Source organism: Chiloscyllium punctatum, chromosome 22, assembly GCF_047496795.1.
Source record: "Chiloscyllium punctatum isolate Juve2018m chromosome 22, sChiPun1.3, whole genome shotgun sequence".
In the NCBI taxonomy this organism is placed as follows: Eukaryota; Metazoa; Chordata; class Chondrichthyes; order Orectolobiformes; family Hemiscylliidae; genus Chiloscyllium; species Chiloscyllium punctatum.
In genome coordinates this window covers 51,296,715-51,440,893 of record NC_092760.1, presented here as the reverse complement: position 1 = coordinate 51,440,893, position 144,179 = coordinate 51,296,715, and the positions used below count along the sequence as shown (strand labels likewise).

The window sequence follows — 144,179 nt, the reverse complement described above, 5'->3', positions numbered from 1 at the left end:
AGAAGGGCTTATGCCCGAAACGTCCAATCTCCTGCTCCTTGGATGCTGCCTGACCTGCTGCGCTTTTCCAGCAATACATTTTTCAATCTGTAATTCTGTCAATATTTGCTTAAATCAGATAATCCATCTTTGCCTCTGTCTCTGCTTATCACTAATGAATCTTTCATTCATGCCTTTGTTATCTCATTCTGGACTATTCTAATGCACTCCCAATATTCTAATGCACTTGTCTCCAATATTCTACTCTTCATCAACCTGAGGTTGCTGCAAGTCCCATTCCATGATCATTTCTCTACATGCTGATCTATGTTGGCTCCCGATTCAACAAGCAAGATTCTGATTTTAAAATTCTCATCCCTGTTTTTAAGTTCTTCACCCATCCCAATCTCAATAATTGCATCCATTTTCACAATCTTCCGAAATACCTGCACCCCTTTAATGCTAAGCTATTGCACATTGCCAAATTTAATTGCTTCACCATTGTTCACAATGCCTTCATTTGAGTTAGCAAGCTCTGGAATACCACTAATTACCCTTCTGTAAGAAACTCTTTAAAATCTATCTCCTTTACCAAGCTATTAGTCATCTGAACAAATGCTTCCTTATTTGTGACTCGGTAATGTACCTTGTTTTGTCTTGCTCCTGGAAAACATGTGGAATATTTCGTTATATTAAAGGCACAGTAAAGTTGTTATTGTTATTGTTCATGCATGGGAATACAGAACAATCGCCCGTACCTGTTCTGCCACTGGATAAAGTCATGGCTGATCTGATTGTAACCTCATTCCCACCTATCCTTGACAACCTTTCTCCTTGCTTAAGGAGAATCTACCTTAAAAATATTCAAGGACATTGCTTCTGCCATCCTTTTAGCAAGCGTGTGCCAAGAATCATGACACTCAGAAAAATATTCACCTCATCTGTTTTAAATAGAAAACCTATGATTTTCAACAGAGACTATAGCTCTATATTCTCCCATAATAGGAAATATCCTCATCACATCTATCCTATCATAATCCCTCAGGATGTTATAATCTTTAATCAGACATCTCTTACCCTTCTAAACTTCAGCAGATACAAGACTAACCTGCCCACTCTTTCCTCATGAGACATAAAACCAGATATTAGCCAAGTAAACATTTGCTGAACTGCTACCAAATGAATCATATCATTCCTTAAATAAGGTAACTAATATAATACAAATGTGGTCGCATCAGTGCCCTATGTAACTTCCCTACACGATAAATGATGACATTCTATTAACTTTGATAATTACTTGTTGTATCTGTAGTGATTGTCAGCCAAATGGACCTCATAGAATATGAGTTCTCTGCTTGGGACTGTTTATCTGGTCCAATCAGAGAACCCTGGCCGACAGATAAGAACTGTAGTGTCAGAGGTTCTGTTCACTCTGACAGCTGGCTCTGAGGAAACTGGATCAATGTATGGACTTTCCACATGCAAATAAAGAGTGACTTCATTACAGGATACTGGCCCCTATGGAATTATTTCAGTGACAACAAGAATGGGATTTGTCCCTGAAGAAATTCACTCACAATTGTCACCTTTGAGTTGGGGTAAACATTTCTGGCATCACGCTGTTATTTGGGAAGCTCGACTTGTTTGATCCTGCCATCGAAGACTGTGCCCAGTATTTGGAAAGAATGTGTTATTTTTGTCCAGGCAAGTGATATTAGAGAAGATAAAAAGGGAAAGGGAAGCCAGCCTCTGTGGAGCTATTTTGGTTTCTACATACCAACCTTCAAATCCAAGTGTACCTCAGAGCTCTGTAATCTGTGACAGTTAACTGTCCATCAACTGAAAGTGGTGCCTGAATATGTGCTAATTATTGGCACAGGAAGCTGATTTATCAATACAACTTGACGTGTGTCATCAGCCCTCTATGAAAACAGGCAGGTTTTACTACTGAAGAAGGTTCTGAGGAAGGCTCACTGGATCCAAAACATTAACTCTGATTTCTCTCAGCAGATACTGCCTGATCTGCTTAGTTTCTCCAAAAATTTCTGTTTTGTTAATGATTTCCATTATCCATAGTTCTTTGGATTTTTGTTTTACAAGTGCACAGAGTGAGAATATACAATCAGGCAAAAATGAAATGTGCTGAAGAATGTGTGCTAAGTTTGAAATTTGTAACATGGCTATTTGGTGCAAGGAGAAAAGGGTTGCTATTTTAATTCCATTTTTAGCCTCCAGTAAATATGAGTGTTATTCGTTTATCTCCTAACTAGGAGATTTCCTATTAATTCAGCTTGGTAAATTAATAGCTAATTTACAAATAGTAAAAAAAAGATTCATAGAGATATGACCAGACTGGGACGGCAGGATTAATTTATGAAGACATATTCAATTGGTTAGGACTGTATTCACAGGATTTTAGAAGAATGAGGGGCATTGCCATATAAAACTATAGAACAGGAAGGTTGTTCCTGATGATGAGTCCACAACCAGGGGTCACTGACTAAGGATATGGGGTAGGCTATTTAGCACTGAGTTTAGGAGAACTCTTACTAAGCAGGTAAAATGATATTAGATCAAAAAAAGTGGCTTGTAAATTTGCATATAATGTCAGTAAATATGAGGATTGTAAGTGTTTTGGAAACCAGCAAAGGCTCTGTTTTCATAGAGGGCTGATGACACAAGCTCAAGTTGCATTGAATCAGCTTCCTGCTCCATTAATTAGCACATATTCAGGCACCACTTTCAGTTGATGGACAGTTAAATATCACAGATTACAGAGCTCTGAGGTACAGTTGTATTTGAAGGGTGGTATGTAGATACCGAAAGAAAGTTGACATAAAAGGGAAAAAAAACAAAATATGAGAGCAATATAGCCATAAATAAAAAAAAACAGATTTTGAGAGCTTTTACAAGTATGTAAAAAGGAAAGGAGCAACTGAAGTAAATGTTGGTTGCTTAGAAGCAGTAGCAAGAGAAATTGAAAAAAATGGCAGAGATATTGAACAAATATTTTTATGCTTCTTGAAAGTGGATTCGCAGGTAGATAGGATAGTGAAGAAGGCGTTTGGTATGCTTTCCTTTATTGGTCAGAGTACTGCGTACAGAAGTTGGGAGGTCATTGTTGCGGCTGTGCAGGATATTAGTTAGGCCACTGTTGAAATATTGTGTGCAATTCTGGTCTCCTTTCTATCGGAAAGATGTTGTGAAACTTGAAAGGGTTCAGAAAAGACTTATAAGGATGTTGCCAGGGTTGGAGGATTTGAGCTATAGGGAGAGGCTGAACAGGCTGGGGCTGTTTTCCCTGGAGCGTCGGAGGCTGAGGGGTGACCTTATAGAGGTTTACAAAATTATGAGGGGCATGGATTGGATAAATAGACAAAGTCTTTTCCCTGGGGTCGGGGGAGACCAGAACTAGAGGGCATAGGTTTAGGGTGAGAGAGGAAAGATATAAAAGAGACGTAAGGGGCAACTTTTTCACACAGAGGGTGGTACATGTTTGGAATGAGTTGCCAGAGGAAGTGATGGAGGCTGGTACAATTGCAAAATTTGAGAGGCATTTGGATGGGTATATGAATAGGAAAGGTTTGGAGGGATATGGGCCGGGTGCTGGCAGGTGAAACTAGGTTGGGTTGGAATATCTGGTCGGCATGGACAGGTTGGACCAAAGGGTCTGTTTCCATGCTGTACATCTCTATGACTCTATGACTCTATGTTTGTTTTCATGCTAGAAAACAGAGGTTGCATACCAAAAATAATAAGTAATCTAGGTACTATAAAGAGCAAAGAGATTGAACAAATAAGTATCAAAAGAGAAAAGTCCTGGAAAAACTGGCAGAGTATGCATATAAATGAATATTTTTCTGATTGGCAGGATGTGCTGAGTGGAGTCCCACAAAAGTCTTGCTGAGGTCAATGTTTTACAATTTGCATCAATGACTTAGATGAAGGAAGCAAAGTCATGATAGCTAAATTAGCTCATGGCACAAAAGTAAGTAGGAAAGTATGCCTTGAAAAAAACACAAGAAATTTGCAGATGGATATAAATAGGCTGCATCAGTGAGCAAACATCTGGAAGATTGATTTTACTATGAGTAAATGTGAGGTTGCTCACTTTGGCAGGAAAAATGAAAAAAGCAGAGAACAGCAGAATTCCAAGATGCAGTGGAACCTAGTTATTCTAATACACGTCACAAAAATTGAGTATGCAGACTCAGCACATAATCAAGAAGGCTAATGGAATGCTATCCTGTATTATGAGAGGAACTGAATATAAAAGTAAAGATATAATCCTTCAGTTATGCAGAGCATAGCTGAGACTACATCTTGATCACAGTGTGAAGTTCTGGTCTCCTTATTTAAGGAGGAATGTAAATGCATTAGAGATGTTTAGGGAAGGTTTACTCAATTAATGCTGAAACGAGCAGATTGTCTTATAAGGCTAGCTGGAAAAGGCTGGGCCTATTTGCACTGGAGTCTAGAAGAGTGATTGTGACTTGATTGAAGTCTGCAAGATCTTGAATGGTCTTGACAACATGGACATGGAAAGAATGCGTCCTCAGCTAAATGACTCCTGGATTAGGGGAACAGTACACTGTATAAACATTAGTTATCATTCTTTTAGGACAGAGATGAAGAGAATTATGTTTCTCTCAGAGGATTATTCCTTGGGAACTCTGCCTCAGAAAGCATTAGAACTGTGGTTATTGAATCATTTTAAGGCAAATGCAGACAGATTGCTTATCGGAGGTAGGTAAGAATGTGAAACTAGAAACACAAATAAATCAACTATGATCTTTTTGATTGGTGGAACTGGCTCGAATGACACACCTTTGGAGCAGGTGAAAGTTGAATTCAAGCCTTCTGGGTCAGAGATAGAGACTCTATCAACCTGTTCAGAGATGTTATTACATACCATTGGAGCAGGTGGGACTTCAACCCAGGTCTCTTTGTCCAGGGATAGGGTCACTGCCCTTGCAGTGCCCTTCTATGTCTGCTCTTGATTCTTTTTTATTTGATGTAGTTTTCTAAGCAACCTATTCTGAGATGTCATCACACATCTCTGGAGCATGTGGGACTCGAACTCGCGCGACAAGAGAGTCCCTACTTCTGCTCCTTCATCTTATGATCTTATGGAATGCAGCTATGCTTCATGGTGTAATAGCAGCAACATTCATTGTGCACTATAAAGACTCCTTTTTTCAACTTCTAGCCTAGTCAACTTTTATTTGCGCTGTTAATCTAAAAACTTTCTTCTTACCCAAAAGATATTTGTAAATTTTCTCGTAGAGCTTGCTACATTCACTTCCTCGACAAACCTTTAACTGGGAGTGCTCCTGCAATCTTCGCTTCCCAATGCAATCTGTAACTGCCTGGTGCAATTAAACTTTCAGCTTTTTGTAGCCTACACTACTTCTTCTGTGCTTATCACCAGCTCTGAAGTAAAAGCCTCCTCCTAGAGTGCTGTTCCTCTCTGGTTGGTCTTTCCACCAGTCTTGCTGTTTATTTGTACAAGCACTTGTAACTGATGACTGTATGAGTAAGTTTTAAACTGGTAAAGTTTTTAAAGGTAGATACTCATTTGCTTTTCTGGAAATTCTTCTCCTGAGTCCAATGATTTCTTTTTACCCATTGTTGCTTGTACTAATAAGCAACAATATCTATCTCTGATCAGATCCCCTCAAATATATTTTATCTTCTGCATGGAACCTCCTTGGTCCACACATGGCTGTGATTTCCAGAAGTGGAGGTCAATGTTGCAATTCTGATTAATATGCTGATTGCTGTGTGTGGAATACTGGAGCAGTTACAGAAAGCAAAGCCATGCAGCTTAGAGGAGACATTGCCTCTGATTCCCATGTGGTGTTTGTGGGTAGAGGGATGCTACCACTATTACTCTTTCCTTGACTGGGTCTAAGAGCCTACTTGGTTTAGAGTGGTAGAGAAAAATCCAACAGCAAATCACCAAAAATAGGCTCTTGTCTTAACAAAATTTATGTTATTGCATAATAACAATTATGTACAAGTTGCATTAGCTAGTTAGACCTTGCTACAAAGACTACTGGGAGACATAGATGACACATCTATCCCCTTCAAGAACAACAACTATTCTCTCAAAGTCCCTCATCACCTCTATGACATCATCTGACTTAATGAAGCTTAATCAATCTCCAATGTCATCTTTTTCAAAACTATTTCCTTACACACAAATTTCTTACATACACCTTATTTTACTATTGTAGGAATGACTAGAGAACCTAAAGCTGTTCTTGCCCAGCATCTACAATATACATCAAATGGTAATTAGATCTTGATCATGGGCAAATATCATTGCCTAATGTTACCCCTGTGACATGTCTAGACAGAAACAATAAAAAAAAACAAAACATCTCCACTGTTAATACAGCTTAAATCAATCGCATAGGTAGAGACTGAGCCCATTTATTCCATTTCATTAACGTCAACTTGTGATCACAAACAAATCATCTTATCACTCAGAATTTTCAGAATTTACTCATTGTAAACTCCAGGTGTTTCTTCTTCTGTTAAATCAAATTCAACTTTATCTTAATATACTGACTTTTTGTTCTTTCCATCATGTAAATGATTACCTCTTTGTGTCTTTCATTTTCTTCTAATCATGTCGTCTTGACAATTGAAATGGGACTTCACTCTTTTGGGTTCACCACGATAGTTGTTTATCTGAGCAGGAGTTTTATTATACATCATTGTGTATAGACTTTTCCAAATAGATTCTTTTTTAAAATTCATTCATGGGATAAAGATGTCATTAGCAGGGCCAGCATTTATTGTCCATCTGGAATTTCCCAGAGGGCAGTTAAGAGTCAACCACATTGCTTTGGGTTTGGAGTCATATGTAGGATGGCAGTTTCTTTCCCTAAGGGGTATTAGTGAAGCAGATGGGTTTTTCCAGACAGTCAACAATGAATTCATGGTCATCATTAGACTCTTAATTCCATATTTATATTGAATTCAGATTCCACCATCTGCCTACCTTTTATATATTTCTGATATTTTTAATACTGTGCTAAATTTGCATTTCATTCTTGGGTTGCTTGATTAAGTATTAAAGATTGACCTTCAAGAGAAATATCACATAAAAAGGCTGATGAGACTTCAGACCACTGACTGAGTAATCAAATTTCTAATGTTTAAGCATCTGTCCAATCTCAATTCCTCTGTCAATGGCAGTCACTATCGTGTTTTACCTTTGGTAAATCTAGTGAAACATTTGAACCTGAGAAATGAAATAATTTTCATTGTATTAACTTGTGCTGTTGTAGACTTCCATAAGCACCAACAAATGTCCATTCTTGAAGTCTGAACCTGGGAAGTGATGGTGATTGTGTTCCTATCAGGGGACTTTAAAATAGAACTAAACCAGATGTCCAAAGATATACATATACCTTATTAACAAAAGTTATAACAGAAGAAACAGTGTGCTTGCCTCTCTAAATGAGCCAAGACACAATACAAGCCACAGAGGCTATGAGCCTTCACATTATCGCAAAATTTGTGAGCACTAAGAAATAAGGCTAAAAGCCATAAAAGAAAACTGTACAGATGAATGAGATGTATGTGTTTCCCTGTGTGCAAAATGATGTCACAGATGAATGCAAGTTGTGAGTGTCCCTAAGCTTCAAAGTGAAGTTCTGAAGGACTGAAGCAGTTTGTGAATTGGCCCAAGATCAGGCATAATGATGTGGTGATCTGAGGGTTTAGCATTGCTGACATGTTTAGGTGAAAGAGGACTGTCCACAGTGCATGCAGGCACTTGGTGCTGAAGACAGAGTTGAATCAGGCCTAAAGAGACAAGCAGCAAGTTGCTATGCCAGGTAACAATTCTGCCTTTCATGTGGGATTTGATGCCATCTAGTTTCTCAAGGAAGGAGAGGAGAATTGAAAACTACATAGAAATAGGGAAAATTGAATTCCTAATGAGATACATATGCATGGAATTTAATAAGTTGTTATTCATTAGTAAGGTTCTGAACCTGAAACATTTGAACTTTTAAACATTAAGAGAAAATTGAAATTTTCTTCCGAGTCAAGACTCATATTTTTAAAAGTTTGTCCTATGCTTCCTCATTTCTCACCAGTGCCCACATTCCTCAATGAATCAGAAAATTCTGTAGGTCTTGTTTAGATAATAAAAGTAAAACACAGTACCTTTATTCTACTGATTCTTGCTTAACACAGGAAATATAAAAGTGAAAAATGCAACCACATTTCTTTTCCTTTTAAACTAGCTGAGTCTAGAACTCTGTAATTACATCACTGAAGTCTGAACTGAATTCAAGTTTAAGTTTTAAGTTAAGTGCTGAATAGCTATCCTATAGAGATATAATAACTACAATTGGTCCAATTCTTGATCAACATGGCATGTGCACTCCAGTAGGAGCTGGTTTGTAACATGGAATTAACATACCATCTCCTTAATCTAGGGTATGAGAACTGTTGGTGATATTCCCATCACCTATTGATATCAACAAGCTTTACAACAATACAGGTAGATAGGGTGGTGAAGAAGGCATTTGGCACACTTGCCTTCATCAGTCAGAGCACTGAATATAGGAGTTGGAATATCATGTTGCGGCTGTACAAGACATTGGTGAGGTCACTTTTAGAATACTGCATCCAGGAAGTATGTTGTTAAATTGGAAAGGGTACAGGAACAACTTACAAGGATATTGCTGGGACTTGAGGGTTAGACTTATAAGGAGAGGCTAGATAGGCTGGGATATTTTCCCCTGGAGTATTGGAGGCTGAGGTGTACCTTATAGAGGTTTGTAAAATCATGAGGGGCATTGATAAGATAAATAGCTAAGGTCTTTTTCCAAGGGTTGGGAAGCCTAAAACTACAGGATATAGGTTTAAGGTGAGAGGGGATAGATTTAAAAGGGACCTAAGAGGGAACTTTTTCATGCAGAGGGTGTTGTTTGTATGGAAATGACCTGCCTGAAGAAGTGCTGGAGGTGGGTACAATTACCATACTTAAAAAGACATTTGCACAGGTACATCAATAGGAAAGGTTGCGGAATATGGGCCAAATGCAGGCAAATGGGACGAGTTCAGTTTCGGATATCTAGTCACATGGACAAGTTGGACCAAAGAGTCTGTTTCTGTGCTGTACATCTCTATGAATATGATTTTCAGGGAGCTTTCTGCTCTATCTGACTCAGCTAGTCACTGATAAAGTTGGTGAACTATGTCACATTTGTTTATTTAACCACTTCCTTTTTACACTGTTTAAATATAATTTATATTTTCATTAGGTTCTAGTGCCATAATCGTGGACACTGGGTAAAGTAGACAATATCAAAGCATCCAAGAATTGGACTTTAACCATCTGCTTTTTATAGTTCAGTGGCATACTCAGTTGTGGCATTTGGCACGTTTGCACCTTTCCTGTACTTGTTAATTACTGTATTACACTTCATCAGTAAATATCGTTTACCTGATTCTGAACATTTTGAACAACTCCACAATTACTAACTCACCAATTTCTTTGACTCCTTGAGTACAATGAAAGTACAATCAAGGAAATAGGAGTTTTCATATGTTGCTGTTGTGTACTCATTATTAGAAGTAGAAATATACAGGAATGATAACCTTTAATCTGGAAACAGTACAATAGGGAAAATTTGTAATTTCAGTATTTGTGTAATCTGTATTATTTTAAAGAATTTGCATCAGTTATAAAGGAATCATTTGTAATTTTCTTAGCTACTAAGACATATTGGTCCATGTGACTTGTCTACCATTGACCTGCAAAGCAGTACCATTGGGAAGAAAGCTAAGAAAGACTTATAAAAGCTGACAAATACAAAGCACTGGGACAAGCACAGGAGCTAGAGGATGAAGGCAATCAGTGTGCAAATGTAGACCCAAAGAGAAAGCAGATAGAGTCAGGAAGAGGAACACAGAGAATTGCTCTGGGGAGAAGGAGCAAATCAATCTAAAACAGACATGATTATTTTATGTTTGGCAGCGAAGGAGTCAGGAACTCTTCGAGGTATCAAATGAGCTGTCTAAAAAAATTCTAAAACTTAAAAATGGTGAGGAAAATGCAAAAGAGCTGGGTATTTTCCCAGGAATTATCAAAACAAGAACTGAGGCATTACTATTGTGTTGTTTGAAGAGGAACACTGGAAATTTACACCATCAGCGCTCCAATGACCCAAGGAAGAGAATTTGTACAAGTGTATCTTGCTGATGATAAGCTTACCTGTGAAAATCAATTACGAACGCTGTTGTCAGATAGATCCCTTGCCCACTCTACATGATTAAAGAACAACATGCTATGGAACAGTGCCACATTTGTGCAAAGAGAATTATTATGCTTGAATAAAATGTTTTTTTTTGCATTGACTACTTAAAATAAATAATTTATTTCATGTTTAATTTACAATGATTCAAAATCCTTTTGAAGCAAAATTTGGAAAATGTGAAATTTTGATGGTCACTTCAACTTTGGCAATCAAAGGAATATAAGACATAGGAGAAGGATTAGGCCATTTGGCTCTTCAAACTTGCTCCACAATTCTCATCTGATCTGGTTGTGGTCTTCACTTCACTTTCTTATCTGCCTCTTTTATCCTTGATCCTTTTTCTTTCAAATATCTAACTGTGCCTTAAACAAATTCAACATCCTCTGCTACTTTCTGAGGAAGAGAACTCCACAGACTAACAGCTACTTGAGAGAAAAAAAATCCTTATCTCTGTCGCAAATTTTAAACTGTTCATGTTCTTAAACTGCGTCCCCTAGTCCACAAGAAGAAATGTTTCCCCAGTATCCAACCTATCACACCTCCTCAGGATATGTTTCACTAAGATCACCTTTCATTCTTCTAAACTTCAATGACTATAAACCCAGCCTCTCAAACCATTCCTCACTGGAATACCCTTTCATCCAAGAAATTGTTTGAGTGAATCTGTGAACTGTATCTAACACAATTTTTTTTCAAATAGGGAGAGCAAAATAGTACGCAGTATTTCAGCTGCAGTGTCACAAAGGACCCGTACAACCATAGTAATACTTCCCTACTTTTAAATTCCATTTCTCTTTCAATAAAAAAAAATTCATTTGCCTTCCTAATATCTTGCTGTACATGCATTTTTTTATGAGTCATGTACCTGCACACCAGATTCTTTTGTACCTGCAATCTCTCTCTATTTAAAGAGCATACTGTTTTTCTATTCTTTCTGGCAAAGGGTCTAGTTCACATTTTTCTATATAGGTCATTATGCTATAACACATGTTCCGTTAACATGAATTAGCTATAACACAATAGACAAATTGGGGACATTGTTTCTAAAGCACAAATTTTTAAAACAAGCACTGGCTGTAATGTGATTAGAGCACTGTCGTGGAAATTAAATCGACTTGGCTCAATAATTAGCAAGAGCAAAGCAAGGATCTTTATTAAAAATCTTGCAAGATTGATTCATTACACCAAGTCAGATGCCTTAATGCAATGAATACCGAAAAATTACACAGACGCCTGCCTTATAGCATTCCTTATCACACTCTCAAGGGCAGAGACTGGGGAAACTCAAGTTGTTATCCTCTCATCCCCTGGTCCTAGACATAACAGTTATTCAGTTTTCGCTGAGTTCGACTATCGCAAGGTCGGCGTGAATGTTTACAGAATTCAAACAGAGGTAAGCTAACTGCAAACCTTCATCAAAGTATCATTTACAAAGCTCAGCACAGCATTGATTTAAACAAGCATTGTCTTTAAAGTTCACAGGAAGTGAATAATTAATTTCACAGTAAATGGATAATTTTCCATTACAAGCACCAACACTGTAAGCGCTGTTTCTAAAGTGTAATTTTTCTGTCACACATGGTTGCACAAAAATGCAACCATCACATTATACAAGAACTACTTGTACTGTCAAGCTCTTCGAAGAATTAGTCTTTCACCTCTGCAGTCGTAGAACTGTTAGAGGCAGGATTTAATTCCATCTGTCATTGCTCTGCCCAATTTACCAGCTGATCCATATCAGACTGTAGCCTGAGACCATCCTCCTCACTATCAGCGACACCACCAATTTTCATGTCATCTGCAAACTTACTAATTATATCTTCTATATTTGCATGCAAGTCATTAATATTCATAACAAACAGCAATGGTCCCAGCACTGTTCACAAAAACAGTTGTCCACCATCACACTTTGTCTCCTGTTTGTAAACCAATTTTGGATTCAGTTTGCCAACTCGCTTTGGATCTATTGGGTTCTTACTTTTTGGACCAGCCTTCCATGTGGGACCTTGTCAAAGGCCTTACTGAAATCCATGTAAACAAATCAACAGTATCAATCTTCATCAGTATATTTAATTACCATTTCAATAAAAACTCATTAAATTATTCAGATAGGATTTCACTCCATCAACTCTGTGCTGTCCATCCCTGATCAAGCCCTACCTTTCCAAGCGTTGATTATCCCACCTTCAGAACTTTTTCCAATAATTTCCCTATCTCTAACATCAAACTAACCACTTGATAACTGAAAATGTGTTGCTAGAAAAGCGCAGCAGGTCAGGCAGCATCCAAGGAGCAGGAGAATCGACATTTCGGGCATGAGCCCTTCTTCGGGGCTCATGCCCAAAACGTTAATCCTCCTGCTCCTTGGATACTGCCTGACCTGCTGTGCTTTTCCAGCAACACATTTTCAGCTCCGATCTCCAGCATCTGCAGTCCTCACTTTCTCCCACTTGATAACTGCCTGGCCTGTCCCTGTTGCCCTTCTTGAAAAAAGGAACCACATTAGCTATCCTCCAGTTATCCGGCACTTCACTTGTGGACAGTAAAGTATTAAATATCTCCACCATTTTGCCAGTAATCTTCTCCCTTGCGTTCCTTAGCAGCGCGGGATACACCTCATCAGGTCCTGGAAATATATGAACCTTTATGCCCACTTAAACATCTAATACAGCAAACCTTTTATTAACCAGCAGCTATGGGACCAGGATCAAATGGTCAGTGGATCAAATATTCCATTTGGTCAAGAGTTCCATAATAGTAGAAACATAATGCAGGGGATGCACATATCACTGTTATACTTTATTTACAGCATAAATCACTTAAATAATAATGCAAATTTGCCTTAAATAAAACTAACCAGCAGAGTGCTTTCTCACTCACACCCTCAGCTGACTGCTCCGACATCGTGGAGATCATGATAATACAGTAAACCTGTATAATAATAATAATTAGTGTTTTATCAAGAGAGCCAGTTCCTAAAGTGCTGGTTAAAACAAAGTTTGCTATCTCCTCTTTATTAATCTTAACATATTCTAGAACCTCATCATCCTAACTGTAATCCCTGGCTATGACGTCTTTCTCCTGTGTAAATATAGATGACATTTAACTTCAAAGCATCCTATGGCTCCATGCAATTTGTCCCTTTGGTGACTTAATAGGTCCCATTCTTTTCCTGGTAATCCTCTTACACTCTTAGTATACTTAAAAATTGACTTGGGGTTTTCCTTAACCCTATTTGCCAAACATATGGTGTGCCCCCTCTTTGCCCTCCCAATTTTTTAAGCTCTCCCTAAACTTTTCATAATTTTGAAGGGCGCTGTGTGTTTTTAATGTGCTGTAGCTAACATATGCTTCTTCATTTTCTCCATCAAGCTCTTATATCCTTTGACATCAATGGTTCCTTGGACTTGATGCACTGCCCTTCACTCTTAGAGGATCCTGAATTCTCACTATACTAACTTTAAGAGACTCCTACTATCAAAATGTAGATTTACCTGAAAGGAGCTGCACCCAGTCTATGTTAGCCAGATCCTTTCTAATGATATTGAAATTGGCCTTCCCCCAGTTCAGACACTTAACTTCTGCATTATCCTTATCCCTTTCCACAATGACTGAAAGTTACAGACTCATTGTCACTGTTCCCAAAATGGTCACCCACTTAAACTTCAACCATTTGACTGGCTTCATTCCCTAGGATTAGGTTTAGCTCTGCCCCATATATAGTAGGACTACCTGCATACCAGTACAAAAAGCTCTCCTGGATAAACTTTAAAAATTCTAATTCTTTCACACTAAGGTGATCCCAGTTAATTTAGCAGAGTTGAAATCCTTTACAAATATAACCTTATTCTTCTCACACCTTTCTGTGTTTTGCCTACATATCTACTCTTCTATATTCCTCTGACTGTTGGGAGGCCTGCAATATAATCCCCCAAGAAAATAATCACCCTTTTTTTATTTGGAAACTCTACACATATGACCTCATTTGAAGACCCCTCTAGGACATTGTCCGTCATTACTATAATGATGGCTTCCTTTATAAATAATGCAATGTCCCCATCTCTTCTACATTTCCCTATCATGCTTGAAACTTCTACACTCTAGAATGTTGAGCTGCCAATCCTGTCCTTCTTTCACCATGTCTCAGCCTATCCAATTTTACAGAGCTGCAATTTTCAAAACCTAATGACATTCTTATAAATCTCCTTTGTACTCTCTGCAGCAATTATCTCCTTTCTATAATGTGCTGACTAGAGCTGTAAATAAGCTGTAGCCTAACAAATTCCTTATATAGTTCCAGCAACTCATCCTGCTCATGTATTATGTACCTTGCCCAATGAAGTAAAGCATCCCATACGCTTTCTTTACCACCTTATCCATCTGCTCTACTGGACATGCACTTCAAGGTCTCTCAGTTCCTCTACACCTTTCAATACTATACCATTTATTTCGTATTACCTTGCTGTATTTGCTCTCCCCAAATGCATAACTTTGGCTTCTTTGGATTGAATTCCATTTGCCATTTTTCACCCACTCAACCAAACCATTGATATCATATCTCTTCATTATCAAATGCTTGTCCAATTTTTGTGTAGTTTTCAAATTCCCCAAATATGCCTCTCACATTATCATCAACACTGTGGAGCAATTGATTTCCATTTCCAAAAACATGCATCAACTGTATCATTCTATTTCCTGTCACTGAGCCAATTTTGTATCTAACTATGCACACTCTTCTGTATTCCATTGACTTTGGAGCATAGGTACTCATGAGGTTAACTCAGCTTCTGTTTGATTTGAGAGGCGTTTGGAGCAAACACATTCTGAACCATTTTTAAGCCTTTTCGTTGGGAGTTCCCACACCTTGCTCATATTCTGAACATTTCTGCTGGAGAGATGAATATGTATTGCTTTTCTCTCAGTGATCAACTTTCAACAAATCTGGTTTCTTGTAGCAATTGCCAGGTCAATCTTCAGTCTATCGGGTTCAACATCAGTCTATTAGTCCTATGCACATGGTTCTGACACTCCAGACAGCCATTTGAAGAAGTAGCATCTTCTTTCTTTATGTTTGACTGATGTAATGGATTCCATTCACTTGTTGAACAAAGACCCATTGAAACAGATGGATCATTGTGGGTCAACAACTCAAGGACTACCAGGTGGTTGATCAGTGGGTCACAATGGTCCCTGCCACTGGAGACAGCCTGCAGCACCTACTCTCAATGCCAATGATTTTTGGCTTATTATTTGCAACTAATGTAGTGTTAACGTATTGCAAAAAACTGGAGTATTCTTTCGAGAGGGTAATCTGGACAAAACAATTGAAACATTTGGCTGTCTTCCCCTTTGCAACCTCCCTAGTTATATCTAACAAATTGCAAAGCAATACATTTGGCAATGGATTGATGCAGGGGTTGGTCATTTGGTTAATTTGTTCATTCTGGCTTATGGTTCTATGGTTCTATCACAGAGATGGTAACTCAGATTTTGTAGTGTTAAATCATAATATATTGTTGTTTTCAATTTTGATATTTTTCTTGTGAAACGTTTTGAGCAAAACAGAAATAGTTGAATTACAGCATTGGTAATGAAGTAATGTTTGACAAAAAAGGAAATAAAACATCATGGTGTCAGAAACAACTAGATTGCAGTGTTCACAGATTTCAAAGGCATTAAAAGAAAGTGATTCATGGTAAGGAAGTGCTTAAATTATTTCATATCCCATATTGCTCAAAACATTGTTACCTCTTGACAGTTGGACTTGAATATTAGGTTAAACAGCAAGTATTAAGCATCAAAAACACTTCAAAACTAATCTTTATCTTGCAATAAAGGTGCTTACTGAAATGCAGTCCCTAGTGATTGACATCAGCTGCTTTATATTTGTGAGGAACAGGGGGAGTCAATTCAGAAGATTTAACAGAAAGGAGACTTTTCAGCCATTGTTTGCACCAGACTCCAATTGCTGTATATGCTGTCCACGCTTGATTTCATAATATAACACAAAAGCGCCTAAGCAAGATCAAACTTACATTTTGTCAAGATAGTACTAACATTTACAATATCGATTTTCAAATTCCATCATCTGATTTTAATACTGTGACTTTCATGGATTAGAATAATTTTAAGAAGGTACAAACACTAAGTTAAAATGGCCACAACAATTAACTGATCACACAAACTAGTCAAGCTTTATTTCACATGGATTTCACAAACAAGATCATCTGAACTGAAAATAATTGCTTTGCAAAAGACACTTAAAATAGTCAGCCTCTGAAACTAGTCCATCTAGTCTGACTGGAGAAGCCCTCAGCTCCTATTTTAATTTACATCTGTGTGATAAATTTCACATATTGGAAATGAAAGGTATCATCTTCAATTATAAGGCTACAAAACAAAACTCAAGACCTTAAAATACACAAACCAGTTTGTTTCTTTTTTTTTGGAAATTGTTATTGATAGAGCAGGGTAGGTGTATTTGTGACTGAAGAACCAGAGAAAGCTCTCTCCCTTTCTGCTTCTCAAAGGTCAAAAGATCTGATGTCAACAATGGTGCAGAGAAACATCCAGCCACCGAGATCTGCAAAAGCTGCTATTGATCCAAGAGACTACTAAGCAACTGGTCTCAGTTTAAAACCTTACACACCAAAGGACACCCTAAGAATTTTAAACTATGTATTCTTTTATTTAATATTGTATTGGACGATCCCTTTTAACTTGGTACTTGCATGAACATATGCTTGAAATCATATCTTTATTATTTTTCTCAGGGTCAACATATAATATATCTGTTCTTTCTTTTGCTAAAGAAAATCTTGTGATTGGCTGTTTATTGAACAAGTATGCATTGAGTAACTACATTTTAACTACAGGGGAAGGAGAGGAATGGGGGAGCCATAAATGGGTGAATAGGGTGGTGAGAGAGGGGGGGGCAGTGGGAAAGGGGGAGAAGGGAGTGACTGGCAGAAAGAGAGATGGGGAGTGGTTGGGGGGAACTGGATGTCGGGGAGAGAAGGATTCTGGGATGGAGAGAGAGGAGGGGAGGATAAAAATGAGGTCTGGTCCTTGACTCTCTCTTTTTAAGTTATAGATTCCCATCAGGTTCTCACATGTGGTTGAAGAAGAAACGTGTAATTCAGTAAATGAAAAACTGCTTTATTAACCACAAAATATAACTAGAGGAATGTTCTAATGATAATGTTATTTTCAAAAGTCTTGATAATTTCCGTATACAGACCCAACATGGGTCTTCAGGGCACACATTGTGCAATCATCTAAGACACAGCTTCCTAATTGAATGCTTCAGGATCTGCAGTCCAATCATGTAGATTGGCTGGACTCCTGAGGATGCAGGCCCAAACAGGATAGCAGGCCTCACTGGGGAAGAGCTCAAGGGTCCCTCAAAATGGACAAAAGTAACTACTATCATGAGAAGAAAAGCATTAGAAACCAAATGGGACTAAAAGTTGACAAATCCACAGACATAATAGATTGCATCATTAGGTTTGAAAAGAATGCAGTGATAATGGAGGCATGCATTGCAGTTTTGTGATTTTTCCTCAATTCTGAATGATCACAGGGGATTGTAAAGAATCAGTGATAACACCACAAGTCAACAAAGGAGGGAGAGAGAAAACAGGGCTCAACATCAGTCGTCAGGTAAATGCTGGAATGTATTTGTAAGATGATAACAAAGCACAACAGGAAGCCATACAATTAGGCAGAATCAACATGATTTTATGAAAAATAAATAATTTCTGACAAAGTTATTAAGTGATCTATAAGGATTGATGAAGGAGAACCAGTAGATTTCCAAAATGCATGCGACAAGGTGTCTCATAAAATGTTATTACATAAATTAAGGCTTTGGGGAATTAGGAATAATATATTAGAGCTATAGAGAGTCATACAGTTTTCACAACAAGGAAAAAGACCCTTTGGCCCATGATGTCCACAGCAGTCAGTAAATATCCACCTAGTCTCTTCCAATTTGAAAGCATTTGACCCATTAGCTATTTCATTTTTATCTGCTGTGGCATTTCAATGCTCATCTCAATAGTTCCTAAATGTATTGACTGTTCCCACCCCTACCATCCTCTTTGGCAGTGTGTTCTCCATACACATAATGCTCTGCGTGCCCTCTATTATTGAGCCCTTTAATAAGGGGAAACGTCTATTCCTATCTACTCTATAACTCATAAATATTGACACCTCAATACAAACCCCCTCAGCTTTCTCTGTTCCAGGGTAAACAAGTCCTGCCTATCCAGAGATTCTTACCCGTTGAATTGCTCCAACCCAGGCAAGATTGTGACGAATCTCCTCTGCATTCTGTCTAGTGTAATTACACCTTTCCCTTAGAGTGGCAACCAGAACTGCAAACAATACTTCAGTTGTGGCTAAATGAATGTCCTGTGCAGCCACATCATAATCTCCTTAGTCTTGTATTCAAAACTAATAAGGGCAAGTATCCCAAATGAATTCTTAATCATCTTTTCTCCTTTTGTCTCCAAGAATCATACAGACCAAGGTGTCACCATTCCTTTGTATTTCCAGTATGCCACTGGACACAGGCTTCAACAATCACACACTGTCTGCTTCCTTCCATTAGCATGGACACAGAACTTTTAATGGACAGAAAATAGACAGTAGGAATAAATACGGTATTTTCAAGTTAGCAGGTTGCAATTAGTGTGGTTCCATTAAAGATCATTGCAAATAGTTGAAACACAGGCAGTCTATATGAATGACTAAGATGGAGGATCCAAAAGTAATGTCCCACATTTGCTCACAATACCAAGCTAATCAGGAGAGAAGGACTGTGAAGAAAGTACAAAGAGCCTATAAAGAGATATAGACATATTATAAGGAGTGAGCAATAAGAAGGCAGATGGAATGCGATGCAGGGAAATGTGAATTTATTCATTTTGACAACATGAGGGAAAATTTTTACATAGCAAGTGGTTAGAATCTGAAATCATTTTATTTTTAAGAGCAGTATATTTTAACCAGCATCTACTGTAACAGCAAAATAATCAAATGATCGTAAGGTGGAAATTTATGTCCACCACCAGCATTGATCCAACTTTACAAAATCAAAATACTGTGGATGCTGGAAATTTGCAACAAAAAGCAGAAAATACTGGAAATATTGAGCAGATCAGGCACCATCTGTGAAGAGAAAAACAGAATATTTCAGGCTAATGACCTTTCATTAAAACCATAACCTAATATTGTTACAAAAGAATGTTTATCCAAAAATAAATTTTATTTTAGAAAATAGATCATTTACATTGTTTAAGAATAGAACAGGTAATTAAGCTGCTATATGATGTACATTTTAAAATTGCTAAATATATCATAAAATATGTAATTATTTATTGTAAATGTTAACATTGCTTGAAATACGATTATAGACTTTGCTGAAAAACGAACCATGTTTAGTCCCTTGACAACAAATAATTATAACATGGGCACTGAATGGTTCCAGTTCACAGAAGTAAAATTCCAAATTTCTTCACATACATAAATTTTGGCTATTTAAAATTAATTTCCCTTTTTTCACCAAAATATAGCTCATTGAGTAAGTTACTAATGGTTTCTAGCATCAATAGAATCTTATTAAAGTAATTGAGAAGTGAGCTAAAATGTCAACTGTTATATTTCACCATAACATATTGATAACCAAAGGAATTTAAGAAATCATATGCAGAAAAATAAATAATGAAACATTGTTGAGACATCTGCCTTAATTTGAAATCTATTTCTGAAGTTTACACCTTGCTGTGGACTAAAATCTGTAAAATGTGCAACAAGTTACAGTTGGAGAATTCATCGATTGCTGTACAATTGCAACCTTCACAGCAAAGCAGGTCAGATTTCTCTCAAGTAACCAGTCTCACTTAGTAGCTTACTGCAAACAGATGGTATAGTTAACCCCTAAGGAAGGCTGTTTAATATTGTTCATAATCATAGTATTGGCTTGAACAGTAACTGTGTTTTTACCAACTGTTGAAAGCTTTTAGCAGCCTATGCTCCCTCTCAATCCAAATTTCTATTTAAGAATTTTCCACTTATTTTCATCCCTCACCCAGACATCTTGGTCATAAAGGAACATGGTTGCGCACAGATTGCAAAGACCAAATTCAAAAGGTTCCAAGATTCACTTAAGTAATGTTAATAGGTTAATTTCCAGAAAAAAAATGGAAATCAGACCTGGGTTAAAAGTTGCCAGTTTGGGAAAGGAAGATAAGGAACCCAAAAATTACTTTGGAATTGGTTCAGTAAAAGCAAATGTCGACTTAACGGACAAAGTGGCCTAAAGAAAAATGTTTAATCTATAGTGCTATTACATTAAAGTCTTGAAACATAAATGTTGGTGTGTTGTCCTTTCAGCTGCAAGTATAGATTTATTCTTCCAAAAGCTATTGGCCTTTTTGGGGATTTTAACAACTTATATAACCAGAGATACATGTAATGTTCTTAAACTATACAATCCAGCTGTTTTGAGTACAGCAACCTAACAGTTGGTTTTTGTCTCCAAGTATCAAAATATTGTTTGATGTTCAAAAGAGCTTCAGAAAAATATTTTGAGGAGACACATTGTGACAAAAGAAATTAACACTGTAGATAGAAGACACCATGATTTTCTTGTAAATTGTCCAAATGAGACTTAACAAAAACAAGTTAACAATTGGCTGATCAGTTTGAAATAAACGTAGACTGCGGAGAATAATTGAGGCCTGAGTTCAAAATGTATCTACTTTTCAATTAATTAATTCCCCACAAGTTCCAAGACTATTGTGTCACATTGATAGCATCTTTCCCTCTGAGCCAGGAGGGCTCGGTTCATATCCCATCCACTCCAGTGTTGTGTAATAATATATTTGAACAGGTTGACTAGATAATATCTAAGAGTTGGTTTAAAAGAGCTCTTATGGCACCCTTCTAATGTCCCTACTTCTGGTTTCAAGTTCTCATCTGTTCAGAGGTGTTCCATAATGTCTTGGAAAAGGTTGATTAAAAATATCTACAACAAGCTCCATGATCAAGAAATGGCCTTGTGACGTTTAGACACCTTACTGATTTTTTTAGAAGATTTGTAGCTCAGGTTGATGATAAGTATGTAAGTTAGCTTGCTGAGCTTGAAAGTTTGTTTTCAGATGTTTCGTCACCATACTAGGAAACATCATCAGTGAGAGTCTCCAGTGAAGCGCTGGTGATATGCTCCGCCTCTCTATTTATAGGTCTTGGTTTCTTAAGGTGGGTGATGTAATTTCCGGTTCCTTTATTGATGGAGCTCTGATTAGATTGCCATGCCTCTAAGAATTCTCATGCGTGTCTTTGTTTCACCTATCCTAGGATGTGTGTGTTGTTTCAGTCAAAGTGGGGTCCTTCTTTGTCTGTATGTAGGGAGTGATAGTGACTTGTGTCTTTTGGTGGCCAGTTGGTGTTCATGTATCCTGGTAGCAAGCTTCCTGATAGTTTGTCCGATGTAGTGTTTTTTACTGTTCTTGCATGGTATCTTGTAAATGATGTTAGTTTTGCTGGTAAAATCCAAAAGATCCTTTAGGTTCATTAATCAATGTCTAAGTATGTTGGTAGATTTGTGGGCTACCATGATGCTAAGGGGTCTGAATACTCTGGAACTCATTTCTGATATGGCTTTGATGCCAGGTAATGTGGCTACAGTTTTTGGTTGCGTTGTGTCTGCTTATTTGGATTTGTTTCTGAGGAATCGATGGATTGTTTATTGGGTACCAATTTTTCTTGAAAATGCTGGAGATGCTACAGTGTGATGAAACAAAGCCATGATGTAGCTCCATTTGTGGGTGTTGGGATGATTGCTTCTGAAGTTAAGTATTTGGTCTGTGTTTGTTGTTTTTTTCTGTAGATGCTGGTTTGAAGCTGTCTGTTAACTGTACGTTCAACTGTCATATCGAGGATTGGGAGTCTATTGTTGTTCTCCTCCACTTTTGTGAATTTTATGCCTGTCAGGATATTATTGAGGGTATTGTACGCTTCCTCTAATTTTTTTCCATTTTGTGATCACAAAGGCGTCATCTACATAGTGAACCCAAAGTTTGGGTTGGATCTTTGAGTTAGATGGGAGGGCAGATTTAGACAGCTTTCCCTCAATTTGAGCATAAAAAGAGAGATAGCCACAATTTAATTTACAGAAATAACTCAAAGTTTACAACACAGGAGGCCATTCAACCCATTGTTCAATGTCAAGTTATAGAGTCATAGAGATGTACAGCACGGAAACAGACCCTTCAGTCCAACCCGTCCATGCCGACCAGGTATCCCAACCCAATCTAGTCCCACCTGCCAGCATCCCTCCAAAACCTTCCTATTCATGTACCCATCCAAATGCTTCTTAAATGTTGCAATTTTACCAGCCTCCACCACTTCCTCTGGCAGCTCATTCCATACATGTCCCACCCTCTGTGTGAAAATGTTGCCCCTTAGGTCTCTTTTATATCTTCCCCCTCTCACCCTAAACCTATGCCCTCCCTGACCCCAGGGAAAAGACTTTGCCTATTTACCCTACCCATGTCCCTCATAATTTTGTAAACTTCCATAAGGTCACCCCTCAGCCTCCACGCTGCAGGGAAAACAGCCCCAGCCTGTTCAGCCTCTCCCTGTAGCTCAAATCCTCCAACCCTGGCAACATCCTTGTAAATCTTTTCTGAACCCTTTCAAGTTTCACAACATCTTTCCGATAGGAAAGAGACCAGGATTGCATGCAATATTCCAACAGTGGCCTAACCAATGTCTTGTATAGCTGCAACATGACCTCCCAACTCCTGTACTCAATACTCTGACTAATAAACGAACGCATACCAAATGCCTTCTTCACTATCCTATCTACCTGTGACTTCACTTTCAAGGAGCTATGAACCTGCACTCCAAGGTCTCTTTGTTCAGCAACACTCCCTAGGACCTTACCATAAGTCCTGCTAAGATTTGCTTTCCCAAAATGCAGCAGCTCGCATTTATTTGAATTAAACTCCATCTGCCACTTCTCAGCCCATGCCCATCCGGTTAAGATCCTGTTGTAAAATGAGGTAACCCTCTTCGCTGTCCACTACACCTCCAATTTTGGTGTCATCTGCAAACTTACAAGTTGTACCACTTATGCTCGCATCCAAATCATTTATGTAAATAACAAAAAGTAGAGGACCTCATACTGATCCTTGTGGTACTCCACTGGTCACAGGCCTCCAGTCTGAAAAACAACCCTCCACCACCACCCTCTATCTTCTACCTTTGAGCCAGTTCTGTATCCAAATGGCTAGTTCTCCCTGTATTCCATGAGATCTAACCTTGCTAATCAGTCTCCCATGAAGAACCTTGTCGAACACCTTACTGAAGTCCATATAGATCACATCTACTGCTCTTCCCTCATCAATCCTCTTTGTTACTTCCTCAAAAACCCAATCAAGTTTGTGAGACATGATTTCCCACGCAAATAACCATGTTGACTATCCCTAATCAGTCCTTGCCTTTCCAAATACATGTACATCCTGTCCCTCAGGATTCCCTCCAACAACTTGCCCACCACTGAGGTCAGGCTCACCGGTCTATAGTTCCCTGGCTTGTCCTTACCACCCTTTTTAAACAATGGCACCATGTTAGCCAAGCTCCAGTCTTTTGGCACTTCCCCTGTGACTATCAATGATATAAATATCTCAGCAAGAGGCCCAGCAATCACTTCTCTAGCTTCTCACAGAGTTCTGGGGTACACCTGATCAGGTCCTGGGGACTTATCCACTTTCATGCGTTTCAAGACATCCAGCACTTCCTCCTCTGTAATATGCACATTTTGCAAGATGTCACCATCTATTTCCCTACAGTCTATATCTTCCAAGTCCTTTTCCACAGTAAATACTGATGCAAAATACTCACTTTGTATCTCCCCCATTTTCTGCAGCTCCACACAAAGGCCACCTTGCTGAACTTTGAGGGGCCCTATTCTCTCCCTAGTTACCCTTCTGTCCTTAATATATTTGTAAAAACTCTTTGGATTCTCCTTAATTCTATTTGCCAAAGCTATCTCATGTCCCCTTTTTGCCCTCCTGATTTCCCTGTTAAGTATACTTCTACTGCCTTTATACTCTTCTAAGGATTCACTCGATCTACCCTGTTTATACCTTACATATCCTTTCTTCTTTTTCTTAACCAAACACTCAATTTCTTCAGTCATCCAACATTCCCTATACCTACCAGCCCTTCCTATCATCCTGACAGAAATATACTTTCTCTGGATTCTCATAATCTCATTTCGGAAGACTTCCCATTTTCCAGCCGTCTCTTTACCTGTGAACATCTGCCCCCAATCAGCTTTCGAAAGTTCTTGCCTAATACTGTCAAAATTGGCCTTTAGAACTTCAACTTTTAGATCTGGTCAATCCTTTTCTATCATTATTTTAAATCTAATCGAATTACGGTCGCTGGCCCCAAAGTGGTCCCCCACGGACACCTCAGTCACCTACCCTGCCTTATTTCCCAAGAGTAAGTCAAGTTTTGCACCTTCTATAGTAGGTACATCCACATACTGAATCAGAAAAAAATTTTTGTGTGACAGTTAACAAATTCCTCTCCATCTAAACTCTTAACACTATGGCAGTCCCGGTCTATGTTTGGAAAGTTAAAATCCCCTACCATAACCACCCTATTATTCTTCCAGATAGCTGAGATCTCCTTACAAGTTTGCTTCTCAATTTCCCTCTGACTATTAGGGGGCCTATAATACAATCCCAATAAAGTTATCATCACTTTCTTATTTCTCAGTTCCACACAAATAACTTCCCTGGATGTATTTCTGGGAATATCCTCCCTCAGCACAGCTGTAATGCTATCCCTTATCAAAAATGCCACTCCCCCTCCTCTCTTGCCTCCCTTTCTATCCTTCCTGTAGCATTTGTATTCTGTAACATTAAGCTGCCTGTCCTGCCCATCCCTGAGCCATGTTTTTGTAATTGCTATGATATCCCAGTCCCATGTTCCTAACCATGTCCTGAGTTCATCTGCCTTCCCTATTAGGCCCCTTGCATTGAAATAAATGCAGCTTAATTTATTAGTACTACCTTGTCCCCACCTGCCCTGACTGTTTGACTTGCTTCTGTTCTCAACTGTACCAGTCTCAGATTGATGTCTTTCCTCACTATTTCCCTGGGTCCCACACCCCCACATTACTAGTTTAAATCCTCCCGAGCAGCTCCAGCAAATCTCCCTGCCACTATATAGTCCCCTTCCAATTTAGGTGCAATCCATCCTTCAAATACAGGTCACTTTTACCTCAAAAGAGATTCCAATGATCCAAAAATATGAATCCTTCCCCCATACACCAGCTCCTCAGCCATGCATTCATCTGCTCTATCCTCCTATTCCTGCTCTCACTAGCTCATAGCACCGGGAGTAATCCAGATATTACTACCCTTGAGGACCTCCTTTTTAAATTCCTACCTAACTCTCTGTAATCTCCCTTCAGAATCTCAATCTTTTCCCTTCCTATGTCGTTGGTTTCAATGTGTACAATGACCTCTTGCTGGCCGCTCTCCCCCGTGAGAACATTCTGCACCCTCTCTGAAACATCCTTGATCCTAGCACCAGGGAAGCAACACACCATTCTGCTTTTTCACTGCTGGCCACAGAAACATCTGTTGGTACCTCGAACTAGAGAATCCCTAACACAATTGATCTCTTGGAACCCGACATACCCCTCATTGCATTCGAGCCAGTCTCAATACCAGAAACTTGGCTGTTCGTGCTACGTTCTCCTGAGAATCGATCACCCCCTACATTTTCCAAAACAGCATACCTGTTTGAAATGGATATATGCACAAAAGACTCCTGCAATAGCTGCCTACCTCTCTTACCTTTCCTGGAGTTAACCCATCTATGTGACTATATCTGAGACTTTCCCTCCTTCCTATAACTGCCATCCATCACATACTGTTGCTGTTGCAAATTTCTCATTGCTTCTAACCGTCTCTCCAACCGATCCATTCGATCTGATAAGGTTCACAGCCAGCAGCATTTATGGCAGATATAATTAAACTCTCTTTAAACTCCCACATCTGACAAGAAGTTTTTGCTCATTCACAATCTACAGACCCAGAAAATAACATGTCTTATTCCTCTACAAACACTGCCCCAGGTTAAATTAATAGTTATGGCTTATATTTTAAGTTTAATCAAGAGGCATATCTCCAAAAACATATAATTAAGAAAGAACCCACTCTACCTACTACAGCAGATTCTCTGTAGGCCACACTTAAAACAACGATTAACTAATCTAATTCTGTGTTGTGAACTTTGCCCAACAAGTTGTGAAGAGTTATCCAGCTTAATCCCTCTACTCCTGCATAAGATTCTGCATTGTTATTGCCTCTTAAGTAGACACTCAAGTTTTTTTTTCTAACTGTGGCGAGAGTTTCTGCCTCAATCATCATGTCAGGCAATGAGTTCCAGGTCCCTGCAAAACTCTGGATGGAAAAAAATTGTTTCCACATCTTCCCTTTAATTATTTTATCAATTATTTCAAATCTAGGCCTTCCTGATTTTTTTAAGGCCTTTGTTAATGCAGAGGGTTTTCCAATAGATCCACCTAGGTCATCCAATTAAGTCACCCTCTGCTCTACTCTCCAATCTTCCCACATAACTGAAATTTTGCAGTCCTAGCAACTTCAATGTAAATCTCTTCTCTATTTTTTCCAGAGCAATCATTTTTTTCTGTACTGTGTGCAGTACCCAAATGTGGTCTAAGTAGAGCTACACTTCCAGTGTAATCATCCTGCTCTAGAATTATATGCCAAAGCAATAGAAAAAAGGATGTCAGATGCTATATTGACCATATTATCAAATTCTCCTGGTACTCTTATGGATCCATGGACATACACTCCAAGATCCCTTTGTCCCGCCACGCTACTCAGTATCCTCCCATTTGTTTTGTATTCCCTTGCCCTGTTGCAGCTTCCAAATTGCATTTCCTTATATTTCTCCAGATTGAATTCCATTTTCCTCCTTTCTGCTATACTTCCATCTATCTCCTCCTGTTGTCAAACATATGGTTAATTTTTGTATCATCTGAAAATTCTTGACATGCCCCCAAATTGCAATAAAGATTATTCATGTAAACTGCAAAAGACATGGGACAGAGTACTTAGTCTTGTGGAATCTCGCTGGTAACAAATTTATACTGTCCCTCAAAATTGATTCTAATAATTTGCCCATGATTGAAGTTAATTGGCCAATAAATACTCAGATACAATACTCACTTTTTTAAAGCAAAAGTACATTAGCAGTCATTCTATTCTCTACCATCACCCCTGTAACCAGGAGAATTGAAATATGTCAATTTAACTACTTTCCAAAATGTTAACATAGTAACAGAAAGAAATTCAACCAGTCATATCTACCCCAGCATTCAATTAAGTCACAGCTGATCATCGATTTCAATACCATTTTCCCACATCATCTCTATATCCTTTGAAGTCAGCATATCTATTAACTTCTGACTTGAATCTGCTCAGTAATTGAACTTCTACCCCCTGAGAAGTAAAAGATTCACCACCATTTGAGTGAAGAAATTTCTGATGATTTAAGTTGCAAATCCATTACCCTGGGATGAAATACCCTGGATTTAGAATTTTCTCTTATTTTGTCTTTGTTTATTTCCATGCTAAATCTAACTGAATTATGATCACTACCACGAAAGTACTCTCCTTCTACCCACCCAGTTTCATTCTTTCAAACTAAATTCAGAATGATGCAAATAATGGAAATGTGATGTTTTAGATAGGTTGAAGTTAGAGGAAACTAAATAAGTGTACACTGTAAAAGTACTTAATTGGCTATCAAATGCTGTGGGATCTTCTGAACTTGAAAAAGTACCATGGACACACATTGATTTCTTTCTTCGGTGATCTGGGATGGTGTAAAATAAATATGTGGAGGTGCCAGTGTTGAACTCGGGTAGACAAAGTTAATAATCACACCACAACAGGTTACAGTGCAACAGGTTAATTTGAAAGTAAAAGCTTTCAGAGCCCTGCTCCTTCGTCAGGTTGCTAGTGCAGCAGGATCATAGGATCTAATAAATAGGATACAATAAAGAGATCTAAAGGTGATTCACATATGAATTTGGTTTGTGATCGATGTAGAGATAAGTAAGGACAGAAAGCATTCCAGCACCAAACTGAGTAGGAGTCAAATTAGAAGCAGAAACAGTGGGAAAGTCACAGCTTAGAAAGTAGTAGTCTAGTAATTAAGTGGTCATATGGAAGGACAAGGACAATTAACTAGGATATCAACCAAAAGGAAGAACTGCTTGAATACAGTTCTACTACTGTTGAATCCTACACAAGGGGACAAGACCCTTAGAAGAAGCAAAGTAAATTAATGAGAAAAAAGTAGACTGCAATGTTTGTTACTTTGCAGTCTTATGAAGTTTTTATTTAAACAGAAGATATGAGCTCTAGCATGGTCTACAAAATTCACTGGCAACAGCTACAGTTTTTCAGGAAGTAGATTAACTGTAAATAATCATTTTCTTCTCAGCAAATCAGTTGAGTGACATAATTACAGATCAAATATATAATTTAGGAAGTAGCACTTGTTTTCTTACCCAAAATAGATTGACCTTACAAAACTGTGAGAAAACAAAGCTGTAAACACTTCTGATGTGATTGCCCGAATAGTATAATTTGGGGGTGGCGTGGTGGCACAGTGATTAATATGGCTGCCTCACAGTGCCAGAGACCCGGGTTCAATTCCTGCCTCAGGCAATTGTCTGTGTGGAGTTTGCACATTCTCCCTGTGTCTGTGTGGGTTTCCTCCGGGTGCTCTGATTTCCTCCCACAGACCAAAAAAATTTACATGTTAGGTGAATTGGCTATGCTAAATTGTCAGTAGTGTTAGGTGGAGGGGTAAATGTCATGGAATGGGTCTGGTTGGGTTGCTCTTCAGAGGGTTGGTGTGGACTTGTTGGGCCGAAGAGCCTGTTTCCACACTGCAAGTAATCTAAAAGGAAAATTGGGCAACAGAAATATAGGATTTTGTTGAGCTGGGCAAACATTAGGGTTAGCTAATTGATCTTTATTATTAAATATTTCAGCTTTGTGAAAATTTTTCTACAATAGAAAAAGACCCAATTAGAAAATAAAACTTATACCAGACATATGGCTGAAAGAGTGAAAAATACTAGAATTTGGAAATCTCACCAAAACCATTTCCAGTCCTCATTGTCAACCTTTAGCATAAAATATTATCTCTTTTTTTGACAATAATGAATATATTTCTTTTCATGAAACAATCGAATGGTTCAGTCCTCTGGATCTGCTTTCTGCAAGAGCACCAACCTAGAACCACTTTCTTGCCATTTACCTGCTGTAGCACTGCAACTATTTTCTACTCATAGTTCTGGGATGAAAGGTGAGTAGATGTCCATGCCATAGATTAGATATTGGGAAGAGCCTGATCAAAGTGGGGACAATACTTACTTGAGGGAAAAGGGAGACATCAGAAATGTTGGTCTGGAAGGTCTTATCATTCTAAAAAAAACTGTATTGGAGGGGAAGAAACGGGAAAGATGGAATAAATTATTTGCAGGACATGGATGAGAATATGTGTAGTTAAGGTAACAGTGGGAAACTATGTGCTTGTAGGAAACATGAGTGGACAGATTGACTCTTACCTTGCCTTCTGGAGATAAAGATGGATCTGGAGAAGGTGAGAGTTGGGTAGAAATTGAAACCAAAATCAATTTTCTAGTGTAGGACATGAGCAGGAAGTGATGCTAACACAATCCTTAATTTATTGGAAAGAGATGGGAGTGGGGAGAACCAAAGTAGCATTGAAATGGATCATAGATCCCACAAAAAGGCAGAAAACAGAGTTAGGATCCAGGCACGGATGCCACAGCGACACCTCTCAATCAGACACAGCAAGGAGAAATAACTTCAACAAGATGGATAATAGTTGTGGTCAAACAGGACCATTTGATCTTCCGTTCAAGGCCAAAGCAGAGAGCTTCTCAGCATCCTGGTGGGAGATGGAGGTGCACAGGATTGGATATCCATATTAGACAGAGCACAGTTAAGGCCAGAAAGCTTGGAAACTGTTGACATTATCTACAACATTGAAAGAGTCAAGCCAAGGAACAGAGGCAAAAACATTAACGTTGTCTAAATGATCAGATGGTAAGGACTGACAATGACAGTTAAAATCAGCAAATGGATTTCCTCTTCACCACCTATCCTGTAATATTTGCTTAAAATCTACAAACAAGTAGATTTTTCTTAAAGCAGGTTATAAAGACACAGATAGCATTTATTTAATTTCTGAATTCATAATGAAACATCAGGAAAACCTTGCATCATAAAATACCATCTCTAGGCTGTTAAAATCAAATCTTTTTTGATAAAAGTCAAGTACAGTATTTAATCAGCCCACTAAAGCAACAAGTTGCAGAAACCAAGAGGATTTATGTTTAAACATGCCATCACATAGGAAGAAATAACTGCAGAAAATGAATAACCTACATTGTAATGTTATGATGGCAAAAAGCAATCAAAACAACTAGATGTGACTGTTTACTAGTGATAATCATTTGTGTATACACTTTTGGATGTCAGGTGGAGATAGGTCAGTTGGCAAACTTTTATTGCAAAATATCCTCCCAAATGGGTCATTTGGTTTTATCATCAAAATATTCCCAGTATCCATTGTGATCATAGCAGGTTCATGTTCTGGCACAGAAGTCTGAATCCCAGTGACAGATGATTACACCTGAATTTGATTCAAGACTCGAAGTAAAACAAACAGCTGGCCTCACAGTTAGCATGAAACCATTGTCAATTGTTATAAAAATCCACTTCATTCACTAATGCCTTTTAGGGAAGGAAACCCACTTTTTTTTAACCTGGTCTGGCCTATAGGTCACTCCAGACATCAATATGGCAGTCTCTTAAATACTGGTTTAGTCAGTGATGTTCATAGCCCATGGAGAAATATTTTAAAAAACTAACACATTAAATATTTTCATTGGGTTCTAATTTTATTTCTGCCGACATCGATGCCTATTACAGCACATTTCAAAGCCAGATAGATAAAATCTGAATTATCTTTGTTTTTGTTGACTGAGCCCAAGCTGAAATGCACTGTATCTCAGTACTCTCGGAAAAAATGGAAAATGCAGTCTCATTCTCAATTGCTATCCAGTTGGAAAAAGTGCTTGGTTAGAAATGTCTCAACATCAAATAAGGATAGAATTTGTCAGTAAGCAAATACTTACCCTGACACTTTGGCCCCCATTTTACAATGAGGGCTGGTACAGTACACAGTGCCAGTGAAGTTGGGCAAAATCTTAGGGACTGGGTGCTTAGAGGCTGGATATAATTTACACCAACCTTTTCAGATACCTTTCTAAACATGATTGGATTCACTGTTTGGCTAGCATGAAGGAGTCCGATTCAATGGCAGAAAGCTATACGTGGGTATCCAGGTAAGTGATGAGACAAACAATGGAAGTGTGTAGCTCAGGCCAAATTAAAGCCCAAGGCTTCCTCACAAACCCAGAATGCTAGACCATAGAGAAATGTACATTTTTAAAATTATTTCGTGGCAGGAGGAAAGCTGTCCCTGCAATACCCATATCCCCCTCTGCCAAAACCAAACTCACTCCACTATACACCCTCTCCTGTTCTAGGGCCGTCAAACAAAATTGCAGGAGAAGTATGATATAATCATGGCACTAAAAGATGCTGCAGGCTGCCTTTGAGTGTTCCATTCAATGCTGCAAAACTGCAGTTTAACAAGATGTGGTGGCAAGATCAGAATTAAGAAGTCACTACTCAAAACTGTATACTATACCTAATTTCAGTCGAGCACAGTTGGAACTAAATCCACCTTATCCAAGTTCACATCTGAGGAATACTTACTTGACTACCAAATAAAGCCCCTCCCCTTAAAATGCGCATATTCCAACATAGCAGTGGAGAAATCTCAGAATTTGCTTCCACAAGCATTTCATGTGCATTTTATGATTGTATATGTTTAACTTTGTTGCTTTAAATGTCCTTAAAAGTAATAAATTTTGTAGATGCAAGTTAAGAAATAATAAATTTTGTGGAGTGGTAAGTGGCCATTTGGGAATTCTTAAAGTGCATGTTTTTTTTTTAAATTGTTAACATTTAAAATGACATAATCTGTTTGCTTTAACAGCAAGATTTTAATGTGATTTGCAATGTTGAAGGCCATCACAGCTATTGCTGTTGGCAGGAAGTCATTGAGGGAAAAATACAAGTATCATGCCCTGACACAGAAATAAGGTGTTTATTCATAATTCATTAAATCCTTGAACAAAAACTGTACAATGGATACATAATTCATGTGGTACTTTATTAGGGGATGGACAATTATTACTGTCCTGCAAAAAGACATTTACCTCATGCTGATTTTTTCACAAAGTTAGATGAACAGCAGCTAAGTTAAATTTTGCTTTAGTCAAAATTAAGATTGCAATGCATGAGGTTCAATGAACAGGAAATTCGTAGACAGTTAGAAGATAAACATCTAATTAGTATTTTAGAAGATTCATCTTTTAAGTGATTCTTGTAAAAATTTATGCATTATTCAGAGATAAGCAAATACCAATGGCAGGTGGTTCAGTTCACTGTTCACACCGCCAAGTATAAACGTTAGGCATAAGTTGGGTTATCGCAGTCAAAGTATTTCTTGATCAATAATTTATTTTTAAAAACTCAATTTTAAAAAAATTGAGTCACAATAAGATGATTAAGAAAGGCAGCTGTAGAAAATCAACATGATTCCCTCTTGCACTTTCCAGCTTGCCAAGATTGGGGAAAGCCATACAAGTCCTTCCTGCATCATTCATGTAAAGTCTCAATAGTAAAGTATGAGATACTTTGAAATTGCAGATACCAGTGAATTGAAAATTATGAACAAGATGGGTTTTACCACAACGTAAAAGCAGCTCAAGACTGGCATTGACAGAAATTTAAAGATCAAATTCTCTCATGTGAATGAGCAATTTAGATTATTAGGGCAAATGATTGAAAATAAACGTTCAGATCCACTCCAAAAACTTAACTGCCTCCAGACACTACAAGCAAAATTTCAGCATTCAGGAGCAAAGTAACACAACATTTGGTAATTATGTAAGCATGCAAGTTTCTAGAATGAGATATTGCACCATATGAAAGTAGTTGCATACAGGTACAGCAATAATTAGAAAGGAATGGAATACTGACTTTTAGAGTATAAAATACAGTAAAACTTTGGAAGTCTTGCTACAACCGTATTCATGATATCTCACCTAACGTATGGTGTACAGTTTAAGTCTTACTTTAAAAGGCACATATGTGCATCAAATGCACTTCAGAAAAGACTCACTGGGCTGATTCTCAGGACTAAGTGATTGTCTTATGAGAAAACACTGAGTGAGTTGAACCTTCGTGCACTGAAGTATAGAAAATTTAGGTGATCTTATTTAGAGTGAAGAATCTGAGACAGTTTGACAGGGTAGATACAGAGAGGATGTTTCTGCTCATTCTGCTCTAGAATGAGAGAAGACAGTTTAAAATAAGGAATCATACATTCAAGATGGAGCTGAGGAAGAATTCCTTCTCCCAAGTCCTTAGAAATCTCTTGCCCAGACAACAGTAGAGGCTCAGTCACAGAAACTATTTAACATTGATTTAGATAGATTGATCCCAGCTTGAAGTATTTATTCTTTTCTCCAGGGAATTTCTCAGCCATGCTTCCAATGTTCAACTTGGCAGGAAACTTTCGCTCTTCCACCATATCTCTCCAACTGCAGTATGGTATTCTCAAAAAAAAACTGCCTATCATATTTTCTCTCTCCTGTCCTATCATTTTACTCTGAGGGACATCTGCCTCTACTTAATATCTCCTCCACTTAATATCTCCTCCAAGTTGTAAGCTTTGACTCGCAATTCAACACAGGGCTTACCTTGTTCGATAAAATAAGATACGCAGACTCACCATGCCATCTAGAGGGCATTTTATTACCATAGCAGTACAGAACTGAAAAGATCAATCATTTTCAATGAACAGGTACAATTTTATACAATGCAATTGAAAGATCTTTACAGATACACTTTTATTAAAATTAGATCAAATAGTCATATTTTACCACTTAAAATTGAACAAGTAGCTCACAAGGTATGAATACAGAAATAATAAAATAATCCAGTCTCCACCCAATCCAATAAATATTTGCACCAGAAAGTTCAAAAGTTAAAAGGAACCAAAAATGTGTGAAGCAAAAAATATGCTAAGAATGTGTATGTATTGCAGGGTTGATGCTCCTAATACTGTTACAGGCATAAAAATTGCAGATATTATTTTTAATTCTGAAAGTACTTTGCACAAATGCTTCCACTATGTGTAATCACAGCACTAGAAAAAAAGTTTCTATTTAAAATAAGAAGGGAGCTAAACTTAGTATATCTGGAATGAGGAATGCCTTGCCACAATTCAGTTATATTCTGCAACAAATTTCATTATAAAGAATAAACAGAAAGCAGGCAAGACATGTAGCCCAGTTTATATGATCTAGATGATGCTAATAGAAGTGAACTAAAAGGGGAACTGAATATATTATGACCAAAGAATAAAGACATTATTGAAGTGCATATTATTAGAAAAAAAATTAAAAGAGAATTATCTGTCTCTGAAATATAACCTTTCCTACAATCCCACTTAGTGGACATTCACTATGCCCCATGTAACTGAAGGTAACAAAGGCAAATTTTGAGATAAGATACAAGATTGCGCAATGGTTACGAGAACTTCTGCTTCAGCTTCTTTTGAAAAAACACTGGAAGTAGGGAGACTATTGCCAAGATCATGAGAACAAACACTGAATTCCAAGAAACAGCCTCTCCTGCAGTTGTAAGTTGGTAAAGGGTTGTGCCAGCTTTAATAGCCACAAACGATGGAGGTGCTACACCTGAAGTGAAAGAAAAAGACAATTGATTCAGGATTTCTTCAGTACCCTACAGTATCCATGACATTTAAATTCTGACAACATTTCAATAGTTCAGATTATTTTGATTAAAATTAATTCAATGCTCCCCCTGCTATAGAGGATCAAAAGGTCATAGGTTCATGCTATACTGGTAAATGTTTGGTAGGACAGTGAGAGGAGAAAACTACAAGGAAATTCAATATTTCTGTGGAATGAGAGAAAAAAATACCTGGTGCTATTTAACACTATCCATTTGCTGGAAATTTAAATTAACATGGTCAAGAACGAACTAAAGACCTTGTAGTCTACATTCAGCTTACATTAGTATGAAATTGACTTTCAAATATCAAAGTCAATTTACTTACCTTAAAAGCGATTTCCCTACAGTTGGTTCTAATGTAAAACAATAATCCAGTTCTCATGAGATCTCACATTATAAGAAAACCATGCAATAGCCACACCATTTAAGCTAACGGTGCCAGAATCACATTCTAGTCAATGCAGGGAAGGAAAGTTTGCGTTCTACAATAACAATCTAAATTCTTCAATTGTATTAAAGCTAATTCATGTTGAAGAAACACATAGCATAGCATACAGTACACAATTTAAAATATTTGTTTGATTTTCATCTTTTATCACTTCCCTCGAGCTCAAAGAGAAGGGCTATGAACCATACAAACAAGGAACATTAGTCTGCTATTTGGCCCTTTGAACTTGCTCCACTGTTTAATAAAATCATGGCCAAATGGATTCTAACCCCAAATCTAAATTTCTATTTACCTGTTATAGCTCCTCATCTCAGGAATAATTGGGTGAGACTTGTTTGAAATGCAACCATGCATGATTATAGGCATCGGGTACATTGCTTCTGCTGGTAGCTAACAGATCCACCAGTAGGTTCAGGCATAGGGGCAGTCCAGGGGGTGTTTCCTCCTCCTTGGGAGAGCTTTGGACCTGGGGTGCCCTCAGAGTGTGACCCATCCCCACTTCCCACCTTTACTGCAGTGAAGGAAGAATGCAGCTGCCACCATGTACCACACACAATATCAATAATCACTGCCAGCTAATACTTTTTTAAATTCATTCATGGTATGTGGGCATAGCTGACTAGACCAGCCATTTATTGCCCATTCCTAATTGCCCAGAGGGCAGTTAAAAGTCAACCACATTGTTGTGGGTCTGGAGTCATATGTAGGCCAGACCAAGTAAGAATGGCAGTTTCCATCCTAAAGGAAGTTAGTGAACCAGATGGGATTTTTCTGACAATCAACGATAGTCATCATTAGACACTTTATTCCAGAATCCTAAAATTGAATTCAAATTCCATGGACTGACAGAGGAAGTGGTAGATGCAGAAGACATTTGATCAGATACATGAATAGGAAAGGTTCACAGGGATATGGGCCAAATTCAGGCAAATGGGACTAGTTTCATTTGGGAAATGTGGTTGATGTGGACGAGTTGGACTGAAGGATCTGTCTCTGTGTTGTATAACTGTCTAAAAAACTGTACAAAGTACCAACATGTGATTAGAGCAAGACATTATTTAACTCCAGCAATACATGCTCACTTATATATACCACTCCCCTTGCAATAAACACCAATATTTTATTGGGGAAGGTGGCGGCAGAATGATAATTGCACTGAACCAGTGATCCAGAGCTCCAAGCTAAATCTCTGGCTCAGATTTCACCATGGCAGCTGGTGAAATTTAAAATTAATTCATAAATTTAGAATTCAAAGCTCACGTCAGTAATTGTAACCATGAAACAATCATTAATGGTTATATAAATCCATTAGAGTCCTTCCCTTCAAGGACTTTAGTGAATCTGCCTTCCTTCAGAAATAAAAACCAAAATAACTGCAGATGCTGTAAATCAGAAATAGCTGGAAAAGCTCAGCAGGTCTGGCAGCATCTGTGGTGTGAAATCAGGGTTCACTTTCAGCTCTGGCGACTCTTCCACAACCAGCTAAGCTTTTCCAGCAATTTCTGTTTTTGGCGCCATCCTTCCTAGTCTAGCTGACATGTGACTCTTGACCCACAATAATGTGGCTGACACTTAAATGCCTCCTGAAATGGCCAAACAAACCATTTGTTTAAGAGCAATTGGGGATAGATAGCAAATCCAATTGATCAAACATCCCATGAAACATTGCCTTCCTAATCACTTCTGAATGTGGCATCCGTCATGAACACATCTTGTTCATTTCAATTTCAAATCAACTTGAAAAAAAGTCTGGGTTGTTTATCCTTAGGTGGGAATATACCTCAACTGTACCCAAACACTCTTTCCTTTACAGGCAGCCCACTGTTGTGTGACACTGCTAATTTTAATACTAATTTATGTGTCACAGATATATTCTCACCCCTTTATATACAAACACAAGATCAAAGAACAAGAGTAGGCCACTCAGCTCTTCGAGCCTGCTCTGCCATTCAACAAAATCAGATTTTAACCTCAACTCTACATTCCTGCATTGCCCTAAAAATCTTTTATCCTCTTGGTAATTGAAGAATTTATCTACTTCATACTTTCTGCATCCACAGCCTTTTGAGGGAGGGAATTTCAAAGACTTTTAACATGATTTCCTACAGTGCAGAGAGAGACCATTTGGCCCAATGAGTCTGCACCCACCTTCCAAAGAGCCAGATCCACCCCACCCCCGTAACCCCACCGAGAGTTTCACCATGGCTAATCCACCTAATCTGCAATTCCCTGGACATAATGGGGAAATGTTTAGCATGGGCAATCCACCTAACCTACACTGCTTTGGACTGTGGGAGAAAATGGGAGCACCTGGAAGAAACCCATGCTGAAACATGCAAACTCCACCCAAAAGGCTGGAATTGAACCCAGGTCCCTTATGATGAGACAGCAATGCTAATCACTATATCTATAAACCTCTGAGCAAAAAGATGTTTTGTCTGTTTTAAATGGAAGATCGTTTACTTTTAAACTATGATTCCTAGCTCTAGATTCCCTCACAAGAGGAAGCATCTTTTCAATACCCACCTGGTCAAGTCCCCTCAGGATCTTGTAAGTTTCAAATAAATCACACTTCGAAAGTCCACAACGTACCAGCCAAGCCTGGGTAGCCTTTCATTACAAGGCTAATTTCCCTTTCCAGATATTAGTCCAGCAAACCTTCTCTGAACTACCTTCAATACATGAACATCCTTCCAGTGACCAATAGCATACACAGCATTCCAGATGAAGTTTCACCAATGCCCTGGGACTTGTCAATTTGCAGCTCCAACTATTTACTCGGTAATACTTCCTTGGTAAATTGTAATTTTGAGTTCCTACATCCCTTTCAATTCCTGATTTACAGCTATTTTCAGGATGCAACTTGTATCCCCTCTAGTGAAGTCAAAAACAAAATATTATCTGCCATTTTGTTATCCTCCATTATAGTTCCCAGACTCATTTGAAGTTGACTTTCCCCCGAATAATTATTGGTATTTGGAGTGTTCCTGTCCTTTTGTTAGCCAACATAAAATCTTATGACACAATGATCACAGTTCCCTGAATGTTCATCCAAGAACGGATCTACTTGACCCACCTTATTTTCAAAATCAGTGCCTCTTTCTCATTGGACTGTAAAATGACTGATGCAGACAATTCTGCTGAAAAGACTCTAGGAATTCTTGTTAATCTCTCCCCTTTACACTACGAGTATTCCAGTCTATATTCAAATCCCTATTATAACTACTCTATAATAATTGCACAGCTCTGCAATTTCCTTAAAAATCTGTCTCTTTATAACTTTCTCACCAGTTGGCAGCCTATAGGCTACTAAGCAATGTAACTGCACATTTTGCTTCTTAGCTTTAGACAAATAGAAAGTCTGAGGAGTCAGGGACAAAATCTTGCTCGCCTTAACCAATGCCGCCACCCCGGCTCATTCTAAACAACTTAAATTTAGAAATATTTAATTGCCAGCCTTACTCTTGAGCTAGGTCTCCATCATAATTATATCATATTCCCACCTCATTTCCTGATGAAGGGCTTATTCCCAAAACGTCAACTCTCCTGTTCCTTGGATGCTGCTTGACCTGCTGTGCTTTTCCAGCGCCACACTTTTTGACTCTGATGCTCCAGCATTTGCAGTACTCACTTTCTCATATTTCCACCTGGCAACTTGCACCTAAAACTCATTATCCTATTTTCTCCACTTCATGCATTGGTATACATGCACAGTAATCTTGATTTAGGAATCGTTTCTAACAGTGAATTCACCCATTAATTTATTATTTACTAATCCAGTGCTATCTGTTCCTCCCAGTATTGTGTACACCTCGGTATTCCTCAGATATTACCACCTGGTTTCCACATGCTATCCAATTATTTTAAACATTCCTCAATAGCATTAGGAAATTGTCCCACAAGGAAACAGGCCCTGGCTATGTTTAGGCATAATCCATCCAGTTTGTACATTCATCATTTCCATCTGAGCCAGTCCCAATATCACAGGAATCTAAAGTCCGCCCTCCTGCATCATCTTTCCAACCAGGCATTCATCTCCACTCCTTATGTTACCTTTATTTGTTTTCACCCCTACGTCATCTGTTGGCCAAGAGCAGGGATGCCACTACCAATAGGATCCAAATAGAACTTCATTTGAAGAGGGGGAAAACAAAAATCACAGAAGTGAGTAGTTGATGGTGTAGTGAGTATTTTTTTTTAAATACTTACCCAATTGAAATTCCAGAGTATAAGTAGAACATCAAAAAGAATATAAAGCACAAGCAAATTTGTAAGCACTCACTCAGGTTTTAGTAAATTAATGCATTGAAAATGTTACATGGATGGTTGGTATGTTGCAGCTGCAGCATATGGGAACCGATGGACAATCCAAAAAGAAAACAGAACTTTGCTCAGAGTTAGTGCTAGATTTCAAGTTTCCGACAAGCAAAGAATTAAGGAACATTTTATATGGATAATTGTTCCAGTTGGTGGTCCATTTTTCAGAATGGAGAGGGTGAGACTGTGATTAAGGCTGTTATGAAGATTTTGGGGGGGGAGGGTGCCTCAGCCTTTACCATTATCCATCTGTTTAGAGGTTTTGCATCTTATATAAATGATAGCAGGAGCTGTAGGTAGATAAGCAATCTAACCGTGGCACTATGAAGTGAAAAGCCGATCAAGTAGAAGTTGAGAAGAATATAGAGCAGGAGTGAGCATTGACAGTGGATAGATATGGTTCCCTGTAATTGACAGAGAGAATCCAAAAGGTTGCATTGCTTGCCTGGTGCCAGGGTTCTGAACACCAGCTCTGCACTATAAAGGAACTTGCAGCGTGAGGGAAAGAGTCCAGTTATTGTGATTCATGTAGGTACCAACAACATAGACAGGACTACTGCAATCAACTCTCTGACCAATGAAGGCAAGCACGCCAAATGCTTTCTTCACCACCCTGTCTCCCGGTGATGCCACTTTCAAGAATCTATGTAACTGCACCCCTGGGTCTCTCTCTGTTCAACAACACTCTACTATGAACTTTGTAAATCCTGCCCTGGTTATCATACCAAAATGCAACACCTCACATTTATCTGAATTAAATTCCATCAGCCATTCCTGGAGGGATTTGCATCATTTAGATACTGGTGGGTATCTCTCCTCATCATTCTTAGATTTTACTGCATCTTCAACATGACTGAACACAGCAACTACCTTCAACACCTCTCCCTTACTGATGATCTCCACTTTGTCCTGTTCTCAGTTAAATCAATAACCAGAGTATCTCCAGCAATAGTTTCTCTTACTGCTATCACTGGAGTCTCCTGCATAATGTATTCTTGGCTCCTCTTATTTCTCAAATACAAAAAACGTTATTTAGTATCAAAGGCTGCAACATCACATTCCACATCTATGCTGATGGAACCCAAATCTATTCCTCTACCAACTCACCTAATCTCTCCACTGCTCATTCTTGCCAGCCTGCATCTCTGACATTCAGTTGCAAATGAGTCGAAGTTTTTACCAGGTAAACCTGGGTAGAAAAAAAACTATAATTTCGGGACCCCATTGAACCTCATCATACCCATCTATCCCTATCACAAACTCTGTTTGCATGCCACTACTTTGGAGAACTTCAATGCCAATCAGGAAACATGACTCAGTAACCTCACGGGCAAATGTATCTCTCATTCTACTATTCCATTGAGCCAGGAAACTAAGACTGGCTCAATGTAGAAGAACATGCCAAGAGTCATACTAGGCATACTTAAGTACTGAAATGCCAACCTGATGATACAACACAGAACCATATATATATATACACTACACAAAAACACCATGCTATAGATGGAGCTAAATCATCCAACAATTAGCGGATGAGATCAAAGATCTATAGTACTGGCACATCTAATCGCAAATGCCTGCATGCAGCAATAGCTGAACAATATCCAGACCCAGGCTAGTAACTGGCAATTAATGCTTGCATTACATAATTGTCAAATAACAACCATCTTAAAAAGGAAAGAATCTACCAACTTCCTTCAATACTGAACAGCATTTCCATCACTATATCCCTACCGTTAACATCCTGTGGACACAACACAAGCCAACAGTATTATGGAATACTCTCCACTTGCCTCGATAAATGTTGCTCCAACACTCAAGAAATTCAACAACATCCGGGGGGGGGGAAAACAGCCAATTAGTCAGCAGCTGATCCACCACCGTGAGATATTTCCTTTTCTGCTAACACACAGTTAGAGTGTGTACTATACACAAGATGTAGTACAGTAACCTGCCAAGGTTCCTTTAATGGGGTCTTCCAAACTCAAGACCACTATCATTTGGAAGGGTAAGGAAAGCAGAAGCATGGGAAGATCACCACCAGCAAGTTGCCTTCCAGTCATACAACATCCTGATTTGGAATTATATTTCTACACTGTTAAAATCATGGAACTGTCTTCTTTACAACAGTGAATATACCCACCTCAAAAGGACTCTCATAGCTCAGGTAGGCAGTTCGCCATCACTTCTCAGGGCCATGGTGGAAGGGAATAACTGCCAGCCTTACCAGTGACATATTCCAAGAATGAATTAAATAAAAGATAAAACATCATAACATTGAGACAGAAGTTGGAAAATGAGCTTCAGCCACAGGAATGGGTCTTTCTCTATGCATTCAAATAAACATCCAACTTTAAAAATGCTCAAATAAACCTTTCTTGATCTTCACTGCTTCAGTGAGTAGTTCTAATATCTAAAAGCTTTCCAAGAAACTATAACTTCCTATCTCTGGGATAATCTTCATGGCAATTCTGCATTGAATAGTCCTGACAACTTTATCAATCCTTCTTTGATTAGGTTAGATTCCCTACAATGTGTAAAAAGTCCATTTGGCCCGAAAACCGCACACCGACTCTCCAAAGAGTGTCCATCCAGACCAGTTTCCCTGCCTAATGTACCAAACACTATGGGCAATTTAGCATGGCCAATCAACCTGACCTGCACATCTTTGTGTTGTGGGAGGAAACCAGAGCACCCGGAGGAAACCCACACAGACATGGGAAGAATGTGCAACTCCACCCAGATAGTCATCCAAGGCTGGAATCGAACTGGGTCCATGACACTGTGAGGCTGCAGTGCTAAACACTCAACTACTGAGCCACCATGCTGCCTATTACATTCAAACTGTACATAGTACTCAAACTCTGATCTGACTACAGTTTTATGTAAATTGCTTGCGTATTTAGTCATCTGGTAGAATTTGAGTACTGCTGAAAAGACACTTTTCTAGGCCTTTTGTCTTGCACTTATCAGGACAGTTCACAAGTGAATAGAAAACGTTGCTTAATCTGTAAGTGAGGACAGCGCTGATGAGTTGGCAAGTAGGCTCTGATTGGTGCAGGCGCTGTCATGGAGAACACCCTAATTAGCATTAACAGAGTTAATTGCCATGCTCTGTTGACATCTTGAACAAAGCAGGCTGAACAGTGATTGGTTCATTTCCAGAGCCATGCCTTGATCAGAGAATGGCTACAACTCATTCTGTTGTGTTGAAACTGATGCAGCGTGTGCATGCTTACGATTATGAGTCAGGCTCCGAGTATGGCACACATGGATATAGGAAGTGACTTATTAAGTTACATGTCCCTATATATCACAGACAGAGAGTCCACTGTATGTACACTGCACCTCTTTCAAGGCAACAAAACAAGTGATAGCCATTCTCTGGTTAACTTATCCGGGGAAGGCTTTAACCAGGGTTAAGCTGCCTTGTTTGAAATGTAAACAAAATCTGGCAGTTAACAGTCAGTCATCATTAAGTGGTGCACCCTTCATGGCAACATCGCTGCAAATCAGAGTCCACTTGTCAACCAATAAGCACTCTTCTCTAACGGACATAATTTTTTTCCCTTTGTTCTGATATTCATAGAGACAGAGATGTACGGCATGGAAACAGACCCTTGGTTCCAACCCGTCCATGCTGAACAGATATCACAACCCAATCTAGTCCCACCTGCATATTCCTTGCAAAATGTTAACGCAAATGCAAGATAAAAAGCTTCAACAAATGTGCCTATTTTCAGTAATGCATATATTTTGTTGTTCTCTATATCCACATTTCTAATGCTGCAACTATTTTTTGTTCAGCAAGATAACTGACATAACCAATCCAAGCTCCTCAGGAATCTATACCATTTGAATTCCTGTTGGGCCAGTACAAAGTATGGACACTTTCCCATTAAGATAACCCATTTACCTAATTAAGGAAACACTGGTATAAACTGATCAGTGACAAGTTTCAGGGGTCTACTAAGTATTCAGGGATGCTGCAGGCGTTTAAGTTGCATTGCTCTGGCTAGATAGCAATTTTTTTGTCCAGTCAGGATCAGCCTTCCAGTAATGATACCAGCTATGGAAAGAGTTCCATAGGCCGGTGATAGGTTTCCCTGTTCAAATTTTAATCAAATGATCCGTGCAATCATTGGAAGCATGGAAATGGCAAATATGTTATGATCAGCTTTGTTTTAATCTCCCACTATCATGCCTTTCAGGCTACCTTTGTTAGATAAGATGACCTTCCCCAATCTACCACAAAAGAATCATCATTACCTTGTCTTAACTAATTCACAAGGGCAGGAGCTTAAACAATAGGAAGAGAGGAAATTAATACCAAAAATGAGCAGCAAACTTCAGGGTGTGCCTTAACAATTTCCCTCAACATACTAGCTAGTACCTGGGATTTAATCAATTGAATCAGTGGGGCTTTCTAAGCAAAAAGACCTCCAGTGAAATCACACCTACTTACCTAAAAACGTGCCAATGAAAAATACACCGAGAGGTACATTTATTACAGGACTGGTAATGTTAATGAACCAGTTTGGCAGGAAAGGAGTTATTCTCAAGAAAATGATATAATTTATAAGATGCTCCCTGTGCTTGTCAACCTGCAAAATAAACATTAAAATATATGTCAATAGGCATATTTCGAACAATTTTCAGATCATGATATCCAGACACAACTACTTCTCTTGCATTCCAACAGATAATGACATAAGCAATTCTGTAACAGATTTAAGCTTTATAGCATTACCAAATTATATACCAAGCAAAGCATCACTGACTAGTAACATTTTTAATGCATCTATTATACTGGGAATGTAGATCATGCTTGGTAATGGCAGAAAAGATCACAGAGTGGACTGGTGACTTCATCACTGGAACGTGCATAAAAGTTGAACCAAATAATTTGACAAATCCACTTTGTATCCAGGAGGAAGCTCTCAGATGATGCTAGAGTTCAATGCTTTCCCTTGCTCCTACAATAGTGATCACCCATCAAAAAATATCTGGATCAAACCTAGTCTTATTGCAGTAAAGTACTGCTGTAGGGTAAGGCTGTAATTTTACTTGCTTTCTTTGTTTCCAAGCTTTGAAGTGATAATTGACCTAATGCTGATAGTTAACTGCAAATAGTATGCAAAAACAAAGCGTTCTTTTGAAGTAATTTTCTTCTTAGCTATTCTTGTCCTGATTCCCACTCTCGGGATTTCTATTTCAAAACGTACCTCCTGTAAATTATCTGAAGCCCCAAAGATGGTTAGCCATGATTCTCATTTTAATCTTCCCTTGTTCTTTCATCAAGATGTTGCAATATTTATTACAGTTCTCCGCAGTGGTCCATTCAGAACAGAAATCAAATCTATTTCTGTCTTCAACGTTTAACCCCCCCAAAACAGCATGATTTTACTGCTACTAATTTGCGACTTCAACTTACAAGTTTGAGATGAAGAGAATACAACTGCCCAGATATTACAATTGCCAGATAGCCTTTGAAGCAGCACCAACAGGAGTTACATGTGTCTGGACTGTGTGGAATCCCTCTTGCAGCCAGCACGCTGAGACCTGCCTGACAAACCAAGTGTTCCCAAATGTGAATTATCTTCCAACGAAGGTCTTTCACATTTGAGAATTTGGATGGTTCCAAATCATTTAAGCTTAATAGTTACACAGATAAAAAAAGGTACGGAACCTACCACAATTTCTTCGTAATTATTAACTTGACCATATCCCTCTATCCCAAAACACAAATCTAACACCTCCAATCACTATCTTGCTGGACCCAACTTCACCCATCTCCATCAACAGGCATGACCTGAACCTGCTGGGGCCAACATTCAAACCAGCCCCGCAACTGCAGCCTGCCCTGACATGACACGTTGATCTTGAGCCCCTCCCAACTAGACCCATCTCTGCTGTATCAGTCAATATCCTTCCCGAGCTGACCAGGCCTCAGTGCTGGCACTGACATATCAATCAGAACATCTGGGTCAATACATTAACGTCATTTTTAACCACTCTCTATGAAAGAAGAGGCAACATCAATTTATGTAGAAACAGGCAGTTGTTTGCCGCAAACTGAGATCAAAGCAATAAATTCACTGGGCACCAACATTCCTCACAAACATTCTTTTTAAATGTTAAGAATTTTTTGTCATTGGTTGTCTATATACCCAAGACACTGGGAGTATATTCATCAGATATATTAGATAGTAGTAAATTTTAATTTCCAAAAACCTCCCAGTTTAAAAAAAGACAGCATTTTGATATTATCTGATCACCATGAATAAACGCCAACATTAATTTCCTATTAACTTTGCCTTGAATGCCAGTCCTGAGATGCCCACAGAGTAAACAAGATCATGCACACCAGCATAAATCAACAGGATTAAGGCTCCTGGGAGGCAACCATGAAACAAAAATAGAAAATATTTTAAAAACACACTAGATCCATCAGTGTCTGTGGTGAAAGAAAAATTTCCATTTGAATGCCATTTCTTCGATAGAATGAAAATGATCTCTCAGGTCTTCTTGTGTCCGATTTTACCCTTTGATTAGTTCCTGTTTGAATAATTTCTTCCTCCTTTTTTCCCTCTAATTGTATTAGCACATTTACCAGTTTTTTTCATTTCAGCTGAAAGAAATCCATGTCTTCATATTGCTGATCTACATGCTGTGTGTTTCAAGCATTTTGATTTTGTTTCAGATTTTTAGCATTAACAGTATTTTGCTTTTTACATGTGTCTGGCTTGAAGAGATTGAGCAATGGAATATTAATGCCTGCTTAGTAAAGGGTAATGATGCATTTTAGTGAATTGTCCTTTCCATCTGTGACTCCCAGTCAGTGGAATCACAGTAACCTGGATAATAAGCCAAACAATGACTTCAGATACAGCTGTGCAAGCCAAGTACTTATAGAAGATCAAAAATATGCTCAACAAACTGCCCCACAATATCCATCATTACATCAGGATAACTATTTGGCATTACAAAACCATTGATTTTTACATTTTTTAAAATTAATTTGAGAGATGTGGTAGTGAGCTGCCTTCTTGAACCATTGCATGCTGCAGATTGACCCACAATGCTATTAGAGAGGGAACTCCAGGATTTTGACACAGGGATAGCGATGCAAAGTAATAAATATATTTCCACGTCAGGATGGTGAGTGGCTTGGAGGGGAAATTGTAGGTGGTGGTGTTCCCATCTTTCTGCTGCCCTTGCCTTTCTAGATAGAAGTGGTCATGGGTTTGAAGGTGCTGTCTGAGGATCTTGGGTGAATTTCTGCAGTGCATCTTGTAGATAGTACATACTGCTGCTACTGAGTGTTGGTGGTGGAGGGGGTGAATGTGGTGCCTATCAAGGAGGCTGCTTTGTCCAGGATGGTGTCAAGCTTCTTGAGTGTTGTTGGAGCTGCACCCATCCAGGTAAGTGGGGAGAATGCCAGCACACTGATTTGTGCCTTACAGATGATGGACAGGCTTTGGGGGAGTCAGCAGAGGAGTTACTCACAGCAGTATTCCTAGCTTCTGACTTGCTCTTGTAGCCACTGTGTTTGTATGGTGAGTCCAGTTGAGTTTCTAGTCAATGGTAAACCAGGATGTTGACAGCAGAGGGGAGTCACTGATTGTAACATCATTGAATGTCAAGGGATAGTGGTTAGATTGTCTCTTATTGGTGATAATCACAGCCAGGCATTTGTGTGGTGCGAATGATACTTGCCACTTATCAGCCCAAGCCTGAATAGTGTCTAGTTCTTTTACCTCAGATTCAAAAATCAAGTTTCATATTTTACATTATTTAACATTTCTCTTTTAAATTTCATATTGACCAATCAATTCACTGTGAATTCTCCAAAGTATAAAGCATTGAAATAAGAGCAAATGTTACCTGTTGTGACCATTTTGTTGCCCTTTCTGTCAAATATTTATAAACAATTGGTCGTCCAACCAAATAAGAAAGCATATAGCAGAAGGAAGCTCCAAGCCCAGAACACTGCAATGATTGGAGAAAAACAGAATCCACATTGAAATAATGATGCCAAAAATAAGTTACTTCACAAATGTGGTTAAGTTTCACTTCTTACAGCACCATTACAATAACGTTTTTAGGAATGGGGTAGACAATCTAACCTCTCAAGACTGTTTCATAGGATCTTTGACAAAATGCTTCTTTCCTTTCCCCACTAGCAAACAAAGTCACAGATGTGTCACTAACTACTGGAGAGAAATGCAAAGTATAGGAGCATGCTATTTAGCCTTCCATATCTGTGCTGGAGCTCTACAATAGAGCAAATACAAACATGCAGAAATTTATCTTCTTTCTTAATAGCAAACTTTGAAATTGAAATGTTATATCAAATCATAATATTATGAACTTGATATTCTCTTTTTAGAGCAATGGGACTCTTCCAGCATTCCACACATCCTGATATTATTTTCCAATGTTCTTTGCTGTTCTCACACCCCTGCTGAATTAGTTTAAACCCTCTGCAACAACACAAGCAAAAATCTTGCTAAGAACTCAGTCCTGGCTTGGTTCAAATGCAACCTAGTTTTCACATGTGCCATTTCTCCCCAGAGGCAGTCCTACAGCTCCAGGAATCTAAAGTCCTAACATTTTTCCAGACATGCATTCATCAGCCTTACGTTCCTGTTTCGGTCCTCACTTACATGTGATACTGGCAGTAATCTGGAGGTTACTACTTTAGAGAGAGGTGCTACTTCTACCTAGCTCCCCCAGATTTCAGTGACAGGACCACAATCTCCCTTCCTACCCATGCTGCTGGAACCAATATAAAGCACGACCTCTGGCTGTTCGCCTTCTCCTAGAAGGATGTTCTGCAGCTATTCTGTGTCATCGCTGGCTCCCAGTACCAGGGAGGAAACAAACCATCCTGGAGTTACATCAATGGTCACAAAAATGTTTGCCTCATCTCTCAAAGAATCCCCAATAACTTCTGCCTTCCTTCTTCTGCCTCTACAGCTGAGCTAGTCATGCCACAGCCTTAGCTCTTGGTGCACTCTTCAAGCATCCATTGCCTTCAACCATTGCCCAGAACCAAAAACCAGTAATAAGCAAAACCTCTGGAGTCCAGAACTCCCCTTCTGCTTTTCTTAGACTGTCTGGTGGTCACTCATTTCTTATCAGCCTATTTGCTAATAATTTGTGACACAACCACCTCTTTGAACACGCTATCCATAAGGTTCTCTGCATTATCTCAGTCCCTCTAGCTGCTGCTTGGAGTGCAGCCAGTGACATTTCCTGCACATAGGCTCACCTCAGTCATGAGAATTATCCATGACTTCTCACATACCATACAGCAGACATTCCACTTGGCTGACTTGCTCTGCATTAGTTAACACATACTTTTAGATTACTTTATTTACTTTACCCAAACTCTGGTACTGTTTAAAAAAAAACTGGAGATGAGTAGAAAGTAGAAATTCTGTGCCCTTACTCCCAAATCAGCTCCCTCTCCTATGCCTTTAATTATTTAACTTCCATATGCCAGCTTAGAAATGTACATTTTTCAAAATTATAGGAATTGAAACATTCCTAATGGTAGCTGCTCAAATTGAATCAACTCAAGATTTCTATAATGGCAATTTAAGACTTTTTATCTCTCCTACTCTTACTGTCTTTGAATTTTAGTGTTTTGTTGGAGTTTAAAACTCCATTCTGCATCATATAAGCATAATTCATTTACCTTGAAAGGATAATGTAGTGGCTGCTTTGTCAAGAGCATGTGAAGGAAAAAATGTTGTGGTTCGAATTGACTTACATAAAATAGTTATACAAATATATTGTACAATTAGTATTAATTGTATTAATACTAGGTATGTAACAAAGAAATAATATTCAGAATAATCTTTTGATGGTAAATGAAGATGCCTCCTAAGGATACATTTTCATTCTCCTAGGTGGTGGAAGGGAGATAAAAAGTATACAATTAATATATCTTAATATCATTTTTAGAATTTTGATTTTCAAATAGAAGCAGATTGGTGTTAATTACTTCTGTGAAGGGTTTTTATTAAAATACAGAGCCCTTCTGGAACAGTGACTATATCCAACATTTTGTCAGAACAGATGACTGGAAACGACTGGGGTGTTTATGGAGAGGTGTTTATACTGTTGGGTTTATGACAAGCACAATAAAATGCAAGGACATTCTCTTTGTTTTCAGTTCAGAAGAATGTAGAATGAACAAGTTTGCTTTTAATTCAGTACAGCAATACCAGTATTGCATTTAGAAGCAGGTTTTGTATCTCTCCTAGGAGTAATTCAGGAACAAGTCACCTCAGCAGCAGGGTTCAGTTGGTAAAGCTTTCAAACTAGGACAGTTTAGTTTTCAATCCGCAGATTAAAACTGAGAAAGCACTGACACTCAGATTTGTCAAGTAGATGTGGACAGAATTAGAAAAGGATTCAAATTGTCTCCACAGCAAAATAACTGTCAGGAATTGGTAAATAAAACCCCAATGAGTTGAAATGGAATTAGAGTCACTGAAATGGAAAGTGTCAGGAATTAAGTCAAAATTTCATTTGGCTGTGGGTTTTAGATCTTGCTAATGATCTATGTTTAGACTTTTAGTTTTGTAGACTCGATTTCTGTTCTGTTGTTAAAGAAAATCTACAGCCTCACACAAATATGTCTGTGACTAACTACCATTTCAACTAAAATAAACCTATCAAGCCCAACTTCATTCTAACGTCCAATCTGTCCAGCAATAATGTTAGCTGACATCATAACAATGGCGCTCTAAGCATCTTGTACTTTAGGCTTTTATTACTCTTCAAATGACTTAGCCTGAACTTTACCAATTTCATCAACAGTAGTACAGATGAAAGAATAAAATTGCAGCTCTAAATTGGAGCATAAAAAAAACTCTAAAACAAAAGTTGATTAGGAACCGCAACAGATAACACAGATTATCAGAAGCAATGAAGACTCAACAAACCAAACCTCCTTTAATAATATACAGAATCCGTACTGGCCCCATCAGTTTCTGTAATTATCATTCTCAATCGCCATTTCCTGTTGTATAATGCATGACTGAGCTTGACAAAAGGGAGGAATTGGATTTATTTGTGATTTCACAGTGAAAACAAAATCAAAGTTCACAGCTTCTACCCACAAATATAAAACAATTATTTCAGGTAGATTTGCTTTAGTATTTTATACTGTATGAGTACAAGTTAGGGGTTGTACTCCTGACAGAAGCAATATCATCCAAGCTCATGCTCATGTACCACCTAGCAAAGCGGAGTCATTTGTATACATGTAAAGCAGCAAATAATTGAAATATTTAGTTTATAGGTAAAAAAGCAAAAGGAATCTGAGAGAACAGATACACAAATCAACAGAGTAAAATGCAGATAATAAGGCAATTAAAAAACAACTGGATCATTTTGAGAGTGGAAAAGCAATGTTTTTGTTTTGCATAAAATTCCATATGCATTATACCTACAAATACAGTGAACAGCTGCCATCTCCAGATCATGTAAAAATAGAGGCAGTGCAGAAAGTGTGGTTTACTGGAATAATTACCAAAATTGACAAATTACACCTATCAGGAAAAATTCAACAGGCTAGGGACACTTCTCATTATGTAACAGAAAGCTGTAGACCTGACAAAAGGCTTTCGCTATTAGAAATTAGAGTCATAAGAGTCATAGAGATGTACAGCATGGAAACAGACCCTTTGATCCAACCCGTCCATGCCGACCAGATATCCCAACCCAATCTAGTCCCACCTGCCAAAAATTCTTTAATTTTAGACTTTAATATACTGACTATCATGAATAAATATTCTGTTTGCCTCCTCTGTTCCAAAAGAATCTCCAACCTATCCAATCTTTTCTTATACCCAAAATTGCGTTCTCTTGACCATATTCTCATACAAATCATTTGGGACCTCTTTCATGCAATCACATCCTTCCAATAATGTGGTGACTAGATGCACAGGCAAAACTGCAGTTGAACTTTCATCTTCTACAATGTGAGAAGTTCCATGTTCGCAAAAACAAATCTATTCTATTTTCTTACCAGACAGACGAGGAACAACGCTAAAGGAAATGGGTACAGAAATCCTGAGAGGATACTGAGAAATATAGAACCTGGTATAGCAAATGTCTGTAAGCTGGAGAGAATAAGGTCAAGGATTACAATGATACAAAGTAAAATACTCTATGCTAAGCAATTCAAACCTTAAATTTACCCAGCTGCAGCATGTCATCTACATTAACAATTAAAGAATATTTTAAATACTATGTATTTTTAAATATTCACTGTCTACACAAGAACGACCAATCACACGCATGATCTTGGAACAATGACATGAATATCAAACAAATGACAAGTAATTAAGATAACATTAGGCAAGCAAGATAAATAATTAATCACGATCTCTATACCAAGTTGAGGAAATTAAGTTTTAATTAGATTGGAGTCTTCAAAATGATCAGTGAATGAATTTAGACAATGAGTATGAGTGACTTAAGATGGAGAAAATAAATAGATCTTTTTGTGCCACAGAGAGTTTGCTGATAGCCAGCAAAACATCACAAATAGTTGGAGAATAAGAACTGCCTTGCATTAGCTTTATAGGTTTAGCTCTATATAAAGCAGCCACTGTCTCATCAGTTGCTTGGGTCTTCCTGCAAAAACCTGTTAGAAAGGCAGCCAATCCTCCAACAGTCAGAAGGAGAGAAGATCTCTGCACAGAAAACAATGGGCCTCAAATTTACAACTCCATGTGGTGACATGTTTTAAAGACAGAACCTGACATATTGTAAGGGATGGAAAGACTGCAAAAAGCAAGCACTTGAAAACTGTGAACCTTAAAGTAAATGGCTCATCTCCCACCTCAGTGTCAGGGGTTTGTGGATTGAAGTCTCGCTCCAGAAACTGAAACATTGCTGAGGGAGTCCTGAGAATAGAATTTTAAACTGAACCCTCGTTAAACTTCCTTGTTAAATGTAAAAAGATCTGATGCAGAGTACTCCAAGGCCTAGATAATACTTACACCTCGGTGAACATCACTAACGCAGATTTTGATCATTATCTGCATATATGTGGAATATTATCATGCACAAATTGGTTGTTGTATTCCCCTAAATTAAGAGAAAACATGACTAAAAATTCACTGCAAAGCACTTTGGGACATCCTAAAGTCATGCAAGTTGCTTTATAATTGGAATTTCAAAATATTTTCCAAACCTCCCAATTTAAGGGAAGAGGCTTGGCATCATGATGGACAGTACACCACTTACACATGCTCATTCCTATAAGCAAGTGAAATGATTAACTGTACTTTAACTCACTTTTTTTCTTAAAAGTCAGAAACACACAATAGTGCTCTCCTGGAAGAAAGTAAAGTTTGTATCGAAAAGCTTTAAACTCAGTTCTAGACAAAGAAGTAAACTCAAGTGTCATACAAGGAGTTATATAGCTCGACATCTCTGCTACCTCACCAACATCTCTCTTTCAATCACTCAACTATTTCTCATTTGGCACACTGGTGTCTCTCAACTAGCCCTGGAATAAACAGAAAATTGTCTCCCATTAAATATTGAGTAGGCCAGTCCACAAACTCTATTCCCTAAGCACTGATTGTGTTCCTCTCACTGAGAACAGCCAAGACTGCACAAGATTTTTACCATTCTTGCTGTCTATTTAATCCAAAGCTGAGGTTCTTACCTTGGACTATGCATCATCGCAGCTGCCTACTTTCACGTCCCTAACATTGTCAATTATTGAACATGATAATTGTCTCAACATATCTGTTAGTGAAACCTTTATCAGTGCCTTTGTTACTGCTAAATTCATCTATTCAATATTTTACAGCAGCCCATGCTCTCTGCATTCTGTTGCCGAAGAATTAGGGAACATTTGGAGAGCATTTACCTCTGTTGGCAACAGTGCGATTCCAGGGGAAATCGGTAGGTGTGCTTGGTGAAGGTAGAGCATGAGCCAACATGCGCGCCCAAGTTTTTGTGCTGTACTGCGCTTGTGTGGGTTTTTTATGTGGACACCGGCATAGTACAACACAGATATTTTGGTACGCACATCGGCACATGCACAGAACAAAGCACATGATCTGATTCCTCACTGGAATTGCGCTATTGGCTACAGAAGTAAGCGTTCCCCAAAATGACTAACATTCGGGAACAGTAACGTCCACACTTGCGCGATGTCGGTGCCAGTCTTTGTGTTGTTCTGTGCATGTTCCAAAGTCTATGCGCCGTACTGCACATGCGCGTTGCCAGTGCTTAAGTCTCAGTGTGCCATTCTGCGCATGTGTGATGTCAGCTGCCGCCAAGAGCAGCTTTCTTTTGAGAGGTACTGTGTAGAGAGCTAAAAATCACACAACACCAGGTTATAGTCTAACAGGTTTAATTAGAAGCACACTAGCTTTCGGAGCGACGCTCCTTCATCAGGTGATTGTGGAGGACTCGATCGTAACACAGAACTTATAGCAAAAATTTGCAGTGTGATGTAACTGAAATTATACTTTGAAAAATTGTCTGTTAAGCCTTTCATCTGTTAGAATACAGTGATAATTTCACTTCTTTCATGTGTAAATCACAAAACACTTTCTTTTTTAAAAGTTGCATTCTCGGGTTAGCTGTTAACAATGGTGATAGCTAAACAATATGTTGATCACCTTACCGAGAATGCAACTTTTTTTAAAAAATGGTTTTGTGATTTACACATGAAAGAAGTGAAACTATCACTGTATTCTAACAGATGAAAGGCTTAGCAGACAATCAATTTTTCAATGTATAATTTCAGTTACATCACACTGCAAATTTTTGCTATAAATTCTGTGTTACGATCGAGTCCTCCACAATCACCTGATGAAGGAGCGTCGCTCCGAAAGCTAGTGTGTTTCCAATTAAAGCTGTTGGACTATAACCTGGTGTTGTGTGATTTTTAACTTTGTACACCTCAGTCCAACACTGGCATCTCCAAATGATGTATAGAGAGCAGCTTTCTTACATTTTTTACATGTACTGCATTAACTTTACTTCTGTTTCGTTAATAAATACGATTTCAACCTTCATTCAAGCTGTGTATACTTTGCGTTACACTTTTGGGTGATATTTCAATGATTCCATCTGATATTTTTTGCAGTTTTCCCAAAGGTTCCATTATTTCTATTAAGCTATTTTCTATTAAGTGAGGTTTCGCTCGAAACACAAGTATGGTGTTATAGGAAAACTACCTGTACTTACCATTAAGGATCTCAATTCTAGTTTGCACAGAATCTAATCATTAAATAAAAGCCATGTTTCTTGAATGTACTGCAGCCTGTATCTGTGAAAAGTTCTTACTTTGATGCTGAAGCTAGTATGTCTTATAGATGCATTTTTTGATCCCAAGCTAATTAACATATTTTCTGCAAATGCTTTCAGTTCCCTTCACAACTCTCTCATAGCAGAGGGCTTTCGAATAACTACTTATGCCTAACATTAAGAATTACAAACAGTGGATATTTTTTCCTCCCTACCTGTGTGGAAGCATCTAACAACTCCCCCATATCTCCAGAGGTACCAATAACACCAAGAGCACTATCTGAACGTGAGCGCAAGCATTTTTCGTCGCACATTAGATGTATGCACTTTGTGCAACTCAAAAAATATTAGCATCTCTTTAGCAGGCAAGTTGTGGCCACATCTTCATTATGCAAACTTGGTGCTGACTACATATGAAAAGGATACAAAATATATGTGGTAAAGTATGCTACTAATACTTGTACATAGTAAGTATCCTTGTATTTAGAAAGAACCTTTCCCAACGCCTTGGCATCATCCATGTCTTTCGGAATCACTATTGTCTTTTGCTCCTCCCTGAAAATATCAAGAAACAGAATGACATGGTTAATTATTAAAGTAACTAGAATTTGAATGCAATTGCCTGACAGAAAATATACATTTTCTCAAAAGTACATCTTGTTTTCTTTTAAGATAGCTTTCTCATTACTTTTGTGAGATCCAGATTCACCTTTATATTATTCACAGGTATAATGCACTGCTGCATTTGATTAACTGCTGGTGATCTTGCACAATCTCTGTTGGCACTCAAGGTGTGCAAGGTGGTGATGTTGGCCATGATGGTAGTGATGGCAGTGGTATGGCGGGAGCAGAGAGAAGGAAAGGTCGGAAAGTCTGATTTCATTCTGACCAAACTTAAATTTTTTTCTATTTAACAGTCAAACAGTTGCCTCTATTTCAAAAGCCCTTTTAAAGGGTCAGCACGGACTTCATGGGTTAAATGGTCGGCTCAATTATATATTTCATTTAACATCCATAACACTCTGAAGCACTTTGCAAAGAAAGGAGAAAAGTAATATCAAAATTGGAGGTGTAGTGGACAGTGAAGAAGGTTACCTCAGAGTACAATGGGATCTTGATCAGATGGCAAATGGGCCAACGAGTGGCAGATGGAGTCTAATTTAGATAAATGTGAGGTGCTGCATTTTGGAAAAGCAAATCAGGGCAGGACTTATACACTTAATGGGAAGGTCCTGGGTAGTGTTGCTGAACAAAGAGACCTTGGAGTGCAGGTTCATAGTCCCTTAAACGTATAGTTGCAGGTAGGTAGAATAGTGAAGAAGGCATTTGGTATGCTTTCCTTTATTGGTCAGACGGAAAAAGTGAGGACTGCAGATGCTGGAGATCAGAGCTGAAAAATGTGTTGCTGGAAAAGCGAGGCAGGTCAGGCAGCATCCAAGGAGCAGGAGAATCGACGTTTCGGGCATAAGCCCTTCTTCAGGCTACACAGGACATTGGTTAGGCTACTGTTGGAATATGGTGTGCAATTCTGGTCTCCTTCCTATCGGAAGGATGTTGTGAAACTTGAAGGGTTCAGAAAAGATCTACAAGGATGTTGTCTGGGTTGGAGGATTTGAGTGAAAGGGAGAGGTTGAATAGGCTGGTGCTGTTTTCCTTGGAGTGTTAAGAGGCTGCGGGGTGACCTTTGCAGAGGTTTACAAAATGATGAGGGGCATGGATAGGATAAATAGACAAAGTCTTTTCCCTGGGGTGGGGAGTCCAGAACTAGAGGGCATAGGTTTAGGGAGAGAGGGGAAAGATATAGAAGAGACCTACGGAGCAACTTTTCACACTGAGGGTGGTGCGTGTATAGATTGAGCTGCCAGAGGAAGTGTTGGAGGCTGATACAATTACAGCATTTAAAAGGCATCTGGATGGGTATATGAATAGGAAGGGGTTAGAGGCATATGGGCCAAGTGCTAGCAAACGGGACTAGATTAGGTTAGGATATGTGGCCGGCATGGATAATTTGGACTAAAGGGTCTCTATGACTGTAAACACACTACATTCAATAGCCAACTCTAAGCCTTGGAGAAAACTAGAGATGACAAATGTTTGGTTGAATATTAAGATCAAGATATGGATTTTCTTGATTTTTAGTGGGGGGAGGGGTTGAGATTTGAGGTTGAGAGAATATGTCAAAAAGAAAATCAGCTAGGCTAATATTCTGAACAAGGATGCAAGGCAAGAGGCAGTTCTAGAGACAGGGTGGTGCAAGGTCTTAAAGAAATTTAGAAAGGACAGGATGGAATTAAAGGTAATCTTCATGGACAGAGTTAGACAGTGCATGATTATTGATTGAATTTACTTATGCTATTGCTTTTTTTAAAACTAATTTTCAACATATAAAGGTACTACAATATGTTAAATTCATACTACAAATGTTACTGAGAATTGGTGCAAATGAAAAAGCATCATTTAAGTGCCTGAATGAAGAAAGGATAAATGCTAAAATACAAATGTTGGATATTATTGAACATTTCATGCTGGAGAGAAATTCCAAAATAATTGAGAGCTTTCTGGTAATTCTCCTTCATGACCAGTTTTCATATGTGAGGTTTCACAGCAAAATTATTTAATTTTGGGAAAATAACCTGATGTATGGTTCTTCCCATCTAACTTTCAAAACTGTTGTCAGCAAGAGTCATAGGAAAGAAATCAGGAGTAGAAGAAAGGCAGGATGACTTTTATCCTCCTTTGGATACTAAGGTCAACAGCAATAACCAGAAGTGCTGGAACTCCGTGCAAATCCAGAAGCCAAGCTGAAGCATTATTAACTTACGACTGAGCAATTACCCACTGAGCTATCAAAGGAATTTTATCATCTGATCCTAAACACTTTTTGTAGAAACAGTATTTGATCTGTGGATGCACCTTGGAAATTAGTTGTGTTTACACTGTATCCAAGACAAAACATGTGCCAGTTCAAGTTATTCTATGGAGATGATATCACACTAAAGAACATCATTAGTGTGAAATTACTGGATTCTCTCCTGCTTGGAAGGATCAGCATCAGGTAAATGAATGTCACTGTCCAGGACATTATGACATCTTCAATCTGCATCAATAATACAATGCAGAAAGTTGATGTAGCTTCATCTTTTTCAGCTTCACAATAATCAACCTTTTACTACTATTTACTACTGTAGCTCAGGTTGAGGTTTAGGGTGTAGGTTTGCTCACTGAGCTGTAGATTTGATATCCAGACGTTTCATTACCTGGCTAGGTAACATCATCAGTGACGACCTCCAAGTGAAGCGAAGCTGTTGTCTCCTGCTTTCTATTTATATGTATTTATTTATATATAAATAGAAAGCAGGAGACAACAGCTTCGCTTCACTTGGAGGTCGTCACTGATGATGTTACCTAGCCAGGTAATGAAACGTCTGGATATCAAACCTACAGCTCAGTGAGCAAACCTACACCCTTTTACTATTTGCTGAATCAGCAAATAACAGCAATAACTTTTACAAAGAATGTCCAAATTGATTAAGATTATGAAACAACAGCAACTTGGTGGAAAACACCAGACCTTGGTGTTACCCTCGACAGCAGAGATACCTACTTTGCAGCACAGTCAGAAGAAAAGTCTCAACAACTGCTATCTTCACAGTGTCAGATGTATCCTCGGCATTCTTTGATAGGACAAGACCACCAACTGTGCTAATTTCATTGCTTTTCACTTAATACTAAACCAAGTACATTTGCAATATTATGTTCATCAGATGAATGTAAACAATATGCCAAAAGGCCTTCTGCACAGTGAACTGGCCAGTGAGTTGCAGCCTGCATACATACTTCCACTCCAAGGGAGATATCGAGGTGGCGAACATTGTCTGTGCCAACTGGAGATAGCTGCTACTGGTTGAACATCTGGAGGGCAACTGGTTAGAGAGGCATCAGTTGAGGTAAGGAGAAGCATAAAGCTCACCTGGCTGAAAAGACGGCACAGAGAAAACAGCGTCTAGTGAATTCTCAGCCTACAGCCTTTATCTGCAGCAAGTGCGGCAGAGACTGCAATGCCAGAGTGAGCCACACAAGACTATGTTTAACACACAGTTGACCACTAAAGCGCAAACCATTGCCTTACCAGACAGAAGGCTGCCAGAGGATTCAAACAAGGATGATATTAGAATGTCATGAGTATTCTTTAAAAGGTCTTTGTGCATCCGAAAAATGGACTGAATGTTATATGGCCATTAAAAATGCTCATATTATTATTCAGTTAAATTTACTTTGGCTGCAAACAGTGACATCTCTATTTTCAACCAACCATATCCATTCTGGAGAAGTCCACTCACAATCACTCCAGCAAAGTACAGAATTGTAAATGGCATCAATTTACACACAAAAGTTTGTGTGCAGTTACCTTTTGTCCGCTATATTTTTCCAGTGAATTCACCCTGGCTTGAATAGGAGACCATTCTCCACTTTTGATTACAAGTTCTGTTTGCAGTGGTTTGAGGACACTTGTAAAAATAGATTCTGTAGTCTGCAGTTGTGCACTATTTAATTGTAAAATAGTGCTAGTTTGGTGTGGGCAACACGGTGGCACAGTGGTTAGCACTGCTGCCTCACAGCACCAGAGACCCGGGTTCAATTCCCATCTCAGCCGACTGACTGTGTGGAGTTTGCACATTCTCCCAGTGTCTGCGTGGGTTTCCTCCGGGTGCTCTGGTTTCCTCCCAGAGTCCAAAAAAACTGTGCAGGTTAGGTGAATTGGCCATGCTAAATTGCCCGTAGTGTTAGGTGAAGGGGTAAAATGTGGGGCAATGGGTCTGGAAGGGTTGCGCTTTGGCGGGTCGGTGTGGACTTGTTGGGTCGAAGGGCCTGCTTCCACACTAAGTAATCTAATAAAAAACCATTTGCTTATACAGGCGGATGTTAAAGATATAGTGTTACAGTTTGAAGAGCAAGATATATTTCTGACATGCTGTTGACCAGTTGTGCCTCAATTAGTTGAACAATTAAAATTTTTAAAAGTCCAGAGTCATTTATTCTAGCGTCAATTGTACACATACTTACTCATCAAGCTCTGGGAAATTCCTGTACACGAGGTACATTACAAAAGCAGCTGAGAGGAAGGTAGAAAGAAGAATTAAGATAGACATTCGGGCTGATCCTCCTTCCAATGATGTTGTCCCTTAAAATATAAAATAAAGATCATTAATAGAAAAATTCAAGACCTTAAGGATTAACTGGCCTTTGAGAGAGAATATCTGTCACAACTCGATTCCATTCTACATATGCTCTACCTGAAGGCAGATGCTTGGTTCACTGTGTGCTGATGATTCACCTTAAGCCATGCTCCTCAGCAGTTTTTGTCATTGGTAGTTTACCACTGTCTTCCATGTGGAAGGATAGGGCATGGAGGCAGGTCCCAAGGATACCCAAGCCTGAAGGAAAGCAAACCTGCACTGGTGACATTATTCTGAAGCACATCCTAACCATCGAGACAACCACATTTGACATTAGAATCAAGTTGTTTGCAATGTGCAAGTTTTCATTTTCTACTTTGGACACTTCATCTTGGTCAATCCACTGTTTAATTACTTAAAAAATTCTTGTCGCCTGCCATGTTTCTCATCAGAATATTCTTCCTCCATTCTTTCACCAGTCTCAATATTAAGCAACTTAAGCTGCAATTGCAATTTCCATCATATCTTCCCTAACCCACGCAACTCTGAATTCAGTTTCCTCCATTTCTCCACACTCACTACCATACCCTCGTTCTTACCAACTACATCATCCTCCGTAAACTTAGCCATCTCTACCATGAACATCTTCAAGCACAGACTTAAGCTTCCAACTGGCTTCATCATGCTTGTTCATACTCGTCATCCATCACAAGATTTAATCAAAACACATGCTTCACTCATCTTAGCCCATCACCCACTAATCCAGAATCATGAGAACAAAAAGCTTGGAACGGAGAAAGAAAAACGCCAGTGATTATCTATTGCTTTAAACCTTCTCACTGATACCCCCTTCTTCACTTCCAACAAATGCTAAGTTTTCACTTACATGCTTGCCTTTCAGATTTAGATTATCTGTTCAACTATTTTTCAATTCATGCTTTGGAAAGGAGCATCATTGGTAAGGCTTGTACTAACTACCAGTCTCTAGAGAAAGCAGTGGTTGATTTTCTTGAATTGTTTCCATACATACCTAACTGTGGGCAAAGTATTTTGTCTAAGGGCTTCTGCTCCAACTATAATACTGTCATTCTTTGCACCTTCTCGATCATGGTAGCACTTTCACCTCCACGTCAGAAGATTGTGAGCTTAAGATCCACTACAGAATTGCACGCTGTTGTTTTGGATGAGACTAAACCAAGGCGACAGCCTAAATTCTGACTTTTGTCTCGTTTAAAAGGCAAGTGTAAGGTGCTACATTCCAGATGTGATTTGATTGGTCAAACTATTCAGCTTTGAGCAAAACACAGTATATTCTTACACCACAGTTAAAATTCAAAGAATTGGCATAATTTTAACTCTACTGTAATTCTTAATAAAATAATATTATTTAACTACTCATCAACTGTTCCAATACAGTAGTAGTCCATAAATACACTCTTGGCAAAGACAAATGCAGCAAAACAGATTTCCCTCACTTGCTGTCTCCACCAGTCCAGAAGAAGGAACACCAACAGAAGGAATCTAGCAGCGAAGAGAGAACACAAGCTCTTGCACCAGCAGAGAAAGAGCTGTATCTAGCATCTTCAACTCCAAAAAGCCAACTTCAACAAGTGAAAGACAAACTAAAACCCTGGGTCTGTGTGAGCCTGACTCCATCAACTCATGCTTTCTTTGTCTAACTTAAAAAAAAACCCCAAAGCTACTTACTTTGCTTTCCATGGAGCTGACACCTTGGCACCAGACTTACAACACCTCTCCAAGATAAACAGGACAGAACAAATCGCTCTTAAAGGCACACACCGTCACAGCACGACAATCTAACTTGACCTTACACTGAAGTATTGCAGGAGTACTACACTGCTAAAGATACCATCGTTCCAATGAGATATTAAACCAAGGTCTGCTCTGTACTGTCAGGTGGGCGTAAAAATTCTTTGATATCTTCCAAAATTAGCAAGGAAATAATTGGTCAATATTTATTCCTCAATCCTGGTTATTAAATACTGCCCTCCCTCCACTGAAGAATCAGCACTCCTCCAAGTTAAGCAACATTTAAAGAAAGCACTGAGGGTGGCAAGGGTGTAAAATATTCTCTGGGTGGGGAATTTCAATACCCATGACCAGCAGCACTACTTATCTAGCTGGCCGGATCCTAAAGAACATAGCTGCTAACCCTGAGCTGCAGCAGGTAGTGAGAGAACCTACAAGAGGGGAAGAAACATACTTGACCTCATCTTTACCAAACTGCTGGCTGCAGATACATCTTTCCATGACAACATCCGTAACAGTGACCACTGCACAGGCCTTAAAAAGACAAAGACTCTACTTCACATTGAAAATTATCTCCATCGTGTTGCATGGCACTATCACCATGCAAAATGGGACAGACTTCAAACAGATCTAGCAACTCAAGACTGGATATCCATGAGGCACTGTGGGACAACAGTAGCAGAAGTGTACTCCAACATGTCAATGTTAAAGTGAAATAAGACCTGGACAATACCCAGAATTGGACTGAGCAAGTGGAAAGTAATATTTGTGTACCACATAAATGCCAAGCTATGACTATCATCAATAAGTTATGATCTTAACATTGCCCCTTGACATTCAATGGCGTTACCATCACTGAAGCCCCCACAATTTACATCCTTGGGGTTACCACTGACCCCAAATTCAAAAAAGACTTGCTACATAAACACAGTGGCTACAACAAACAGCAGGTTACAGGCTAGAAATGCTGTGGCAAGTAACTCACCTCCTGACTCCCCAAGGCCTGATCACCATTCACAAAGTCAGGAATGCGATAAAATAGTCCCCACTTGCCTGGATGTGTGCAGCTGCAACACCACTCAGGAAGCTTGACACCAAGCAGCCCACTTGACTGGCACCACATCCACTCTCTCCATCACCGATGTTCAGTAGCAGTGTGCACTGGCTACAAAATGCACTGCAGAAATCCACAAAATACCCTTAGACAGCACCTTCCAAACTTGCAGCCACTTCCACCTAGAAGGACATGGGCAACAGATTTACAGGAGGACTACCACCTGCAAGCTCCCCTCCAAGTCACTCACCATCCTGACTTGGAAATATGTTCTGATCCTTCTCTAGATCAAAATCCTGGAATTCCTCCTCTAATGGCATTATGGGTGAATCCACAGAACGTGGATTGCAGCAGCTCACCACATCTTCTCAAAGGCAAATACAGACAGATTATAAATATTGGCCAGTCAGCAACAATGTTGCCATTCATCTCGATAGAACAAGAATATAAAAGCAGGGATATATTGAGGCTTTGTAGGCTCTGGTCAGACCACATTTAGAGTATTGTGAACAATCTTGGGCCCAATACCTCAGAAAAAATGTATTGGTCCTGGAGGGGATCCAGAGAAGATTCAAATTAATAATCCTAGGAATGAAAGGCTAAAACACATAAGGAACATTTGACTCTGGCACGATACTCGATTGAGTTTAGAAGGATTGGGGGGGGGGGGGGGAAATCTGATCGAAACTTTCAAAACACTGAACGGCCTAAACACAGTGGATGTTGGAAAGATGTTTCCATTGGCAGGAGAGACAAGGACCTAAGGGCACAGCTTTAGAGTAAAGAGAAAAAAAGAGAAAACCTTCTAGAACAGAAACAAGGAGAAACCTCTAGTCAGAGAGTGGTGAGTCTGTGGAATCCATCGCCACAGAAGGCTGTGGAGGCCAAATCAGTGAGTATATTTAAAACAGAGATAGATAAGTTCTTGATTGGCAAGGGGATCAAAGGTTATGGGGAGAAAGTGGGAAAATGGGGTTGAAAAACCTATCAGCCATGATTGAATGGCAGAGCAGACTCAATGGGCCGAATGGCCTAATTTCCGCTTCTATGTCTTATGGACACCAACATCCCATGAACATTTTTTTTTGTTTTAAATCCAACTTTGCAAAAATTATCACTATATTATTTGAGGCCATACTCCTACAAAGTGCTATTGTATTTCGCACATTGAAACAACACTTTAGACATACTTAACATGCAGTAAAGCGCAGTATGATATCTGAAGATTAATAGCTGATGACATTGAAATGCACGTCTTTCTTTCGTCTTTCCCATCTTCTCTTCCGCAACATAATTTGACGTGACGTAAATCTCCAAATGTTCAAAGAGCAACATCCAACTTGACCTCATCACCACACATCTCCTGACCACTGTATTATCAGGCTGTGTGCATCTCTTCCAGCTAAACAGCGGGAAGATCAGGACCATCTTCCTTATAGACATTACCATGAGCTGCACAGCCTTGTCACAGTTTTTCTTTTTGACTCCAAACTGAGGTTTTGACATCATACAGCTGCCCAGAAATAGAAAGCTACGTTTCCAACGTCGTAACTTTTCTCATCTTCGTCTTTATCTCAGCCAAAGCGCTGATGAAACTCACTCAAACCTGAGAAACCTCATCTTGACGATTCAAAATTCTCTCCACGTCTCACTCCGACCAGAAAAATATCTTCTCAGCACCTCTGCGAACTCTGTATGACGGCAGATGGGATTAATTGAGAATAGCATCATGGTCGGTACAGACATGATGGGCCGAAGGGTCTGTTCCTGTGCTTTACTGTCCTATCCTATGTGCTATGTTCACCCTTATAACACGATAATGGTAACTTCTCATCCCCTGGGCACGATTCTTCCCCACCCCCGTTACCTTTAGCCGCTTCGCCATTAGCAGGGACGACCGGGTTCGCCGTTTTCTCTTGGACAGCATTATTCAGGCCGGATCGCCTCACGACTTCACCACTACTCTTCACGGCCATTTCTCTGCACCAGAAACACTGACCAAACCGGCGAAAAGACCGACAAATGCCGGTCACGTTGCTGTCCCTTTGCACTTTCACCTTTCAGGCAACAATGCGCATGTGTAAGAGTAACGACAATCCATGCACAAGCCGTGTCCAGAGCTCTAGCGCCACTGCGGCCTGGAGGTGCAAGTACATCTGCATGGTCCCAATGTCATCTTCAATCAGACAAAAATTACATATCTGCATAGTTTATTTATATGATGGTATATTTTATATTACAAAGAATAAATTAAAGACTCTTGTTGGACCCATGGTAATTGATTGTAACAGCTTACTGATGAAAAATAAAAACAGAAGTTGCTGGAAAAGCTCAGCAATTCTGCCAATATCTGTGCAGAGAAATCACAGCTAACTTTTCGGGTCCGGTGACCTTTCCTCGAAACGTTAACTTTAATTTCTTTTCACAGATGCTGCAAGATCTGCTGAGCTTTACCAGCAACTTTTATTTTTCTTTCTGATTTATGGCATCTGCAGTTCTTTACTGATGAAAAGTGTTCACTTTAGTAAGACACCAGGTAGTGAACACACGTACAACACAAGAAATTGTCTTTAAAAGAGGAGAGAAGTACAGTGCTGAGGAAGGAGAAATTTTCCTAGTGACAGCTTAGAATTTTTGTATGTAGTATACCAGAAACAAAACTGCCAAATAAATGTAGATAAAATAAACTCTTTTGACTTTGTATATTCATGTTATGAAATCCACCATAGAGTCATAAAGATGTACAACCCATAAACAGACCCTTCGGTCCAAATTGTCCATGCCGACCAGATATCCTAAGCCAAACTAGTCCCAGCTGCCAGCATCTCTCCAAACCCTTCCTATTCATATTACCATCCAGATGCCTTTTAAATGTTGCAATTGTACTAGCCTCCACCTCTTTCTCTGGCAACTCATTCCATACACGTACCACCCTCTGTGTGACAAAGTTACCCCTTGGGTCTCTTTTATATCTTACTGCTCTCACCCTAAAACTATGACCTCTAGTTCAGAACTGCCCCACCCCAGGGAAAAGACCTTGTCCATTTTCCCTATCCATGCCCCTCATGATTTAATAAACCTCGATAAGGTCACCGCTCAACCTCCGACACTCCAGGGAAAGCAGCCACAGCCTATTCAACCTCTCCCTATAGCTCAAATCCACCAACCCTGGCAACATCCTTGGAAATCTTTTCTGAACCCTTTCAAGTCTTTCTTTCTGATTGGAAGGAGACCAGAATTGCATGCATTATTCCAACATTGGCCAACTAATGTCCTGTACAACCACAGCATGACGTCCCAACTCCTGTACTCAATACTCTGACCAATAAAGGAAAGCATACCAAATGCCTTCTTTACTATCCTACCTACCTGCAACTCCACTTCAAGGAGCTATGAATCTGCACTCCAAGGTCTCTTTGTTCAGCAACACTCCCTAGGATCTGAACATTAAGTGTTCTTGATCTCAACAAATTTGAAGATGTATGACACATGGCTACTCCTAAGACAAAGAAAGTCTGCAGTTATGTCTCAGATTTTTAACTTCCTAGAACCACACATAACAAATATTTCCAACAAAGTACCATCATTAAGGAAGCCTTAAGGAAATAAGCCCCATAAGTACAGTAGAAAGACATCAACTTGTGTTTGAATCACTCAAGCAAGTGTTGTCAGCCCATGTTGTTCAACAGTTTTTAGACAATTCTGAAAGTTAATGCATCCAGAAAGGGCTGGGAATACTGCATACATTATGCAAGATGACAAGCCAATTGCATTTGGGTCCAAAGGTCTACTGGAAAACATAATCCAATTATTGAAAATTGGATCACAAAACATTTGTTCTAGTGTTTGGTATCACAATTTCACACATAGCTGATCGGTTCATCATGGAAACTGATCACAAAACCATTGGAAATGAATTGGTACACTACTTAGACTAAATATAAAGGCAGTTTTGTTATTACTTTCAAAGCTGAGTATGCTCATGAGTTAAGGACTATCATGAGAGCAGGTGACCAGCAGCCATGAAGAATCTAAGCATTAGCTTACTAGGTGAAGGACATATCGGAAGTGGCTCTGAAAGTGCAAGTTATCTTAGAAAGTCTTAGGAATGCATCATGCAAATTGGCAAGCCAATTGTATTTGGATCAAAAAGTCTATTGCAAGGGTAATCCAATTATGCCAACATAGAGCATGAAATGTTTGCTCTAATATTCAACAGGAGGCTGGGAGAACACAACAAGCCAAGTGGAATCAAGAGGTGGATAAGTTAACATTTCAGGTTTTTCAGGACTGGGGGTGGGTGTAAGGGGAGCAGCAGATGAAGGGGGTGGAAGGGGCAAGGTAGTGTGATGGGGCTAGATTGAGATAGGGTAGAGGGTATGACCTGGTAGTTTGATAGGAGGGATGAATCCAGTAGGCGGCTGAGAGGAATAGAAGGGAGGTTATTTGAAATTGGAGAACTCAATGTTGAGTAATCCAGACTGTCGGCTGCCCAGGCAGAAGATGAGGTGTTATTCCTCCAATTTGTGGTTTGACTCGTTGTGGCAATGGAGGGGGCCAAGGATGGTCATGTTGGAAAGGGAGTGGGAAGGAGAATTAAAATGGGTGATGACTGGGAGGTCCAGTTGGCCCCTGCAGGCCCAGCTGAGATACTCGGCGAAACATTCCCTCTGTTTACATTTGGTGTCCCCGATGTAGAGAACACCACATCAGGAGCACCGGATAGGGTAAACTAGGTTGGAGGAGAGGCAGGTGAACCTCTGCCTCACCTGGAAGGACTGTGTGGGATGTTGGATGGATTTGACGGGGGTGGTGTGCCGGCAGGTTTTGCACCTTTTCCGGTTGCAGGGGAAGGTATTGGTGGGGGAACAGAGGGGCAAACCAAGAATTGGCGATGGGAACAGTCTTTGTGGAAGGCAGAGAGGGGTCGTGAGGGGAAGATGTCTTTGATAGTGGGGTCTAGTTGGAGTTGGCGGAAGTGTTTAAGGATGATGCATTGGATGTGGAGACTGGTTGGGTGTTAGGTGCGGACAAGGGGAACTCCGTGTTTATTGTGTTTGGGGGGGTTTAGAGCAGTGAAACAGGGAATTGAGGTGGTGCTGTGGAGGGCTGTCTGGAAGACACAGGGGGAAAGCATGTTATTCCAAATAGGTGGGCATCTGGGATGCTTGGGAGTGGAATGTCTCCTTTACAGAGCAGATGAGGCAGAGGCAGAGGAATTGGGAGAATGGGATGAAATTCTTGCAAGATACTGGGTGGGAGGAGATGTAATCCTGTTGGTTGTGAGAGTCTGTGGGTTTTTCATAAATGTCAGTTGGAGACTGTCACTGCAGGTGGAAATGGAGAGGTCAAGAAAGGGGAGGGAGGTGTCTGAGATGGACCAAGTGAATTTGAGAGCAAGGTGGATACTGCTCCAGTTCAGCCCGGGTGCAGGACACTGCACTGATGCAGTCATCAATGCAACGGCAGAAGAGTTGGGGCACAGTGCCTGTGTAGGTACTGAAGAGGAACTGTTCATCATGGCCTACAAAGAGGCAAGTATAGCTGGGACCCATCCGAGTGCACATGATCACTCCCTGGGTTTGTAGGAAATGAGAGGAGTTAATTGAAAAGTTATTAAGGTTGAGGACTAGTTCAGCAAGGCAGAGGAGAGTATTGGTGGAGGGGAATTGGAAGCGTCTGTTGGAGGGGAAGAAGCTGAGAGCCTGAAGGCCATCCTTATGGGATATGGACGTGTATAACTTATATGTATCTGATTGGTAAGCTCTTTAATGTGGATACTGATCACAAACCTTTGTAAATGATATGGCAGAAGCTGCTGCCAACATTATATAGCCTACAGAGTACAGGAGAATTTTGATGTTTGTCACCAACTTTGTGGAATTGAAATAGATGCATGTTATTTACGTTTGCAAAAAACAGTATCTTGAGCTTAAAGATATGTAGCTTCCAATACATGCCATCTGATAATGCAGTAATTCAGAAACGTTACTTAAATAGCACCTCTCTACTTACAACTTCTGCCACTAAGACATTATTAATGTGAAGAAATGTAAATTATTACATCCTGTCTCCCATCCAAGCATACAATCCTAAACTGACCATATGGTGTCCTTCCTTCATCGTTGTTAGGTTGATGTACTGTAATGTTGATGTACTGTAATTTTTTTTATAATTATCACCATTTCGGTAACAACATCATCAATGGACACCAGTAGTTCAAGGTGAAGACACACTACCAGCAATCATTGAAGGCAAATCCAGATTGTTAAAAAAATCACCAGAAGAAAACAAAATGCTTCTTGCATACCTTGGTCCTTCTTTCTTCACCACATCTGTTAAAGAATCCTGTTGTGTTCATTAGACACGATCTGCCTTTCATAATACTATGTTGATGTGTTTCTTATAATATAGTTCTATAAGTGCTAGCAAGTATTCTTTGTTATAGTGATTTTCCCAATGCTATTGTTAAATTCACTTGTCTGTAGTTACTAAAATTTGGCCTTTTTCCCTCTTTGATTAATAGTGTTGGGATTTGAATTAGGGTTTGGAAACAGGGATGTCTTGCTACAATTGTACAGGGCATCTGAAGTTTTGCATGCAGTTTTGGTCTCCTTATCTGAGGAAGAAGATTCTAGGATATGGCTATTGAAGATGTGTAAAGAATGTTCACTGGACTGATTTCTGGGGATGGCAGGACTGATATACAGGCACAGCCTGGATCGGATAGCATTATATTCACTAGAATTTAGAAGAATGAGAAATATTATAGATATAAATAACCTTATAAAAACTGAGAAATTCTAACTAGGTTAGATAGGATAAATGCAGGAAGGGTCTTCTTGTTAACCAGCACATCCAGAATCAGGGATCACAGACTAAAGATAACAAGTAGGCACTTTAGGACAGGGATGAGTGGGAATTTCTTCACCCAGAGAATGGTTAAACCTGAGAAATACTCTGAGACAGGAAACAGTTGAGGCCAAAACATTGAAGACTTTAATGAAAAGATGCAGATATAGTTATTAGGATTAAAGGGATCAAAGGATTTGGAGAGAAAGTGGAAACAGAGAGTTAGGTGATCAGCTGTGATCATATTGAAAGGCAAAGCAGGCTCAAAGGACAAAATGGATATATTGGATTAGTGGTGCTGGAAGAGCACAGCAGTTCAGGCAGCATCCAACGAGTAGCGAAATCGACGTTTCGTGCAAAAGCCCTTCATCAGGAATAAAGGCAGTGAGCCTGAAGCATGGAGAGATAAGCTAGAGGAGCTTATCTCTCCATGCTTCAGGCTCACTGCCTTTATTCCTGATGAAGGGCTTTTGCCCGAAACGTCGATTTCGCTGCTCGTTGGATGCTGCCTGAACTGCTGTGCTCTTCCAGCACCACTAATCCAGTATTTGCTTTCCAGCATCTGCAGTCATTGTTTTCACCTCAAAGGACAAAATGGCCTACCCTTTCCCTTATATTCTGTGTTTCTTTGTTTTTGTTCTTCAGAAGAGTGATGGTGGTGTGTAAATACAAAACTTTCACCTGACTCCATCCTGCCCTGGATTACCATGAACCCAATAATCAGCTAGTCTCACGGTTTAGATCAGGTACATAATTAAAGTAGATTCCTCAAAGGATGGGCTGGGAGGTCAGGCATGAAATGGTTTTTGCTATTTAGTTATGGACAGCGTGTACCTAAACTTCCTTTTTTATACCTATTTTGTTAACATAAAATTTAATTTCAAAGTAATATTGAGGATTTATATCATTCCCAAATATTAAAATAGTTTTGTATTTGTATATGCAGTTCTATATCAATGTTTTCTTTTATATTTGTCCACAAAAGTTAATCATTTCAGCTGCTTATAGTAAGATTATTATTGGCTCATTGGTAATACTTTTGCCTCTCAGTAAGATGAATACCCTTACATCACAGAAATGAACACTCTTACATCCCACGCACTGGCAGGGAGCAAGTTGAAAGAGATGCCCATTTCACTGCCTGTCCTTGTTAGTCTTTGTGTTTATCTCACCACATAGCACATTGTTTGTGATTCTCTTGATCTACAAATTATACTGAAAATCATTCCATTTAGACTACTTTTATAAAGTAAAAGCATTGCTGATTGTGATGCAAAAAATCCAAAAATAAATTCCAATACCTTCCAAAAAATCATTCTAACTGTGGCTTTAGAGAATAGATTGCAGTGCTTGGATGGCTCACTTCAATACACCATTTTGTAAAGTTTTTAAGAGAATGTATAAAAAATATTATCTTGAATTTCAGGGGGTGGTTAGCCAATTCTGAAAAAGATTTGAAGCTCAATGAGGCTGAACTCAAGATATCAGCTTATTTTCAATTCTTTTGTATGTTCTTTAATGCTTAAATAAGCATTATCATAATAATTTTAGCCGATTAACTGTGTAAACTGTGACATGATATTTATGATATAAATAAATATGTATTTGCATACACCCTTTTATATCTGGTAGTCTTCCAACCCTTCAAACATCCAACTTTTAAGTTGCAGTTGCAAGTGATTTATCGCCAAACTTAGCAGCCAAATTATGCACAAAAAGTTTCCAAAATAACTATGAGACAATTCATTCATTATATATTTGATGATACTCATAGAGGTATAAACATTTATTGACAAAATTCTCAATTTGCTTTTTCAAATACTTCCAAACAGGATGAATAAGATTGCAATTTAATATTTCCTTTGAAAACTAACACCTCTGATACTGTATATCTATCTGCATATTTCAGTGAAGTGTCAGTCTAAGTAATGGTTGTCCAACAGGCTGTCCACAGCCAGGGTCCTTTGTGATCCACAGAATTTGAGTCTAAAATCCAAATAAGTATAGTTGGAAGATTTTGAATGGAGCTGCACCTTCAATCAGAGCCCATTTCCCTTCCATATTTGTTGCTGACAGACCAAGGTTTATTAGTAAGCCAATGCACCAAGGTGTGTGTTTGTGTGTGTGTGTGTGCGTGCATGTGTGGAAGGGGAGTGGTAATGAGAGTCATCTGTGGGCTAGCAGAAACATTAACAGACAATTAGCAGCTACTAATTTATCTTGTTTCCCATGCAGTGAGTGATGGTGAGAATTCTGACAGCCCACAATGGAATTTTAACACAGTGGGACCAGCTTTGGACATGCTTCCAGCCTCAAGGAACTAAACTTAAACATTCAAAGTTCTATTATTGGCCATATTTTCAGGCCATCCACAGTTTGCCAATGGCAGTTTGACCTTCTGAAAAGGCAAGGAGCAGCCTTCCAGCAGCATAAGTTTCTTGAAACAAAGAGGGGTTTACTTTGGAATTTTGTCTTTCCCTGAAATTCATGTTTACTGTTGTGGATGACCTTGTCTTTCTGAAAACCCCCCTGTCCCCACAAAAAGGCTGAACAACCTTTGTCTGGACTATGTCCCCACAGTCATTATGGGATTCAAACCCATGGCCTCAAAGCATTAAAGTAGTCCTCTGACTTACAGGTCCAGTTACAATAACACAACACGATTAGTTTCCTTCTGCTGCTTGCTACTTTGGAATGGACAACTAAAACAAAAATCTTATAATTATCAATTTATTACTTTGGAATTCTATCTTTCCCTGAAATTCATGTTTACTTTTGTGGATAACGTTGTCTTTCTGAAAACTCCCCTGTCCCTGCAAAAAGGCTGAACAACCTTAGCCTGTGTGCTTGAACCTGAACTAACTTTTGAAAGCATTAGTTTCTTGAATGATGATGACACAAACGTAGCTGGAAACGTAGAAATAATATAATTAAAAGGAGTTTTTATCAAATTTTAATTGAAAAACCAACTGCATTTTTGTATGACTTTTGATAGTCAGGACAAGAGCAATGGAAAAGTAAGTTTTAGTTTACTGTACTTTAAATCAGCTCCTCAACTCTGAATTGTATATATTGGGTGTATGGCCAATGCATACAATCAAACCAAATACATAATTTCAAAGAGAAGCAGCTAATGTTTTATTCATAGAGACAAAAATAAACTGCAGATGCTGGAAACCAAAGTAGCCAAACAAGAAGCTGGAAGAACACAGCAACCCGGCAGCATCAGGAGGTGGGGAAGTCAATGTTTCAAGTATAACCCTTCTCAGCACTGGATGTGAGAATAGGGGGAAGCTACAGATAAGTAGAGGAGGGGGTGAGGTGGGGTGGGGAGAGTAACAGAATGGTGAGGTAGTGATAGGTGAGCACAGGTAGTGGTACGACCTGTTTGGTTGAAGGGTTGGTAACTGGAAAGAAGAGTTGGTGGAAGGGAGGGCTGGAAATCCTCCCTTCCTTCTAGCTACCAACTGGATTCATCCCTCCCATTAACCAACCAGGTCATACCCACAACCTGTGTTTACCTAGCATGACTTCTCTCCCCACACCCCCCGTAGCTCCCCCTATCCTCACATCCAGTCCTGAAGAAGGGTTATGCTCGGAATGTGGACTTTTCCATATCCTGATGCTGCCTGGCTTGCTGTGTTTGCCCAGCCTTCTGTTTGAACACTATTCATAGCCACCATTTTTACTTAGAAATCGTTAATTATTTGCACTGGGTACACATTGTGTCTCATCACCATGTTGCACTGCAGAAACTCACCAGGCTTCTTCAGTCAGCAATTCTCAAATTTGCAGTGTCCAGATGGATATGGCCTGTTGGTGCATCTCAACACTGTCAGTTCAAAGTTGGTCTCCAAGTTCACATCATCCTAACTTGGAAATATATTGCCACTTCTTCACCAAAGTTGACTCAAAATCCTGAAACTCTATATGTTACAATATTCTCTGTGTACCTTCACTACTTGAACTGTAGTGGTTCAAGCGAATGGTTCAACCTTTTCTTCTTAGGGGCCACTGGTTCAGTGGTCCAGGACATTCAGCCTCGGACCTTCGGGCGACCATCCTCCAAGGTGGACTTCGGGACAAGCAGCAGAGGAAAGTGTCTGAGCAGAGGCTGATGGCTAAGTTCGGTATCCATAGGGAGGGCCTCAACAGGGACCTTGGGTTCATGTCACATTACAGGTGATCACCATTGCACTACACACACACAGATATTCCTACATACACACACTCTCACATACACACGGACACAGGTACACACAGACGGGCACACAGACACCCACACACAACCTTATAGACACACACACTCCCACATGCATCCCCTCACAGACTTAAGACACTCTGCACTCACTACACACACACTTTCTCACACTCACAACCCCCACCCCAGATAGACACACACACACAGACAAAGACCCACATGCATACAAATATTTTGTGGGGTGAATTTGTACTTGCAGAGTTACATTGCATTTTGCTCAAAAAACTGCATACATTCATGTAGAACTCTGGGCTCAAAAACTGCATTAATTTATGTAAAACTCTGTTATCTCACTTTTTAGATTAGAATCAATCTAAACATCAGGTCATAGACAGAGAACACAGGGGGCTAACACCTTCAACATATAGGTAAAAACAATGACTGCAGATGCTGAAAACCAGATTCTGGATTAGTGGTGCTGGAAGAGCACAGCAGTTCAGGCAGCATCCAAGTAGCTTCGAAATCGACGTTTCGGGCAAAAGAAGGGCTTTTGCCCGAAACGTCAATTTCGAAGCTCCTTGGATGCTGCCTGAACTGCTGTGCTCTTCCAGCACCACTAATCCAGAACCTTCAACATATTGTCTAGCTATCACCATTGTTAACAGCTAACCAGAGAATGCAACTTTTAAAAAAAGGTTTTGTGATTTACACATGAACAAAGTGAAACTATCACTGTATTCTAACAGATGAAAGGCTTAACAATCAATTTTTCAATTATTTCAGTTACATCACAATGCAAAGTTTTGCTATAAATTGTGTTACGATCGAGCCCTCCACTATCATCTGATGAAGGAGCGTTGCTCCGAAAGCTAGTGTGTTTCCAATTAAACCTGTTGGACTATAACCTGGTGTTGTGTGATTTTTAACTTTGTACACCCCAGTCCATCACCGGCATCTCCAAATCGTGTTTTAATGAGAAATTGAACAGACCGTATTGACCCAGACACAATCAAGTCAATGAAATGAAAATAGTAACAAGTCTGCAGGGGAACTGTGACTTGAAGATGACAATTCCCATTTTGGTCAAGGTGAGAGTGGTACTGGAAAAGCACAGCAACTCAGGCAGCATCGGAGGAGTAGGAAAATCAACGTTTCGGGCAAATGTCCTTCATTAGGAGTTCCTCTTGAAGGACTTTTGCCCGAAACGTCGATTTTCCTGCTCCTCGGATGCTGCCTGACCTGCTGTATTTTTCCAGCACCACTCTAATCTTGACTCTCATCTTCAGCATCTGCACTGCCCACTTCCGCCTAATTCCCATTTTGGATCAGGGAGGCAGGGGGGACGGAAACTACATTTCCCAGGTGGCCCCGCGCAGGCAGGCAGTGACTGCGTGATGGTTGGCGGAAGCGGAAGTTGGTGAGAGGGTTGGCCCGGCCCGGCTGATGACGGGAAGCCTTGCGCTGGTGTATCCGGCATCGGAGGTCGACGCTCTTCCTTTGGCGCCGGCGGCTGTTGAAGCGCAGCTTCCATGTGCGCATCGGCCGCTAGCTGAGAGGCGGCCCAGCAACCACCAGACTCGGTTATATAATTCAAAAATAAATTGAGGGAAGGGGAAAAGACCAGGCTTCTTATTTTTAACCAAACGTTGATTTTCTCCGAGAGTGCGGCTGAGAAACTTCCAATGGATCCAACTAAAATTATCGAGGCCCTGAGGGGTACCATGGACCCTGCGCTTAGGGAGGCGGCCGAGCGACAGCTCAACGAGGTAACAGAATTAATTGCAGCTCAGGCCCCTGGAGATGTCGGCGCGCGTCCAAGAGTGAAATCTCCAAGCTGGGGGCCGCTGGTAGCCGGGCCTGGCCTCGCCTCGCCTTTAGCACCGTGTCCGCTCCAGGGCCGCCTGCTGCCAGCGGACATGTTACAATGTTTTGCGTTTTTCACGCCTCTCATCGCACGCAAAGGTTCTCAATGTTCTTGGAGCCAATATAATGACCTCTACTCCTCAGACTCCGATTATTACTTTCTCCTGACTAGTCATGTTAGACTGCTCGTTAATGCGTTCGCCTCAGGTTGTATCTATGCCAGGCGAGTCATGTCGAGCTTTTCTTCTTGTATCAAGTGGATTGCGAACTTTGTGATGTGCGCAGAGTGGCAATGCGGGTACAGTATTCACTCATGGGCCATAGGAAGCAGAACCCTCATCGTCCTAACTTGTAATGCAATTGTGACTCGTGTCCAAGTAGTGTTCTTTTCTCAAAGTTCAAAGTCTATTTTTAAGCATGTTTTAATGTTTATATCTTAAATTCTCACCCCTTTCTCTTCAACCTCATTTTTGTTTCGCTTTAACTATTGCAAAATCGTATTTGACAAGAGGGTATAGAGTTTGATTCCCTCCGCTTGCGAGTAAGTGATGCCTGGAACTTGATATGACCTGCATTGATTTACAAATGTTAGTCCTCAGCCGTAATGTTGGCACGAGTATCGCACACTTTATGGCAGGGGCTAGGTCAAATGGAAAATCTATTTTGTGTAGACCTGGTTGAGAATGCGACCATTAATTTGTCTCATACCATTTCCTGTATGTTTTGCTACTGCACTTGAGCATGCTGGATTTCAGTATTCAATTCATTTTTTAAAATAAATCCCAACTTGATAGCGTTAACTATGCCAGCAGATTTGTTTTGTGCCTGGTAACTTTTTTATGTAATGAAGGGCAGTTTTCCAGAGGCCCTCATTCACATATCTATTGTTATCAATGCACTGAGTTCTAATAAACTTAGGATAGCTGGGACATTTTTGCAGATATCCTTTTTGCTCACTTTGCTACTTTTCTCCATTCCTTCCTAAGGGTGTTTTCAATCAATCATAGAATCCCTACAGTGTGGTGACAGGCTGTTTGGCCCAACAAGTCAACGCTGAGAGCAACCCACCCAGACCTATTCCCCTGCCCCATTTTCCTCCCTTTACCCCTGACTAATACACCTAGTTACAAATCAATGAAGACTGCAGTGTTTTGTACTGTCAGAGTTGATGCTATCCTCTTTTGGTACTTGTCCAAGCAGCTGTTCTACAGTTGAAACCTTAATAGTGAATGCTGGTATATTGTATCATGGAGTATCAATATTTTTCATGAGGATCAGCTAGCAGGTGTGATAAACTTAACTAGTATTTGTATGAACCTTGACAGTGAGCTTATAAGCACCAGATGGTATTTCCTTTCCGTGGTGACCGGGATAGGAGTCTTGGAATTTTTTCCTTTCCTCTCCGTTTTTACCACCCCGCCTATACCTTGATTCAAGTTTTTTGAAAAAAAAAGATTATATTAACCCAGGTCCCAGCATATCATGTCACATTTTTGAGTAAAGTATTTGCTGGAACCTGTTGGGAAGCACACTTGGTTGGCTTAAATAATACTGCATTTAGTTTTTGCTAAATTACTTAATCTCAATTTAAGAGCACTGAGTCCTAATTTCATTCTCTACCCTATTATGCATCCGATTGGGTATTCAGAGCCGTAATGATTTCAGGCCAGACTTAAATTAACCATCTGACCCATGTTATTTTCTGGAAAATGCAAGACAAAACAGAATGGGGTCTCTTTTCTGGAACAATTGTAATTTGATTTCTACCATTGATTTCTGAAAAGTATTTTCACATTATATAGCTACTCTACTAGTTTCATGAACCAGTAAGATCAAAATATGCAAAAAAAAATCTTCTGAGAATCTAGGACAGGAAATATAACATTTTCATGTCCTGTGTCAAAGCATGAATCAATAGAAACATTTGTCGAATTATGTATGATGCCACATGTGGGTATTGCTGCCTTTATTTTTCCACAGTATATTTAGGAAGGCAGTGATACATGATTCACCAACTTCTCCAGCTCTTAAGAACCATTTGACTTAGTCAGTAAAAAGATTCCATGATAGCAAATTAGCTGCAGCAGGCCCTCAAAACACCATCCTAATTTTCATATGTGATAGTAATTTAACTTCTCAAGACTAAGTATTTTGGTCATTAGTACTCATGATTACTGTATGCATATGGGACTGAAATGGAAGTGGCTACTCAAGGAACTAGACAAGCTGCAGTGTACCTTAAATTGAAAATGACAAATCTGTCTCCACCCACCATTTTCTAATGTAATCCAACTGTATTCTTACAGTTGTCGTCCATGACTACGGATGTACTGAAAGTACATTTTGAAAGAATTATGTTCTTAAAGATTAAACTTCTAAAAATAAAATATTGAGTTTGGAGATTGATTTTAGCACGTTCATATTTAGTTATGTTGTCTTTGACAAACCAAATTCCAGTATGCCTTTCAGCCTTTTCATGATTTGGGGGTGCCAGTGTTGGACTGGGCTGAATGAAGTTAAAAATTTCATAATACCAGGTTATAGTCCAACAGGTTTATTTGGAAGCACTAGCTTTGAGTGCTGCTCCTTCATCAGGTTTTCCATGGTTCTTATTTCTCTTAAGATTCACATGACTGTGGTGATGCATTTACAATTTGTCTATTCAATGTATTTCTATTTGTATTAATCTGCTTCTCCATGTCTCAATTTTTCAGGTTTGTGAAGAGTCAGCACCTTTCTGTACAGGTGCTGGCTGATGTGATTTTAGCATTTTATTTTTACTTCATCTCCAATCTATTGTAGTTTGCTTTTAGATTAATTTTGTCTTGATCTGGCTTGCCTCAATCATTATACTACTAAAGTGAATACTGATGACCTTGTTACCATTTACAGTCCAAAACCCCTTCTGCAAAGTTGGTTAGCATCTGAAGATAGGTTTTGGCTTAACTAGAATGTCCAATGTTGAGTAGTTTGCTAATGTTGATATATAATGAATGAACACTTGACATTGCATGAGATCAGATTGTTGTAAGCATTCTCTAACCAGGATTAGCACATTTTTAGGCAAGGAAGTTTTTTAAAAAAAATCTGGAAGTACAACTGCCAACACTTCGAGTTTGTTTCTAACATTTTGTACAGAAGAACGTGCCACTAGATTGAGAGAAATCAAGCATTTAACTTGGATTGTTAAGTGCTGCTTGCTGTTCTTTCATTCCTTGAAATGTTCATAGCAAAATAAACTGGGATGGAAGTAACTTAGCAGTGGAAGTCACTATGGATTGGAAGTCCTATGTGAAATGAACGCAAGATTAGTCTAGATCTCGGTAAGGAATTTGTAGTATGTAAAGTGTTTGACGAGATTCCACGTGGTAGACCGGTTGGTAAGCTGGATCACATGGAATCTATGGGGAGCCCGCCAATTGGATGCAAAACTCTCTTGAAGATAGGAGACAGTGGAAGTAGAGGTTGCTTTTTGGATTGGATCAGTGATGTGCTGCACAGATCAGTGCTGAGTCCGCTGGTTGTTTTGTTATTTATGTAATTAATTTGGAGGTGAATTTAGGAGGCATGGTTAGTAAGTTTGCAAATGACATCAAAATTGCTAGTGTAATGGACAGTGAAGTAGATTCTGTATTCATCAGGTGGGCTGAGGGATGGCAGAGTAGTTTAAGTTAGATAAATGAGGTGTTGTATTTTGGTAAGGCAAACCAGGGTATAACTTGTACAAATAATGGTAAGGTCCTGGGGGCTGTTGCCAAACAGAGACCTAGGAGTGCAAGTGCATAGTTCCTTCAAAGCGGATTCGCAGGTACATAGGATAATGAAGAAGGTGTTTGGTTTGCTTGCCTTTATTGGTCAATGCATTGACTGTAGGAGTTGGGACATTATCTTGAGGTTGTTCAAAACATTGGTGAGGCCACTTTTAGAATACTGTGTACAATTCTTGTGCCCTTCTATAAGAAGGATGCTGTTAAACTTGACAGGGTGCAGAAACGATTTACAAGGATGCAGGTGGGACTGGAGTGTTTGTGTTCAAAGCTGAATAAGCAGAGATGTTTTCCCTTGGTGTGTTTGGAGGCTGACAGATGACCTTATTGAGGCTTATAAACTGAAGGGGCATGGAATGGGTGAAGAGCCAGGGTCTTTTACTTTGAGTGGAGAGTCCAAAAAAGAGGGTATAGATTTAAGGTGAGAACAGAAAGATTTAAAAAGGACTTGAAGGGTAACTTAATACAGACTCTGCGCGTATGGAGAACTGCCAGGGGAAGTGGAGGAGATAAATACGATTTCAACATTTGCAGGCATCTGGGTGGGTATATGAATGGAAACAGTTTCGAGGGTTCTTGGTTAAATGCTGACAAATGGGACTAAATCAGATTGGGATGTCTGGTCAGTGTGGACAAGTTAGGCTGAATGGTCTGTTTCCATATATATGACTATGACTCCATAATTGTACAACATTCAGCAGTGAGTTGCCTCAGCTATATTAAGCAACATCATACCTGAAAGTTGGAGGGAGAAGAATGCTGATATTGAATTGCTATGTTTTAAGATTCTGGCATATTAAAAGATGAACCAAAAAAAGTGTACAAAGTTTAAAAATCTCACAGCACTAGGGTTATAGTCCACAACAGGTTTATTTGGAAGCACTAGCTTTTGAAACACTGCTCCTTCATCAGGTTGTCCTGTTGAAGGAGCAGCGCACAGAAAGCTACTACTTCCAAATAAACCTGTTGGACTATAACCTGGTGTTGATTTTTAATTTTATACACCCCAGCCCAACACCGCCACCTCCAAATCAGAATATGTATAGCTTTGTGTTGTATCTAGGCATGGTAGGGGCACTTTTTGACATTAGATGATCACCTGAAATGTTTTTCAGCACTGATTCCTTTCCTTAATACGGAACTGTAACCTGTATTTAAATGTTTAAAGCAGCTGTCACCTGAATACACATTTAATAGATTTTTTATCTGTGTACATTACAGGCCAACAAGGCTGTTACGTTTGTATCAACTCTGCTTCAAATTACAATGTCAGACCAACTGGACTTGCCTGTGAGGCAAGCAGGTAAGTGATTGTCTCAACATTGTACAAATAAGATCTTGAATTACACATTCCATATATGTGGCTGAATATACATAGTTGCTAGATGCTAGTATTTGTTCTTTTTGATGTAATGTCACTATTTGCCAGATTTAATTCTGCACGCTGTATCATTGATATGATTAATAAATAATTTGGAAGTATGAAGATGTAAGTAAACATCCTGCCCTTTCAAAATATGTAAGGAGTTGGTGGAGGGGAAAGTGAGAGGGAAAAATGGAAACTATTCAGTGTCCCCTGGTGATTTTTTTTAATCCAGCGGGATGCAAGTCTAGAAAATAGACTAAGTTGAAATCAGGGTGACAATTTAGCTAGTAACTATCAATTACAGCTTTGTTTTAGTATAAACATTTAACTGGCAAAATGATACCAAAATATTTAAGTATTGTAATTTGGCCTCTACTTTTTGACAGCCCACTTAGTTTTTTCAGCTTCTGTTCTAATTATGTCATTTTACTTTTTTCTCTCAAACCTGTCTCAGCATTTTCAGTTGAAAAATATTACTTTAAGTTTCTTTGTCTACAGTGGTCCACTTTTGAGTTGGTGGCTACTTTCAGAACAAGCTCTCAACTTTCTAAGTGTGTGATTCTTTAACACCTCTCTCTGAACTGTTGAAACAGGAAGGGGAACAATGTACTCCAATCATGACCATGTCTGAGTACATTACTAAATGACACACATAAGTTGGCTCCCAACCTCTTAACTGGTTGATTTGTGGGTGCAAGAATTGTCTGAGATGCGATGCACTAGAGTTGAGTTCTGGGGACCAGAAAGTGACCAAGTTAATGAAGAAAATTGCTGGCATTTAGCTAAAATTGAAAAGAACAGAATGTTGCGTTTAAAATATTTTCTTGACAATCACCTTCAGGTTTAAGTCTTGACCCTGTTGTGTAAGAACTTAGCTTTGCACCTCTTCATTTTTTAATGTACATAATGAGCTAGATCCCAATTTTCACTAACAAACATTGTAATTTATCTAGTCAGTTTTAGTCCTGTTAAAACACAGGTCTGAGACTTACCTGCATCGTTCAGTCATTCCATGAAGAAATGTAGAGTATCAATTTTTTTAATTGAGTAAAATTTGAGGCTGAAATTCATCCCCCATCGTTCTCCTGAAGGTTGCAGAGTTACTATTGGCCCTGCTTAACCCTGCCCCTGAAATTAACACAAATGGAGTTAAAAGTATACAAGATGCTGAACAGCTGCTTCCATTGTTATGTTTTAGTGATTCTATTAAATGGATTTGCATCAGTGTTTGACTTCACCAGTACCACATGTAAGGGGTTTAAATATTTTGTGCAAAATTCAGTGGTAACCTGCAATGAGGCATATGAAAAATTAGTTTTTTTTTGACCAAAACTCCAGAATTGACTTTTTGGATGTGAATTGAATACAAATGATATTAAATAGTATGAGATCTTGTACCTTGTAGGAATAAAAAGAAGAGGTGCTGGATAAATGTGGTGCTGAAGGAGTTAGGAGCTGACTGAAGGTGGGAAGTAGGTTGAATTCACGAGAGAACCATTTCAAGCTTCTCAATAAAATAGTACTCCTCTGACTGGGAACCAGGAAAATTTTAACTACTGAGGATTACAATGGAATGTGGATTCTCTAGGTTGGGATTGCATATATTAAGGATCTACGATAATGGTAGGGAGAAATTTAGTGGATACTATTGGAATGAAGACTCGTTACTGTATGTACTCGAACTGTATGTGTTAGTAATCCAGGACCAGATCACACTATTGCTAGCAGCCATGAGGAGTCCAGGTAGCAGCATACAAAACTAAGTATACTTTAACTGGAAGTTATCTCCTGAGTAAGCCTGGTGGAGATGTAAAATTAAATTGAATTGGCACTATTTACCACCCCAGTATGAGTGTTTTTATGCTGTGTTAGGGGAACAATACAATGCAAGAATACAGTGTGATAAACAGTGATGTGTCCTTTTTTTAAAAAAAAGGGTAATGATGAGAATTTGAAGACTACGGGGAGAAAAGCTCAGACCAGGCATGAAGCAATGTAGTAATTGAATAAATATGTACGTGGACCCAAGTAATGCAAACCTAAGTGAGTACTTAATTGTGAGCTAGCCAGATTGATGGTCCATGTGGGTGGCAAGTCTTTGCAAACTGGGTGTCAGTACAGCCCCGATACTATTCGTAAGCAAAAAGAAAAAGATGCATGGAACAAAAAGCATGAGCTATAACCAAAAGGAGCAAAGGTAAGATTTGCTGACAATGAAAGCCACACATACTTTACTTGTTTGTATGAACCAACAATACCAAGGTTACCTGCTTGTACAGAAATCAACATTGTGATCATTCATGGATATCTCCCAAAATACTGATATCGGAAGAGACCAGGGATACTTGGATGAGTTGATCCAGAGCTTACAAGAAATATATCCAGAGATTCAATACCATGGGAATTTTCAAAGACTTCAATTCCATCATGGAACTTTTCCCTGAAAGTTCGGTGATCACACGTGAAAGAAATGGAAGAGTGAGCAGGATGATCCAGAATGCTATAACATTATCTGTCATGTACGTCAGACTGGTGCAGTTCTATTACACGTGTGTGCGTGCTAAAGAAAGATAATACAATTAAGGCTTGTTTAGCGTCAACAATTCAACTTTTCTCTAAACAGATGCTCTCTCAAAATTCTAAAAGTTAGAATTGAGGATTCACAAGAACCAAATCCTTTGCCAACCTGGGTGCTAGGCATAGATATTGGTCAGTTCACTTGGCAAAAGAATCTCAAGAAATCTCTACTTTCAGAATACCATTTGGAAAATGTTGCTTCCAAAGACACACTTTTGGTTTATCTGCTAGTCAGCACTTGTTCCAGGCTATGGCAGACTTAGAGAAAATATATATTGATATCAATGTATTGCTGAAAATGTGTTGCTGGAAAAGCGCAGCAGGTCAGGCAGCATCCAAGGAGCAGGAGAATTGACGTTTCGGGCATGAGCCCTTCTTCAGGAACACATTTTCAGCTCTGATCTCCAGCATCTGCAGTCATCACTTTCTCCTAGTCAATGTATTGCTGCCAATATTATGGTCATGGGAAAAATCAAAGAGCAAGACCAAAAGTAACACTCCCTAATGGTAGAAACTGTTCATGATGCAATCTTCAAGAAGTGTCAGGTGAATGAGGACAGATAAACATTTCAGGTTATGATTCCTGTCTTGACTTTGGAAAGTCCAAAACGTTGTGATGACTCCACAAAAGGAAAGATCTGCTGACATATGAGATTTTTTTAACATTCCAACACTGCACACCGAAACTTTCCTAACAAAGCATTATTGTTAAGAGAGCTTATGCATAGCAGGAGAACTATCAAGATCCGTTTGAATGACTCCAGTATATGTCAGCAGAACCTGTACCCTGCAATACTATAACCCATGGAAGACTACCATCTTTGAAAGTCGATGCATCACAGGAAGGGCTGGGAATGTGAATCAAACAAGGTGACAAACCCATTGCGTTTTGATATAAAAGTCTTTTGTAAGTACAATCCATTTATCACAATATAGAGTATCACATACTTGCTCTAGCATTCGGTATTTTACCATTTGTGCCTGTTCAGTAAATGGTTCACAGATCAAATTCAAGCCATTAGAATAGATTCAGTAGAAATTGCTGACATCGAGACTATAGTGACTTCTCATCATGTCTAGTCAAACTACAGGGGCACAACTTCATCTGCTACAAACCTCAGACCGACAGAGCGGATAGCATTCTTCAGATTTGGCTAAACTTTCAGTGGACTTGCAAATAGACGATTTTGAGGTGGATGGCATGCTTTAAATCGTTTTGATTTAATTTTTGTCAGCTCAAATGTGATCAACTTCAGAAAGAAATGGCTAATCAACTAATGAAAGCAGAATGCAAATTCCGTCATAGAAGGATAGCCTGACTTAATGTGAGGGGTGCAGACACATGTTTTTGGCCAATCAAACAGAAATGAACTAGTTGTCTCAAAAGGCATAGTCTTTGAAAGGATAACAATGCTAGTCTCAAGTCCTTCAAGGAATGTTGTTGCAGCTGCATCAAGGACATATGGACAGAGACCGTAGAAGATTGCTGGTGTGGTATTGGCCAGGGATCAATAATGTTATCACCAACCACACCACAAAGAATCTCCTACACCTTCAAAGGTATAATCAGTCACCTGGTTCAAAATCGCAACAGATTCATTTACCATTCACGGCAGTGATTTTTATGCGGGTTACCAATTATCAGAATATGAAAGGATAATTACAATAAGGACATCTGAAAGGGTCATATGTGACATAAGCCATTGAATACAGGCAGAACTTTTCGGCATGTGTATCAAATAGGACGCATTGTGGCCATTTCACCACACTATCCCAGCCCATGGTTTGCAATGTTGAAGTGCTAATGAAGTATAAGAAGACAAAAGGGTCTTTGTATTGATATGCTACACCTAAGAACAACACCTCAGAGCATGAATTTGCCTCCTTAGATTAATGTTTGGAAAGCAAGATTAGACAACCTGCCCAGGTTTTTAAAAAGTACAGGACAAGCTGTTTGAGAAACAAGGGAGAGTGAAGATGGTGCATTACTTCCATTGAGATGTCGAATGGTTTAATTTGTGAAGGACAAAGTTGGAATCATACAATCTATTAAAGGAAGCTGGCACAGAAATATCCCATTTGTGAAGTGAGCCCAGGTCCTACAGTGGAGAAACAGAAACTATCTCCAGTAATTGCTCAGTACACCAAAATGTGCCTTGAGCATACACTCGGATAATGAAGTTATGGAGGATCATCACAACAGCCCAACAATCTTACAACATGGAAGCAAACAACATACATACAAATCACGAATACCATCAGGAGAGCTAGAAGGATTGTCAAACTACCTGTGTTACACAGACTCTCAACTTAAATTTTGCAAGTCTTATTCTGGTATGAATAATGTTATAACAATTAAATTTACATTTTCTTCATTTCAGTGCATGCAATCAAGGACCAGGCTAACATTATATGACTAAACCCATGAGTTCAACTAGCAGCATGCTAGACTAAAGATGTGTATATAGTTTCTCTCTAACTGCAAGTTATTAGTATACCTCAAGTGAACTTTTGTGATTTTCAAGTAAAGTGACATTACACTACCTAAGAATCCAAAGTGTGCGGTAATTCTGTGTTTAGGAGCAATGTAATATGACAAAAACAAAAATTGCAGGAGAAACTCAGGTCTGACAACATCTGTGGAGGGAAATTAGTTAACCTTTCGAGTTCAGTGATCCTTATTCAACCATTAAGTTTAAATCTGAGTTGCACTAAAAAAGGTAACTACCTGGTTAGATTCTTTGAGCTTTATGCATATGTGATGGGTATGCATTAACTCTGATCTCGCAGTATGTGAAAAGTGGGTTTAAGATTTTTTTCCTGTGTAGGAATGTCAGTTCTCTTGAAGAAGGTTTTGATGCCAGCTTATGCCGGGTGTCTTATGCCAATTTACGTATTGTGATTTTGTAAAACCAAAATTAATGCTTTGTGACTTTGTTTAATGGACAGCTGATTTTAGATATGAATTTGTTGAATACTGCTCCTGTGCAAGTCCAAATACCCCATTGAAGATATTACTCATGACTATCACCTAATTTATGAATTAGTTTAGAAAGATATTCCTCTGAAAGTGAATGGCAAAAGTCCTTTAATCTCAAGAAAAGCAATTGGAAAAAATGTTGTGCCTTGATGTACATATAAGCACAATCATTCTGCAATTGTTAGTGATTCTGCGGCCCCCCCTCCAATTATTATCAGTGGGAAATGAATAGATTGGACCTTTTTGTGGTGCTAGTAGTCCCTCTAAAATAAAACCATGAAAAAATTTTGCTTTGCCAAATGAGGTGTAACAGGAATTTTAAAGGAGCGTAAAATTCATAATTATCGCGAACACACTGATCTTGAAAAACTAGTTTTATTTACCGAATTTCAAGTTTTGCTCAGATTTTTAATACTGATTTTCAGATAGAAGCTAGAAGATCAACAATCAATTGTATTCCTATCTGAAGAATGTTTACATGCCTTTGACCTTTTTTTGGTTTTCTGTTTGTTAATACTTTGTGTTTAGCTGCATGTCAGTTTGATAGCATCGCTTGCTGTACAGTTGGCATTCTCTCTGACTTGGCACCAGATTTAAACAAGTTTTATGGCACACTCTTCTCCTTTTTTTACCTGAGATTCGGATCTTGTGGGCAACTCCCTTCCAAGGTTGGCAGCAAGCATTGTTACTTCTCTGCTGACCACCAAGTCCAAACTACTAGAACTGATCTCAGCACTTGTGGATTTCTGATCAATTGTCTTGGCAATGTGTTCAGATGAGGTGGGAGTGGGCTGCAGGATGGCATTGTGAATTGTTCCCGTCAGCAATCTAGCCAAGCCATGACAACCAAATGGTCTCCTTTTATGATATTGTAATAATTTGTGCAGTAGATTGGATCTGCTGTTAAGACTGTCTTTTTATTTTCTCTCTTTTTTTTTGAAAAAAAGTACTGGACTGCAATGCGAGAACTGTTTTTGAAGATAATTTATCAGGCTGGCTGCATTATTTCACAGCAAGGAATTTGATTATTATTGTGAACTCTCTGTGGCTGTGGATTTCTGAAATGTGCAGTTGATCAGGAATTGAGGGCTTATTTACAAGTGAAGCTGATTGGCTCAGTTAGATGAGAACCAGTTGAAACTGGGAACCAATTAGAGGCACAAACCTATTTCAATTGCTCTCTCCTGTCAGAAACACTCCACAATTTTCAAATAAACCTCCGTTTAAACTTGAAAGTCGGTTTGCTCTCCTGTTGATTTGTTTGCCCTGTGACTTTTTGAATTGATAAATCAGGATAGATATGAGCACCTGTGTATATTGTATACTCTTGTTTTAAGAGTCTTGCATGTTTTATTTTGACCTTTATTGAGAGAGAACTGTTTTCACCACAGCTGATGTTGGTTCCTATTCATTCTTAATGTTCTGGCGTAGCTCTGTAAACCTTTTTGAAGATTAACTGGCCTGCAAAGTGTTAACTTGGGATTGCATTTGTCCCTGAGATTGTGCATGGTTGGCTTTTAAATGTTTTAAAAAAAAGTTCAGTTCCCCCTGTTTAACTGTAGAGCAGTCAGAAGTTGCATGGAATTTTGAATTATTAAAATTTCACTTGCTGTCTAGAATATTAAAGTATTTGATTAAGGATTGTCAATTGAAATTAATTGAATTTTCTGTTATAGAACAGAAAAGTGGGCTTATTCAGTTTGTTTTTGGATTCTTATAAGCAAGTTGCTTTTTTAGTATTCATAATACTGAAAATTTCTTTAAAAAGGAATTGTAGGATATTTCATATTTCTTGCTCCTGATAGCAAGAGCCAAATATAATTTTGTATTGGAAGCTCTACATTCTTTTAGAAGTTTGCTATATAATTCTGATGCCTGCTGTTTAGCAAACAGACCTATAATGCAGGATCTCAACTTTAATGATGAAACTATTCACTATTATTAATGTGTAAATTGTCAAGGAAATGCCAGGTGATATGTTGTAAATGGCAGAATTCAAGAAGTTGCCTTGTTCTGTCAAGGCTTTCTGATAATACTAGCTGGTGGAGACATAATATTTAAGACATAGAATGGCATAGAAGTTCAGTTCTTGCATGGTGTAGACCTATTTAGCACACCTGAAAAATTAGGGATTGTTCATTCCATTCCATTCCAAGTATATTTTTTTAACAGGTGATAATTTTTAATTAATATACTACTTGGCACCAAAATGGCTTTAAGTTTGCAGTTTCATTCTAACTGTTTCTTTGTTTTGCTTTCTTAATCCCACTTATGCTTTGTTTTTCTTCTATTTCTGTACCTGGTTTAAAAAAGAATTAGTGATGGTTCCTGCCTCTGGTTCTGCACTCAATATTAAGACTGAATTGTTTCAGGAGGCAGAGTTGTTGTTTGGGTAGGTGTCAGATCCCCTGTACAGGGCAATCCTATGAAATATGTCTGCAATAATTTAAAGTTCCAATTTTGAATATGTCTTAACCTTTGTTTGCTGCTTAGTAAAATTTGTTCATTGCCATGCAGAAGTATATCATTTAAGAGTTAAACTGTTTCATTTCAGTTTCTAAATATGCATCACTGTGTGCGCACACATCATTTTCCCCCATGTATTAGTGTATTTCTGTTGCTTCATAGTCAAAAGACTGTGGGTTCAAGCTCTGTTCCAAAGATTTAACAATTTAAGCTAGGTTGACACAATAAGAACTGGCCTTTGAATGAGATGCTGAATTCCTGACTCAGATGGATCCATACATACCTCAGCACCATTGAATGGAGAGAAGGGGAGTGGTTATTTGGTTCTGAATAATGTGTATCCCTCATAACCTGCATTTAGACACTAATGTTGTGTAGAATTTTACAACATTGAGTGGTATGTATTACCATTTGGGCCAAAATGTTTATGGTAGTGTTTTTGCTTCACATGACCCTTGTTAACTCTTATTTAATTGCATTCTCAACTTTGTATTCCTTCTCATAATGGAACCTTGTTCTGTGCAAATCAGCTGCTGTGACTGTCACTGTTTTAAAGTATTTGCCATGACGTATTTTAGAATGTACTGAGATTTTGAAAGTTCTATATTAATGCGAGTTTTTTTCATTCTAAAAATCAAATTGAACAGTGATTACAACTGGAAATTAAAGTATCTTTCTTTCACTGAAATCGAAAGACCCCCTTGAACGTGCAAATGTTGAGTCATTCAAATCAGCAAATAGTTCACAAATTGTCTATTAAAGTGCCGGAATTGTAAATCACCAGCAATGTTGGTGACTAATTTTCGACGTTTCTATCATTTAATTCTCTCTTAGGTGTAATTTACTTGAAAAATACGATAACACAGTACTGGGCTGAGCGTGAAGCTACATCAGGTGATGTACCACCATTTACTATTCCAGAAGAAGATCAACAGTTCATCCGTGACAACATAATAGAAGCTATCATTCAGTCACCCGAGTTAATAAGGTTTGTAGTAGGAAAGAGTTGTTTGGTTATAAATGCTACTGCAAAGACTGGTGAATATCCTGTAAACTAACACATCTCTGAATGACCCAGGCTAAGAAAACATCTGGAAGCTTTTGCAAATCTTTGTTAAAGTTTGGTAAACAACTACAGCATGGTCTGCAAAATCAGTTGTGATCAACTTGCATGTGTTCTTTTTTTTTTCTTTTGGTTAAAGCCTGGACCTTTCTCTTCCTCCTAAAAACAGTTTTATCTGTGCCTGTCTTTCAGTTTGCTACCATTCAAAAGTATCAGTGAAGCTGAATTCTTTGGTCTACATATTATCTATTTCAAGTACTTTATGAAAATAGTTATTCTTTCACGTATCCTCCGCTTTCAAGATCCTCTGTGACATTTAGGCCAGTGTTAGTTAAGTTTGCTGTACTGACAAGTTGAATTGATTAATGCATTCAAGTGAACAAAAATGGAATTCTTGAGTGTTCAGTCACATACTGGCTTATTAACTGCTGGCAACTGCATTCATGCCATTAGTCTATAATCAAACATTTGGTGTGGTAGATATCTTTCTAAGCTTCTTCCTCTAGTGCTCCCCCTCTGCATTACTGTTTAAATATTCATACTTCCTCTTGGCTTGCACTTTAGTGCTCTTGCAGTCCTGATCATCTTCACTCCATCATGGGTGATGGGCTTCACTGGTTGGCTAGCATTTGATGCCCATTTCTAGTTGCCCTTGAGAAGGTGGTGGTGAGCTGCTGTCTTGAGCCACTGCAGTCCACATGTTGTAAGTTGTCTCTCAATGCCCTTATTGGGGGAATTCTAGGATTTTGATCCAGTGATGGTGAAGGAATGCCAATATATTTCCAAGTCTGGATGGTGAATGGCTTGGAGGGAATCTTGCAGGTGATGGTGTCTGCGCGAATCTTCTGACTTCATCCTTCTAGGTGAAGGTGCTATGTGAGCATCTTTAGTTTTCTGCAGTGCATCTTGTAGCTAGTACACACTGCAGTGACTGAGCATTGGTGGTAGAGTGAGTGGCTATTTGTGGGTGTGGTGCCAACTGCGTGGAATGCTTCATCCTGGATGATGTCAAACTTGTATTCCCATCTAGGCAAGTGAGTATTTTATCATGCTTTTGACTTGTCTTGTAGGTGGTGGACAGATTTTGGGGAGTTGAGAGGTGAGTTACTCACCACAGTAACTGACGTTTTTGTAGCCAGTGTGTTTGTGACGAGTTCAATAGAGTTTTCTGGTCAATGGTTAAACCCCCCCCAGGATGTTGATGGTGGAAAAGTCAGCCATGGTAACACCTTTGAATGTCAAGGAATGATGATTGGATTGCTTCCTAATGGTGATGGTCATAGCTTGGCATTTGAGTGATGCCAATATTTCTTGTCAGCCCAGAGGAAACCCAAACTAGGCAGTGCTTAGTTTAGTGCTGAGCAGGTACTGCTTGATAGCACTGTTGATGAGCAAGAGTAGACTGGGCGGTAATTAGCTTGGTTTGATTTGTCCTACATTTTATGTACAGGACATATCTAGGCAATTTTCAACATGATCATTTAGATCCTAGTGTTGTGACTGTACTGTGGAAAAGCTTGGGTGCGGGCGCAGCAAGTTCTGGCACACATGACTTCAGTACTATTAGCGTGGTGTGGTGCAAATGTTACTGATGCTACCTGTTTTGGATGGAGAACTCTGGGTATTGCCATGATGTAGGTGGTCTTAAACAGCAAAATGTGGAATTAAATATGTTTCCCTGTTGGATGCAATAAATTGACCCTCTGGATGGAAAAGAGAAAATCTTTTAGGCTGTAGTTAAGCTTTACAGACAAGTAGGGTGTTAGATTTAACCTGAAGTCTGCAAAATGGTGGATCGTTGTATGCTTCGTTTTTGTTTTTAAAAGTAATTTGTAGTCATTTCCTCTGGATAAGGGAAAGGCTTAAATTGCTTTGGAATTAATGTACTTCTAATTACTTTGCCGTAATTCTTCTGGGTGAAGTGTAAATTTCTTGAGTGCATATTGAGCTTAGCTGTGATAACGCATGATAGAAGGTGTCAACAGTGAGGTTTACACATGCATCCTGACTGTTAAGTTTGAATTGGATAATATGCAAAGAGTGTTTGGGGGAAATAGGTCCTGTATAAATACCATAGAATCCATATAGTGTTGTAGTAGGCCATTTGACCCAACAAGTCCACACTAACTGTCCAAAAAGTATCCCACCCTGACACATTCCCCTACCATACAATCCTACATTTCCAATTTGAAGTACACCTAAAATACACATCCCTGCACGTTATGGGCAATTTAGCATGGCCAGTTCACCTATCCTGCATATCTTTGGATTGTGGAAGGAAACCGGTGCACCCGGAGAAAAATCATGCAGACGTGGGGAGCAAAAGCGCAGATTCCTCAATCCCTTGAGGCTGGAATCAAACCTCGGTCCCTGGCACCATGAGGCTGAGTGCTAACCACTAAGTCATCGTGTCACTTTTATAGAAAACATTTTTACTGAAAGAAAAGGGGAATGATGCACATCAAATGATAGATGTCCTTAGACCAGTTCAACACAGTTATTTCGATTTATATTGTACCTTCATTAAGGTTTTAACTTGTGAATGCATTTTGTAACTGTTGAAGTTTTAGACATTACATTTCGATAACATGGTTTTAAAAACATTTTGGTTTTGAGTAACTGATGTCTCGATACCTTTAATCGTCTTTATAGGGTACAACTCACAACTTGCATTAACCAAATTATCAAACATGACTATCCAGTCAGGTGGCCAGCCGTTGTCGATAAAATTGGATACTATCTGCAGTCTGATAACAGTGCCTATTGGCTTGGGATCCTCCTCTGCCTCTATCAGTTGGTGAAGAACTACGAGTAAGTGCTTTGTGTTTTTGGTCCTGAACAGTTTTCCTATGTCTTCTGAGCATTATGTCCTAAAGCAAGCCAAATAATACTTGGTTTAAAATCTGAGTTATGTTCTAAAAGCTGTTTATCCTTGCCTCCACCAATATTTTCCACACTTATAGCCCCTTGACCTCAAAGATTTATGATTGGTAGTGTGTTGTGTACTGAAGTGTTTTGATCAGTTGCAAGAATGACTGCAATGTCAGACTAGCCTAGAAGTCTGTCTTACCAGAAGAACTGATATAATTGTGTCAAATGATAGAATGTGCAATTCAAATGTAGGAATATATTTCTGGTGTTGTGCTTTGTTTTTGACTGGTAGTCTTATATATTTTACACACAGGTACAAGAAAACTGAGGAACGAAGCCCATTGGTGGCAGCTATGCAGCACTTTTTGCCAATGATGAAAGATCGTTTTGTCCAACTTCTCTCTGATCCTTCAGACCACTCTGTCCTAATTCAAAAGCAGATCTTCAAAATTTTCTATGCACTTGTTCAGGTATTACAATGTAAAATGAAGTGTTACCTCAACACTGGTTCCCTATGCAGGGAGTTTGTCTGAAAACATGGCTGTGCTCTTCCTAAGCATGAGAAACTTGTGTATTGCTCCGAAACAAGCTCAAGGCCATCCTTTAGTTTGTGGAAGCTCACTCTCCCATTTTCCATTAATATCTGTTGGATGTTGAAGAAATACAAAGTTTTTGCAGGGATTCTGAAGCCAAGGGCAAAGTCCAGTGATCTTGCTGTTCTTTGGAGACCCAACTGTTAGTGGCTGCTTCTAGTGTTTTTGTACTTTATTACTGCAAGTCAAGTACGTGATTCTTGTATGAATCCTGGAAATCTGAAGTTTTATTCATGCCATTGCAGTAGTCAGCTCTTATACAATGCTTCATAGTAGGTTGACCACAAGTGTTCTGGAGATCTTCAATTCTGTTTCCTGGAGAAAAAGGCTTCCTTTGAATTGAATTGAGCACTGTATCAGCTCAGGCTATCTATGTTGTGTAATAGAGGCACCTATGAACATTTTATTGTATCTGTATTCTTCAGAATATTTTGTCGCTGTCTTCTTTCTTTAGCTGTCTTGCTTTTATGGTAATTGATATGTCCAGAAGAAAATCAGTTTAGGTGATACAAGGGCCTGATTCTGAGTAGGAAATCTGTTTGGAAGTATGAATTTGAGATGAAGTCATTTAACTCCAAGGGAGGATTAAATGTGATTGAATCAGTCATGTAAGTTGGTAAACTAGTTAATGCAGCAAGTAGAAAATTAAGAATTTAGGTGTGGCCGATTTTCTTTTTTTTTTGTTTAAAAAACGAGCCGTGGATACTGTTACGAAGCTGTAGATGTGTACTGTACTTTTAAGGGAGCGGAAATTTCTGGCTGGCACAATGTGCTGAACAATTTAAAAGTGTAACGTTTGGTTGACGCAGAAGCTGGAGTTGTGCTGCCACTCAAATTCTGCCAATCAGTTTAAATGTCCCAGATACCAAAATCCAACCGAATTCGAACTTTACTGGTTTGGATGACATCAAACCAATGAAATGATCCAATGTTTTGAGGTATAAAATCGGACATTATGAACAGTTAGGGGGAGAACAGCATAGAGCTGCCAAGCACCAAAATAACAGCCAGCAGAATAGCTTTCTGAAAGATACCTGTCCATGAGAAATTTGTGCAACATAACACCAAAGCAACCTAGAGAAATCCACAGAGATATTTCGACATCTGAAGATGATAACTGGGTTTGAAATTGAATTTTGCCCTAAATCTGAGGGAATATATTGGACTAATATTGTAGAGTTTGGGGGTGGGGAGGTGGTAGGAATAAGTATAACGGAGGCTATAAATAGTTAAATGTTCTATTTTGGACTTTAAAAAAATTAAATTGTTAATTTTTTCTTTAAATACTGGTATTTGGGATAGTTCTTTGCCTTCGAAATCTAGCAGATTACGGTGTGAGGTGAGCTTTACTGTGTTTCTGGTTTAAATTGGCAGGAGGGGTTATCCTGTGTCGGAACAGATTTGAGGGCTCATTGCCAAGATTTGAACAGTTTGGGTCTCTGATTTGTGATTTGAATAGTATTAGACAGATCCATTCTGAGCTTTGGACAGATTTGAGTAGATTTGGGGAATGCGAAAAGCACAGTAGATTTAAATACTTGCAGGTTACTGTCCTAGATTTTTAAATAACATAGGTGAGACGATTTGTTAAATTTTGGTGACTTGTGGTTGAGTCAATTAAAAGTGAGAGAAATGATTCTCAAATTTGCCAAGGAAGTTTGCAAGGAAAGAAAAAGGCCATACATTTAGGATTGGCAAAGAAGTTAGGTTTAGGTTTAACCAAGGACAAAGTAAAGCTGAAATTGTAACAGAATTACTCAAACACTTGGGTGTGTCACAGAAAAAGACAAGTGCAATAGAGGTAGAAAAACCTAAATTGCAATTGACAAGAGTGGAGTTCAAAGGTGAGGAAAGAGAGAAGGTTCTTTCCTGAGCAAAAAGAGCGAAGAAAGGAGGAAGAGAAAGGGAATTTGAACTTGAAGTTGCGACTTAGCCAGCAAAGTCAAGTTAATAGGATGGAGATTAAAAGCGAAGGTAGTGATGTAAAGAAATATGTCAAAACTCTGCCGCATTTTGATTAAGATGTTGAAGCTTTTATTTCATTTAAAAAATTGGCTAGGCAGGCGGAATAGTCAGAACTTGTGGGTAATGCTAGTTCAGACTAAACTGATGGGCAGAGCTAGTGAGGAATTTGCAGTGCTGTCAGGTGAGGGGTCGAGCGATTATGCAGATGTCAGACAGGCTATTTTGAGTGCTTATGAATTGGTACCAGAAGCGCATCGACAGCGGTTCAGAAACATAAAGAAGGAACCAAGTTAGACTTATGTTGAGTTCGAAAGAATTAAGCACAGTCATTTTGATAGATTGGTGCATGCTTTAAAGATAGGACCTATGAGGCGCTCAGATTATTCTGCTGGAGGAGTGTAAAAACTCACTTGCAGAGACAGTAAGGATTCATGTGGAGGAACAAAGTTCGGGAAGTGAGCAGGGCAGTAGAATTATCAGATGAATACATGTTGGTGCATAAGTCAAGCTTCTGGCCAGACGTTCGTCCTGAGGGATAGAAGCTGGAAGAAAGGGTGATCATATGCTATGAAAGAAAGAGTAGAGAACATTAGTAATTGTTTACCATAGGTTAAAGACACCCAAGAGGGTGGAAAGGAAATGAAAGGCCTCAGGTGTTTTCACTGTATTGGAGTGGGACACAGAAAATGACAGTACTGGTAGTTCAGGAAGGGCACTTGGAAAAGGTGTTTTCACTGCCAAAAAGTTGGACACATAGTCACAGTGCTGGTCATTAAAGAAAAGCACTGTGGGAAAAGATCTTACAAGAAGCTAAGCCAGTTGCGTTTTTGAAAGTAGTAAAGGAAAAGCTGAGGAGCTGCAGGAAAGTGCACAGCTGAGGCAGGGACTGAGTGTGGAGTTTGGTGCCTGATCTCTATAAAGACTTTGCCTGTGTGGGTAAAGTTTACTCAAAAGAACAGAAGAAGGGCAAGAAGTTGTCATTTTGAGACAGGATCTAACCAGTCTAATAGTAACAGGAGTAAATTTGCACGCTCTCCGATCTGTTATCTGAGAGTCTGTTAATTTGTGGGATAGATGTACAGAAATTTAGTGTTCCCCTATGTAAGATCAGGATGGAGTGCCAAATCAAGACTCGAAGTTATAGTAAGAGTGATTGATAGAGTGCCAGTTCCAGGAATCCAGTTTGTTCTTAGGAATGATTTTAGCAGGATCCAAGGTTGCGGTGACACCCCTTGTTGTGGAGAAGCCCAATTCTGGATTAGAGTGGTGCTGGAAAAGCACAGCTGTTCAGGCAGCATCTGAGGAGCAGGAAAATCGACATTTCAGGCAAAAGCCCTTCATCAGGAATACAGGCAGAGTGCCTGAAGGGTGGAGAGAAGCCCAAGGAAGACCAAGAAACTGAGTTAAAACAGAAATATCCTGGTATTTTTCCCAGACTGTGTCGTAACCAGATCCCACTATCATAAGCCAGACCATGAAGCAAAAACTAAAAAGAAAGATGGAGTTGAGGTTCAATTAGTGGACACTCTATTTGACGTAATGGTGCAAGAGAAACATGAACAGGCAGAGGGTCTGACAGAAGTGTTTCATCCTGAAAGGCGAATGGACTTGGAACAGAATGACAAGACGATAAAAGATCTATATGTGGAAGCATACACTCTATATAAAAGAGGCAGAGAATATTTCTGAGGGTTATCTGAAAGATGAAAATGGCAGGTTAGTGCAGAGGAGAAATGGGCCGAAGTGCACCAGATTGTGTTACCGGTAGCATGCTTACAGAAAGTGTTACAGGTAGCATAGGAGGTCACCTAAATGTACAAAAGATTGAGGGCTAAGGTGCAAAAACATTTTTATTGGCCTGGAATGTACAAGGATGTGGTTAACTCTACATGTCATATATGCCAAATGGTAGGTAAGCCACAGGCAATAAGAAAACCAGCACCTTTGTTGCCAATTCCCACATCCGAAGAACCTTTCATGCGGGTTATAATTGATTGTGTAGGTCCCCTCCTGGGAACTAAAAGTGGGAACCAGTACCTGTTAACCAAAATGGATATCTTCAGATTTCCAGAGGCAATTCCATTACGGAGTATGAAGGCAAAAAGTGGTAGAGGAGTTAATAGCTTTCTTCACGCGGTATGGGCTACTCAGTGGTTCAGTCAGACCAAGGGTCAAATTTTACTGATTGGCTGTTAAAGGAAGTCTTGGATAGCTTGGGTATACAGCACTTAAAATCAAGTACGTATCATCCTGAATCCTGGATGAGCCCCCAAGCTGTTATGACATGGGGTAGACCCTCCAAATTTAAACCAGGCACACAGTAAAACTCGCCTTTTGCCATAATCTGTAAAATTTCAAGAGGCAAAGAACTATCCCAAATACCATTATTTAAAGAAAAAATTTTAACAATTTAAGTCCAAAAGAGAACATTTCAACTGTTTATAACTCCTTTCTCTTAAATCTATTTCTATCCCCCTCCCCCACTCTGCAATACTGGTCTGATAAATTCCCCCTTAAATTTATGGCAAAATCAGTTTCAGACCCAGTTATTGTCTTTGGATGTCGAACTTCCTCTGTAGATTTCCCTAGGTCAGCTTCAGTGTTCTGCACAAATTTCTTATGGACCGGTACCTTTTCAGAGTTATTCTGGCAGCTGTTACATTGGTGCTTGGCAGCTCTTTGCTGTTCTCCCCCTAACTATTCAAAATGTCCGACTTTTATACCCTAAGACATTGGATTTGATGTCATCTAAAACAGTAAAAACCAAATTCGATTGGACTTTGGTATCTGGGACATTATTTAAACTGGCCAAATTTGAATTTGTGTTGTACCATGGCAATGCAGCTCCAGCTATTTGTCAACCAAATGTTATGCTTTTAAATCTTTCAGCACCAGCCAGAAATTTCAGGTCCTTTTAAAGGTGCAATACACAACTGCAACTTCATAATAATACCATGTGACCTCGTTCATATTCAGCATGAATAGCATGAGCACGTTTGCGTTAACTATATATCTTGTTGATAAAATAGACATGCAGCAATTTTAGTCATGTTTGTTTGAAATAGGTGCATTGAAGGGGAAATTAAATAAGTACATGATCGATAAAGAAATGGAAGAATGTGTTCATTGGATGAGATAACATAAGGTAGAAGGCATTGCATGTCATATGTCAACATCAACATAGACCTGTTGGAGAGAAGTGACTTTTCCACATACATTAAAATTCTGTAATAGGTACTTCCTCGATTGTTCAGCAAAGGAATGTCCACCCATTAACAAGCATCTTCAACAGGGCAGGTAGGGCATATGGAAAACTGTGTCCCAGGTGAGTTCTGTAATTAGACCATGGCTGTGAATAGTATATCTGAGTGAGTAAACATGCTTGACAATTTCTCTGTAGAGTTGTTAGATATGAAATCAAGAAGCTGCATGAAGAAACACTTTTTCTGATTAATTCACCCCAGAATTCAAAGCTTTTTGTGAAAGCAGTTGTATTACTTGATACTAGATGTTTACGTAAATGTGATATAATTTTACCTTGTGGGTCAACTACTTTGTTAATTTCTAATGAGCAGCAATGATGCGGACCATCTGCTGCTACTTCCATCTCAGTTTTTTTCTCCCACTTAAATGAGTTTTTGTCTAATGGTGGCATGACTGTCACACTGCTGTTGAGAAAATTTGTGTGCAGGGTTATCAGGAGAAAACTAGAAATGGCACAAAGCAAATTAATCATTGAGCGGACCAATGCAACATGGGTCACATAGCCTTGTGCTCAATAGAACTGATTTTGAATGTTTTATGATCACAGCCAGTGTTGCTGGCCAAGTAAGATCCAGACTGAAATCTGGCTTACAACATGTTTTGTTTGTCAGTAATCATAGAATCCCTACAGGATAGAAGCAGGCCGTTTGGCCCATTGAGTCCACACCGATCATCCAAAGAGCATCCACTTTCCTACTCTATGCCTGCAACCCTGTATATCCCATGGCTAATTCACCTAGCATGTATATCCCTGGACACTATGGACAATTTAGCGTGACCAATCCAGTTAACCTGCACATCTTCAGACTGAGTAGAAACCCACGCAGATGTGGGGCAAATGTTCATATTCCACACAGTTGCCTGAGGTTAGAATTTAAACCTAGGTCCCTGGTGCTGTGAGGCAGGAATGCTCATCTCTGAACCACTGCTATTCCAATGAGGTGGTCCTTCACTGAAACGCAAGCATGTGATGCTGCAGATTTGTTTTATTGCTCTAAAAGCAAAAGCTTATTTTTGGAAAATAAGTGAAGATAAAATAGAATAAACCAAACTGTGCATACAACACAGTTTGAAAGATTTCGCAACACTAAAGTATAATTCTAACTCCAAAACCGTCTCTTTACACACTCAAACAACAGAGTGCAAGACACATTTTCTATTTCATCTATAGGGTTGACTTAACAGTTGCTTTCAATTCCTACTCCGTTTGCAGAAGACTACTGAACTCAGGTTTTCTTAGCTTCAGAGTCCCTCTTCTGAGTTTCCTCTTCTGATCTGCAACTTGCACTGAGGTAACCTTTTTTTCCTCCTTATTCTAACTACCCCTTTCCCGGAGGAGAAACTGATCCATTCATGTTAACTTCCATCAGGACATGGGTACAACATGGAAACAGACTTTTTGGTTCAACCAGTGCATGCCGATCATGTTCCAAAACTAAACTAGTCCTGCCTCCAAATGTTTCTTCTTCTTGTACTTATTCAAACATCTTTTAAATGTTGTAACTGTGCATGCATCCACCACTTCCTCTGGAACTTTATTCTGCATATGAGCCACACTTGGCCATTGTATCTTTTATATCCTTCTCTTCTCTCCTTTAATATGTCCCCACCCCCTTGTTGAACTCCTTATTGTAGGGGAAAGACACCCTACCATTCACCTTATCTATACCCCTCATTATTTTATCAACCTGTAAGTTCATCTCTCCACCTCCTATCCTCCAGTGAAAAAAGTCCCAGACTATTATGGTGAGAGGGTTGGTAAGTGGATCTGTGCACTGAAACCAAATGTTTTCCATGCTTTGTTTCTCCCCTCCTCACAATATAAACTTGATCCTTTTTCACTGAAAATAAGCTGATGATCCTCTGTGTTTAGTCTGTACAATCAGAAAATGTTTCAAATGCAAATAAATTCCCATTTTCATGCCAGAAGCTCAGTATCTATTTTATACTGGTTTAAGACAATTATGGCTCTGGAAATACTGACAAGTCGATGAATGAACACAAACCAAATCTACGTGCCACTAGTGGAAAATCCAAGCTCTAAAATTAATGATATTAGGCTGAACTTTGAGTTCTATTGTTTAATGATTTGTTTCCTGCCTACAGTACACTCTGCCGTTGGAACTAATAAGCCAGCAAAACCTTACTGAATGGATGGAAATACTCAAAACAGTTGTTGATAGGGATGTTCCTCCTGTAAGTTTTTTTTTCTTTTTTTTAAAATTTAATCTCTTCCCATTCTTTCCAGTATTGATTGCTTAAATATGTGAATTTACATTCTGAAACAAGGAGTGGAGCATGAATAAAGAAGTGTTGCATGTTTCCTCATCCTTAAGGGTGTGGAAAATTGGGAAAATAGCTTTCAAATTTGGAAGTTTCTCAGGACTTCTGTTAAATGACTAGATTAGAAAAGCTTGCATGGTTCAACTTTGAAAGGAAAATAGATAGATGATTTGGCAAGGATACTCAAAAGTCATGAGGGGTTTAGAGAGTAGAGAGTGAAAAACTGTTTCCAGTGATGGAATGTGGTTGCAACCCAAAGGGACCCGATTTAAAGGTGACTGGTAAAGTAACTAACAGAGGCATGAACTTAAATGTTATGTTACAAATTGGTAGGACCTGCCTGAGGTGAAGGCATGTTCAATTGTGGTATTCAGAAAGGTATTAGGTAGCCCTTTGAGAGAAAGTTTGAAAGACTATGGGTAAAAAATAAGACGTCGAGATTAACTGAGTAGTTCTTGCAGAGAGCTGGCATGATGAATAAGATAGCTCATTTTATTCGGTGCTTTAGCTATTGGAAGTTGAATTGGGATGCCATGAGAGATGGTCTAAGTTTTGAAATGCTGCCAAAAAATAAAGCTTTTGCTTTAAAAATATGATAAGTATTTGTTTCCCAGATAAATGGGAAGACTGTTGAATTAAGTTCCTGTGCAACGTTACTATTTCTTGATAAGCTTTTTGACTTAGTATTAAACTGGTAAAATGTTACAATTTTGAATGTAACCTTTTTCTCATCTGTTCCTCTTATAGCAGTTAAACATGTGCATTTTATTTCCAAGCATTCCTAATCTGTATTTGCTGCCGTCCTTTCCTTGAAAGTGATCCAGTGCAAATGAAATAAGATTGTTCTTCATGGTTATAAGATTCTAAAACTTTTTCATAAATCAGTCAAGGCACTGGGTCTTTGCAAAGTAGTGATAGTGATGACCAGAGTGATGTATGCACATCAGACCATTTGCCCGTTTGTTAACTTAAGGTCCTGATGCAGTGCTTTACAGTTCATCTGTGTGCATTCCTTGCAAAATATTTCCAATATATTTCTTTGTCTTTATCTGTAATGGAAGTTATATAAATCATTATGCTGCTGGTAAATGCTACAGTGACGTTTTCATCATTGTATGTGTTTTAAGGAAACTTTGCAAGTTGATGAAGATGATCGACCTGAGCTCCCTTGGTGGAAGTGCAAGAAATGGGCTTTGCACATCTTGGCCAGATTATTTGAAAGGTGATTGCTTTTCACTGTAATGTATAAGTAAATTAATGAACTTTATTTTTCCTCATTTTCTGCTTGTGTTCCTCATAACTGGAGTTTTGTTTCACCGATGTCATTCATGACTATGCTCAATCATCTATACCTTGAGCATTATAGCTGAGATCATTCTAACCTCACGCAGTGTCCATACATAAGCACACTCCGTAGATGTCAATGGTAAAGATCAGGATAGCCTGAGAATTGTGGCTGTTTGGTTACTGATATGAAAGCTGCATTTATGAAACTTGCAAATATGTGACTAAAATTTCAAATGTTTCAGTACACCTCCTGAAAAGTATTTGTATCTTCCAGATATGGAAGTCCAGGTAATGTCTCCAAAGAATACAATGAGTTTGCTGAAGTATTCCTCAAAGGTTATGCTGTCAGTATCCAGCAGGTACAGTATAATTTCTGTGCAATTCCTCTAAGCTATGGCATCAAAGGCGTTTTTGTTAGATAATGAGTGACTATAGTAACATTTTAAAACTGCATTTAACCACTTTTAATTTGTGTAAATCATGTATTTTAGATCTTTGTGTTAGGTATTGTTGTAAGTATGCAAATAGTTTAAGTGCATGAATAACAAAAAGCTAATATTCAAGTTTAGAAGGCAATGGGAATAAGGTTGGATTCGTACTGACATGTGATTGTTAGAAGTCAATCATCTCTGTTCCAGACCATCTCTCTTAACTAGTTCCTTAGGTTAGTGTGCTAGATCCAGCTGTCTTCTGCATCATCAATGGCCTCCCATTGTAAGGTCAGAAGTAAGGATGTTTAACAATGTTCAGCACCATTCGTGACGACCCATACTGAAGCAGTCCATGTTCAAATGCAACAAGATCTGGACAGTACTCATGCTTGGGCTGACAAGTGAGAAGTAACATTCATGCCACACAAATGCCAGATGATGTTTTTTATTGGAGATGGCCAATGTAATCACCCGCCTTTGACATTCAGTGGTGTTACCATCTGAATTCTACCATGACCAACATCAACACTGACCAGAAACTTAACTGGATTTGTGACATAAACAAAGTGGGTACAAGAGCAGGTCAGAGGCTAGGAGTACTGTGGCGTGTAACTCCCTACCTGATTCCCTAAAGCCTGTTTACCATTTACAAAGCACAATTCAGGAGTGGGATGGAATACTCCCCATCTGCATGCATGTCAATCCAACAACACTCAAGCTTGACATTATCCATGGCTAAGTATCCTGTTTGATTGGTGCCATATCCATTACCATCCACCACTCCTCCACTGATGCTTAGTGCATACTGGTACACAATGCTTGGGATCAGGTTGTTTTCGGAATTTGTAATTTTTCGAATTTCGGAATAAGCGATAGTTCAACAGTGAAATTTTAAAAAATCTTACCAAACAGTAGACTCACTGAGTAGCAGGTCCTGAGATGGAATTGAGGCCTGCCAGTGATGAGCCATGTCCCCACATGTCGCATCTGAGTGACATGCATTGAGTGGGTGTGGAGTTAGGTTAACTGTTTGCACACCAAACAACCTTGTTAATGAGATTAAAAACTTCACAAAAAGACCATCGGATTTTAGAGCTTTTCGGATTTCGGAATTTCTGATCAGGGTTGTCTACCTCTGCTACCTACAAGGTGTACTGCAGAAATTCACCAAAGACCCTTTGGTAGCACCTTCCAACCCATGACCGCTTCCATGCAGATGGGCACCAGATATATGGGTGCACTGCCGGCTGCAACTCCCCATCCAGACTTGGAAGCATTTGATGTTCCATCATTGTTGCTGGGCCAGAATTTGAATTCCCTCCCTAAATAGGATTTTTGGGTCTACCTGCAATGATCTGCAGTAGTTCAAGAAGGTAACTTACCACTTTCTCAAGGGCACTAGGAACAGGCAATAAACGCTGCATGTCAGCAATGCCCAGATTCCACAAGTTAATAAATTTTAAGCAATGGAATATTGGCCTTTATTTCAAAAGGAATAAGGTGTGAAAGTGGAGTGGTTTTGCTGAAGTTAGACAAGGCATTGGTTAGACCACAGTTAGAATACCATGAATGGTTTTGGTCCCCTTATCTACCAAAAGGTATACTGGCAATGGATGCAGTCCAGAGAAGATTGATTGACTGTGATGACAGTGTATGGAGGGACTGTCTTATGAGAAAAGGTGGAGTATGTTGAGCTTGTACTGATTAGATTTCAGAATAATGAGCGGTGACGTGATGGAATAATGTGTTTCTTAGGGGGCTTGACAGGGTCGATGTGCAAAGGTTGTTTCCCTTTTCGGGAGAATCTAGAACCACAGAATATCATCTGAGTGAGGGCTTGTCCATTTAAGACTTGATTGGAATGTCTTCTGAGGGTAGTGACACTTTACCACAGAGTGCTGTTGAGGATGGATTATTAACTATATTCAGGGCCAATGATTTTATTTTCTTCAGAGGGAATTATGGTGTAGGGAAAATGCCGGAAATAGTTAATTGAGATTATGGCTGATCTGCCATTGAATGATGGAGCAGACTGGATAGACTGGCCGACCTCTGCTTTCTTGTATCTAAACTAGCCCTTAACACTACATATTGTTACAGGTGCTTTTGAAAGTTTTATATCAATACAAAGAAAAACAATATGTGGCTCCTCGAGTACTGCAGCAAACACTGAACTACATCAATCAGGGGGTTGCTCATGCTGTCACCTGGAAAAATCTAAAACCTCATATCCAGGTAAGGATCCTTGTAATTTCAATTGAATGCTGCATGTTTTGACCAAAAATTCTGAGCAGTGCCTTTATATCAAAAACATTATAACACTTTCAATTAAGTTCATTAAATTTAATAATGCTATCTTTCCAAGAGTTTTAATCATGTTTAAACGGGGTCAAATTTTGTGATTGTATCAGTTGAGACCTAAACTTACGCATGGAGAAAATGAGGATTGCAGATGCTGGAGATTAGAGGGGGTTTGGGACTGGGAGAAGGTGATAGGTCAGAGAGGAGGATGGAGTGGATAGGTGGGAAGGAAGATTGACAGGTGGGACAGGTCATGAGGATGGAGCTGAGCTGGAAGGTTGGAACTGGGGTAAGTGTGAGGATGGGGACGGGAAATGAGGAAAATCGCCTTCACCTGCACCTCCATCCACCTATTGCGCGCTTGGCTACCTTCTCCCCAGCCCCACCCCCTTCCTATTTATCTCCACCCCCCGAGGTTCCCAGCCTCATTCCCGATGAAGGGCTTTTGCCTGAAACATTGATTTTCCTGCTCCTTGGAAGCTGCCTGTCCTGCTGTGCTTTTCAAGCACACTCTAATCTTGACCTAAACTTAAGCTAATTAACCAATGGAGCTACTTTGTCTGTTTCAAATGTTGAAAATGTGCTATTACGTGGACGTTCGTCGTCTGAGGCATCACCAGAATGTTGATATGTCAGGTTTCTAACTGGCAGAAACAACTGAACCAAGGTATGTGCTCGCATTGAGATCATTTGATTGTGTTACACTTTCTCAATTGATATAAAATAATACAGCACAGGAGGTCAGCTAATAAGCTAGAATGAGAAAGTGTTTTCTGTCATTCTCATCACTAGACCACCCCTCCCCAAAACGTGGAAAATTGAAACCCAGTTGTAGTTTCCTTCACTTGGTACGGTCTAAGAAATGCTTAGGTGATAATTGCTGTAACCAGTTAAGCAATCATGAAACTTTTAAAGTTTTAATTCAACTGCTGCTTTATATTAAGGCATTGCCACAAAATACAGGGTGGGTTTTGATTAATCCTGAATTGATTGATATATAATTCATATTTGGAATTGTATAACTAAGAAATACTGCAAAGACCTCTTTGAATCGAACTGGTAAATAATAGTTGGTGAGGGTGGGGAGAATCTCTGTCTCCCAAGTGGCTCAGCTAGTTGTACCACTAGTAGGCTTTTATTCCTACTTCCGGTCTGTTATGTTTACTTGGATGTCAGTAGCCCAAGGCAGCTTGAACAATGGAATATAATCAGAATTTTTTTGAATGCATTGCCACACTAGTGTAAAAATCTTACCTGTACAGTGTTTACAATCTCAAGTGATAAAATGTACTTTGATTAGACCAAACCAGGTGATCAGCTCACTGTCTTGACCTCCAGCTGCTGATCAGGCAACCTTTTGAGCTAGTTAAATGTACTTTGAGAGAAGTTTTCTTCTAATTTTATTTTACGCAGACAAGTTGTACATTCAAACTTTGACACACTCCTATCTCCTATGTTGCTTTCCATTGCCAATTTGATCAATTAACTCAAGAGAACTTGATTTTTTTTGTGAAAAGAGGCTTAATTCTTGGTCTTAGCAGACTTTGACCACAACCGTAGCTTGCTCAGCTGTTGCCACTTTGGTATTCTAATGAACCACATGATGCTCATAGAATAAAAATTTATGATTAATACAGTTTAATTGATCGTTTGTTGTGTCTGTTTTAATCAGGACTGTAGCCTTTCAGAGTTGCTGTGACAAGTCAGTCCACTGCTGTTGAGTTACATCATATAACTAACAGTTCCTTTCAGAAAGTGACAAAAACATGTTTAAAACAGTGACTTTCCTAATCATTTAGGTCGTCATCAGGCTTTTTTCATGTCAACTAAGTTAAATTTTGGTTTAATATGCACATGCTGCTTTTTCTCCTTGCCCTTCTTGACCTGCCTGTAGTCTTTTACATGCCGCCATCTTTCATTACCTCTTTGCCCTCATTTTAGGTGGCTGGCACTGCCCTCACCTGATTCCATTTCTATCTGTTTTAATTTAGCCCGGGAATTGCATGCAATTGCTTCTCTTCCTGCTTTCGTGCTATTATTAAGGGTGGCCTCCGTGGTACTGTCCTTGATTCTCCTTCTAATTCACAGTTGCATGCTGGCCCTTGGCATCATCCAAGGCCACAGCATTAGTTTTAGTTGTATGTTGATAATACGTTGCCACAACCCCTCTTGACGTCACCATTGGCGTGACATCAGACAGATTATCTGACATCTAGTACTGACCTAGCAGAAACATCCTGTAGTTTAAATATTAGGAAGAAGAAAGCCATGATTTTCAGTTCTTGCTCCAAACTCCATTCCCTTGCCAGTTCTGTACCTCTGCTTGGCAATGGTCTGAGATGATCTGGTCATATCTTTGTCACACTGAATGTGAGATGAACTTGCAAACGTATGTTTGTGCCTTTACTAAAACTGACCCTGTTACAGGTCATCTACCACATGAAGCTCTAACTTGTGCTTTGTTAGTGGTAAACTGACTGTTCCAACCCACTGCTGATCTATCAAATTTTGTCCTGCATAAACTTGCAGTTGTATTTTGCCTAATGTCTTGTCTTAATTAGGAGCAGGTACCTTTCCCTATTACCCCAGTGCCCTCTGACATCCTTCTGAGTAAACAGTATCTTGATTTTAAAGTTTTCATGTTTGTTTCCAAACCCCTTCAGCTCCGCATCCCTCAAATGTTTGCACTCGTATAATTCTGGTCTTTTCTGCATTCACCATCCTAATTGGTGTACTATTGATGGGCTGTGATTTCAACTACCTAGCCTTCAAACTCTGGAAATCTGTTCATTTGCCCTCAAGCCTTCTTTTAAGACACTACTTTGTGTCTTTGGGTCAGATGACTAAATTTGACCAATGTCTTCTCATGTAACTTGGTGTCATACTTTGTACAGTGCTCGAGCGAAAACATCTGGGGCAATTCATTTTAAGCACAAATTATTGTCAATGCACAAGGGCAGCGATTCTAAATCAGGAAATTTTCAGGGTTTGGGAATGGGGAATAGGAATGATTCCGTTCACCTTTTTTTGTGCCTCAATAAAGAGGGCGGTTGTTAAGGTTCCTACTCCTAATCTAATGATTACCAAGGGATAATGCATTAAGTGAGAATAATAAGTATGAAAGCTATGGACATACACTTGTGGCTCATGAGAAGATCGGTCATTTGGGTAAGTTAACTAGGGCTGTCGCATTGAAATTGCACACCAACTAGAACGAGATTTTTTAGAAAAAAATGTTGAATGAATGAATTTTGAGTTTGTTAATGAATTATTATCCTAACACATTTGATATATTTGTAGGGCATTATCCAAGATGTTGTTTTCCCCCTGATGTGCTATACAGATGCAGATGAGGAGCTATGGCAGGAGGATCCATATGAGTATATTCGAATGAAATTTGGTAAGATATCATTTTGGCTCATAGGTAAGGGTATTAATTTACAAATGTATTATTTCATTCCTAAAGAGAGAGAGCTGTATTGAAAAATAAATGATATTTTTAAAAATAAAATCTATCCTTCTACTTTGCCACCAAATCCTGTGGTTTAAGTTTAGATAATTCAAGCAAACTGCCTCCTTTTGCATTAATTCCTGGGTATGGTGATTCCACATAGACTGTTGTTATAGTCACATAGCACAGAAACAGACCCTTCAACCTAACCAATCCATGCTGAATATAATCCCAAATTTAAGCTCGTCCCACTTGCCATCTGCTAGTCCGTATCTCTCCAAACCTTTTCTATTCATGTACCTGTGCAAATGTCTTTGAATTGTAATTGTACCCCCTTGAGTGTTTTATCCAAGCAAGCACTGTCCATGTGGGCAGAGACAACAGCTATCAGCAAGCTTCCATCCAACTTCAGCTCAGTGAGGTGAATCTCATCCCACTGGCTGCAACGTCATTTACAGGAATTGTTGGATGTAAATGTTTAGGGTAGGAGGTGGGAACCTGGCAATTTAGCCGTCTGCCAATGCCATAAACCATACTCCTTACCCAGAAATGTGTTCTCATTAGACTTCCATACATTACATGAAACTCTAATTCGTAGTCACTGGTATCAATCAGTAGTAAAAGGATTAGCTGAAGTCCTGATAAATTAACTGTAGAATTTAATTTCCTGACAGTTTGTCACATAAGTTACCTAAAAGTTTATTCTGTTCTTTTTCTTTCATGAATGTGAGCTGAAACTATGTCAGTATTTGTTAACCATCTTTAATTGCCCTTGAAGTGATGGTGAGTAGCTTGTTGGACCATTATAAAGATACATAGGTGCACCCATAAGCTCCTAAGGAAGGAGTTCAATGATTTTCAGCTATTGAAGGAAGAGCATTATAGTTCCAAACCAGGATGATATATTTGTCAATTAACTTTGTGGTGTTCCCATGCATTCACATTCATATGGCTGCCCTTCTAAGTAGTAGAGATTGCAAGTTTGAAAAATGCTGTTGGAAGGGGTTTGAGTTGCTGAAGTGTCTTGTAGATTATAACCACTGATGCCAAACAGGCTGCTGTTGTGGATGATGCAAAGCTTATGTTAGTGAAACACTAAACTGAACAGGCTTTGGGAAGTCAGGATCTGAATTATTTCTAATTTCTAACCTCTTCTACAGCCAGTCCAATTGTGTTTTTCATTGGTAATTCTCAAAATGTTGATCTTGGGAGATTCTCGATATCTGGCACGTGTTCCTTGCCATTTATTAGCGCAAACCTGAATGTTGTCCAAGTCTTGCTACATGTGATTGAGCTGCTTCAAGTATTGTTCATGTTTGGAGATGGATTGCCTAAGTTCTAGTACCTACCCAAAGATATATAATATCAATGAGCAGGTTAATTAGAAAATATCTATCCTGAGGAACTCCTGCACTGAAGCCTTGGGATGAAGGTAATTAGCTTTTTCAAAACCAAAGCCATTTTCCTTTGCTAGATCATGAATCCTTGATTTCTGTTGACTTGATTTTGCTCTGGTCTTTTTGATGCCATATTTGGACAAATGCAGTTTTGATGTCAAGAACAATAGATATCATCTTTCTTCTAGAGTTCAGCTCTTTAGTCTGCATTTTGGTTGAGACTGCAGTGAGCTCCAGCTAAGTGGTCCTGATGGAACCCAAGCTGAGTATCAATAAAGAGATTACTGCTGAATTGAGCAGTTTTTATGGCACTTTCCATCACTTGGCTAATATACGTGGGGAGAGTAATTGGACTGTAACTGGCCAGATTTCTTTTTGTGCTCAGGATGGGGCAGTTTTCCATTTTGTCGGGTAGATTCCTGTATTGTGACTGGACTTGAACAGCTTTGTTAGGGGTATGGTCATACTGGTCTACACATCTTTGATACAAATGGCAGAGTGCTGTCAGACTCCATAGCAATTGCAATATAGAGTATATTCAAGTTGCGTGATTTAACCATGTTGAATTTAATTGTCTGAAAACTGACATCTGTAATGCTGGAAATCTTGGGAGGACACTGAAATCGATCATCTTCTAGGTAGTTTTGGATTGTAGGTGTTGAAAATACTCCTGTCTTTTATGCTGATCTACTGGGCTTCTCCTGTCATTTACAATACCTTGGAGCCACCTTCTCTAGTTACTAGTTTAATTATCAACTACTGTACATGTCTAGATATGGAGGAGCAACGTATTTGTATTTTGAACCTAGCTGATTTTTGAATAAATCTGGAACAGAAAGCTAAAGTATAGAGTGAATATATTACAATCCAGGTTGTATTTCTATCTTCTGGCTGTTAAGATAGCTTGTGGTTTAATTTGAAATCAGAATTAATTTGATTTTGATCAATTTGCAGTTGGGGGCTGGATCATCATTTTTACAATTAATTCCTGGGTTTTATCTATAGATGTGTTTGAAGATTTCATCTCTGCAACAACAGCTGCTCAGACATTATTGTACACAGCCTGCAGTAAAAGAAAAGAAGTGAGTTTTTACTGTGATATTTAGATATTGCTGTTAGCTGGGTTTTTTCCCTGTAGTTTGCACTTATAAATATTCAGACAAAATGCTGTAATTGTTTACTTGCTAATTTAAAATGTGCTCTTTAAAAATCAGTGCTTTAGTCTGCTAGTTTTGTTCTTGGCTGAGGGCTTTTTGTGTATAGCTTTTTAAGTTGTTTCTTAAGCTGGAAACTGTTGGTCAAAGTAGAATCTGAGATCATAATTTGTGTGGCCTGTTTTTCGGAACCCTCGGTCTGCGTGAGCAGGCAGCTTGGAGGGAACATTGTGACCACCAAGTGTTTTGTTGACCTTGCAGGCATTTTGCATGTTCAGTAACAGGCTTTGTGATTGCAAATTGCCCAAATAAAGAATACATAAAACTAAAGTGAATTGTACCCTAATTCTGTTAAATTTCAGAGCAGTAAAAGATGTTCCCTATTCAATTTTTTCTATTTTGGGTTTTATGGTAGCAAATAACAGTTTAATGCTTACTTTCATTCATACTTAACTCAGTTTACTTCAACATGGTGTGGTCATGCCACATGTTTCAGAATATTGCGCAAAGATTAGGTTAATTCTACAGGGAAATCAGTTGAAAATTGATCAATTTAGTGAAGAGCCAACACAGCTGTTGAATTGCCACTTATTATATTCGTCTTTTAGGATAACAAAATCACATGGCATAGGAACAGAAGTAGACCATACAGCCCATTGATTCTGCTCCATCATTCAACAATATCGTGGCCAATCTGATAAATCCTCAATTACATTTGACTTTTTTCCCCCGTAACCTTTGATTCTCTTACCTCATGAAAGATTGTGTCTATTTCTGCCTTGAAAATGTTTAACCCGACCTCTACCACTCGCTGCAGTAAAGATTCAATATCCTCGGAAGAAATCCCCCCCCCTGTCATTTCTGGCTTAAATGTGCTTATTTGTGAGACTATAAGAAATAGAAACAGAATAGGCTGTTTTGGCCCCTTGAACCTTTAAAATCATTCAGTATGATTGCAGCTGATCCAAAATTCCTTGGATTCACTTTCCCTTGACTGGCCACAAATGTATCTATTCCAGTTTTAAATACACACCAGGACTTGCCCCACAGCACGCTCTGGCAAGATTTCCAAATACATTCAACCCTCAGAAGAAATTGTTCCTTAAGTCAGTCATAAGTTGGCACCCTTTCATTTTGAGACTGTGCCCTGTGGTTCTAGACTCTCTCAGCACTTACTTGATCAAGCCCCTTGCGAATACTATATGTTTCAATGAGTTCAACTCTCGTTCTTCTAAAATCAAGTGAGTAGGGTCTCTGCTTGTTTAATCTTTGTTCATAAGACAATTCCTCCATATCCGGGATCATCCTTGAGTCTTCACTAAACTGCCTCCAATGAAAGCTATCTTCCCCTTAAATAATGGGACCAAAACTCTCAATACTCCAGATGTGGTGTCACCAGCCCCTTGTAAAGTTGCAGTAAGGTTTCTCTACTCTTCTGCTCCAACCCTGTTGAAATCAGGAGCAACCATTTCCTTATTCTGAGATCATGCTACTGACCCTAGACTCTAATAAGGGCTAACAACCTCTCTGCATTGACAATATAACATCACTTAAGAATCTTTTACTTTCATTGTCTAATGCAGCATGATCCACCAGGCAATGCTAAGATAAAATTGTATGCTGGGATTCTGTGATTCAGTCCTTGAATTTCTGACCAACTGAAAGTGTTAAGAACTGTTTGTCTATTACATCAGTGCCCTAGCTGCAGGTGTGGAAATGGTTACAAATATATCCAAGCAGAGATTACGAATTCAGCAGCGATCCTTTCCCTTTAAAGCATCTGTTTCAGCCTTGTTCGCATGGGAATAGTATATGCATAATTTGTTTCCTACTTAGCACACTTCTGCCTTTAAAAATAGAACTATTTTTCCCCTTTTCTACTTCATATTTGTTGATATTTTGGACAATAACAAAGGCTTGTGTAATCCTCTCAATGATTCTTTTATTCAGGTGTTGCAGAAAACAATGGGTTTCTGTTACCAACTACTCACAGAACCAACTGTTGATCCACGGAAGAAAGATGGAGCTTTGCATATGATTGGCTCCCTAGCAGAAGTCTTGTTAAAGGTGATTATCTTAGCAGAATGGTTACTCTGAATGCTGAAGTGATAGAATGTGCCCTTCACATCTCTGGATGAAGTAGGTGACAGTCATTTTGCCACGACAGACTTCAGGGTACATTCAGACACCATTCTATTGTATAATGTCCTGTGCTACGACCCACTCAAACACTGATACCACTTCAGTTAACCAGTTCCCTAGTACTCACGCCATAGAACTGTGCCATTATTCACGAGGTAAACCCTCCCTCTTCTCTCATAGGAATGTGTGTTGATATAGTGCCCTTCACATCCAAGCTGTTTTGCTGCTAATAAAGTCTCCATATCCTATTCATGGAGTTCAGTTAGCTGACCTTTTCATTAACACTGGAACATTTTGAACATCAGAAGCGCTACCACTGCCTGAAAAGGTCACTTGAGATTCATGTTCCTGGCAGTTGGACATCCATGAGACGCGAGGCCCAATATGTGTTTGTAGACTTAAATTAATTTGACACAACCACACCATTTTTATATAAAAAAGTACAAAAACTGTATTTATACTTCAACCTATTCATTTTGTATAATTTTGTTCATCGGATTTGCTTTATTTAATGTATCTTCTCTCCCACCCTGAGGTCCAGGTATGATATAGTGGCTCAGTGGTTAGTACTGCTGCCTCACAGCACCAGAGACCCAGGTTCGATTCTAGCCTCTGGTGACTGTCTGTGTGGAATTTGCACGTTCTGTCTATGTGGGTTTCTGCCAGACATTGCAGTTTCCTCCCATAGTTTAAAGATGTGCAGCTTAGGTTGATTGGCCATGCTAAATTGCCTTTAGCATTCAGTGATGTGCAGGTTGTGAATTAGCCACTGTTAATGCAGTGTTATGATATGGGTGGTTTGCTCTTCAGAGGGTCGGTGCATATTGAGTGGGCAGAATGGCCTCTATCTGCACTGTACAGATCTGATGTCAGCATGTGCATGTATTTAACATTAATTTACTTTTAAGATAATCCTCCTTGCTTTTGCTGCTGTTTCCTCCAGGCGCCTCGTGCCAGTTCAGTCCTGGTTTGGACATGAGCAACAGTACAAATTGGTCCAACATTCCATCTGTTTTGTTGCCAACGGTACCATTCTTGTAGCAGGCAGCTGCAAAGACGTACCATACATTTGCAGTTGTGCTCCACCTGGTGGGGAATGTGTGCAGTCTTACGTATGTGATTGCAATGTGCTGTCTTGTCTTTGATATTATGTGGACTTCATTGAGAAATTAGATTGTGTTTTGCAGCATGTTCTAACTCAGATCTTAAGCAGAATAATTTTGTACTTGTGCTCCTTGTGTTCACAGCAATCAATCACTTATCTCTGGGAAGGATGCAGACATGTGACAGGTGTTTCTGCATTTGGTTGCCTCTTGGAACTGAAGAATCCCAGAGTGAAATTGCATTTGGTGGATGACAATAAATTATTTGGAGTGGGGAAATCTGTTTGGAGTCATATGTAGCACAAAGGGAGATGGTTGTAGTTGACATCTCTGCAGGACATCCTCAGGGTAGTGTCCTCTACAAAATATCTTCAGTTATTTCAATAATTTTCCCTCTATTATAAGATTAGGTACTGATGATTACCAATGGTCAGAACCATTCATGACTTCCTGGTGCTAAAGTAGTCAGTGTCCAAATGGCGCAAGACTTCGACAGCATTTAGACTTGGGTTGTTAAGTGTCAAGTAATATTTGCACTGTACAAGTAGCAGGCAATGACATCTCCAACAAAACAGAATCTAACCATTGCCTCATGTTCTTCAGTGGCATTGCATTGCTGAAAAGCCCACTATCGACATCCCAGGGTTATCACTGACCAGAAACTGCACTGGACTAGATATATAAATATTGTCGGTATACAAGAGCAGGTCAGAGGCTGGGGGTTCTGCAATAAGGAGCTCTTGTGTCACTTGGAAACTTGACCTTCAAGTCAGAAGTGCAATGGCATGTTCTCCATATTGCTTGAATGAGTGCAGCTCCAACAACACAAGCTTGACACTATCCAAGATAAAGCAACTGCCTGATTGGCACCCCATCTCGTTGTTTGCAACCACTAATACACAATGGTAACAGCATGCATTATCTATAATATGAACTACAAGAACATCTGCAAGACACCTTCATACCTTACAACCCCTGATTTTTACCCACCTAGGAGGAAAATGGCAATAGAAGTATGGTGGCACCACAATTGCTGGTTAAAAATCCTGAATTCCCTTTATAACAGGACTGTGGATGTGTGTTCAAGAAAGCAGTTTGTTATTCCAACCTCTGGCAGTAAGGGATGAGCAATGAATGTTGCCTAGCTGGTAACCCCTACATACAGTGAATTTTTAAAATGGAGATGGTTGAAGAGTGAACACAATTTAAAGAATATAGAGTGTACTACTTGCTTTCATATTTGTACACTATTAATTTATATGCAATATCTAATCCAGTTACATTTGTTTGTTTTAACAGAAAAAGATCTACAAGGATCAGATGGAATTTATGTTGCAAAACCATGTCTTCCCACTATTCAGCAGTGAGCTCGGCTACATGAGAGCAAGGGTGAGTAGGTGTACTCAAGTTCCCCATTTCAGCCCTTTGCAGTTGGTTCAATATAGGATCAGTCTGCCTTCTCTTACTTCCATGTTTTGTCATCACATTCTTTAAGTGAGAACAGACTGAGGCAGTAGCAAACTAACAAAACAATTCTATTTTTAATGGGACAGGACTGCTGGCAAGGCCAGTGTTGGTCACCAAACCCTAACTGCTCTTGGATTAATTAGCTTGCTCACTCATTTGAAAAGGCAGTACCCCACTGCCTTTGCTGTAATCCTGCATTTCCCATGGCTAATCCACCTAGCCTGCACATCCTTGGGCATTACATGGGTAATTAAACTTGATTAATCCACCTATCCTGCATATCTTTGAACTGTGGGAGAAACCAGAGCACCTGGGGGAAACCCCCACATACATGGAGAGAATATGCAAGCCCTGCATATGCAGTTATGCATGGGTGGCGTTGAACCTCTTCCCTGACATTGAGGTAGCAGTGCTAATGATTGAGTCACTGTGCCACCCAGTGTGCACATTGTACCAGGAAGGGATAAGCCATGAGTCCTGGCACTAGGATAAGACAGACCAACAAATTCTACCTGTTGACTGTTCTTGCTCCCCAGAGTTGTGGTGGTGCATAACAGGTTAGAAATGTTAAGGAGAGCTCAAACTTTGTGGAAAGCATATTTGGGAATCAGCTAGGAAATAATTGATATGCATTTTATAATACTTCTATTAATGAAGAGTTGCAAGGAGCAAAAAGCCTGGAGAACTTTATTGAGATAATTATCTTTCGAGCTCTGAGATCAGATTCTGGTGAATGAGGTATGTCAAGTATTAGGCCATATTTGGGAAAATTATCATGACATCATACGGTTTAAATTAATTATGAAAAGGTGACCCTGAACAATCTGAAATGAAAATAGAGCGAACCAACTTTAGTGGCTTGACAACATTTTTGTTGCTGGTAAATTGGAGTTAAAGATTGACAGGTAAAACTAAACTTGAACAATGGACTTTTAAGAGGAAATATAATCCAGGTAGACTTCCACAAGGAGAGGTTGCACAACAAAAGCCAGAATTCACTGGATGACAAAGCATAGAAATAGCGATAAAACTGGATGTATGGTAAATGCCAGTTTGATAATGCAGGTGAGAATCAGGTTAAATATCTGCTTCAGAGAGAAAAGAAGTTGAAAACTTAGAGTATGAGAAGATGCAGACAACTAACATAAAAATAAATTGGAATAGTTTTTTAGGCATAGAAACAGTAAAACAAGGAATTAAATGAGCTGGGCTGGTTAAGGAGTGAAAAACGAGCCTTATAAGTGGAAATACAGGGCTTTGCTGAAGTGTTGAATGACATCTTGCATCTCTTTTACCCAGGAAGGTAATTCTTACCTTAAGATATGGAGTTTGAATGCAAGAAACTCATAGTGAGCCTTTGCTAGCTTGGTCTCCAATAAAGTATTGTGTCCAATCTGAGCATAACTTTCTGAAGGATATGAAGACATTAGAAAAGATATGGAAAAGTTTTGAGAATGTTTCTCAAAATGAGGACAAGTGATTTGATCAAGGAAACTTTTAAGTACAGACAGTAGATAATTTTTTTCCCCTTATTAGTGGAAGGGTTGAGAACCTGAGGAAAATGATTTAAAGTGAGTAGCGAACGTTCCAATGGCAACAAAAGGACGAATCTTTTTATATAGCAAATGGTTTGAGTCTGGTGTGCGTTGTCTGGAAATCTAGTGGAGCTAAATTCAGTCATTCCTCTGAAAAGAGAACTGATTAATAATCTGAAGAGAATAAATTTGTGAGATTAAATAAAATCTGGGAGTGCAACTAGCATTCTCCACAAAACTGATACTGACGTGGGCCAAGTGGCTGCCCCCTACATTGTAACCATACTAAAAAGATATAATGTCACATTATAGTCTTGGTTAATGGCACTTTAACAAGACTTTAACTGCTGTAACTACCTGGCAACTTGCGTAATATGGCCTTGCCATTAATATAATCAGTGAATGTTGGTTGCCCAATAGAAATGACTGGTCACTGAATCACAGGTAATCAAAGTGTGGGGAGTGTAACATTTGACCTTTAAACTTTTCTTTTTAGGCTTGTTGGGTCCTTCATTATTTCTGTGAGGTTAAGTTTAAGAATGACCAGAATCTGCAGACTGCACTGGAGCTGACCAGAAGGTGCCTGATTGAAGATAAAGAAATGCCTGTCAAAGTGGAGGCTGCTATAGCTCTTCAGGTCCTCATCAGTAACCAGGAGAAAGGTAATAAAATCCAATTCAGACTTCCCCTCAATATAGCATTGATTGTGACATTCATCTACCTGTGACTTTGAGAGGGGTAAGATCAGGTGAAATGCAGTGAATTACTGATATTAGTTCAAGATCCTTAAAATTATGGTCATAAACATCTCTAAATTAAATCAACCACTAGATTTTTATGACACCAGAATTGTTCATATTAGTTCTAATGCAAATTTTCTACCTAGAAAATTCAACATTTTTGTCCTTCAGCAATTGAGCTCGTTGTTTAACTGTTGTTCGTGGACTTTTGCAATAATCGAATTGGTCATTAACTGTCAAGGATTTTGAGATATTCTGAAGCTGTTAAAGATGCTATAAAAATGTAGCTTTATCTTCCTTTTCTTAAGAAAGAGAAGGACCTAACCTGCCCAGACAGGAAACAGACTTCAATGGAAAGTAAATTGAATAATGTGTTGTGTTGTTTAAGCAGTTTAAAATCAGTTTGCCTACATTTCTATTCATCAGATGCAATTGTGCCTGGCATCAGGGAAACTTAGGATATGTCTATTATTTGTTCTCAAGCCTTTACCTTTAAGTCTAAGTAATTCTGAGAAAAACTACTACATATTTTCTCCTTCTGCAGCCAAGGAGTACATCAAGCCTTTTATCAGACCTGTAATGCAGGCCTTGCTGCACATAGTAAGAGAGACTGAGAATGATGACTTAACTAATGTGATTCAGAAAATGATTTGTGAATATAGTGAAGAAGTAACCCCCATTGCAGTGGAGATGACTCAGCATTTGGTAAGCAGTTTATGTTCAATAAGCTTGCATATTAAATAATATTGTCCATGATAACCACAATTTCAGAGAGCTCTCCTTCTGTATGCTGTCTCCCATTTGCCATACTGCTTAGTCACCTTAGCTTTGTTCTGAGCAATTGAACCATTGCTTATTTCAATTGTAATAAAAGTGAACTATAAAAACAAACAGTTCCTTCAGCTGATCCAGAGATTTATAGTAAGATTAGAGTTTTTGTTTTAATGTAGGCAATGACCTTTAACCAAGTCATACAGACTGGCCCAGAAGAGGAGGGCAGCGATGATAAGGCAGTAACTGCAATGGGAATTCTTAATACTATTGATACACTCCTTACGGTTGTGGAAGATCACAAAGAGGTTGGTTCTTCAGATGGCAGGTTTTATTTGAACATATGTTTGTTACTTACTGGATTGTTTGCATAGTTAACCCTTGATTAGGTTTGCACCCTTGTAGTTTTGGCCTATAATATCTATTACTGAGTCAAGTTAATGGATTTTGAACTTCTCCTTTCAACTTCAGATCACGCAGCAGCTGGAAGGTATCTGTTTGCAGGTTATTGGAACTGTCTTGCAGCAGCATGTGCTGGGTATGTAATGACTTTTACATCAGTGCAGCACAGTTATCTTGTGGTTTGTAGATTACTAAGTCCATGTTCTTTTATTTCAGAATTTTATGAGGAAATCTTGTCCTTGGCACACAGTCTGACTTGTCAGCAAGTCTCACTACAGATGTGGCAACTTTTGCCTCTTGTTTTTGAGGTGTTCCAACAGGATGGTTTTGATTATTATACTGGTAAGGAAATAAGCGTGGCTCATATTTGTTGTGCACAAGACATCAAAAGAAATTTATGTAGAAACAAAGTGGTGCATGGCAAATATATATGCAAATAGGTATAATATCCATGTATTCAACTAAGTAACAAGAACCCAACAAAATTGAATAGTTGATATCTAGTTGAGTATTCTCCAAGTATGTATGTCCATTGTCAGTCATTTCTGCCTGACTTAGTTTGATAATTCTTGGTCATGATGTTCAATTACAGAAGCCTGTAACATGGAATTCAGTGCTGGCTGATTCATAGTTGACAGCATCAATAGTCTTCCCTGGCTAAAGTTACATAACTAGCTTAAACATATCCCTGAGTTTACTGATGGTTGATTTATTGTGCTGGATTTAACATGAGATGTTCATATCATAAGCTCCTTTTGTGTTGAAGTAGTTGTTCGATTGCTAAAACTGGCAGAAAATTACTAGGTAATGACTTCTAGTAAATGTGAAGTCATCTCTTGTGAAAAATGCATATGTGGGGTATTTGGGCAGTGTCAAGTAGAATGGATGGCATACAACATGCTGTATTTGCAAACACAACGTCCTTTAACAAAAAGTACCAAGTAGCTATGGAATTGTACCTCAGCAAACTCCAACTTCAGAAAGGTGAGAGGCAAAATAGTGAGCAAGAAATGAAAAGCAGATAATTAAGAAAAAAGTGTATTATTCGTGTAAATTGACACATTGAGACTGTTTTTGGTATTAGGAATCAAAAGTTTAGTTAAATTTAGAACAGTTGTCTTTGTGCTTTTTTATTTCAACTCCAGCTCACCAATATATCAAGTGGGATATTTGCTCGCAATCTTTTCGAAGTAAAATAATTCTGCAAATTTATCACTGTTTTATTAATACTTCAATTGATTGTGGAATAAAACAGAATTGAGAGGTGGGACTGTTGGTTAATAGAGCAATGTGCCTGTTAAAATTGATCTCTCTCTCTACTCTTAAGGTATATAGGTGTTGACCATCGCTTATTGTCCTTGACTTGAGTGACATGTTCGGCTATTTGTGAGGGCCTTTCAAAATCAACCACATGATTGTGGTTCTGGGGATAAATATCGGTCACACTAAGGAAGGATGGCAAATTTCTTTTCCTAAAGAAAGTAGTGAACTAGGCAGTATGATGCAACATAGTTTCATGGTCACCATTGCAAAGGCCATCTTTCCATTCCAGAGTGATTTTATGAATGAATTTAAATTCAACCAGCTACCATGGTGTGCCAGACCACTCTCTTCCCTTTTTTGTCGTTGTAAGATTTCAACAGAAACAACTCACGTCCCTCAATGTTTGTCAATTAAATAAGAATCATATTCACCTCTCAGCTTCCTGACTGAAGGCTGTAATGAAAGTTCAGAATTCTGTTCTTTTAACTTAACGGTAGATCATAAAACTATTAAATTCAAGGATGTCAATCCTTTAAGAATTTTGAGATGCTGATTAAATTGTTCTGCATTTAGAACATTTTCAGTTATGATATTCTTCCAGTAAACCTATAAAATGGTCACTAATTTTTGAGTTTGACTGTTCAAAACTTCAATATTACAGATATGATGCCTCTCTTACACAATTATATAACCGTGGACACAGATACGCTACTATCTGACACCAAATACTTGGAAATGATTTACAGTATGTGTAAAAAGGTAAGTCCGTTTGTCATAAATTGAGACTCGAAAATACACAACTTACAAAGTGAGAGCAAGTCATTAAACAGCGTGAATAGTCCATGGTACCTTGCAAGTCAACAAATACATAGGCTTACATTAATGTAATGTGATTCAATGCCTCCCCACCTCCATCATCACTCAGCTACAACCCCTCCCCCTCAATTCTGCTAATCGTATTTTAAGAATGCATTGGTCTATTATTTTGGTGGTAATAACAATAAGCAAAAGGGAAGCTAATACTTCAAGCCATTGAAATTGAATAATTCCACCAATTTCAAGTCGCCGAGAGCATTTGCGTTACAGATAATGAAATGTGCTATAATTGTGTATTTCTTTGTCATAAAATGCTGAGACCTTTGGATATTTGGTAAGCATATGGCCACTGTTGCCTTTGTCCATGAAATGTGAGCCCTCGGCCTGTAAGTTTCTCACAGGCCCAACCTTTCCACTTCTGCACTCTTATCTCTTAAAGTCTAGAATTTGATTAGTTTTGTTTAAACTTAGTTAATCTAATGAACCCTCAATGTGTTTAATGTCCTGTGAACATATGCTGAAGTCCTTCTGACTGCCTTTCCATAGCAAAAAGTTTATTTATGTTCAAAGTATAACTTACAGCCCATTCCATGTTAATGTTCCTTTGTTTTCCATTATAAGTGACCATGTTATTTTTGGATTTCTGAATAGTATTAGAACTCCTTGTTTGTGAGCCAGGTGTGAATGTGTACTGGAGGCACACAACAGTGACAACACATTATTTTGAAATTAAAATACTGTATTTCCAATTTTTCCCTGGGTCAGAGCTATACAGCATGGAAACAGATCCTATGGTCCAACTTGTCCTTGTTATGTTTTTTATCGTGAGAAAGCATATCTGTATCAGCAATACTTGTGTGGTGAGAAGAGAATGGGGATGATGACTGCATATAGAATATATTCTGTTCATCAAAAACTTTCTTGAAATCATACTACTACCGCACCATTCACCCTCTAATTGCAAATCAGTTGCACTTCTTGAGGATGGCCGTTTTAGTAATGGCTGGGGAAAAAAACAAATTTGAGGTACTATTAACAGCTGTCAGGGCCATAATGTTAACTTTGCATGGACATGAATGACCAGTCTTACAGTACATTTTTGATTAGAAAAATCCAGAAAGCTGCTATTTCTGAATTTATTTTCTGGAGTTGAGGTTACACCATATCTACAAATTTCAAGTTTTATTTCCGATTAAAAACATTGTGAAATTGCTTTTGCTTTCCCCATTTCTTCCTCAAATTTTCAGTCCAATTTGCTAACTTCTAATTATGTTACTTTTAATCTTGTCTATTGCGTCCAGTGGGTTCCCTTATGTTTATCCCCACCAAATCTGTGATCTCCAAACAGTTAGTTTGTCCAGGTTGACTTTCTTGAATGACATGCTTGCAGTAATGTGGATGTGCCAGTGTTGGACTTAAATGGACAAAGTTGAAAATCATATGACACTAAGCTATAGTCCCAACAGGTTTATTTAAAAATACAAGCTTTCGGAATGCTGCACCTTCATGTATTGCTGGGGCAGGATACTTAGCACGTAGAATTTATAAGTAAAAGGTAGAAGTGTCACACAACGGATGTGATGTTTTAGACCTAGATGGCTGTTGATTCTTTCACCATTAGAATGGGATGCAGGTTTAGATTGATTAATATGTAAATCCCAGAATTTCTTGCGAGTCATTTCCCTGAGATGGGACGGAATGGTAGTTCAGTGATTAGCACTGCTGCCTCGCAGCACCCGGAACCTGGGTTTGATTCTAGCCTTGAACAGTTGTATGTGTGGAGTTTGTACATTCTCCCAGTGTCCACGTGGGTTTCCTCCCACAATTCAAAGATGTGCAGGTTAGGTGAATTGGCTGTGTTAAATTGCCTGTAGTGTTCAGGAATGTGTAGATTAGGTGTATTAGTTAGGGGTAAATGTAGAGTAATAGGGTAGGGTAGGGGAGTGGGTCTTGGTGGAAAACTCTTCAGAGAGTCTGTCTGCAAGTAGTAATCTGCAAATGTAAATTCATCCCATAGACTTAAATGTGTGGGGGAAGGAGAGAGAATACAGAGGAACCTCTAGTATCCAAATACCAATTATCCAAAAATCAAATTATCCGAAGGAGAGCTCAAAGTCCCTACAGAAATGTGTCCCCAACACTGATTGTGTCTTTTGTTTACAGTGATGTAAAGTGCTGCTGAGAATAGTCCTGGACTGATGGGAGAGCAGCCAGCATCTCTAAATGACTGACTGACCTCCCATCATCCCTCTCTCCCTCCCCATACATTCCCTGGAGTTCGACACAAGGGTGTACCCTAAATTTCCCTTCCCCATTGTCTTGTTCAGTTCAGGTGAGGGTGGGACGACTTGTCAGAAAGGTGTGTGCGCACGCGCGCTATGTGGAGACTCATTACCCCCCCCCCCCCCCCCCCCCCCCCCCAAAAAGACAGTCGCAACAGCAGCAGTTTTGTTGGTGTCCTGTCTGGCTGCTCAGAGGGGGTGGGGGGATCTGTGTTGGATGGGTTTTGGGGCGTGGGTGTGGTGTGCGGTTGCCCTGTCTGAACAGGGAGCAGACCTAATTGAAAACTGAGCCCCAGAGAAAAGGCACTGAATAGATTAACCAAATAATCAATTATCTGAACAAAATAGTGCCTCATCCATCTCGTTCAGATAATCGAGGTTCCCCTGTATAGTGTGGTGAGGTCACCTGTAGTGTGACATAGATCCAAGATCCCAGTTGACCCCGTCCTCATGGGTATCAAACTTGGCTGTCAGCCTCCACTCGGCAGCTCTACACTGTTGCATGTACCAAAGTTCACCTTGAAGGACGTTCACTGTAAGATCCAAGGTTTGAATGACCTTGACCACTGAAGTGTACCCCCACTGGGAGGGAACATCCCTCTCTGATTGTTGCGCAATGTCCATTCATCCATTGTCATTGCATCTTTATGGTTTTGCCAATACACAATGTGTTGGGGCATCCTGGCATATAGCGAATGAGATAGGCAATATTGGCTGAGTTACATGAGTGCCTGCTGTGCACATGGGTGGTGTCCCCACTTATGGTAGTATCCTTGTCAATGCTTTAAAATGTCTTAGTGGTGTATGGTATTATGGTTGATGCCCTGAAGGCTGGGCAGTTTGCTGCGAACAATGGTCTATTTAAGGTTTGGTGGTTGTTTAAAGGCAAGAAGTGGAGGCACAGGGAAGATCTTGGTGAGGTGCTCATCGTCATCAGTAATGTATTGCAGGCTGCCAAGAACATGGTGTGCTCCTGGGAAGTACTGGATGATGAAGGATACCCTCTCGGTCATATCCTGTCTCCTGAGGAGATAGTTATGGTTTTTCACTGTGGCACAACAGAACTGGTGATCTGTCAGTTGGGTGTCATATCCATTTCTTAGGGTGTCTTTCAACATCTTCAGGTGTCCGTTGCATTCCCCCTCATCTGAACAGATCCAGTGTTTGTGTAGGGAGTGGCTTTTTTAATGTTTAGGGTGGAAGCTAGAGAAGTGCAGCATCGTGAGGTGATCTGTAGGCTTGTGGTACAGTGAGGTGCTGAAGTATCTGTCCTTGATGCATGTGCCCAAGAATGAGACTGATTCTAAAGTGTAGTCCATGGTAAGACGGCTGGTGGATGAAATGAGTTGATATCACTGTAGCTATTTCGGTGATTCCTCACCGTAGTCCAGAGGAAGAAATTGTCGTCACTGTATCTGGCGTATTGGTCAGAGGTCCTGTGCAGCAAGGAAGTCTTGTTCGAACTTGTGCATGGAAATGTTGGCATATGGGGTGCAAATGTGGACCCCATGGTTGTTCTGTGTTTTGATCAAGAACTAGTTGTTTAAGATGAAGATATTGTGGTTGAGTATGAAGCAGATCAGTCTTAGGATGGTGCCTGAAGATTGACGGCTGTGGGTATTGAGTACTGAGGCTGTTGCAGGGATGTTGGTATAGAGTGCTGAAATGTCCATTGATGGGAAATGTTCCGATTGACTGGTATGTGGGTGCTGAGTTGCTGTAAGAAATCTGTAGTGTCGTGACAGAAGCTGGGGGTCCCCTGTACAATGGAACAGTTGCCAGACAGGAATGCTCCCTCCCAGTGGGGGACTACTTCAACGGTCAAGGACATTCGGTCTTGGATCTTCAGGTGAGCATCCTCTGAGGCAGACTTCAGGGTATGCAACAACGCGGAGCCACTGAGCAGTGGCTGATAGCCAAGTTTGGGACCCGTGAAGACTGCCTCAACCAGAATCGTGTGCTCTTGCACTCACGCACCCACTCTCTTTTCCCCCCCCCCCCCCAACAAACACTCATGTCGACCCTCTTCTCACATGCTGTGTCTCACTCACACTTGTCTGCATATACTCTGTCACACGCATGCACGCAGTTTGTGTGCCTTTGTCCCTCACCTCCATGCACATAAGTCTATGGAGTGAATTTGTATTTGCAGATACATTCTATTTTCAAAAAGTGCATCATGTGTAGGTAGTCAATGTGACATTTTATAAATTCCTACTTTGATAATAGAACCAGTCTGACTCCGGGTTGGGGCACAGACTCTAACCTCACACATTTAGTGCACACTGGCTCATTGTTTTAGCCCTGCTGCCTCTCAGCGCCAGGGATCTGTGTTCAGTTCCAGACTCTGACTGTCTGTCTACATGGAGTTTGCACATTCTCCCTGTGTCTGCATGGGTTTCCTCTCGGTGCTGTGGTTTCCTTCCATAGTCAAAAGATGTGCAGGTTTGGTGAATTGGCCATGCTAAATTGCCCATAGGGTTCAGGGATGTAGGCTAGGTTCATTAGTCCAGGAAAATGTAGAGCAATATGGTAGGGGAATGGGTCTGGATAGTGTGCTCTTTAGAGGGTAGGTGTAGCCTTATTGGACCAAATGGCCTGTTTCCACAATCTAGGGATTTTGATTATCTGAGCTGAGCTGTTACTTTTTTTATACTGATAAAACCTTTAGTTATCTAAGGGTAGTGACTTGAAAGAAATTCTGGAATTTAGAAATTAATCTACTGAAACCTGCATCCCCATTTTAAGTGATTAAAGACTGAACAACTATCTAGGTTTACCTAATGCATCGCATCAGTTGTTTGCCACTTGGATCTTTTACATATAAGTTGTGTCCTACATATCCTGCCCCATGAGACGAAGGAGCAGTGCTCCAAGAGCTTGTATTTTCAAATAAACCTGTTGGACTACAAACTGGTGTTGTGATTTTCAACTTTGCTTTCTGTAATGATTGCAACTAGGTCAGCTAGGTGGACCTCATTGAATGAGTTCCTTGACTGGGGATGTTAAGCTTGTCCAATGATGGAGTCCTGGCTGACATAAGAATCTGAGTGTTGCTCTGAGGGAGCTGGATCAGTGCAAGTCTGGTGAATCTCAACAGGTTTGGCAGCTTCTGTGAAGAGAGTGTGTTAATATTGAGTCCAGAGTGACCCCTCTTCAGATTATATTGTATAAGGACGGACTCTTTTAATTTTTGCTGTTAAAAACAAAGGACTGAAATAATTGTTTTTAAAAAGCAGTGTTTGAAAGAGTGGCTGTAGGTCTGAAAGCAAGTAATCTGATAGGCATTGTAAACAGCTGTGAACAACCAGTAATTGAAATAAAAGTTGCAGATAGTTGGGAGCAGAGGATATTTACTCATATAGCTCTTGTTGGCACCAGTAAGTTGGTTGGTCTGCGGAATAGTGATGGTAATTCATAACAAACCATTTGCTTTGCAACAATTACACAATTGGCTCAAAGGTGACTGAACAGCTTGGAGCTGGAAACAAGTTACTGTGATTCCATGGAGTTGACAATCGACTGTGCTCCTGATCTGCATGCACTTCCGCAATCGCTAACAATTTGTTTATACAATAATTATAATGTAATGGAACAGATGCTTCACAGGCCTGACCTTGTAGTTCCACTAGTGGTGAATAGTGAGAGGTGGTCAGTTGAGACTGATTCTTTTGTCCTGAAAGCATCTCCTGATTTTATTGCAGTTCCAACTGGTTGTTCCAAGGAGCAGTATAATTGATAGTTACGCTGTTTGAGTTCCCACTTCTATCTCTAACGTGAAAATAAACTTGCGGTCAGGCATTTGATGGGGCAAAGCCTCCTATTCTGTACTTGAGCTGCTCATGATTAAAAGAAACTGGCAAATTCCTGGAGCATGTTGCTTGATTGTAGCAGACTGCTCAGGAATGGTATGCAGATTGGGATATATAGTGTAGAAGACACACATTGAAACCAGCTGTTTAAAGCTTCAGTGATTCTGCCGTGCATGCTAATGCCCTATTAATTTTAAAGTTCTAATTGTTGAAATTGTTCACCACTATTCATGCTATTTTATTTAGAGAAAAATTGAATTTAATTCTGTTATTAGGTATTAACAGGAGATGCAGGAGAAGATGCGGAATGCCATGCAGCTAAACTGTTAGAAGTGATAATTCTACAGTGCAAAGGACGTGGCATTGACCAGGTGAGAAGAGTATGATGGCAAATAGCAGCATTGATAGCCCTTCAATAAATCTGACTTGAAATGTTTGAAGACATTCCCTCCCACCCAAAGAAAAATACTCAAAGCTTTTAGTATTGTAGATGTTGCAACATCTGAGTTTTGATTAGAAGTATGGCTTGTTTTACTTTAATACTAATCTTTTGACCAATGGAAATTTGAAAACTAACCTTTTCTAAGTTATTTTTGTGCAGCAGTTTGTGTTTTTAACTTAAAAAGCAAACAGCTAATAGTGACAAAACACAGAAGTTTTAGAAATCTTCGAATTAATACAGCACTGCCTCAGCTATTTTCCACAAATAGGTTCAGTTTCTTGACACGGCAGACAAAAAATTAAAGCCCCAGATTAGTTTCCTGTGATGAGTTAATGATTTCGGGCAGCTTTGGTTATCTTCCATTGCTAATGTACATGACTGCTGGAGAGACAGACCTGTTGAATGAAAACATACTTGAGCTTGCCTATAGTCATCCACAGTGTGTACTCCCTAATGTTGTACGAATGCCCTTACAAATAGTGACCACTTGGGCAGATACGGTATTTTGCCCCTTGAGGTGAACCAGTCAGGTAGTGTTGGAATGATTCAAACAAAAAATGTTATTGTCCACAAATTTGACAAAGTAGTCACCAAATAAGATAGAAAAGATATTTAGGTGTTAACACAAAAGTAAGTCACTTAGCACTAAATGTATTTTACAAGCTGTATTGCCCTGATAACTTGCTGGTTTGATATCTTGACAAGTTGGAAGACATTCTCTTAAACTTTGTTTCTTTTTAAATGTGTTTCACCTTGTGGTTTGCAATGTATTTTTCTTTTCCCCCACAGTGCATACCTCTTTTTGTGGAAGCAGCACTTGAGAGGCTGACCAGAGAAGTCAAGACCAGTGAACTAAGAACTATGTGTCTGCAAGTTGCCATTGCTGCTTTGTACTATAATCCAATCCTGTTGCTGAATACCTTGGAAAATCTTCACTTTCCCAACAACACTGAGCCAATCACCACCCAGTTTGTTAACCAGTGGTTGAATGATGTGGACTGCTTTTTAGGGTAAGGGTTGCAAAATTGAGATGGAATGGATATCCAGTTTATGTACTGAATTGGGAATATTGCACATTAGCAATTAGATCTCAAATACCAAACTAATGTGTAACTTTTGTTAGCAGTGGGTTAGAGCATTAGATTTGTATTTGCCAGAGCATTTCGGGAATGCACAGCTGTCTGAAAGGATTTACCACAATGGCTTGTGTACTGTTCAGTTAAATAGAGTGGAGATTTGGGAGAGTGTAGGTTAAGATTGTGGTATTTGAAGTGTTCCTCAGATGAGGTATCTTGGGATCAATATTCAAGGTCTGCAAATTAGAAAATAGATCTTGTAACATTTTGAAGTTAAGGTGTATTTTTCTTTCTTCTCTAAACTGAGCTAATGCAGAGCAATAACTTACAAATTACCAAGGGACTGATCAGGTAACAAGTGGGAACCAAGCTGTTGATCCAATCTTTCAGCTTTTGAGACTAGAAGGAAAGTAGCAAGGTGGTATGGAGAGGAATGTTATCAAGGAGAGGATGTTCAAAAGATAGAAATAGCGATGCTGAGAGTTGGCCATGTTGAAGACATGCAATGGTCCAAAATCTAAACAGCACGGGGTGCAAGACATCAGAGAAGTTTTCAAAAGTGGGAAGATGTCAAGTTGTAGGAGTTGTCCATCATATTAATATAATGGCTTCTTGACTGCGAGTGTATCTGGAGTACAGCTCACAGGGCTTTAAGGGTGTAGGTGTTAGCAGCCCTGAAGACCTAGAGTTTGCCAATGGAGAGGCATAGTCAGTGTTGCCAAGGTGTCTCAAATAGATTCCAGTATTGTACAAGAATGTTCAGCAAAGGTGAGGGTATTCTGGAATTGAAAATAGGTAATCTGGGCATTGGTGTTTTAAACTGAGGATTTCAAACTTAATTCAAGATTGAATGGACATCAAGTTTGTACATTGTCAAATTTGACAATCTGCAGGAAAGGGTTGAGATTTTCATGTTATTTAGACTGAGAAGGAAAAGGAAGAGAGGTTGCAGCCAAACTTGGTGTCAAAGCAGGTGTATTTCCAGTACACATTACAAGAAAGTTATGATTTGAAGTTGTTGGTCCCATTTCTAAATATTAGGGAACTGACAAAAAGACGTGTGCCTAAGTTGATATGAATAGCTAAACACTTAGCTGAAATAAATTCAGAAAATGTCCAGACTTTAACCTGAGCAAGTGCAACACGTCTGGGTGACTATATATTTTTCATTTTCATTATTTATAGCTAATTTAGCCTTTTGTTTTAAGCATTTGCTTTTTGCAAAATATTACACAGCTACAATGAAAAAATGGGTGGTGAGGCAGAACAGGGATCGTGGTTTTTCATCAGTGATACTTGGTACAGTCGTAGCAGTTTTGTTTTTACATTGTGTGGGCCTTTTCAGTGCCACCATTAGCCACCTGTTAGTATTGGTGTGGATCAGTGCCAGTATATTGTGAAACATTGTGTTCTACACCAGCAACAAATTCATGGTAAAAGTTGAACCATCTTCACCACCATCCACATCCTGTTGCTGTTGGCTATAAAGAGGCATTGTAGGAAAGAAGTGTTGTTCATATATAAAATCAGTATCGCTTAATATTGATGGGAGTAGAAATGTCTATTTTCCTTCCCATGCCCCATAGCTCAAATTATAAAGCCATGAGCCAGGATGTGATCTAAGATGAATCTAGTACGAACTGATATGACTTGATGATGTAATTGCCATTGGAACATCATTGAAGCCAGAGGTTCAAGTTAGTTCGGAGAAATTAAGGTCAGTGTTAATGGAAGCATTGTTTGTGAGGTGTGGCAAATTCCTGAGTGGTGGAAAATAAAGTAACTTGGAAGTGGAGAGTTGAAATTTTGATCTTCAAATTAATTTGCAATAGTTACCTAGGTTACTTTTTCTACTATTTTACTGCTGTTATAGGTTGTTGTGTTTTAAGGATATGTTATAGATGTGTCATGGTTTAGATTCAGATTTTCCATTCATTTATTTAATCATGCAACTAAAATGTTTCACTGAGTATAATGCCTATATTTATTCAAGGAGTTTCTAGTTTCCTCATCCCTGTTCATAATAAAAAAGTATTTTTCATATGTGTGACATCTAATGAACTTCTTTCTTTTCTCCAGTTTACATGATCGTAAAATGTGTGTCCTTGGTCTCTGTGCATTGATTGAACTCGAACAGAGACCTCAAATTGTGAACCAGGTTGCAGGACAGATTCTGCCAGCTCTCACTCTTCTCTTTGGTGGACTAAAGAGAGCCTATGCTTGTCGTGCAGAGCATGAAAATGACAGTGATGAGGATGAGGATGGAGAAGATGAAGATGAAAATGGTATGACTATAACTTAGGGATTGAATTTGTAGTATGAATGTTATCATCTAATTTGACTACTAAATGCTCATTCCCAGGTATGAGTTACAAGTTCTAATGATATTGTGAATTGTGGCCATTTCATGCTGATGAATCATTGTTAACCTTTTTTCTAGGATTTGTTTAACTGAACCCAACTCACGTATTTTTGACATCATTAATAAGAAAAAAGCTAGTGTTTTGAATTGGAATATGATTTGATACTGCTTTAGCTGTTTCAGCTATTGTTGAAAGCATAGAGTTTAAGTCAAAGAAATGAAGGTCAATGTTAATTAATGAAATCAAAATACTGTGGATGCTTGAACTCTGAAGCAAGCTTATTGCTGGATAAACTCAGTACGTGGAGAGAAAACTGAGTTAACGTTTCAAGTCCATTAGACTCTTTGTCGGAATTTTGCAGTTCTTCTGAAGAAGAGTCATACAGGACTCAACATAAACTCTTTCTGCTTCAGCAGATGGTGCCAGACCTGCTGAGTTTCCCCAGCATTGTGCTTGTTTCTAATGTAAGAATGTTTTGTAGAGTCTGACCGTTGCCTGAATAGTGGCAACCCAGTGGATTGCAGGTGAAAAGGTGAAGCCTTCATCTGGTAGCGGGGAGACATTAACGGGGCCAGGATGGGGAATGTGTGGGTTACAGAAATACTGTGATAGATCATGTGAAAGGTTTAAAGCTATAGAAGATAAGAACTCGGTAGTGCCATAAGCCACAATAGCTAAGGTAGAAATTTTATGAACAGTCTAAAATGGTGAAATCTTGCTGGTTAATGTTGTTACTTTTTCTCTTCATTGCTTTAGAACTGTTTTGAGTCAAGTAATTGTCAATGTGGGCAGCCTAATGTTTGCTAATGAGAAACATTTCACTGAAAAAATGTTGATATTACATCTTCGGTGGTGTTAATGTTTATGCAAATATCCCTTTTTAAAATCCTTTTTGAATGTTTCTTTCCATCCTTTCTGAGCTTGGTTCCAAAGGTTGAGTTCCCTGGGACCTTGACCAAGTGGTTGTTGTTTATGCATGCTGCTTCCATGAGTGATCGAACATCTGAACCAGTCTTTGACTCTACCCCAAAAGGATGTGACTGGAACAGATGATCAGTTGCCAGTTTTCTTCTATTTCTATGATTACTTCACCTCCTTTTGGGACACCTGAGTTCTGATGTGTTCCGAGCATCATAAATGCGCATTGGTTAGGGATGGTATTTGAGATCTCCTAGCTTGCATAACTCATAGCTACTTATTGAATCAGTTTGCATAATCAGCTAGAAAAACACCTACACTGCTTCAGTAAATCAATATATACTTTGGGGAAAAATGGCACACAGGCATAAGTAGGTTACAAAACCGTTAAGTTGTAGATGCATGGTCTTCCTATTCCATTCTCATAATCAGACAAGCTCATTACTCTCTTTCGTTTCAGTCCCATTGATGAGAGCGAGATGTGGAAACAGACCCTTCGTTCCAATTCATACATGCCGTCCAGATATCCTAAATAAATCTAGTCCCACATACCAGCATTTGACCCATATCCTTCTAAACCCTACCTATTTGTATATCCATCCAGATGCCTTTCAAATGTGGGCGGCACGGTGGCACAGTGGTTAGCACTGCTGCCTCACAGCGCCAGAGACCCGGGTTCAATTCCCGCCTCAGGCGACTGACTGTGTGGAGTTTGCACATTCTCCCCCTGTCTGCGCGGGTTTCCTCCGGGTGCTCCGGTTTCCTCCCACAGTCCAAAGATGTGCAGGTCAGGTGAATTGGCCATGCTAAATTGCCCGTAGTGTTAGGTAAGGGGTAGATGTAGATGTAGGGGTATGGGTGGGTTACGCTTCGGCGGGGCGGTGTGGACTTGTTGGGCCGAAGGGCCTGTTTCCACACTGTAAGTAATCTAATCTAATCTAATCTAAATGTTGTAATTGTACCAGCCGCCTCCTTCCTCTGGCAGCTCATTCCATACATGCATCATCCTCTGCATGAAAACATTGCCCCTTAGGTCCCTTTTTAAAATTATTCCCCTTGGGTCCTTTTTAAATCATTCCAGCTGTTTAAATCTATGCCATCTATTTTATGACTCTACCCTGGGGAAAAGACCTCCAGATCCCACTTCTCCTTAAACCCACCTCATGTATCTGTCCCTTGAAAGAAAGATCTGTCACTTGGCTCAATTCCTGTACACCATTAAAGTGATCCTCTGTCCTCAAATCTTGCTGTAGTGGAAGGTTTTATAATAATGCATTCCTTTTAAAGGAAAATTATGACATTAAATGATCTCAGAAAAAAAAAAGTGTAACAAGTAGTTTGGGTTGAGCATCTCTTTGACTTGGTAAGTTGAGCAATCGTGGTTTGATCTTTTCCTATGAAATTCATTCAATTTTTATTGCAACACGGATGATTTTGAATATTTTGCGTTGATGGTAAGAACATTTCTCACAAGTGGTGAGCAAAAACAAAATAGCGAATGAGATCACACTTGGAATTAAAAGCAAGCATGAATCACTTGCTTTCTGTAGGTAACTGTTCAGAGTGAAGGTGGTGGAAAGTGAAATAACAAATTATTTGAACAAGATATTGATAAACCAGTCCTAAACTTATAATGTTTTGTTAATGGATATGTTGGGTAAGAATGGTGGTTTACCACCCTTAATTTGCAATGGACTCCATCGCATGCGCAAGTTACACCCAACAAAAAACTTAAAAGCAAATCAGATTTGCACAGAACCCAGTGAGCCACATTCACTCTACTATAGCAAACTGAGGTTATGTTACACTGATCCAAATGTACAATTGAATCTTTATTGACCAGACTAGTTTTTTTATTTAAAAAGGAACAATCTCGACCTCCATTTGAGAAATCTCAATTTTTGTTTTTAACAGAATTAGGCAGTGATGAAGATGATATTGATGAAGAGGGACAAGAATATTTAGAAATGTTGGCTAAACAAGCTGGGGAAGATGGCGAAGAGGAGGACTGGGAAGATGATGCAGAAGAGACTGCTCTTGAAGGATACTGCACCATTGTTGATAATGAAGACAGCAATATTGATGAATATCAGATATTCAAAAGTGTATTGCAAAGTATGAATAGGTTTTGCTTTTGATTTGGTTACTTTACAACATACATTATCAGCTCACATAATCACAGTCCAGTATGAAATGGTGGATATCAGAAGCAGATCTGGCTAACTTTATCATGTGGACCTGTGGACATTAAGACCAGTTGGAGTATTTCAATTGGTGATTCTTGTTACACCTGAAAATATTTTACAAAACCTTAAATTTATCCTCTAATTTTAAATCTTACAAGTCATTTTGTTTTAAAAAAAAAGTCAAATGTGCAAGAATGCATTTGTTAACAGTTGGGGCAATAACTGATGATCTTTGGGTAATAGCATTCTGTTATCAATGCTGTTGTAGCGCAGTTTGCAGTCGTGTCACAGTCTGAATTTTCTTTTTCAGCTATTCAAAACTGTGATCCATCCTGGTACCAAGCCCTAACATGTAATCTTACTGATGAGCATAGGAAGCAATTGCAAGACATTGGAACTCTTGCGGATCAGAGACGGGCTGCTCTAGGTATTTAAGTAATCAAATTATATTAATGAAGTTCTTCGCTAATTTAAATGTTGCTTTTATTTTAAGATTTAAAATTTGCCACCCTTGATCCATAAATCACTTCCTCAATGATGGCCTTTCAAGTAGAAATGTTTTTTAACTGAACAATATAAGTTAGAATAATTGTTTACAATTCTGTACTTTTAATTTAAACAACTGGATATTTTTTTTAAAATTTCTTCTGAGAATTGAACTTGAAAATTTCAGGGTGTGTTCCAAAGGAAAGTATTTAATTTTTTTTTCCTCTCATTGCAGAGTCCAAAATGATTGAAAAACATGGTGGATACAAGTTCAATGCTCCAGTAGTGCCAGCTTCATTTAATTTTGGTGGTTCTGCCCCGGGAATGAATTGAGTTTGCTTTTGATTCATTGTACTGTGTGACTGGTTGTAGTGAAAGCTTGTGTTATTCCTTCCAGTAGTGGTTCCAAACAAAAAAAAAAATCAGTTCTCATCATCCACAAAATCCACTCAACTTCCTACTACATGGAATGGACAAAATGACCAGAGAAGTGAGAATTTGATCATGAGAGCCCTCTGGAAAAGAAAAACAAAAGTTTCAGAGGAACATCGGCCTAAGAGAGAGAGAGAGAGAGACTAGTGTTAATGAAAATAAATATCTCCAAACCATAGGAACCTGAAAAGAGGGGAAATGTCATGTTGACAGCTTATCCTTGATTTGATTTCAGGCAAGGAAATCATTGGCTTCTGGGATAATTTCAGCACGTTGGTAGTTTAGGCTAGCAGGCGCCTCCAGTGTTTACATCCATGGTAGTGTTAGTATTAGTCTGGTTTTCCACATTGAGTTCATTTTTAATGTAAATAAGACAGCAGGTGGGTAACTCTTAAAAATTGTCTCCAAATTTTCCTGTTTATGCCAAGGTTAAAAATGATTGTATTCAAATGTAGACTATCGGACACAGAGCGTAACACTACATAATGGCAAATGTGTATTTGTAAATGCATAAATAGCACTTTGATATTATGAAAACCTTCTAGCCTTCTGTATTGAATAGCAAGTTTATTTGCTGTTCTACAAATTCAAGGGATATGTGATCTAAATATAAATGGAGACATTAAGTTTAAAATGAGGTGTCTTGCCTGTAGTCACCACCGCTGGTTTTGATTGGGATTTTGGCTATAAAAAAGTCAATGATATTCCATTGCTGCTGAAAATGGCAATGCCCTCAGTGCCCTTTTTTAAGCTCTCTATGTACAAGTCTTTTTTAAAAATAATAAATTTGGATATCGTGAAATTGTAAGCGCTGGTGAGACTAATTCAAGAACAACAAAAATCTAATGGCATGTAAAATTGGACTTGCAAGCTCTAATATCCAAGTGGAAAAAAAAGTACTGTAATTGGTTGAGTGTATGGATGAGCCATCTGTATATGCAACAAGCTATTAAAAAGGAAAAATTGGATTGAACTTTGTTTTAAAAAAAAAAGGTCTTTGTTTAACTTGTGTAATGTTAAGCTTTCTCTTGAAAAGGGCCTTCAAGGTTAGGAGGAAAATGCACTGGTTATCCTTTTCCAGGCAGTTGTTTTCTCATGAATAACCAGTTCGTTGTTATCAACACAATTTAAAATGCATTGTGCACTGTTCAGGTGCTGATCACTGCAAATCATTGTTGTGCTTGTGCTAAAGTGCACAGTATGACTTCTGTAAAATAATGTTAAAATTAATGATCATCTTTTCACTTGGTTTGCAAAACAGTTGCTACTATTTAGTTACCTGAATAACAGGTTCATGTTTAAGTTGATGTGCTCCCAAAAAAAATCAATCTTGCATTCTGTTGCACTTTGTTTAAACACAACTTTGATCAAAAGATGTCATGATTGAGCAGTGGTGATCTTGTACTTCATTGCAGTAGTGTGACAGATGACTACAAAGATGGAAAAATGAACAAGTAATGTTTGCGATGAGAAAATCACGCTGGAAGGTTTGGGGAATGGATGGAAGTACCAAACTGGTTGAAATTTATACAGAAGCTATTGTAAAAAGAATATTGAAAAATTCAGAGCCAAGGATGATGAAGTTGGGACCTTGAGTACCTACCAATAAAAACCACATGGCGATATGGCAGAAGAGCATTAATTTTTGCAATTCCTGTAACCTTGTGGTGATATTCTGTTACAGAAATTTAATAAAAAAAAATTTGACGACTCCGTCATAAACTTGAAAGTTAATTCTGCTTTGTGTAATCTGGAGAGTAGGCTTTACTTAGAATGATGCCAGGATACACTTAAAATGTATCTTTAATGTAACAATAGTATTACAAAATGCATTAAATTGAACACTTTCATTTTGAACTTGTGTAAATTGTAAACACAGGAGAATATTTTGAGTTAAGACTGGTCCATTTAACTATTTGAACCTTGGCCTAAACCAACTCATTCTGATGGAAAGCAATAAGTTGAGGAAACTGCTTGTCTTAGTGTATTTCAGGGTCTGTTTTGCTGTTAAGTTTTCTTTCTCTCTACCTCTTCCGAATAATCGCCATTATAATTTGCTAATCCCAAACAATTAAAACTAATGAACTGTAGTAATGAGAAACGAACTATAAAAATACCTTTTTAAAATTGGTTAATTTAAAAAGTATTACAGCATATAAGCTGAAGTGAAATGCGGGAGCTGTTCTACTGATGCAATCCTCACCACATCATATGGCTGTGTTCTACGGATCATGAAATACTCTAAGCTGTTAACTGTTTTACATTTGACTGTTGAGTTTGAGTGATGTTAAAATCACTAGTTTCATTATATTACTGTCTAGTGACAGCTAGAAGTCTCTGGAATACTCTGGTGTCCTGCAGTACTATGCATACATACATATTTCAGGTTCCTATCCTAATGAATTATTACCTCCATACAATATCATATGATGCTAATGGAACTCTACTGCAAACAAATTGCCCCCACCTCCAAAGGAAAGGCCAACTTTGTGAGAGAGAGCTTTCTTCTATTACGAGCAAAGTGCAACATATGAGAACAGTAATGTAGATAACTAGGTCATCCTTTCCACCTCTGGGTTCAAATCTACCTTCTCGGAAAATAAACTTGCTCAAACCTTACACTCCTAATGTTAATGGCCTTTGTTTGAGATCCTAGGTAGCTACTGCATATGTGAGCCTCCACAGGGAGATGGTAGGTTATCTTTACCATTTGGCTAAGTTTGACCGTACAAACATCCAAAAGTATTCATTGCAGTGATCTGCCACAGCTTTTCCTGATTTTGTCCTTTCGTGGATATATTTTTTCTGTATTCTTAGTTGACATTTGATTGCAGATATAATTTAAGACTGAGCTAGTGTGGTATGAAATGCTGTGCATTGTATTTTTTGATGTTTTGGGGTAAAGGGGAGGAAATTCTGAATATGCAATTGGGGGTGAAGGAGCCATGAAATGGGATTGCATTTTAGAATGTAGGTGTAAACAAATGCAATGCAATCTTGAATGTGTAATTAAAATGTTCCTTTGTGTAATTTAGTCAGTCAGATGGTTGCATCTCCAAGTCCATTTCACAAGGAGGTTATGGGTGTCATAACCAAAATCTGGTTGAATTGGTGGAATTTCTGATACTGCTGGGGGTAATGCTCCAGCTTTGTCCCCAGCAACACAGATGAATTTATTCAGTCTAACTTACTGTCTTAAATCCTCAACAAAGTGAGATTTTCATCATAGGAACTTGACGTTGCTAAATATATACTTGTAAAAAGTGTCCTCACTCAGTTTTCAGACTACTAAATACACATTAAAAAATAACTACTTTGGTCTAGTAGACAATTTTGCTGAGTTCGCTTATTTCAGTACATGGAATTCTTAAGAGTTCTTTTTCATAGATCTTGAGGCTTGAGTTTAGCTTTTAATGATTGCTTAATAGTTGATAATGGATTACATTCTCGATGGTTGTTAAATTGATTTTAAATATTCTACTCTATCAATTGACAGCAAGTTAATTTGGTCCAAATGTTTGGTAATAAATCCAATTTTAAAATGTGGAGTATTAAAATCATTGCGATATACAAAAATTAACACATATTCTCAATCTAAGGGTAATTTGTTATTTGTTGACGTCTGAGGTTCTTTTCAAGAGAATTTGATGCAGACACACCAACTTGGACACTATGCTTGTCACTTTCGAAAACTGTTTTCTTTGTTCTGTTCTGAGAATTCTTGAAGGATCAAATATCTTTTAGTAATTTCAAGTTTGTAACTCAGCCACAAAGTGCAAAATGTTTCTTTGCTTTTGGCAAAAATCTGCATTTAAAAATTTGTGTTCTTAAATTTAAACGTGGATATTGATGGCTGACCAGCATTTAGTGCCAGTCACCTTGAGAAAATGGTGAACTACCTTTTTGAACCATAGGTAGATGCACAGTGCCTTTATGGAGGGAATTCAAGGATTTTGACCCAGCAACAATGATGGAATGTTGACCATATTACTATGTGAGGATGATGAGGGAAATTCATGGGTTTTGGTGTTCCCACACATCTGTCTTTGTCTTTCTGCAATGAAGTGGTCATGGGTCATCAAATGTGCTGTCTAAGGATCTTTGATTTTCTACATTGCATCTTGTAGACATAGCACATGCTGCTATTTGATGTGAGTGGTGGATGGAGTAAGTACTTCTAGATGTGCCAGGCAAGTGGTGAGTATTCTATCATGCTCCTGACTTGTGCCTGGTAGATGGACAAGCATTTGGGAATCAGGATGAGTTACTTGCCACAGCATTCTGAACCTCCCACCTGCTCTTACATGGGAACATCATTAAATTTCAAGGAATGGCCTCAGGTTGTCTCTCATTGGAGATTATCATTGCCTGGCCACTAATTCTAATATCTCAATCTTAAATTATTTGGTTATTTCATCTTGAGTGTATTAAGACCCAGTCTATAACTGAGTACTAAAAAGAAACTGGGTAGAAGTTTGAAGGATGCCAAAAATGAAACGGATGAGTCTTTGCTGGAGGTACACTGGTTTTAATGGGGTAACTGCAAATAGAAGTTTGAAAAGGAGTATTACAGAGAAGTGTAAAAACTGACTTTTGCTATATTTTGGATTTTGAAGTAGGAAAATAACTTTTAAAAGACAGCGTTGTTAAAGGATTATTTGAATTTTTAAAAAGCAAATAACCTGACGCAGCAGTGGAAACCTAATTTGAAGGGAGGAGAAAGTGAGGACTGTAGATGCTGGAGATCAGAGCTGAAAGTGTTGCTGGAAAAGAGCAGCAGGTCAGGCAGCATCCAAGGAACAGGAGAATCGACGTTTTGGGCATCAGCCCTTCAGGAATCCTGAAGAAGGGCTGATGCCTGAAACGTCGATTCTCCTGCTCCTTGGATGCTGCCTGACCTGCTGCGCTTTTCCAGCAAACCTAATTTGAAGACCACTAGAGCCAAGGATTGTGTATGAATGGTGCTTTGGCTGACAGCAAGTAACTGGCTTAGTCCACAGGCCAGTTGTTGATATGGGCTTTGTCTGCCAGGAATTGTTTTTCAATTAATCAGCTAAGTGATTTTAAGTTTTATATGTTTGATAGATTTGTTTTCTATTTTAACATTATTTTCTGTCGGTAATGAATGGTAGTTTGTTTTATATATAAGGTGTTGTTGAAACTTTTTTAGGCTGAATGTTATTGAGGCCATATTAAGATACAGAATGAGATGACTAGTAGATTTAGAAAAGTTATTACCCAGCAGGATCAGTCAGATAAATGCGTAACTGTCAGGAAAGATAAGATAGTTCAAAAGTCTCTGGTGGCTATTCCTCTATCAAATAGATATTCAGTTTTTGGAACTGTTGAGGGGGATAGTCTCTCCGTTGTTGATATGGGCTTTGTCTGCCAGGAATTGTTTTTCAATTAATCAGCTAAGTGATTTTAAGTTTTATATGTTTGATAGATTTGTTTTCTATTTTAACATTATTTTCTGTCGGTAATGAATGGTAGTTTGTTTTATATATAAGGTGTTGTTGAAACTTTTTTAGGCTGAATGTTATTGAGGCCATATTAAGATACAGAATGAGATGACTAGTAGATTTAGAAAAGTTATTACCCAGCAGGATCAGTCAGATAAATGGGTAACTGTCAGGAAAGATAAGATAGTTCAAAAGTCTCTGGTGGCTATTCCTCTATCAAATAGATATTCAGTTTTTGGAACTGTTGAGGGGGATAGTCTCTCCGATGAAAATGGAAGGGGCAATCGGTTATTGGACACTTGGAATAATTCTTGTTGGGCAACATTTGACAAGATTTGATAGAATTATTGTTATAGAGGACTCTCCTGTCAGGGGCATAGACCGGAGATTCTGTGGCAGTGAGTGTAAATTTAGGATGGTTTGTTGCTTTCCTGGTGCTAGGATTAAGGACATCCCTAAACGTGAGCAGCATTTTGTTAAAAGTGAGATTGAGAAGCCAGAAATTATTGTACACATTAGGAATTTTTAGGGTAACAATTAAAGCAGTATAGAATGAATTTGAGGTTAGGTAGAAGATTAAAATATAAAACCTTTTTAAAAGTAGTAACTTCTGGTTTACTCCCAATGCCAAACTGAGGGAAGGAACAAAAAGTTAAAGGAGATAAATCAGTGGCTGAAGAGCTGGTGTATTGTTCAGGGATTCAGGTTTTTGGACAATTGGAACGTCTTTTGGGATAGAAAAGACCTGTTCAATAAAGATGGATCTCACCTAAACTGGAAACATCTCAAGAAGGAGATTTGCCTATTCTATTCAGGGAGACTTTATACTGAGCGAAGGTGAGCAGAGGAAATAGCAGTGTAAGTGGAAGGATTCATGGGGAACATTCTGAATGTGAGGAGAGCAAATCAATTAGAAAATAAGTCCGTGTTTAGTAACTGAAGAATTAAATTGCGTTTATTTCAATACAAGGTATTTTGCAGGTAAAGCTGATTAACTCCGGGGAAGTTTAAGAACATGGGATTGGGATGTCATAGCTACTACAGAAACTTGCTTGAGAAGTGGACAAGATTGGCAGCTCAGTGCTCTGGGTTTTGGATACTATAGGAAGGGTAGAAAAGGAGGCAAAAAGGGAGAGGGGGGGAAGGAAAATGCATTACTGCTGTAACTAGGGAAGATATTTCTGAAAAATCATTCAGTGAAAATATATGGGTGGCAATTACAAATAAGAAAGGAAAGGTCACTGACAGGATTGTACTATAGGCCCCCCAGTAGTGAAAGAAATTGAGAACCAAAAATGGGAGATCTCCGATATTGGTAAGCATAATAAACTTGTAATAATGAGGGATTTTAATTTTCCAAACATTGACTGGAACTATCAGTGTTAAAGTCTCGGATGATGAAGAATTTGTCAAATGTGTTCAAGAAATTTTTAAAATCAATATGTGGATGCTCCTTCTCAGAGTATCCACAAAACTAGATCTTGGGAAATAAGGCAGGACAGGTGATGGAAGTAAGTGTGGGAACATTTTGGGTCTAGTGATAATAATTCTGTTGGTGTCAAAATGGTTATGGAAAAGGATAAGCCTTCCATAAAAGTATAAGTTTTAAATGGAGTAAGGCAAATGTTAATGGTATGAGACAAGAACTTTCAAAAGTTGATTGGATTAGAGTGCAGGTACAAGAACATTTAACAAGTGCGAGATGTTCAAGAGTGTGATGACATGAGTTCAGAGGCATTTTATTCCTGTTAATGAAGGGTAAGATTAAGGAACAAAAGAGGAATAAAGATATTGAGGTTCCAGTCAAAAAGAAAATCTTATTTTAGATGTTGACAACTTTTGTTCAATTAAATCTCAATATAAAGTGTGTAGGGGCATTCTTAAAGAGAAATCAGGAAGGCAAAGAAGGGACATGAGATAGCATTGGCAGGTAAGGTTAAGGATCATCCAAAAATGTTCTACAAATACATTTAAGAGTGAGAGGGTAGGCCCTCTTAAAGATCAAGGAGGTTGTCTTTGTGTTGAACCCCAAGAGATGGGAAAGATATGAGATGTATATCTCGTGTCAGTTTTTACTGGAGAGAAAGAAATGGAGTTTAGAGAATGCAGAGAAATAAACTTTGGTTTAGAAACAGTACACATTACAGAAGTAATAGTTCGGGAGGCCTTAGAGAATATAAACGTAGATAAATCTCTGGGATGTGATGGAAAGAAATATAGCATTCCCCTGTGTCAGATTAAGTTGGAGAGCCAAATCAGGGCTGGGGAATTAACAGTGGGAATGATGGACAGAATGTCAGTTCCAGGAATATAGTTTGTTCTTGGGAACAATTTAGCAGGATCCAAGGTCGGAGTGTCCTCCCTTGTGGAGAAGCTAGAGGAAGACCAGGGAACTGAGGAGTTAAAAATATCCTGGAATTTTTCCAGATTGCATAGTAACAAGATCCCACTGTCATAAAACTAAAGAGAGAGACTAGGGAGTTGAGGTTCAGTTAGCTGATACCCTGTTTGCTGTCATGGTGCAGGAAAATCCTGAACAGGTAGAGAGTCAAGCAGAAGTGTTTAGTCTTGAAAGGCTAATGGACTTACAGCAAAGATGACAATAAAAGATTACATCCTCAAAAGGAATCAATGTATTCCTGAGGCTTATTATCTTAAAGATAGAATCCGCAGATAAAATAGAGACCACGGTAGGTTAGTGCACAGGAGAAATGAGTGAAAATTTGCACCAGATGTTGCCGGTATATAGACAGGAAGAATTACGGGTAGGTCGTGATTTATCACTAGGTCACCTAGGTTTGAGGAAGACTGCAAAAGCACTTCTATTGGTCTGCACTACACAAGGATGTGGTTAAATTTTACCATGTCATATATGCTGATAGTAGTTCAGCCACGGGCAGTAATAAAACCAACACTTTTGCCAATTCCTACATTTGATGAACCCTTCACAT

At 39.0% G+C, this 144,179-nt stretch overlaps 2 protein-coding genes across 6 annotated transcripts; one reads left to right on the top strand and one right to left on the bottom strand.

Moving 5' to 3' along the window:
- Window positions 1-34,306: 34,306 nt before the first annotated feature.
- tmem41b (transmembrane protein 41B) lies at window positions 34,307-65,469 on the bottom strand. Of its 4 annotated transcripts, XM_072592283.1 has the most exons (8): window positions 65,266-65,368; window positions 60,692-60,832; window positions 60,462-60,579; window positions 55,824-55,952; window positions 52,147-52,240; window positions 47,985-48,089; window positions 44,563-44,701; window positions 34,307-35,274 (listed from the first exon to the last, which is right to left on the bottom strand). In XM_072592283.1, the coding sequence occupies exons 3-8, from the start codon at window positions 60,545-60,547 to the stop codon at window positions 35,105-35,107; spliced, it is 723 nt and encodes a 240-aa protein (XP_072448384.1). In that variant the 5' UTR covers window positions 60,548-60,579; window positions 60,692-60,832; window positions 65,266-65,368; the 3' UTR covers window positions 34,307-35,104. The 4 variants fall into 4 exon arrangements, with proteins under 4 accessions (XP_072448384.1, XP_072448382.1, XP_072448383.1 ...); XM_072592281.1 differs by lacking the exon at window positions 60,692-60,832 and having other exon boundaries at window positions 65,266-65,469; XM_072592282.1 differs by lacking the exon at window positions 60,692-60,832 and having other exon boundaries at window positions 60,462-60,510; window positions 65,266-65,469.
- A 10,452-nt stretch (window positions 65,470-75,921) lies between these two features.
- ipo7 (importin 7) lies at window positions 75,922-137,495 on the top strand. 2 transcript variants are annotated; one of them, XM_072592278.1, is made up of 25 exons: window positions 75,924-76,217; window positions 81,303-81,384; window positions 90,305-90,458; window positions 93,186-93,344; window positions 93,718-93,874; window positions 101,333-101,422; window positions 102,637-102,731; window positions 103,071-103,155; window positions 105,328-105,462; window positions 108,829-108,928; window positions 111,382-111,458; window positions 113,481-113,597; window positions 116,075-116,164; window positions 118,274-118,439; window positions 119,062-119,222; window positions 119,468-119,596; window positions 119,760-119,826; window positions 119,907-120,032; window positions 121,615-121,712; window positions 128,139-128,234; window positions 129,095-129,315; window positions 131,461-131,666; window positions 134,577-134,777; window positions 135,159-135,275; window positions 135,570-137,495. In XM_072592278.1, the coding sequence occupies exons 1-25, from the start codon at window positions 76,134-76,136 to the stop codon at window positions 135,665-135,667; spliced, it is 3,111 nt and encodes a 1,036-aa protein (XP_072448379.1). In that variant the 5' UTR covers window positions 75,924-76,133; the 3' UTR covers window positions 135,668-137,495. The 2 variants fall into 2 exon arrangements, with proteins under 2 accessions (XP_072448380.1, XP_072448379.1); XM_072592279.1 differs by lacking the exons at window positions 131,461-131,666; window positions 134,577-134,777; window positions 135,159-135,275; window positions 135,570-137,495 and adding an exon at window positions 130,968-131,173 and having other exon boundaries at window positions 75,922-76,217.
- Window positions 137,496-144,179: the final 6,684 nt, after the last annotated feature.

Coding starts and splice junctions, on each gene's coding strand:
- tmem41b (XM_072592280.1), bottom strand. CDS start 64,907: ATGATGTCAAAACCTCAGTTTGGAGTCAAAAAGAAAAACTGTGACAAG. Junction 55,953..60,461: donor AATTTCCCAGAGCTTGATGA/GTAAGTATGTGT, acceptor TGATATTTTCAG/GGAGGAGCAAAAGACAATAG. Junction 35,275..44,562: donor TTTCATTGGCACGTTTTTAG/GTAAGTAGGTGT, acceptor CTTTCACTTCAG/GTGTAGCACCTCCATCGTTT.
- ipo7 (XM_072592278.1), top strand. CDS start 76,134: ATGGATCCAACTAAAATTATCGAGGCCCTGAGGGGTACCATGGACCCT. Junction 90,459..93,185: donor CAGTCACCCGAGTTAATAAG/GTTTGTAGTAGG, acceptor TCGTCTTTATAG/GGTACAACTCACAACTTGCA. Junction 135,276..135,569: donor TCAGAGACGGGCTGCTCTAG/GTATTTAAGTAA, acceptor CTCTCATTGCAG/AGTCCAAAATGATTGAAAAA.